The 144,179-nt window shown below is 40.5% G+C and overlaps 8 protein-coding genes across 8 annotated transcripts in view; 4 read left to right on the top strand and 4 right to left on the bottom strand.

The window, feature by feature from the left end:
* Positions 1 to 22,968, bottom strand: part of LOC119738399 — a 25,156-nt gene extending 2,188 nt beyond the window's left edge. The window contains exons 1-18 of the mRNA XM_038213286.1: positions 22,680 to 22,968; positions 18,451 to 18,507; positions 15,942 to 16,026; positions 15,728 to 15,823; positions 15,250 to 15,369; positions 14,997 to 15,086; positions 13,876 to 14,069; positions 13,329 to 13,489; positions 11,611 to 11,788; positions 9,467 to 9,632; positions 8,559 to 8,759; positions 6,365 to 6,605; positions 5,786 to 5,884; positions 4,976 to 5,176; positions 4,513 to 4,554; positions 4,288 to 4,362; positions 3,168 to 3,243; positions 1,934 to 2,002 (exon numbers count right to left, since the gene is read on the bottom strand). Of these exons, the coding sequence (XP_038069214.1) occupies positions 1,934 to 2,002; positions 3,168 to 3,243; positions 4,288 to 4,362; positions 4,513 to 4,554; positions 4,976 to 5,176; positions 5,786 to 5,884; positions 6,365 to 6,605; positions 8,559 to 8,759; positions 9,467 to 9,632; positions 11,611 to 11,788; positions 13,329 to 13,489; positions 13,876 to 14,069; positions 14,997 to 15,086; positions 15,250 to 15,369; positions 15,728 to 15,823; positions 15,942 to 16,026; positions 18,451 to 18,507; positions 22,680 to 22,805 (2,277 nt within the window). The 5' untranslated portion in view covers positions 22,806 to 22,968. The remainder of the gene's footprint in view (positions 1 to 1,933; positions 2,003 to 3,167; positions 3,244 to 4,287; positions 4,363 to 4,512; positions 4,555 to 4,975; positions 5,177 to 5,785; positions 5,885 to 6,364; positions 6,606 to 8,558; positions 8,760 to 9,466; positions 9,633 to 11,610; positions 11,789 to 13,328; positions 13,490 to 13,875; positions 14,070 to 14,996; positions 15,087 to 15,249; positions 15,370 to 15,727; positions 15,824 to 15,941; positions 16,027 to 18,450; positions 18,508 to 22,679) is intronic.
* An 8,349-nt stretch (positions 22,969 to 31,317) lies between these two features.
* LOC119737026 lies at positions 31,318 to 34,749 on the bottom strand. The gene is made up of 2 exons (XM_038211091.1): positions 33,291 to 34,749; positions 31,318 to 31,609 (listed from the first exon to the last, which is right to left on the bottom strand). The coding sequence occupies exon 1, from the start codon at positions 34,628 to 34,630 to the stop codon at positions 33,299 to 33,301; it is 1,332 nt and encodes a 443-aa protein (XP_038067019.1). The 5' UTR covers positions 34,631 to 34,749; the 3' UTR covers positions 31,318 to 31,609; positions 33,291 to 33,298.
* Positions 34,750 to 36,682: 1,933 nt separating this feature from the next.
* On the top strand, positions 36,683 to 43,892 carry LOC119737916 (SET domain-containing protein 9-like). The gene is made up of 6 exons (XM_038212570.1): positions 36,683 to 36,854; positions 38,668 to 39,473; positions 40,105 to 40,228; positions 40,693 to 40,808; positions 40,996 to 41,122; positions 42,190 to 43,892. The coding sequence occupies exons 1-6, from the start codon at positions 36,775 to 36,777 to the stop codon at positions 42,275 to 42,277; spliced, it is 1,341 nt and encodes a 446-aa protein (XP_038068498.1). The 5' UTR covers positions 36,683 to 36,774; the 3' UTR covers positions 42,278 to 43,892.
* Positions 43,013 to 48,001, bottom strand: LOC119737917 (plasminogen receptor (KT)-like). Its single transcript, XM_038212571.1, has 4 exons — positions 47,867 to 48,001; positions 47,052 to 47,182; positions 46,185 to 46,294; positions 43,013 to 45,136 (listed from the first exon to the last, which is right to left on the bottom strand). The coding sequence occupies exons 1-4, from the start codon at positions 47,945 to 47,947 to the stop codon at positions 45,024 to 45,026; spliced, it is 435 nt and encodes a 144-aa protein (XP_038068499.1). The 5' UTR covers positions 47,948 to 48,001; the 3' UTR covers positions 43,013 to 45,023.
* Positions 48,002 to 53,522: 5,521 nt separating this feature from the next.
* On the top strand, positions 53,523 to 55,855 carry LOC119736689 (receptor-type tyrosine-protein phosphatase epsilon-like). The gene is made up of 6 exons (XM_038210704.1): positions 53,523 to 53,550; positions 53,861 to 53,958; positions 54,454 to 54,573; positions 54,688 to 54,845; positions 55,028 to 55,163; positions 55,607 to 55,855. The coding sequence occupies exons 2-6, from the start codon at positions 53,866 to 53,868 to the stop codon at positions 55,742 to 55,744; spliced, it is 645 nt and encodes a 214-aa protein (XP_038066632.1). The 5' UTR covers positions 53,523 to 53,550; positions 53,861 to 53,865; the 3' UTR covers positions 55,745 to 55,855.
* A 1,175-nt stretch (positions 55,856 to 57,030) lies between these two features.
* LOC119736688 lies at positions 57,031 to 93,702 on the top strand. The gene is made up of 40 exons (XM_038210703.1): positions 57,031 to 57,085; positions 62,762 to 63,091; positions 63,583 to 63,834; positions 64,011 to 64,145; positions 64,552 to 64,707; positions 65,177 to 65,308; positions 66,451 to 66,801; positions 69,791 to 70,045; positions 71,171 to 71,305; positions 71,471 to 71,626; positions 71,934 to 72,071; positions 73,595 to 73,657; positions 74,754 to 74,897; positions 75,657 to 75,938; positions 77,388 to 77,531; positions 78,160 to 78,441; positions 78,727 to 79,032; positions 79,126 to 79,326; positions 79,915 to 80,223; positions 80,868 to 81,158; positions 81,544 to 81,846; positions 83,615 to 83,896; positions 85,101 to 85,215; positions 85,307 to 85,398; positions 85,622 to 85,977; positions 86,158 to 86,245; positions 86,636 to 86,712; positions 86,842 to 86,878; positions 87,198 to 87,295; positions 87,757 to 87,873; positions 88,230 to 88,387; positions 88,720 to 88,855; positions 88,984 to 89,133; positions 89,674 to 89,773; positions 90,219 to 90,295; positions 90,603 to 90,734; positions 91,082 to 91,213; positions 91,620 to 91,774; positions 92,437 to 92,572; positions 93,267 to 93,702. The coding sequence occupies exons 1-40, from the start codon at positions 57,031 to 57,033 to the stop codon at positions 93,336 to 93,338; spliced, it is 6,930 nt and encodes a 2,309-aa protein (XP_038066631.1). The 3' UTR covers positions 93,339 to 93,702.
* Positions 93,703 to 95,122: 1,420 nt separating this feature from the next.
* On the bottom strand, positions 95,123 to 98,726 carry LOC119736686 (UPF0746 protein DDB_G0281095-like). The gene is made up of 3 exons (XM_038210702.1): positions 98,579 to 98,726; positions 97,476 to 97,547; positions 95,123 to 95,490 (listed from the first exon to the last, which is right to left on the bottom strand). The coding sequence occupies exons 1-3, from the start codon at positions 98,724 to 98,726 to the stop codon at positions 95,123 to 95,125; spliced, it is 588 nt and encodes a 195-aa protein (XP_038066630.1).
* A 4,775-nt stretch (positions 98,727 to 103,501) lies between these two features.
* On the top strand, positions 103,502 to 137,567 carry LOC119736685 (receptor-type tyrosine-protein phosphatase delta-like). The gene is made up of 39 exons (XM_038210701.1): positions 103,502 to 103,556; positions 104,890 to 105,228; positions 106,777 to 107,031; positions 109,830 to 109,964; positions 110,368 to 110,523; positions 111,046 to 111,180; positions 113,506 to 113,844; positions 114,647 to 114,895; positions 115,501 to 115,635; positions 116,159 to 116,314; positions 116,815 to 116,949; positions 120,494 to 120,799; positions 121,085 to 121,366; positions 121,547 to 121,852; positions 121,959 to 122,255; positions 123,112 to 123,420; positions 123,757 to 124,047; positions 125,175 to 125,483; positions 125,780 to 126,076; positions 126,421 to 126,720; positions 127,692 to 127,973; positions 128,329 to 128,443; positions 128,537 to 128,628; positions 128,855 to 129,219; positions 129,393 to 129,480; positions 129,870 to 129,946; positions 130,075 to 130,111; positions 130,462 to 130,559; positions 131,034 to 131,150; positions 131,558 to 131,715; positions 131,898 to 132,033; positions 132,397 to 132,546; positions 133,070 to 133,169; positions 133,597 to 133,673; positions 134,369 to 134,500; positions 134,791 to 134,922; positions 135,451 to 135,605; positions 136,277 to 136,412; positions 137,090 to 137,567. The coding sequence occupies exons 1-39, from the start codon at positions 103,502 to 103,504 to the stop codon at positions 137,159 to 137,161; spliced, it is 7,305 nt and encodes a 2,434-aa protein (XP_038066629.1). The 3' UTR covers positions 137,162 to 137,567.
* Positions 137,568 to 144,179: the final 6,612 nt, after the last annotated feature.

Raw genomic sequence — 144,179 nt, 5'->3', positions numbered from 1 at the left:
GATGGATTTAAGGAATTAGTATTTTACAGCAAATGTTTTGTGTTCGTAGATGCTGGAAAAAAAACAAGAAAAATAAATATGTTTGTATTTTAGTTCCCTGACTAAACATAAATTGAAATGGAGCACTTATAGACTTGGGGAACTGTAAGGTCAGGGACCCAGTCTAGAAGGCTTGTACCCATTCATAGATGTGTAATCGATTGCAAACAAAATTCAGACTAACTAAATGTGGTAATTTGGTGCAGTATTTGAAAAAAGCTCAGGTTCTTTCCAACACTGGTCGGCCGACTGCAGCGTTCAAAATTGATCTTTTCTTGAAAATGTGAGCACACCAGGTAAGTCTAGTCAGGTATTTCATAATAATTTGGTAGGTTTTTTTCTGTGTGTTTGCAAACGTTGTATGTTCCCTTTTAAGGAGCAGTGGTGGGTCCTTGGATTTTTTTAAAGGGGGAAGTACATTAGTCCGAGTAACTTGGACACAACTTATCGCCTTTTTTTTTAACATCTGGACATGGTCTGGCGTTAGTAAGGTCCAAGCTAATACCGCGACCTGGACAACACCGTCCCAAAAACCAACAAAAAACATCAGATTTCACCTTCAAAACGGCCTCCAAATTACTGCCACCTGAGGTACGAGTAGACATCGATGATTAAGATGGTTGTACTGAAGTTTACTTACGATCCGGAAAAAAGTGAAATTTTCCGTTCATTTCGGAGAGCTCCCCTCGTGATCTTGAACACGTTAAATTTTCGATCGTGTTTAATGTTTGAACGACGCGATTTCTTCTTCATGCCCAGCGTACATTCGATGGTCCCCGTATCCCGAGTGCGATTCCGTTACCGAGCGCGCGCGATGCATCGATTATGATAATGAGTCACGTTTGTAAACACATACATGTGCATTTCGAACAGTAAAAGGGAATCGGGAAACAGCTTGAACTGGTACCCGCCATAAAAGCTGCGCTTGTTCCCGACTCCTTATTATCGTTTGAAATGCACATGTGTTTACAAACGTGATCCAGTCTACTCATTATCATAATCGATGCCTCGCGCGCGCTCGGTAACGGAATCGCACTCGGGATACGGGGACCATCGAATGTACGCTGGGCATGTAGAAGAAATCGCGTCGTTCAAACATTAAACACGATCGAAAAATTAACGTGTTCAAGATCGCGAGGGGAGCTCTCCAAAATGAACGGAAAATTTCACTTTTTTCCGGATCGTAAGTAAACTTCAGTACAACCATCTTAATCATCGATGTCTACTCGTACCTCAGGTGGCAGTAATTTGGAGGCCGTTTTGAAGGTGAAATCTGATGTTTTTTGTTGGTTTTTGGGACGGTGTTGTCCAGGTCGCGGTATTAGCTTGGACCTTACTATCGCCAGACCATGTCCAAATGTTAAAAAAGGCGATAAGTTGGGTCCAAGTTACTCGGACTAGAAGTACATGTAGTATGACAAATTGTACTCCACAAAGGCTGTGTGTGGGGCTGACATGTGGGGTGGGGTAGGTTTTTACGCTTTACAGAATGAGTAACAGTACATATCAGATGGGAGCCAAAACAAAAGTCTCCATGCCAAAGAATTAGTAACACCCCATGAGAAAATCTAACCTCTCAGGCTTTTTAATTCCTTTTTTTTTAATTGTTGGTGGGTATTATCAAATTTCTGGGGACCTTCCAAAAAGGGAAATCCAGTCCCGGCCCATGAGGCCCAATCCCACACCATCACCTCCCTTCATTCAAACTACATGCAGTGTATGTATTACATTAATGTACAAAAATCAACAGAGGGGCGAAAAGAACAGCCAAGAAGGGAAACTATAAACTTTCAGAATAAAATAATAAAACCTACATCATACCTATAACAACATTGTTGTTATTCACAGACCAGTTTGAACAACTATAAGTAGAAAAAATATGATTCATGCTTACATTCAAGAAAGCTTCAAAGTTCGCAAGAAGGAATACGCCACAGTCGTGCATGTTGTCTTGCTGTTTTACCTGCAGAATTATAATAAAACAGACAATTTTATAAATACCATAGCTTCAATTACAGCTGGGTACGATACACAGTTTGGCAATGACAATAAACACTGATAATTTCTACCTTAGTAAACATTTAAATTCCTTCCCTTTAGTATCTCCAATTTGAAACAAATTTGATTCCTTTTTAACCACTGGACCGCGGATGACAGCTATAGCCGCAAACCCGTTTGCAGGTGAGTCATGCAAGCATGCAAGGAGTGTCTCAATCCATAGATGGTAGTGGACAAAGGCCGGTGTGCAGTCATGTGCGCAAGCCAGGCTATAACGTTGCCTCCAAGTGGCTAATTTCCTTTAGGTTTTTGATTTGGGAAACTTGATAGATGAAAATAATGTTATCTTCCAAAAAGAATAAATAAATAAAAAAAACCCATTTTTTAAATTAATGGCCAACTTTAAATACACGGTGCTGGAAGCACTTCAAGTATAAGACTGATAATATAACCGATCCTTGTCATTTGATTGGTGGAACTCACATTACTTGACATTTGTTATTACTGCCATTCACACCGCGGCTCAAAAAGTACTATCCGCCCATGGGGAATGGGAAATAGTATTGAACAGTTAGGATCATTCTTGTTCCATGATGCAGTATTTGTGTGCAAAGGCATGCTGGTGTGCGCGTTCAGCATTGCGCGTAGCGCGTATTGTTCCAAAGAACCAGCGCTACAGCGTTGGGTTCAAACATTTTCGTGAAGGGGTGGTTTGGAAGAGGAAATACATTTTTCACCAATTTTGTATTGAAAAGAATGTTCAAATATATCAAATGACAAGGATCTATATGTCAGTTATATAAAACAAATATTGAGTGGCTTTGAATTGTGAAATGGGAGGAATATTATCGCTTGGTACAATCTGGACTTTTCCAGTTCACTTGGCTTCACCTCATGAATGGAAAAGTCCAGATTTTACCTTGCAATAAATATCCCTCCCATTACACACTGATCCACTCAATATTTGTATACTATTCATGGTGTTCCTTAAGTAACAGTGAAGTGAAGAACACTGTATAGAACTTACTTGGGAGGTACAAAAGAAAGTTAAAACCACTCCCTGTAAACATGATTCACATGCCTGCCTGTTTGTTTTTGAATTTGGATGCTTTAATTATAGAGAGTGTTACCTTAGGGGCTTCCATGCATAGTGGCTCTTCATTCAATGCTTTATCAGCAGCACAATGAGCGATCAAGTCAAGATATCTGTTTTAAGCAAAAAATAAATCAGCATTCAGATCAAATTTGGACAGGGAAATAATGTAGTGGACAAACAGGATGTATCAATACACTTCCTCTTCCCTTAATCTCTAACTACAATACACAGATAAAGAATATGAACAGTAGCCACAGTTAACAAATTTGCTTGTATATAAATGTTACTGTACCAACCACATAGGACTGTTATTTGCATTGTCATCAGGCAAAATTAATGGTCTTAATCATGTGTTTTTATTCCTGTATATTCTAATGGCTAAGACATCTGGTCTAGAATGCAGAAGGTCATGGGTTTGAATCAATTTATCAAAAAATAAAAAGTAAATCAGTTTCGTATTGATACTTCTTTAAAGATACTATTTCTAATTCTAAAGACTTCTATATGTATTTTTTTAAAACTTAATGTCATTAAGTTCATTTAATTTAATTTAACTGATTTTCTGTGTGTGAACCAATTTAGTCAGGAGTGCCCCTTGACAGAGACTTTTATCTCTATTGGGTGATGGATCCTTTGGGAGCCGTCATGTTCCTTTCGCTTTCTGTTGTTGTCCTTTAATGGTACTGTATTGTAATTTGTATGCATTAGTTTTTACTGTTTATCCTGAAAAATAAAGAAAATGGAAATGAAAAAGAAAAGAATCCCGCCCGAGTGATCTGGATTTTAATCTGCAATCTGCAGCGCTCAAAAAACACAAATTATGGCACTGAAGAGTGATTAATGTTTGTTTGGGCAAAATTAAATCATAATTAAATCAAATTGGAAAACCAACATCAATTCAACTGAAGAAGATGTCAGTATCAGTGTCATGGATTAATTTACTCACACATGATATACAATTATTTGCTACTGTGGTAAGTTTGCATTGGTTGTTACTGTATGGCTGTTAAGACTGTTTCTATTGCTCCATGGTTAACGTGAACTGGCATCCTTGAACTATTTGACAATCTTTCAAGCAAGACTTGGCAATAAGGTCACAACATTGGTACACTTACAAATCTAATATAAACAATGAAATCAAATCTGTACACCACCTGCAAACAAATCTGTGCAGACTGTTGTATACATCAGCACCAAGAAATCCATCAAGTGAGTCCAGAATCAGCAATCTTTATAAAAGAGAGGAACATGTTAATAGATTTAGGGTTGGGTAGTCAGCTTACATCTTCATGCAATGTATGTTATTGTTGGTTTCATTGATTCATGTGGTATGCAAATGTAACAAGTGAAAATGAACAATAAAAGACTATATAACTCACGATTTCGCTTCTCGTTGGACTATAACGCCAACCCAGTGATTTCTGTGTGGGAAAAAAAAGAAGCGGCACAATTGTATTGTTAATGTTTAGATACAATTGACAACTTATTTTAACACTTATGTACAGTCATATTTCAATAATGTTGGAAAAGCATCAGGAAACATTATACAATCTGCAATCAAGAGAATACATGCATTACAGATGGATGTTTGAAACAGTATATACAGTCTAAAGTATATCTAGACAGTCCAGCATGCAAGCCAGCAAGCTAGCAAGCTAGCAATTTGCATCACAAAATGTAAGTGGACAAATCAGATGAACATCAAGCAAAATATTTAAAAGCAATAAGGCTTAGGTGTTTCCATACAAGGCATTGTAGGTTTACATACATGAAATAATCATACAGAAATTAAAATACAGAAATATTCAAAATACCGCATTTTTGTTCACAAGTGGCACTTACCGAGTACAAACTGGTAACAGCAGGTTGCCAGTCTGCTGGATTCTTGGGGCAGTGATGCCCACTGTTCGCAGATGCTGCTCCATCCTTGGCACAGCTTGGCTGAGTGGCAGCTTTTGCAGCCAGCTGTTAGGCTGCAAAAGCTGCCCAATGAAGTAGGGCAGGATTAAGGCATCTGCCCCATTTGATGTCTTCATGAAGTGTCTAAACACAAACCCAGAATTTGTGATGTAAGACATACTTTTAATTGACATGAAAATATAAACTATCAAATTTAATTAAAGATGCATTTTTGATAGATGCTGTGTTTCAAGCACTTCATACAGGACAATTTCTTATACTTCATGCATCTTATTCAAAGGAGGTAATTAGGCTCAGTATATATAGCAACTTCAAAATGTCCTTGTCCCTGTGTGGTATGAATACTGGGATGAGGTACAAGGTGTACAATTGGATTCAAGTCTGACAAGACAAGTGAGGTGTGAGTAGATTGAATTGAAGCAAAAATAATATGGATATCTCAGCGTACGATAGGCGAGCTGGAAATACACAATTTCCTTTCAAATGTACGCAGACTGTTCTCCTGGCCTAAGAAATGTTTTTATATATAGATATTTTTACAGCACACCTGTCTTTCCAAAAAATAGTACTGCTTACTTCTTTCATGAACTGAATTAAATGTGCTTGCACATGTACGCTTTTAAGAATTGGTAGGCTGTCTGGAAAAGTATGTGGGAGTGGACATCAGCAATAAATCTGTCAAAGAGAGCCACTAATTATCAGTGTACAGAAAAGTAATTGCTGTGTTAGTACCTCATGAAGAAGTCAATGGCATCACCAGAAAGGTCCTCTCCATTTCTTAGGCGATTAATGTCTCCCACTGTAATTGTGGTCCCATCAAGCTTAGCAACACTGAATGAAATAAACCAATAAAATTCAATATCTCCTGTATTTCTTGTTATTCCACAAGTGGGTTAATGATACAGTGTAAATTATACCAACATAACATTAAAAAAGAACACGACTACACAAAAACAAACAAATGTTGTTTTTGCAAATAGTTAAGCATTCACCCATTGATTGTGTTTGTTTAATCTTAACATTTTTGGGATATCCTTTTTTGTAGCATCAATTATTTTTCACTGTGGTTGTTTTATGCATGTGCACAGACAAATAAATGTACAGGTTTGACCTTAATCTTTTTGTCAATAGTCAGCCAGGCTACTGACACAGACTCCTAAGTAGTCCAGTTAGGATTTTTTTGGGGCAAGTGGGTTACCAATAAAGTCAAACCCTGAATACAAATTGTTCCCGAAAAAATAAATTTCTGAAATGAGGTATAAAAATAATACTTGATTTTTGCTCACACACCAAGACACGAAACAACCATACCTGGTGGAGCAATTCAAGGAGCAGCAGACAAATGTCATGTTTTCTGCTGCAGCATGAGCCACTCCGGTGCACAGGCAATGATACCACTTATGACACTCATCGCATTCAATCCATGTATCTAGGTAGTGTACATCTGCCTGGCACATATTCATTGCCCCCAAGCAAGCTGTGCAGAAATTCTCGGCCACATCCCCCAGATTGAACTTCTTCCCCTTGTGGGCAGCGCGTCTTGATTGAGCACCTGAAATTTGATAACAAATATACAAAACCATTGTTAATAATGGCTTAGATTCACCATTGAGCAACGAACAGTTCACGTACAATACAATGTTCAAGTATTAAAACAACAATACCATCTGTGTCTGAATCTGTATACATGTAATTTTCCTCCAGCAAAACAGCTTCAGCCGCAACCCTCTTGAGTTGGCGTGGCGGGCAGGGCTAGAGGGACTAAGGGAGGACGTTGATGTTGCACGAGGGATCAGTGAGGGCATTTTTGAATTGATCCAAACTTTTAGCATTAATGACGTGGGAAGGCAGGTTATTCCAGTGTGTGATTGTAGATGGATAAAAACTGGTGCTGTAGATCTTGCTTTTGGCATGAAGTCAGTAATATGAGAATTGGTGAGACCTCCTGTGTGTTCTTGTTTGTGTGGTGAGACTATGCCCAGCTTCAATGTCAACCAACCCATGAACAATTTTGTAGAGCATGATGAGATGTGTCGCCAGTCTTCGGAGCTGAAGGAGTAGCATGGCAGTAATGGAGTTTCTGGTGGAATTGTTGCAGCACATTAAATCAGCCTATCTTTGAATGCTAAGTTTGCAGTTGTTTCCGTTCTTCGTCAGTGTATGGAACCCAAGCGCAGACACCATATTTCAATTTGGGGTGAACTAAGGACCGGTATAAGCGGCTACAAGGCTTGAGGTTACGACCGATGACACCAAGTGTTTGCTTTGCAGTAGTGGTAATTTAATTGATGTGGGATCGAGACCATAGCACACTCGATCTTTACTAAATACAACGCCCTGATATGGATGACTAATGTTATTTTGAAGGGGGGGGGGGGTGTCGTTAATTCTACACTTGGATGTAGTGGGGGTATTTTTGGAAGTCATGTGCACATTACAAAACATTTGTCGGAGTTAAACTTCATCTGCCATTTATACTCCAGTGCGCACAGAGCACCAAAGTCTTTTTGTAGCTTTCAAATGCACCATTTGTAAATGATCTCATTTCTCGATAGAGCAGGCCATCATCTTAATCATTAATTATGATTGGTAAATATATAAGTGCCACATTGCATTTCTGTGCAGTTCAAAAGAACGAAACCCACTTATAGTGCTGAGTTCATCAGACTTGAATGCAGTTTTAGTATCAAGTTAGTATCCATTGATGTGTTCTTCTTTTGTATATATTTAAATATGGATATAAGTTTGAAGTCAAATGAAATGTCCACTATGCAGGGTAAGTAAAAAAAAGCAAAACCCAAATGTCGGGACCATTGTTTTAGTGAAGTTCTGCATGTACATATATAGCCCTTTCAAAATCTGGGATACGAAAACCCAATTCATAGGCTTTCTTTTAGTACAAAAATCATTGAAATCAATCATGTACTTTTCAAACCACCGTTTAAAAGTTCTGTCCACGGATCACAACAAGGTAAGTGTTCTTTCAGCAAAACGAAAACAAATCACATAGGGATATGTTTGAATTGTTCTTGTTTTCCTGAAAGAACATACACCTTTTTTGTGGTTAGGGTTTATAATTCATTAACTTGAAAAGTACACAACTTATTTGAATGATTCTTGTACTAAAAGAAAGCTTATGGATTGGGCTTTTATATCCTGTATTTTCAAAGTACTACATGTACATGCAAAACTTCACTAAAATAATAGTCCCGACATTTGCTTTTGAATTTTTTTTATCATCCTGTACATATCAATGTAACTTCCATTTCATATTTGATTGTGTGCTTTTAATACATTTTCAGCAGAAAAGAAATTGTAGAAATATTTATAGACACATGCAATTACAAAGACAATAACCATTCAATTTTTGTTTACAAGGAAATGGAAGAAAAGGTGAACAAAAAACAAATGAATAAAAGAAGAATGATTAGCAACACCTGTAGGGTAACAAATATAGTCAAAGAGAACATCAAAAATGTTTTACTAAACACTTTGTGGTACTTACGACGTGGAACGAGGGGGACAAAGTGGTTCATGGCTCCAGACGATGATGCTTTCACCCACATGACGTGCAAAAGTGGCAAGCCATCCTGCTCTTCACATGCGCATGGGTTTAGAAGGGTATCATACCCCGGGGCACGATCCTCCGAGTACTGCTGGATGTATACCCCTAGAAACCCAGCTGCAAACAACACCTGAAGGATGCCTAAAAAGTCAAAATACAAAGAAGCAAGACGAGAGCCAAAATGAAAAAAAGAGATATACATGTATCTTACTGCAAGTAAAATACATAGCAACTGAAACACCCAAAAAGAAACATAAATATGGGCCTTGCAATATATTTGTTGGTATACATGTTGGTCATGTATACATGTCCTACATGCATGTATTCTCCATTGGAACTTTTAGGACTATCTTGATCAACCACCTAATTGGCATTGTATTATAAGATTTCAGTATTTAATGTAAGATGAGCTTTTGGCATTAACTTTTTACTCCATGTATAAATACAACGATTCCCCCCAAAACTCATTCCCTCAAAAATCTTTGATGAACATATCCGATGAGCATCATAAATGCTGCAGTGAGGTTTTTGGTGACAATTGAAAATAATCATAGCACGAATTTGCATTGTAGATGTACATGTACGTGCTTCTGACATTTGGTGACAGAGTGTACTGGATGAAATTTTCAAAATGTACATAATTATTGCCTTTGACAAATGAGCCCACTGTTCTAATGCTGTCATCTTCCCTTGAGCCCTTACTAACAATATCTGTCCGAAGGCTGTTCAGACATTAGAATCTTGTTAATGATGTTGCAAAGCTCTATACATTGACTACAAATATAGATAATCGTGGTCGTTTAACACCTTTAGAACAATTATTATAAGTTAGCAGGGCATAAGCTTACCAGAATAAGACTGTATCTTAGCCGTGGAAGCAGCCTGGTCCTGCACAGTGTGGCATATAATCTCCTCCACAGTCCAGTCTGCAATGGATGTGCCAGGTGGAGGATGTGCACACATCATGTGCATGAAAGCACAAGCAGCCTGAATACTGCCACACTCTTCAAGATACTGTGTAAAACAATAAATACATAACTTACAGGCTGCTTATAGATTTCAGGTTATAGATTTCAGGTTATATCTGCTAAATTGTTCTTTTCTTGAAATTAACTTTCCAAATAGTTCAATTTTTTTTTTAAAAAGGGACATACATGTTCTCCACGGGCACCGGCATACTGCAATTTTGTGAAATACACTTAAAAAAAAGGTCATACCAGTAATTAAAAATGCAATCGCTTTGTTCATCACTTTCAATAAACTTCTCTACTATACAAATATCATCTGCTTTGAGAGGTGCAGTAAAACTCCTGAGGTGCTAAAACATTCTATTTTTCTTGAGGCGAAGCTGATGGAAAATAGAATGTTCCATGGATCACAGAGGGAGGCTAGTTTTACAACACCATGAGATAAAGCATTCAATATTTACATCTCTTTCATCAATTCGGCTTGATTTTAAGCGATGACTTATTAATTCAATCTAAATACAAATTCAAAATGTAATTAAAATTGAATACGAAAATTGGTGAAAGTTTACTTGCACTTTTCCAAGCTGGCTTCAGAAATGTTTGAACCCATCTTTTTAAAGTGTGTGCTTGTTGTATTGTATAGTACTTTGGTTGCTACGGGTATAGAACTTTTTGCCAATCACAGCAATATAGCAAAAATAGCAAATGCTACATGACTCGCTCTAAGGAAATCAAGATGCAGAATCTGTGGGTGAGGTGTTATAATAAAATACACAAACACAGATACATGCTTTGAGGGGTGGACAGTCCATATTCACTTCCCTAAGAACTGGTACTGGAAGTTCTCCTCAGGAACGAGTTAGTCAACTTCCAATACATCGACTGGCCACCCCCCAAAAACATGTTATATTTGTTTTATGCATACAATACTCAGTTGCCTTTTTTTTTTGGTTGCAGTATGCACTCTTTGGAAAAACTTAATTGTCAATACAGTTGTTTGCGGACAACTTTTTTGTACCCGCAGAGGAGGCATCTTTATTGCCCACAAATATTCTCCAGTTTGGCATCACTGAGCTTGGGAAAAGCATACTACATAATAAACACTATGCATACCATGATAAAATAGTTCACAAGAAACTAATCAAATGACAAAAATTTTAAAACTAGATTGGGCCCTATGATTATTAAGGGAATAAATATGTGTTTAGGGGTGTTACAACTCTCTGTTTAAGACCGGTGGGAAACAGGATGGGTGATTACCCGAGGCAAAGCCGAGGGTAATTACCACCCATCCAGACTCCCACCAGTCTTAAATAGAGTTTTTAATACCGACCGAACACAAAACAAGCCAAAAACTAGACGTTGCCAACCATTTTGTTTAACCATTTTACTTCATGTTTTACCAAACACCCCTCCAACTATAATATGGGATGCCCATCCCCAACTCTTTACCTTATAAGGACACTGGCGTGCGTGTCGCGCGTACTGCGCGATGTCGCGCAAAATGCAGCTGGGCTGGTGTAGTGTAAATTTCGGACCATGAAATCACTTACATGAGGAATGTGAACGTTCAACCAATGAAACATTAAAAGGCACCAAGGGAGTCCAAATTTCATGTGACACTGGAAAAGTGTTTAAGACCAGCTAGCCATGTCTTTATCATCCGGATAAGACCGGCCACATGACAGGCTCTCGACCAATAGGAATGTGTAAACTGTCTTAGGTATTTATGAACAATGCATAATCAAAATGTTTGAAAACGGTTTTAAACGGTTTTACAGTAAAAAAAATAAATGTGATTTGTAAAACACCACCAAATTAAATCATTTAGGATTTAATACCAATTGCTATTTTGGATGAGCTGTATCTATGAAAGTTGGGTTAATAATTTCACATTGCACAAGTGAATGTCAGTGTTCACTGAAAAAGAAGAGGTTTCCCTAGTTGATATAGTGCAAAAGTTGTACTTAAAAACAAGTGCCTTGTAGCCTTGGATAATTTAATTTAAGCATAAAAAACATTACCATAGAAACATAGTGGCTTGCATGGCACACACCATACACCGTTGCTGCCAGGCGAATAAACAGTGTGGCCTCCTCTGTTCCATTCACCAGGACACTCAGGGAGTGGAAAAGGCAATCCCCATCCCCCGTGCTGTAGAGAGCAGCAAAATTCTTTGGCAGTCTTGCTAGCTTGGACCGCCTGGAGTTTGTGAATCAAACAGAAACTAACATTTAAGATACAAATATTTCATAAAATCACACTGGTAGAGCTTGTAGAAACAAATGGTGATGCTTAACAAGACAAGTTAACATTAAGTAACTCAAAAATAAATAAGTTAATGAAAGAATGATCGGAACAAAGTTGGTTTATTTTATTACAGGTTTCAGTTTACAGATCTTTTAGATCTGTGCAATTGTTATTCAAATTTAGGCCCCTGGATTTTTTTGTTTGAAATCAGTTTGTGCATATCTTAACATAAAAACCACAAGAAATTCTTCTTTGTTGAGTTACAAATGCAGAGTGATGGGGCATAAATTCATAATTCACTAATCAGTGAAAGAGAATGTACATTGTACTAATAACAGAGAAAATTAGAGACAGTAATTTGAAAATACAGTTTTCTGCCAACACTGGTTTGCCGACCAGCCTTGGAAATTGATACAAAATAACAATTTTTCCTGTAAATGTCAGCGTACTTGCAATGATTTTGCAGGATGTTTGAGACTGTCATTTATAACAGACCAGCAGGATATCTTGCATAGTAATTTGGTAGTTTTGTTATTGTTGTTTGAAAAGGTTGTATATTTTCCAAAAGTTGTATTATTAGAACATAATTTTACAATATGCTTACTAACAGTCCAGTGTACAGTAGTGAATACCGGTACAGAATTAGCTCGTAGAGAGTACAAGTATGTTCATCATAAAGTTATAAATAATTTATGGAAATATCGAAAGTGTAAGTGAATGTATTAATAACACTAGGTCACAGCACTTGGAAACAGTCATGTCTCATGAAAGAGGACTAAATGACTAGGTAATAAAAAAAAAAATCGATTATTTTCATATTCTTCCTCACGTGACTTCAACTCTGATGCATGCAAATTGAAAATAGTTTGAAATGTTACACAAAGTCGAACTCTATTTGATGCCACTGGAAGACACCCTTTCTGAAAATGACCTGTTCTCATATTTTTAATTAGATTTTCTTTACTGAAAACTTCTGTAATTTGTTTTTATGAGGTAATACGGGGTCCAAAATTAGCGGTAGCTAGCTAGCCAAATGCTAGTCAAAACAGTGGCGGGCTAGTCAAACTATTCCTTATGTAGCCCGGCTGGCGAGTCAAAAAAAAATTGGGTCACGGCAAAGTAAAAGGATAGGAAGAAATAAATCATGAAATTCAGAAAGCAAACCTGTATCAATTTTTTGGGTTTAATTTTATCAACCGTTTTAAAGGGTTTCATTTTAGATACGTTTATTAAAAACATCGACAAAATTATAAGATTTGAGACAAAATTATAAGACTATATTGACTAAGATGAAATCAGTTGGAAATGGGTAAAAACGATTTTACTGACAACCTATTTTTGTACCTAGGTTTCCTTGTTCGATCACATCTGTATTCACATCACGTACTTGCGTGAGACCAAAAAATGATAACGACACGAAGATTCACCAGTGTTTCTTGGTCTTTCATTAAATATGTACATTCAATAACATAAAAGAAAAAGATAACCCAACCTTTCATCCACTTTGCTAGCAGGAAAGTCTGCCAAGCTGATATTAGTGTTGATCTGCTCCTTCTTATCAATGACATGAGGCATCAGGTCATTGCAAACTACTTGTAGGTCTGCCCATGACAAAGCCTCCAAAGTGGTCAAGCAGGACCTGTAGTCTCTCTTCTGTAAAACGAGAAAAGTATGGAAGTGGGACATAAAATACATCTCCATTTCAATCTCCATAGGTTCAGTCAGCAAAATATCCTGTCGGATACATCAACGCTAACTTGCGCAGTGTGTGTGGACTAGCTCCAAAAGTTATGTTATTGTAAATTACTAACATGTTTATGATTCTATGCACCTCATGTTGACTATGTTGTAGAGGCATATTAGAGCAGCCGAAGATGTGGCCACATATTAATGATGTTTTATTGGGGCCATGGAATTGTCTCTGAGTAGAAAACCTGCTGACCAAGGCCCCTTTCTTAACACAAACTTCTTGTGTAGTATATTGTTTAAATTTTCCGAGAAATATTGACAAGTGACAGACCTTGGGTACATCAACCAACCTTGAATTTGTGGAGAACTCTGTCAGTGACAGAGGGCCGAGGTGGTGCAGGGGGAGGTTTTTTACTGGAACATGTAGGCCTAGGCTGATCCTTTTGGCCGCTGGGACCTGGGCACTGTTGATTGGTACCATCAGAAGACTTATATGCTTCAAGCACTTGAAGAAGCTGATGGCACCTGAGTTTAGTGCCTCCACCTATCATTATTGGACCAGTAACAATAAAAAAAACACATTTAGCACCTCACCTCTTTGGAATTCATCTAAACTTCATCAGAATATTATTTGTAAGGCACTGGTTTCAATACATGCAATAATCTGACTCTAATGCAGTTTATGACCGGGCACATCAGACTACATGGAGCAAGCATCTGGTGCTCCATGTGCTTGGCAAATCAGGGAAATTGCTAATTGTACATGTATTAGTTTACAGGTGACCAAGAAGCACACTAAATGTGTGCTGATAACATGAGAAAAATGAGAAGAACTACTAATAGGGAATTAAGCGAAATAAATCTGTTAGAGATTTTACATAAAATATAAATTAAATGTGAAAACAAAAAACATTATATTGTCTAATAACTGGATTTTGCAAGGTGGCTGTTACACATGTATACACCTATATTAATTGAACCTGATGGTGAGTCAAGATGTCACAGTGGTTACTGTCCTCGCCTTATGTCACTGTCCGGGTTTGATTCCTGTTCCATATAGTCCCCATATGTTCATTGGGTTTTTGGTCCCTACCTGCAGTTCCATGGGTTTTCACCAGAATATTCGGCTTAGTTTTACCTCCAACCTCTAAAACTGTCAAATGTTCTTATTGTTTCCCTCTCAACCAGCTTTTTTTAGAGCCCCTCTGACGGCACACCGCAAGTGTGTATGTACACTGATTTTATCCTGAAAGTGCACAAGGCCAAAGCTAAGCCATAGTTCATAAAGGATGAACCGGAAATCATTCTAGGTCTCCCCAACTCTGAGGGGGTATGTGCATGGAGCCCATAGTGTGCGTTACCTTGGTTTCTTGACCAGAAAATAAATTAGTAAAACACCATCACACAGCTCATGACCGAACATAGCCTACACGTATCACTGTGAAAAACATGATAAAGGGTTACTGCAGACCTGAAACCCAGTTTGGTGACTGGAATGGCACTTCATCACTAGGCCACCAGGATGGCTTGTTGCCAGGATTCTGCCAAAAGCCACATAGACCTGTAATAAGTGAAATTAATGGGATTAAAATAAGACATGTCTTAAATATGCAAAACATGACATAAATGACATATTTTCAAATGAACCAAAGACAGTGTGTACATATTTCTTAACAGAAATCACTTTGATTCTTTTTCCACACAAATAGCCGAGGTTTAAATACCTTTGGGATTGCAGATCTCTGTCAGAATCCGTCTCAGAGAGGCAACTGGAAGACTTTGAAGGTCCACACCATCAACATTTACACCAGTCCAGCTATTAGCTGCTTTCTTGGTCTCAGTACCTATCATGATAAAAAGATTATAAACTTGTTTGTTAGTGGGGACCATGATGTTTTAGTTGAAAACAATTGTTTTGTATCATTTGGCCCCATTTTGTAAAGCAGTATAACCAGAAAAACCAGACAAAAAAGACAGGGAAATGCTGGCTTAGAAAGAAAATAGCAATATTTTATCCTACTTGTTGGACAACTGCAATAAATGCCAATCCTAGCTGCGACTTAATTAAAAATGATTACTGATTTGGAGTCTCATCATTGACTGACTTTGAAGCAGATGGGATCCAAAGATGAACGCCTGCATGTTCTGGTAATGGCTGCACAAAATTAAAAGTATTACAAATGATAGAGAATGAAGACCCACCCTTGTGTCTAAAGGGCACAGGTCTCATGAAGGCTGCCTCCTTAAACTTGACGATAACTTCCAGGTCCTCAGCAAAGCCACGCATGAAGGAAGGACCTGAAAAATTATATGAATGTCAAATTTCAATGAAACCTTGAACTTGCATTGCATGAGGGGAAACATATTAAGGTAAAAAACATTATACAAATCATGCTACATTTGTAAAAGTTCTTACCTCCCCATTCAAAGACTCCCTTGTTCAGCCTCATGATTACGAAAGGCGCAACAGTCGAGCCTTGATTGTCAATCCACTTTTTGGCCTGAAATTTGTAAAAACAAAATGATATCAATGTTTTTTGTATGGGGTAGGGGAGATGTGCCATGCCCGGCAGAAAATGCCCCCACATTAATTGGCTGCTCACCATGAATTAGATTTTTCCTCCAGTAAGGCCTATTTAGCATTTTAAAAATTACTATTTAGTATTTAAAAAAAATGAAATCGAAGGTTTAGCCTTTATCACTTAAAATTATTTTATAAAAAAGTACTTTATTTGTATTATTCTTTGGTTGATATAAATAATGGTGAATTATATCACATAAACCATTAATATATTAAATTCAATTTTGATTTGTGCTTAATAATGGTGGTTTTTTTTGTTGGGGGGGGGGGAAGGCATTTCCCAGGCAAAATGAGGGGTCTCGGGGTAAAACCACGCTGTAACAGCCTTGTCATCAAACTGTTTTGCAGCCCAAGTCATTTCCTCCAAAACAAATTACAAAACCTCAATATTTGAATTTAATTCATTCGACAGCCATATATTTCTTTTTGCATGAGTAAGTATTGCTATTACAGTCCTACCACAAAATACTAAGCAATGCATTGTGTGAAGTGGGCCGGTGGGGGGGGGGGGGGGGGGGGGGGGGGGGGGAATACGGTACCACTAACTGAACTAAACATAGATGCAAGGAAATGGCAATTGTTAGGGAATGCCTGAAAAATAGCGAGCATATGGCATGTTCTCAAGAGAACAAAGTAACACCTCAATGATGATTTGGGTGTACTTTTATTAATAAGTAAAAATGACTAGAAATGGTTAAAAAAAGAAAGAAATGTTTTAACACCCACCTAAGTACCGGTATAGGCCTACTCTCATGCTCTAATGGCAGAGCTTCATCTATAGCATTAGCCATTATTTTATATTCAGCTAAAATCGTGTCAAATGTAAGAATGTACAGATAAAATTTAGAGTGCACAGATCAGTGCATCTAATAATCAATTGAATTTGCAATCATAATAAACCAGCTGTGTTTGAAACATTATTTGTACTTGATTTACATGTGTTATTGCTCATTATTATTTATATCAGGCTTCCGGCGGTAAAAATAAATCAGCATATTGTATGCTTTCATAAAAAGTTGACTGCAATAACATTATTATTGCAGTCGTCCGGGCATTTTCGCAGGTTCCCGCTCGATCAAGAGCATAGAAAGTCACAGTTGTCAACCACTCAACAGAGTGTAGCGTGCGCGTACCGTCGAACACGCTGCGCGCATGCAGGCGCAGAAGGCCAGGTATAGGCGCACTGTTGTTAACAATCACAGTGGCAGCTTCAATACGTTTGATGTAAACGAAAAAGATGTAATGGACAGTGTCTTGAATTGTGCTTCTTGCAGATCAAGTCGGCCTGATATAAATAATAATAATAATATTGGATGGCTTTGAGGTGGATACAAGAATATATTGCACTCTCTATGACAATATTGCACGAGTCGAAAGCTTGTGCAATAAATTCTTGTATCCACCTCAAAGCCATCCAATACTATAAATATTAAATCCTTTAAAAACATATGACTATACTACTGTGAAACCTGTTTTTTTTTTTTTTCAGATGTGGGTGTCGTTTTACCCTGAGACCGGGCAAAAAAAAAAAAACGGCATAAAAACGCTGGCAAAAGTTCCTCCCTGAAAGGGGGAAATTTTCCCTTATTAATAAAAGGACCATTATATTATATCTGCACATGACAGAGCAAACATGTATTGCATAAAACCACACATTTGTTTCCTATATGTGGTACTGAGATATTGAAAAAAAAAAACACACTACAAATCAGGCATCTTCACTCTAGTTTACTCAACCAACTTTAATTTTGGGCCAGCTGTTCCTAGCCCAGTTCCTTATTATCGAATATAACTACCATAGGGGAGTAGAGTCTGTAAAATGTTGTGAATTATACTTGTTGCTTTTATCCTTTCATAGCACTGTCTTAAATCTAGAGACCAGCTAATAGAAGTTTGAATGGATACACCAAACTAGACTCACTAATGTCAAATCTATGCCAAACTTTAATTTAAGTCAAAACGCATCTGCACCCCTCCGTTTTTTTATATTCATTGCATTTTTGAAATATCATTCTAGGATTCATTTTCATTACTACTGAGACCAATTTGAGATGTTGAAACCCAAGTTTCTATCATTTTGTACAATTATCCATAAAAAATTGGAATTTCTGGTATTATTAATAAATCAAACCTAAAAAAATTACCCACAAGCACAACTAGTTTGCCTTTAAACCTTGAAAATTGATATGATAAACTACGGTACAAGTGCTTTTCATCACATGTATACTTGAATTATACTATATGGTTCAGTCTGGATGGCAACCTTCCCAAATTGTTTTCCCTTTTAATTTATGGCAAGATATCCTGTAATAACATAATATCAGAAATTGAAATATTAGCCTACCGTGTCCTTCAGTTTTCCCCACTTTCTGCGATTGTACTGCAGATTCCTCTGTGTAACCTGTTATAAAAAGCCAAAGCATCAATATTGTATTAACAAAGGCATTCTGCTACAAAAGTACAATACAAATGTTTGGTCCCAGTTTAAAATGAAAGATTGCTTTACTGCAATACATGCACAGTTTATTTGTTAATCAATGTGCCACCAGGAGGGATAAACCTAATTACTCAGCACATGGTCAGAACAAACCACAAAAAGTGGAATAAACAGTTGAGAAATGGACCTGCTACCTATTGGGGAGGTTATTCAATACCTTCCCCCAAACCCAACATAATTTTTTGCTACTGGTCAGGAAAAAAATTAGGTATGCCCTGATGTATAAACTCATATGACAATTTTTGAGACTTCTGTAAAGAAAAAAAATGTAAAAACCATGACAAATTGATAGCTAGAACATGACCTGGATGTAATAGACCCAGATGCATTCAACCATGTTCCTTGCTCTATGATTCAACGGATTACACTTCCCCCTCACTGCACTCATTTGCATAAATTATCATTCAATCTTAGGTGCCAAAAAAAGGTGCTGAAGAGGATTAGAATGCAGACCCCCCCCCCCAAAAAAAAAACAACAAATTTTCCCACAGTGGTCCTACATGTAGGAACAAATAAATATTAATTCACACTAAAATAACATGGTAAAATAATTATACATAAATATAGAGAAGATCATCAATAATGTGAACATGCTGAAAATCAAAAACAATGCAAAATTGGGGAAGAAGCCAAGTCAAATAAGGCAGAGTAGGTATATTTTGAAATTAGAAAATATCACTAAAACTTAAATAAGTAAGAAGGGGGAAAAAGTAAGAAGAGTGCCAAAAAAAAGATTCAAATATTTCACTGGTTACACATAATTTTCAAAAAATGATACACACTTTTAGAAACCTAATACAAATGTCAGATAAAACACATCAATACAAATACACACGATTTTAAAGATTATTTTTAAAGTTGTAGGACAATTTGTTCAAGTATATCTGGTCACAAAAGGATGTTCTAGAAAAAATATTGTTTCATAATTTTCCTGCAAGGAGAATAAATGTCAATGTGCTTCATAAACTGTCCTTCCTAGTGTAACTGTAAGGACCCTGGAGGTTTACTCATTATTTGCATAGCGGGATTTCACACATTAAAACTGTTTATTGTGTGTTTTCCTGTGATAATAGTACCACCTGTTTTGTACCAGTAGTGTGAGAGGAAACATTTTGACTCATAATGTTATGTGGATTATTAGATTAATAAAGTTATTGGGGAAAAATTACTTCGTATGGTATTTTGTATGATTAAATCTTTTAACATAATTTCATGTTTGTGTCATAACAATGTTAAAAATATATGCAATAATAACAACAAATGTGTTAGTGAAAAACTTATAAACCAACTTTACATAAAAGGAAATGCTTTCAGCAAGCTGTCCATCAACTTCAGTATGATGTGATGAGGAACAACAATTTTCCTGACCATTACAAACAAAAGGGCCATGCCATAAACCTTCATGTGGTTACAACTCCGATTTACAACTACCGGTAGCTAGAAAATCCCCTGTTAGTTCACAAAACTTGTGTCCAGAAGTGCATGACCCTCATCCCTCTCTACCCCTGTGAAAACCACCCTCCAAAGAGGAGAAGAAACATCTAATAATCAATGCAATGTGGTTCACTGTTTACAAAAAAGAGATCTGGGCTTTGGCCTCCCATTGGGAATTGGTTGGAAGAGGCTGATTAGAAAAACAAGATTATTTCTGACAAGTAACAAATTTTTAAAAAGGCTTTCGACTTTAGATAAATTATGGAAATTACTACATCAAAAGGCAATCACTAGTGGGCTCCACTTATGTATGTCGAGCATAGTCAGGGATTGTTACTTCAATTTTGCCCGAGGAGTGGGTCAGTTCCAAAGTGACAATCCCAACGTCTTGCCGGGAATGAGTGGTGCAGGGGGGAAATGTTGGTTATATACTGACAGATTTTGTGTTCCAGGTCACATTTTATATTTTTTTTCTCGGATACTTGGCCTCCAAAAATCAATATGGGGGGGGGGGGGAGGAAATCATTCTATATTACAGAAAAGTGTACAAATGTACAACTACATGTACCCCCTCACCAGTTGGCTCTGTCCGTATTTTGTGCACAAACGGACAGTTTATCAGTGTCCTCGATCCTCCTATTTCTGCGCAGATAACGCTCTGCAACCCAGTAGCTTAAAGGGAATGAACAACATTTGCTTTTGCTGTAATTTTCAGAAATACATGTAAATGGATTTGGAGGATTAGTATGTTATAGAAAATATTGTTAAACTGACTTGTTACATGTTTTGAGCTTGTAGACGCTGGAAAAACCAAGCAAACCTATCATGTTCTTGTAGTCTGGTTCCCTGACCCCATTTAAAATGAAACAGGGCAATTGATACACTTGGGGAATTGTAGGCTCAGAGAATCAGTCTAGCAGGCTTGTATCCCTTCGCAGGTGTGTAATCAATTGCAAAGAAAAGTCAGAATAACTAAATATGAAAACTTAGGAACAGTTTTTTGAAAAAAAACCAAGTTTTTTCCAACGCTGGTCGGCCGACCAGCGTTGGAAAAATACAGTTTTTCTTGAAAATGTCAGTGCACCAGGAGCCACGATTTTAAAGGATGATTTGGACTGTCAGTCCCTAATAATTCAGTGAGGTATTTCGTGACAATTTCGTAAACAATCCCTTTAAAAATAGCAAAGCAACCACTCTTTCCCTCAACAAAACTCACATTTTTGGCTTACGATCATCCATCATACCGATTAACAAAATGAAATCTCTTTATGGTGGCAGCAAGCGGGGAGTTCCAACAAGTGCAGTTTTGGCATTGTAGAAAAGAATCCTGCCAAATTCTACCATGGAACGCTTCATAAAAAAGTATGTGCTGTCCAGACCATGTAACTCAATGTAAATATTCTGTTTTTAATAACTTAGACTTGTTGGCTTTATGAAAACTATATTTCCTGAGCATTTCAAACATTATTTCTTTCTTTTTTCTTTCATTTTTTCAATGCCAATACACTTTTCGTAATTTCAGGATTATTTCAATATCCCATTTTGGAGATTTATACAAAGGCCTATATTTACATATTTACATATTAACCAGATTTATACATATTTACCTATTAAATGTAGATCCCAATGATATTGTTATTCTGAGCATCCCAATCAACAGAGACAGTTTTTAAGATGTCGGATTTTAAAACTTATGGCAAAAAAATTCCGAAATAATGTAAGAAACGTGTCTTTTTAGTTGCACCGTAAGTTTTCCCTTGTAGAAACTGAAAATTTCTATGACATCTCAACTATAAATATACTGACGATATTTGGCGACCAAGAAAGGACATCTTTTGGTCACATTTTTGACTTCTGCAGGCCCGGAAGCATGATCTGCCTGCATTCAAGCATGATTCAAGTTTGTACTTAAGTATTTGGCTGTAGAATTTGCCTGAATTTCTGGTAAAGCCTTCAATTTCCACTTTTTTTGGGCCGCTGGTTAAAGTTCGTGCATCAAAGAATACGATCCCGGTGAAAGTATGTCATTTCTTAGGATACACACCTTTCAAAATAAAGGCGAGTGCGCAGAAATAGGAGCGCGTAGCTTCAGAAGGTCTGACGATATAATTTTAATGTTAGTCAATTCAAAGTACGTACATGTACATGCAGGCCTAGGCCTACATGATTGTAATTGGCAACAAAACCGTATGCATATTTTTTTTACTGTTTTCCCTGGATTGATGGCAGAACAATTTGCAGATCCGTGGAAAACATTTTCCCAGTATAGTTGCACTGTTCTTTCACAAAAAATATTATCTTGCTGAGTGATATTCAAAATAATTTCATCGCCACCTATTTTGGGTGATGATGAATGCATACACGTGGATATTTAAGTTCGATACAAAAAGGACAGTTCGAAGCTACTGCTATAGGCTATAATTTTAATTACGTGTTTTCTACTCAGCATTATTCCGGATGTCACTTTCTCCCATCATATCTCCAAAAGACAGTAAATTGCAAACAAAAATCGAGAACCTGCAATTCAGTTTTTGCAAAAAAATAATGTGAAAACGCATTCGGCTTTCAAAACATAATCAAGACGAGGTGTCTGGATACTCTTACCATTCTATCCTTATACCGGTAAAGGATTAAAAACTAACCTTGGTCTTGTTTACGGCAGGATTCGATTTTGGTGCTTGGTCCGTTTTGGGTTCTGATGATAGGCCTAAAGACGGAGGCGATTCAACATCATTTCTTTCTGACTCTGACTCCGACTCTGAAGACATCTTCAGAGACAGATTAACATCAACGAACTATATGACAGTTTACGTTAGAATGTTGCTTTTTGCTCAAAAGTGGATGTTTTTTTTAATAAACAATTATACCGAGTCAAACGATCCAACCCACTCAGTACTGCACCGGAGATGACAACCACGTGCGCGCTTTGACTTATATGCCAAGGCTTTAACATGTGTGCACGTCCAGTACATACAGTACACGTACGTAGCAAGCATGTACTGTCAATCACAAGTGTCAAAAAGCAGTGATGTTTGAATATTCATAAAAAAGTAAGGTAGCGCACTACATCTGTCCGGGATTGGTGGGGCCTGATTTTTAATGAATATTCAAACAACAAAATCAGCTTCACTTTTGTGTTTTCCTCCAAAACATAATGTCATGGAATAAAACCAACTTCACATTTAAAAAAGAAACTTCCTACCCTTTCCTACCTAATATGTCTTCTGTCGTCATACCATCTTTACCTACCAATTATTCACGACTCCTACAGGAAAATATACACACTATAGTAGGTAAAGACGACTGAAAACAGACTAGTATTGCTTTGCACATGCGCATTTGGAGCGCAACCATCCGTGGTTTAGCTTCATAGGTCGTGATGCATAGATGCCTCCAACCGTGGCGAATTCTTATGTGTTTCTTTATAGTTTCGACCGAAATCGGCCGAAAATTTCTGATGCGCATATATTACACGATATCCAATCAAAGCCCGTAAACTTTGACCCGCGATATACATATTCATGACCCGCAAATTACTGTATACACCACGTACATGTATGTTCACTCAAACCATGGTCCCATTTTAAACCATTTCTCCAGTTTTATTACAAACAAATAAAATATGCCGCTATATGAGTGAACAATTGTTCAAAATGATATATTTCCAATGTATTGCGAATTGGACATGCAGTTCAAGACCGTCCGCCGACATTTTGTCGGTGCAACAGCGTACATTATCACGCCGCTACCTGCCCGTGCTATTCTGCCGCCGGACAGCGAATGTAGGGAATAGGTCAACTCGGACCCAGGTCAAATTGTACCCATTTAATCGAATGCAGGTTAACTCGTATCTATAAGCACCCGTATGAATTAAGTGCAAGAAACGAGCTATTGACTTTGGGATGGAAATATACGAAACTGTCAGGTACATGGTGAAAAAAAAAACTCTCCCTGAATTCGTACCATGTGCAACATACATGTACATCTCATACGTATGACACATGTATTTTAACGCATACGTATGAATCGTATGTCGTACCTACGACATATGTACGACATGTAAGTCGTAGATGTAAATCGTACGAGATACAAGTCGTTCTCACAAGATATGTTGTATGTACTACATAATCGACAAACAAGTCGAACATACGAGTTACAATTCATATTTTGTACACACGAGATATTAAGTCGTACTTATATATACGACTTTGTCGTATGCGAAATATATCGTACCCTGTCGACTCGACTTATGCACGACATATATGTCGTACCGGCACCTGTCGACATTATGTCATATGTTTGATATGTCATACCCTGTCGACATATATGTCGTAACCTGTCAATGATATTAGTCGTACCCTGTCGAAATATGTCGTACCCTGTCGATATATTAGTCGTACATACGACATATAACTTATAAGTTGTTCATACAAGTTAAAATCAGTCTTACAGAATAAGTTTGCTGAAGGAGAGATACCCCCCCCCCCCCCCCCCCCCCCCCAAAAAAAAGTCAGCAGTAGATACATACTCAATAGTGTGAGCGCTTTTTTGGCCGCTGAACGTGAAAGCGCAGCGTGTCTCACTGCATAGCGCCAGCCGGGCCGGTGCCTACAGTGGACGGCCCCAACGTGGCCTCTGTGCATGGTGACATCGTTTTTGCCGGCGCGAACTAATTATCATATTCAGCATACACGGTTGCGTCAAGGCTATCTTCTGCCTCGACTTACTGTACGGCTGTTTGCGGAAGTGAGTGTGGGGCGTACGTACATGCACACAAAGCACACGCAAGGGTCGTTGGGGCTAACGGTATAGTACAACATTGTGTTGCTGCGTGCGCCGTGTGCGGTAGCGGGAACAAGCTCATATGGGAACAAGCTGATAGCCTTGGTCAAGGCTATGATGTTACACGCAAACATTGCCACGGGGGAATTTGAAACATTTGAAATAATTTGATTTCGATTGCGACAAACGGGCTGCTAACTGAAAACAGGAAATATTCTGCAATATTACTGTGATGGGTATGGCTACACATCATACCAAGGACATGATACCCGCCTGAACAACCCGCATTAGGGGCGGATCTAGCTTTCAGGAATAGCATGGAGACCGGGGGGGGGGGGGTTGACATTTGAGTGAACGCGTGCACCTGCTATAATAAAACAAAGAGTTCTGCAAAAATGGTGGCCACGGATTCTTACGTCTTTTTTCAAGGTTTTGAAGATCGTCAGTTTTCTCATCAAATGCCCGCGTAGACTCTGAAATAATAAGAGAAGGTTTACATGGGAATAACATACACCGAGGAAGGCAACATGCTATGTGGTCTTGTAGTCTGTACGATAAGAAAAAACGATTGAGCTGCATCAATGCCAATGATACTTTTCTCCGGTTTTGTTTTGTTTTTACGTATTACCTGGCTTGGCTGCGTCTGCGAAGACGACACCCAGGCACACCAGAAGAACCAAACAGGTAAAAGCCTTCATCTTGACTCTAAGCGTCAAAGGAGAACATATTTATTCAAATCTGTGATGCATGCTCCTTTTAAACAGTTTAAATTCCTAATAGGACTCCTAACTAGTTCAATGACGAGTACCGTGTTCTCAGAAAGGAACTGCCGTTCTATGCATCTTTATTGTGACTGCCGTTTAATTCAACGCCGACTGCTACACGAGACGAAATTCAAAAATTTAGGACGAATCGGTATGCTAAAAAGTTGAATTATACTGAACCTTAAATGAAATCTAGTGGTGGCTTCTGAAATTCAAATTGAGAATTGAGCTTGGCGATGTTCGGGTACGAAATTAAAGTATCGATATAGGGAATTCGTGTGATGCAAGTGTTAAAATGACCGGGAAAACCTAAACATTGTCGGATGCTATCGAATAAAAAGCGGTTATAAGTTGTTTAAATTCGAATGCTACTTACATCGTATTGTACGTTATCGTTGCGAAGTCGGTTTGGCAGAGGCGGAAAACTAATTGTAGCTTTTCAGTCGTCGACTGTCGGAATAACGGATTGGGAAAAATTCACGGCTTTTATTAGTTGAGGCGGCCCTAAACAGTGGCGTGTCTGGGAGTTTAAATCTTTTTTACTAGTAAATTCATAATTATGCACGCATGCGCAAAAAATGAACCGGCGGCAAGAAGCGAAATCGGTCCATTTTAAAGGTACAGGGGTCCAATGTTTGGGTAATTTTTTTCTCAAATTTCTCTGAATGGCAGCTGGCTACACCGTAGCTGGACCATGGGCTGATTCAGTCACGGTAAAGCCCGCCGCGATTTAGCGCCGCGATCCGGCCCAAAAGTTGGTGGACGGGTACTCTGAAGCACACGGTAATTTTTCCACTCGTGCGGAAAGAGCCCTGCTGATTTCCTTTGTCCTCGCACGCACCATACTCCGGGTAAAAAAAATGACACTTTTCCGGGTCAAAATGAATCGGAAGATGAGTCACACAGTGTAATTCTGACCCAGAAAAGTGCCATTTCCGGGTCAATTCTGACCCGGGACTTTTTAGAGTGTACACGGCCATTCATCCCTCAAATGGAAACTCGTAGCCCGTGACTTAAGCAAGCCGCTGGATTGATTGTGCTATTAGGTGATCATCAATCATCATTAATCTGGTTTTGTTATCGTTGTTTCTTTCTTGTTGTTGGGTGATCCAGCACAACCCGATCACTTCTTGTTTTTTAAATTGTAAGAATTGGGTGATCGGGCCGATATCGATCGCCCTTTGTTTCTGTTCGATTCATTCTTAGCTCATGGTGTCATTGGGTGATCGATCATCAATCTGATCACCGTTTTGAAATTAAAGTTTGATTTTTGAGGAGATGTAGCTGATTTCCCCATAGGCCTAACAATTTTCGTTGTGTGCTGGTTCCCGCTCTTCTTAATGGTGATAAACATTCTGTCTGTATCTGTATGGTTACGTTGCAGAATCCTATTCAGGCACTATCGCAATGAAGTATAAGTACTCAAGGCACTGGGAGATATGTCTATTATTAGATGAATGAAGTACATGAGAAATATGAGACCTATTATGTAGCACCTACAAGGTGCTGCGGCCACTGCCAGGACACTGGGGCGGACCCCTTCTCTTAGCGACGGCTTAACGTCCCATCAAAGAAGCAAGAATGTTAAGTGCCTTGCTTAAGGGCACAAGTGTCCTCCGGCGGGCTTGAACCCACGTCACTGTTGCCTCTGAAACACCAGAACACGAGTCCGGTGCTCTTAACCGCTAGGACATGACACTCCACAATTCATTGGAGAGTAACAAAAAATGGTGACGTTTTCAGGCCAGGAGTTATTTTTAAAGTGGCCGTACCTCACATGTCTCGCTATCATATCTTAATGCAGGCAATTGTTATTTTGTGCCGTGTAGAAACGAAGCAGGTTCTTCGGATCAGAGCAGAATTTGTGTAGACCCTTACAAAGACAGACAGAAACAGAACATATGTTGCCTTTGCAGAAAAAGTAATAAAGATATTTCTGGAGATGCAGCACATATGTTTATCATCTAAATGCATTTATTTCGTACAGTGTAGCCACGAACCATTCTTTCGTTAGCTCAGAGCAGAACTTTATTATGCCCATGCAAAAACCAAAAAGCCATATAACATTTATTTTTAGATGACGAGCATATTGTTGCATACACTCTAAGGACGTTACAGGCTCCGTCAAACTCCAAATTGAATTCTACTGATACTGTCTCTATTTTTGAGCAGCCATAGCTTTATGTGCCGCACCAGAACAGCGCTTCAAAAATCGAGTGATGCCTTGCTGATTTTATGTCCAGAACGTAAATTATAATTGTAGTCAATGGCAAGAGCCAACGAACGAAGGGGGCCTCAACATGATACAAACGGAATTCTTCTAAACGGGTCAAGCAATGAACACGAAACCTTGTAGAAATAACTGTCCAAAAACGTGGACATGTTGTGACTTCATCATGACGTCGCCGTATATCAAATTACAAGCGATTTTAAGTTTCAAATTAATACAATACTTTTATTTATAACTGTTTGAACTAAATTGATTTCCCTCTTCTTTTTCTGTGAGCCTTGGACAGATTTGTTTTTCATTTCGGCGAAAAAACCGCTTTCAAAACGGTTCACGGGATGACGATCAATTCTAGTATGAACTTGAACGTCCGTCCAAAGACGTGATACATTTTCTGACGTCATCATGACGTCAACAGGTATCCATTTATATTGTGTTATATTGCGGTCCCTTCGTTCGTTGTTCACGGTGTCATGGGGTCATCCATCATCAATCCAATCACCGTTTTGAAATTAATGTTTGACTTTTTTTGCGGAGATGGGGCTGATTCCCCATCACATTTTTGTTTAGTGCTGGTTCTCCTTTCTGTTTTTTTTTTCTGGCCAATACTTTTCAGCAGCATTCTTTTTTAACGGATCGACGCATAAAGCTGAAAATTGGTGTTTACATTAACCTTGAACGCAAGATGAAGTTTCACGTCATTATGACGTCATCTTATACCAATGATAAGTGGGTTGAGTAAAAACAAACTATTGTTGTCATTACTTAGGTACAAAAACGGAGAGAAAGTTTGTTTACATTTTGTGATCCGATACAGAAATTACAAGCGATTTAAGGTTTAAAATTGACGCTCTACTTTCATTTGTAAATGTTGAACTGATTTGAGTAGCCTAATCTTCTTGTGAAGTGTTAGATATTGCCTTTTGCAAACTTTTCTTTAGTTTTTGGGCTCAATACTTCTCAACCTTTACTTCCATGTTACTGAAAGTAAAGTGCAGTGGTCAATGAATACAACTTTTATTATTAGAAAATTACAATCAAAACTAGATCATTCAAATGTTCAATGCGGTTAAAATAAAAGATCATGACGACACCACTCGAAAGGGCACCCTATAGTGCCACTCTCTTTAGTAGTGATGAACATTCATTGTAGAGTATAGCGAACTAATATGCAACGTTTCCAAATGGTGACGTCATCAGACCAGAAGTTATTTTGAGGTGGCCGTACCTCACATATTTATCTATCACATCTTAATGCAGGCAATGATTATTATTATTTTGTGCCTTGTAGCCACGAACCATGTTCTTCCCTCAGAGCACAATTTAGGTATTCCCATTCAAGACATACAGAAATAAAGAAGATTTTCTAAAATATTTAGAAGAATACGTTGCATATTTTCTGCAAACGAGCATATGCTTATCATCTAAAAATAAGTATTATTTCGAACAGCGTAGCCACGAACCATTCTTTCGTTAGCTCAGAGCAGAACTTTATTATACCCATGCAAAAACCAAAAAGCCATATAACATTTATTTTTAGATGACGAGCATATTGTTGCATACACTCTAAGGACGTTACAGGCTCCGTCAAAATCCATATTGAAGTCTATTGGTACTGTCTCTATTTTTGAGCAGCCATGAGCTTTATGTGCAGCAAAATTATGATTATGTCTTGAATAACTGTATGCTCAGAACCAGTGGCGTAGCCACCGGGGGCGTGGGGGAGGGGCGACCGCCCCCCCCCCCATGAAACCTTGTCGCTCCCCCCCCCCCCCCCGTCGCCCCCCCCCCCCCCCCCCCACTGAGATTTTGAGTTTCTAAAAAAATTATCATTGATCTAAATCTAAATAGTCGCGAATGATCCACATGATGACCACTGAGAAACGACCCTTCGACCGGCGACCGCGGACCAGTAAGCTGACAACCGGCGTGACATAGCGCATAATGATAATCTAAAATCCTAAAATTAAACGAAATGAAATTGAAGTTTGATTGGGATTCTATCGAGTGATCGATAGAACCGAGGGATCACGTGAGATAGCGCGGCGTGACCAAGCGTGTTCATTTTTTAACGGCGAATACATTATCCCCCCAACCAGGGTGGGGCCATTGAATATAATTATGATTTATCATTTTGTGGAGGGCACGTGATCCCTCGGTTCTATCGATCACTCGATAGAATCCCAATCAAACTTCAATTTCATTTCGTTTAATTTTAGGATTCTACCTCGTTCTCGATATTCACCTCGAGACCACGTGAGATTTCAAAGCAGGATAATGCATGAGCCAGGTACAGAGGAAAGAAGCTTTGTATTCACACAACTTCATACTGGTTCAGTTCAGCAGAAATCTTGCTGCAATATTTTATTGAATTCACCTGCTTTTACTAGCATTTCTCTTTCAGTGCTTTTGTCACAACTGTTTTTCATCACTCCACTATATTAATCTCTCAAGCTTATTGAAGCATATACTTATTACACATTCTTACAATAACAACACTGACAACGTTATTATGCAAACATTCATCATGAAGGTTGTAAATGTGTTTTCAAATAAATAAAACTACATATTTAAACAGACTTTTTGGACTGTATAATATTATGCAAGGAAGTAATTCTCTACAATTGAAGTACAGCACTGGCAAAAGACTCAGTTGCTGGGATGACAATAGCTTTGTCATAGTACTTAGCAAACGTGCTTTCTGTGCTCCAGCCTGCTGTTTTTAGTATGTCATTTATAGTGACATCAGCCCTTTTTGCCGCAGACACTGCAGCTGATCTGGTACTGTGTGGTTTGAATACTGACACGTCAATGCCAGAGTTTGACAATACTTGTTTAATCCATTTGCTTATGGTTTCCTTGGTAACCTTTTTATGAGGTTTAGAATGAGAAATAAACAATTGACTTTCCTCTCCTCTGAGAGGCCTTGTTCGGCGTAAGTACTCTTCCAGAGTCTTAACTACACATAGACTTGTATCAGTCAAATAAGGCTTCAGAATAACCTTAACATTGGGCAGACCTGGACGGCTCTGCTTAAGTATAGCAAAAAAGAAGGTATAAACCGAATCATTTACTGTCATATTCTTAATATCCATCAAATGAAAAGTTTGGCATCTTTGTGTCGAGACCAAAGCAATTAGAGTAACTAACTTAAAAGTCACTTCTTTTAAAGTCAACCCCTGTAGTGGGTAAAGACTCTTTAAATATCTTAAGACGATACTTACGTCCCAAACCTCTGTATATTTTGTTTGGGGCGGTCTTAACTGAAATACACCTCTAAGAAATCTGCAAATTAAAGGGTGATTACCAACAGTAGTGGAATTATTAGTCACTACCGTAGCTGAGAGTGCAGACCGAGCGGTATTAAGTGCACTATAGCCAAGGCCAGAATGGTATAATTCTGCCAAAAAGTCCAAAACTGTGTTCACAGGGGGACATATTGGATCAACCTGTCCTTGACGACAGAAGCGAAGCCATCTTTCGAGGTAGCCAGAGTACTGTTTCGGGTTCCCTCTCGCCATGAGGCCATGAGGATTTCGGTTGCTTGTTGAGAAACATTTTGCATTTGGAAGGATTTCCTGATAAGTGGCAGGCAACCAGCCGAAGCTTGTTCCGTAGAGGATGAAGTTGATCGCTGCTTGGTAGGGTCATCATGTCCCTGTGTCTTGGCAGCAGTACTGGCTTGTCTACTAACATCGCCATGAGCTTGGGAAACCACGATTGGGTTGTCCAGAGCGGGAAAATCAGCACCCCTTCTGCCTCTTCTTGATCTACCTTCTGAAGGCACCTGGCGATCATGCTGAAGGGAGGAAACGCATAGAAAAAATAAGGTTTCCATGACACTGAAAAGGCGTCTACAAAGAGAGCGCCCGGATCTGGCCTCCATGAAACATAAGGCAAGATTTGTTTATTTAGTCGGGATGCAAATAAATCAATTACTATATCGCCCCAAAGGGATTGAATGCGATTGAAAATCTTGGGTTTAAGCATCCATTCAGTCCTATCATTAAATAATCTGGACTGCTTATCCGCAGCAACATTCTGCGATCCTGGGAGATAAGAAGCAGATACCCATATATTCTGATCTATACACCCAAACCAAAGTTTTTGTGCGAGTTCATTACATGGCTTAGATTTTATACCACCCATAGAATTTACATAAGCAACTGCAGTGGTATTATCCATCTGGATACGCACATGGACATTCCTTGACGAGGAACAAAAGGAACGTAAAGCCAAGTATGCCGCTAGCAATTCAAGATAATTGATATGCTGAGTAGCCTCAGTGGTTGTCCATTTGCCTCCTGCATGAAGTGATTTATGGACCGCACCCCAACCAAGTTTGGATGCATCTGACTGAATAACCAAGTCTGGCTCTCCATGAGAAATTTGTTTGACACTGCCCCCTATATTAGTAAGCCACCAGTTTAACTCTTCTTTGGATTTCTCAGACAACCGCATAAGCGCAGAGAAATCACCTTTGCTGTTTTGCAAAGCTTTTATTTTGTCTGTTTCAATGCTCCTATAGAACAATTGTCCGTATTCAACCCCTGAAAAGCAGGCAACTAGGACGCCAATAGTGGACGCAACATCCTGAATGGTAATCAGGTTTTTGCTCAACACAGATGTAATTTGGTTACAGACCTTTTCAACTTTACCAATTGTTGGTTGAATAGTCATACTATTTGAATTCAGAATAAATCCCAAGAATGTTAATTGTTGCGTTGGTTCGAATACGGATTTGTCGGGGTGGACTCAGAACCCCAGATTGGTGAACAATGAGGCTGAATGCCGAACATTTTCGGTACATTCTTCTTTTGTGTCTCCCTGTAAGTAGGAGTCATCAATATAACCAACTGATAAAAAGCCCTTCTTTCTTAGGGTGGAATAAACTGGCTTCAGCAGTTTTGTAAAAATTCTTGGGCTGACGCTAGACCATTTGGCAAACAAGTAAATTGATACAATTTATTTCGCCATGAAAACTTTAAGAATTTTTGGTGTTCTTGGGCAATTGGCACCGAATAATAGGCATCTCTTAAGTCAATAGAGGCCATGTAGCAGTCGCGTTTCATTAGTCGCACTGCAGAGACTAGTGTATCCATCTTGAAATGATGATAAGCAACTGATTTGTTAAACTGTTTCAAGTTCAAAATCATTCTATAAGTGCCGTCTTTTTTAAGTCTGGGGAAAATTGTGGAGACAAACTGTCCCTTTTCATGGAAAGAATGTTTTATAACACCCTTTTTAATAAGCTTGTCTATTTCCAAATCAAGACTTATTTTCTCCGTCTCATGAAAATTAATTTCTGTTGGCGGCCATATTTGAAAAGGGCGGCACCCTTCCTCGAATTCAATATGGCAATTTTGAACCGTATCAAGAATTTGCTTATCTGAGGTAATATTCCTCCAAGACAAAATAAAGTCCTTTAAACGACCTGCTATATTGGCTTCTATTTGGCATTGATTTGAAGGTTGTCTTACCTCCTGTTTTACTTGTTCTTGTTCGACTGCTTGCCGCTGTGCCAAGATTGGCGGCTGTTGTACGGGCGGGAGTACAAAAAACCCCGGCCTGCAGCGCCTCTTGCGCCCCGGTACTGGTGGCCACCTCTGTCATATGACCTGTGCCCCGACCGACCTCTCGCACGTCCCCCACGGGAACTGATTGCCAATTTTAAGCCAACCTTATTCACTTCTGACATATCTTTGACTTGTTTGGGTAGGTCATCCCCAAAAAGTTGTTCAGTGAACTGAACAGTAGTATCACAAAGATGTTTAAAATTGGGATTAATATCTTGCTTGATAAATTCCCTGCGTCGCATATTCAACTGATAATTGGCATTAGCCATTAGTGCGATCGCATCTGTTGCATTACGCAGCAGTGGTTTTATGTCAAGTTTATCAAGCTCCTTCTTTTTGGATGCTTGAAGCAGTTGTTCCGAAAGCTGAAGCACAGGTACAACTGACTTAATGACGGATGTCTGAATTTTTTGAAATTTGACATCCTGGGAGCGGGTACTGCTCGACATATTGTCCCAAATGAGTTTGTTCACTTTTGTTGGGATCACCTTTTCACAGTTCTTTGGTCTGTTATAGGTTTTATACATGTCTTTTACTTTGTCGTCGGACAATTTGTCCCGCATTATAGAGTTTGCAATTGATGCCAACTGGGCATGTACTGCATCAGAAGTTTGTTCATCTATCTGAAAATCTTGTGCAATATTTGCAAGTAACTCGTTTTGTTCAGAATTATTTTCTGATGTTGCAGCAGTTGTGCTGGCGGTATCAGGGTTTGTTTCCTCAAGTAGTCTTGCAACGCTAGACTCATGGTCATAGTGGCTAGTATTTCCACCATCCATTTTTCGCCGTTTCGGCGACATTACTTTGTGAGCAGATTCGCTCTCAGCCTCGTCATTAGACTGTGGCTGCACGGCCATGAACATTTGGGTAAATTCTTGGAATTGTTTAGTGAAGCTTGTCTGCATTGATTCCATTGCACCTTTCATCATTTGGCCTAAAGCCATTATGTCTGGGGAACATTTGTGTACAGTTTCGGAATTATCCAACTGCGACTCGTTCGTGTTCTCCTCATAGCTTCGTTTTTTATTCTGAGGAAACTTCCCTTTTTTACTAACAGTATTACCTGTTTTTGTGCGCCATTCCTGGCCACCACCAGGCTGCGCGGGTGGAAACCCAGAGAGCCCGTCAAGAGACCCTGAGCCCCGAGGACTATTCAACTTACAGGATGGTGAGAGGAGAGCAAACAGATCTTCATCCTCCGGGCTCAGGGTCAACTCGCCGTGCTCAGTCGGTTGTCCAGCCATGCTGTGCGTAAAATATAGAAAACTATTCGCCACGGACAATAAGTCACGTCTGAACGTCGCGAGGTTCAGCAGCACAATGAACACGCTTGGTCACGCCGCGCTATCTCACGTGGTCTCGAGGTGAATATCGAGAACGAGGTAGAATGCGTATTAACACCCACTGCACTGCTCGCTCACACCACGGAACACGTATTATAGACAGGTGGTCCGTGGGTCACACAGTTTCAGTCAGCGATATCACGCGAATCGGCCACGCACAAACTTTTTCCTTCATTCATATATTAAGCTAAATAGTAATAATAGACCACTTAAAATTCCTTGAAATCAGTGGCGTAGCCACGGGGGGCGCCCCATGAAACCTTGTCGTCCCCTCCCCCAGTCGCCCCCCCCCCCCAACAACGAAAATTTTGAGTATCTAAAAAAAATATCATTGATCTACATGACGCCATGGGCGTCAATCCTGGGGGGACAGGGGGACTGGTCCCCCCCCCCCCCCACATTTTGAAGGGTGGGGGACACAATATCAATTGTCCCCCCCCCCCCCCCAGATTTTTGAACTCGTGTCTCATTTACAGGGCCCTATTATGTACTACAGTGTATTTGCTTAGAAAACATTGGTTAAAGTGGTCAGAAATTGCCTCAGATAGCACCACAGAGCATTTAGAGTCCAACATTTTTCGGGGCCCTTAAGCGGGCCCCGAACCCCACGCCTATAGCTCAGAATTCTGGTAGCAGATTCAATGACTCCAACCTCGAAAACAATGTTCAAAAATGTTTCTTATGCCTTTACTAAAGTAAATTATGTTTAAATTATTATCTTTTGTGCTAAGATAATTATTGGTTAAAGTGATAAGAAATTGCCTCAGATCACACCACAGAGCATCGAGAATCCAATTTTTTCGGGGCCCTTAAGCGGGCCCCGAACCCCACGCCTATAGCTCACAATACCGATAGCTGATTCAATGACTCCAACCTCGAAAACGATGTTCAAATAATTATCTTTTGCTGAAAAAATGTTAGTTAAAGCATGGAGGAAAGTGGTAAGAAATTACTTCAGATCACACCACATAACATCTAGAATCCAATTTTTTTCGAGGCCCTTAAGCGGGCCCCGAACCCTCACGCCGTAAGGGCTTCGCGCTTCGCGCTCGCGCAGTTCTGATCAAGGTATGTCCCCCCCCCCCACTTTTGAGAAGCGATTGACGCCCCTACATGACGCACCCCCATAAATGTTTCAGCGCCCCCCACTGAAAAATTTCTGGCTACGCCACTGCTCAGAACATAAATTATTGTTGTAGTCGACAATGGAAAGAGCCAACGAACTAAAGGGACCTCAATATAAAACAACTTCACGGAATTCTACTAAACGGGTCAAGGCATGAAGACGAAACCTTGCATAAATAACTGTCCAAAAATTGGACATGTTTGTGACGTCATCACTGTTTGTGACGTCATCACAACGCTGGTCGGCCGACCAGCGTTGGAGAAAACTGTTTTTTTTCAAAAACTGTTCTTAATTTTTCATATTTAGTTATTCTGACTGTTATTTGCAATTGATCACACACCAGGCCTGAAGGGGTACAAGCCTGCTAGACTGATTCCCTGACCTTACAATTCCCCAAAGTGTATTAATTGCTTCGTTTCATCTTAAGTGGGATCAGGGAACCAGACTACAAGAACATGATAGGTTTTCTTGGTTTCTCCAGCATCTACGAGCCCAAAACATGAAACAAGTCAGTTTAACAATATTTTATATAACATACTAATCCTCCAAATCCATTTATTTCTGAAAATTGCAGCAAAAGCAAATGTTGTACATTTTAAAAACTATGGTGAACTATAAGTTTCCAAATAAATGGAGTACCGTTCTCATTGTTTGCGATCAGTTGGACATTGTGTCGGGCAATATTTTGGATCCCCGGGTACAAAGCCATTTGACCTTTACTTCTGGTGTAGACGGAAGCTTATAACTGTGGAATTATTGAAGTCCATTTGCTGAGTTTTAGGTGGGATAGCGCCCTCTCGTGACATGACTGGATTGTATTTCCAAGATGGCAGCCCCCATGGACATTAAACCTGTTGATGATGCCGATGGGCTGTGTTTGACTTGATTCAAACGTTTGAAGAGCGTAATAGCAGCTGAAATGCTTGGTACCTTGGCAAAGCGATGGAAACAGTACAAGTATAGATTCGTTCCATGGATTGCCTTGAATATCAGAAAAAGGTAAGCATTTCAATTCATTTTTCGCCGTGGCTGGTGAGCTGACATGGCTGAGAGTGAGACTGAGATGAGACTGAGGTGCATGCACTGCACTAGCCCGACTGCGTCTGGCCGCCGGCCGTACAGTACTATCGCAAGCTCTGTAGTACGGCCAGACGCCCGATGCTTCCACGGAGACTGAATTTTGTTGGCCGCCGATGTAGCGATTTTGCTACATCTTTCGATCGCGATTATCTTTTCATCCAGGACACCAATTTCCAAAGTTAAGGTTTGTAGTCGTAGAGCAACTCATATGCAATATGCACAGGGGTGTGAAATCTCAGCTTTTTAGCTGATTTCAGCTTTTTTGTTTTGGATTTCAGCTATTTCCCTCACTTGCTGTGTACAAAAGTATAGGAGATTTCCAAAGTTCAGCTTTTTTTACACCTTTTTCAGCTGTTTTCAGCTATTTTCAGCTATTTTCAGCTATTTTTGTCAGAGGTCACTCACACCCCTGATGCAGGCGCGCCCGCGCAAACTCATGAATATGCATAAACAGTCTCTGACGTATGACCTCGTGTTTTTGGACGTGCATGCGGCGGGGCCGTACTTCCAAAAACACGAGGTCATACGTCAGAGACTGTTTATGCATATTCATGAGTTTGCGCAGGCGCGCCTGCATATTGCATACATTACAGCGCGGCCGCCATTTTGAAATCGCATGGGGGACGATATTTGTGGAATCTGATGACTGAAATTCGTCTTGTGGCCAGATGGATGAAAATATTGAGACAAACAACGTTTTTTTCGAAAAGGTATGAGTTGCTCTACGACTACGAACCTGAACTTTGGAAATTGGTGTCCTGGATGAAAAGATAATCGCGATCGAAAGATGTAGCAAAATCGCTACATCGGCGGCCAACAAAATTCAGTCTCTGTGGAAGCATCGGGCGTCTGGCCGTACTACAGAGCTAATTGCGCTAGTACTGTACGGCCAGACGCAGTCGGGCTAGCACTGCACTGACCTACTGATGCAGTCAGGCTGTCGACGGTCTGGTTCTGTTACGTCCTGAGTGATCCCGATTGTATTCAACGTAAAGCCTAAGGATCTGAAGTTTTGGCCTGGGAACCGGACATCAACCGAGTGGTTCTCGGACTTTATTTCCGGCTTAAACTAGTTAAAGTTAAACTTAAAAAGAAAAAGAAAATGAAATCTACCTCAATAAAAAAATAGTAGCCCTATTGTATTTAAAACATGCAAGGGGAGGGGGCTAGTAACAAGTATTGAAAAAAAGGGAAAAGTCTCTAAATAAAGTATCCTGGATTCGATCCTGGGCATGCTGGGCATGGATGGTAGTTCAACAATTAATCACGCTACTACATTGTATTAAAGGGATCTGGTTGGAAGTGCATTTTTATAGTGTCATAGAGATTTGCAATATCTGGGTGGTTTTTTTTTGCTATGCTGTTAATTACTGGGCCTAGTATAGCCATATGCATAGACTGTCATAATACTAGCCGCAATGTTTACTCTTTATTTATTGTCAAAGATGACCAAACTTGTGCACTGCGCACATTTATAGATAGGAGTAGGAAGCAATAATGCAACAGTATAGCCTAGGACTAGGAGTTTAATCACTCCATGCCATGCCAGTTGCACCAGATGTAGAATTATGAAAGGATTTTAAGGTTTGAAATACCTGTGCCAAATTTGCAGTTATTTGAATAAAATTTGAAAATAAATGTCAACCATTTCGTCATGTTGTTTGTTGGAAAAGTAGGTTGCTGTGATCATTAATTTAATTGTCTAGTTTTTTGGTTTCATTTTGTTTTGCAGAAAGGTTCGAACAGTTGAAGGTGAGAGAAACGACAAAGTCATCTCCGACGGCAAAGTTGAACAGTCGTTACTTCTTTTCTTTACTGGCCTGTCCAGGCAGGATAATGGCTCCAAGGATGCGATGCATAACCACAAAGTTCAGAGGTCAGGAGGTCAAGCAAACGAGAGGATTGGAAGCAATAGGCACTTCCATTCAGTGGAAGTACCGAACAGGTGTAAACAAGGTCATTACTGGTGCCAGTACCCAAACAAGAAGGGGTGTCGGACGAGTGGTCAAACACCCCCACAGAACAACTCTGAAATAAGACAAAGCTTCATATACTTGTTGGAAGAACTTAACAAGAGATTGCGTGTCCATGTGCTACAATTGTACTGCAATCTGAAGTATCTACACTTGACGTTTTTCTTTTGGTTCAAATGTAAATGTTTGGAATTGCAAATGTTTGGTCAACAAGTGAAGGGCACAAACTTTCCTGGAAAGGAGTTATCATGTTATCACTGCAGCCAGCAATGTACATGGAGAGTTACCAAAAGTTTTGCCATGAAGCCAACTGTAGAAATGGTATGTACATTGGCTAATACTACCTCATCGAGAGGCTACACATGCGCAACGTCTCAGAATCAAAGAAACGATGTGCAGAAGGTACAGGGTACCAGACTGAGATGTCAGGAGGGGTTAGAGGTCATGCAGAGAATGCTGGGTTTCACCATCGAGCGACAGCCGAGCAGCATCACAGGGGGTGGGACCGGGGTGTTTGTGACTCGTGGAACCATCCCAGCTGAAACTGTAGTTGCAATGTATCCAGGCAAGTCCAAAACATCCTAGATGGTATTGTTTGAAAACTTGTATCTTGCATGTATTTTGTCATTGACTGGCAGAGTGCATAGCATATGTGTATTTGTGATAAATTCCAACAACAGAATCTGACCTGACAATCTTGAATGTTCCGGCAGCTTTAAGCTAATACTTCATGCCACCAATGTTGTAGTTTAGTCCATCACAAGTCCAGTCACAAATAACAGGGGTGAACAATAACAAAGGAATGCCTTTGTCATAGAATGCCTTTGAAAAGCTTGTGATATGACCAGGGATTAAGACTTCCTGACTTGTGAGGACTTGTGAGGACTTGTGAGGACTTGTGATGGACTTGTGAGGACTTGTGATGGACTCGACTACAACACTGTTTTCAATACTGACGTTTTGAAAACTTTCATATTGCATTTTGGGAAACAAACAAAAAAGTTTAGGGGACGAGAAACTGTAATTGGAACAAAATACACTTTTTATCCCAGAAAGGATTTGAACCAAGGTCCGGACCCAGTGTTATATCACTTACAGTGTATCAGACAAGTTCAACGATACCCACCTGTTTAAAAGCAGCTATAATTTGATGAGCTTCATCAATTATTATTTTAATGTTTATCCTTGTTTTATAGGCACGGTCTACAAGTCCTGGGAGCCTATTTTACTGCAGTCCGTAGCCAATCCGTTCATATTCCGATGTCTGGACGGAACTCTGATTGACGGAAACGACAAGGGTATCTCAAGAATGGTGTACAGGTATTGGAAGCTTTAGGGCTATGAAATCCCCTTGTTTGCTTGGTGTCATGAAATTTAAACATTCAAATTGTATTGAATGTTATATATCAAACATGTCAAAGCTTGTTTATTTCAAAGTCCCATAAAAACATTAAAAATATGTTGCATTATATTCTAGTACTGTAGTACAACAATTATGTTAGCACTTTCAGCACTTATAGGTGGGTTAAGCTTCAATGGCAGTGGTGTGCTCGGAGGGGCGGGGGGGGGGGGGGTGGGGGAATGGGGGAGCATTGGCAAGAAAACAACAGCACCAACACCTTAGAAAATTACCGTAGAAATGTACCCATTTCATTTTTCTGCATTGATTCAATTGAAAGGGAGCTACTAGTCAATTTTTGATTGTGGCTCATTTGATAAAGAAGAAAAGAAGAATACTTGATAACAAAGATCTGTAACAAAAAGTTGTATACTTTTCAATGTAGGTCTTGCACCCAGCGAGATAGGATGGGACCGTACTTGACCTCTGACCTCACCTGGTTGACCGAGGCACCGTCCAATCCGATGGCTGTAGGACAGTATGTCAATAATCAAAACAAAGGTGAACAAATCAAACATGTGGAATAAATGTTTTTCTCAATTTTGAAAATTTACATTGTGTATAGCCAGATAGTATAATTGGACTTACCTCTCCGCTAAACAGAAATAAGGCTCATGAATGAAGCTTGCAAAATTCAGAAAATGTCGAGGGCGCCTGAAAAAAATGTAACTTATTTTTTAATCTGCAGGTAATGAGGCCAATGTAGCATATCAAGAGTTTGACGTGCCAGATTCATTTCCATTTCATCTGCTTCAATTCATCCCTAATGTGTTCTACAGCTCCACCTACCAGCAAGGGGACTCCTCAAACCCAAGGTGGGCATGAAGTCATCTCATTGAGAGCCTTTTAATCTATAGACTGCATGCACAAGCACCCTCCCCCTTCAGTGGTCACAAACTAGGAGTGAGGCGGGACTACGCATTGCCACTGTGCATCAGGGGCGGATCCGGGGTGGGGGACGGGGACAAAGGGGGCCACCCAAAAAACGAACCCAAGTTGTAATAATCTTTTCGCAATAATCTTTTCCTAAGAAAAAAAGGTTCAAGTGTTCAGAAATTGCCTCAGATCGCACCACAGAGATCTTGAATGAAAAAAAAATTTCGTGGCCCTTAAGCGGGCCCCGCACCCCTCGACATAATTTTTGGACCAGATTCGCCCTTGCTTATTTTGATGAAGACGAATGATGTACTTTGTGCTATATGCTCTTGAACTTGTGCTTGCACGCTATTGTCCTGGCCAGGCGCGGTTTTAGAACCAATATTTGGGGGGGGGGGGGCTAGGAGGGTGGATCCAGAATTTTTTTTAGGGAGGTGTGCAGAAATGTAGACCGGTTATTTTCTTCAGACACTTATAGGCCTCCGAAAATCAATAGGGGGAGGGGGGGGGGGGGGGGGGGGGGGGGGGCTCATGCCATATTTTCAATGGGGAGCGCCAATAAAATCCTAAAATCATTCACACTATATTAACTACAATGCACCCTTGTCACGACTTTTCTTTAGGGGGAGACCATTCGCATGTACATCACAATCCTTCTTTTGGCTAATGCAATTTTTTTTTACGAAATTTATTTTTGGGGGTAGACAATATTTGGGGGGGGAGGGCTAAAGCCCTCCTACCCCCCCCCCCCCCCCCCCCTCTAGAACGTGGTCCTGGCACATAGAGCTTTAATGAGCTCTTTTTAAAAGTATCAATCATAAAGTTCATATGACTTCCCTTCCTTCCCCACCCCCCCCCCCCCCCCCCCCCCCCCCCCACCCCCACCTCCCCACCCCCCCCCCCCCCCCCCCCCCCCCCCCCCCGCACCCCCCCCCCCCCCCAGCTTCCCCCATCCATCCAATTTTAATTTGATTTGATTGAACAGATGAGGTTTGTTCTTTCACAGGTTGATGCGTACAGTTGTCCTCGTGTCTTTAAGAGAGATCCAATGTGGAGAGGAACTGTTTTCTTCATATTTCACCATCGTCCACTAGCAGAAAATGTGGGTTTGAGAACAAACCAAGCCACAGCAACCAGCATTATTCGCCTAGACGATCCATCAAAGGCCGATTTTATTTTTTAAATGGTTTTTAATTTATTCAATTGTTCTTTGGTATATTTATATTTAAATAATAATAATAATAATGAACCATTCTTATAAAGCGCATTTTACACGGGGTCCCAATGCGCTGAACAATTAACAGAGGAAAACACTAACATTATATAACATTTGCAGTGAACAGATGGGTTTAAGATTAGCTTTGAAAATGTCCAGGGTTGGGGCTTCCTTGATGTGATTGGGTAGTTTTGTTCCAGAGGGTTGGGGCTGCAGATGAAAAAGCTCGCTGACCGTATGACCTTGTCGATGTTGAGGAGCAGGCGAGCAGGGATTGTGATTTTTTTTTTGGAAATGGAAGAAGATCGCGACCAACCCAATCCTTCAAATTCCACCATTTTTTTTACGCGGGGCTTTCGTATCCATTGAAAGTTTGAGAACAAACAGTAGGCTGTGGGTTTCCTGCAATGGGACAGGTTTTGGAGGATTCATGGTTTGGTTTCGATCATACCACAGAGAGAGAGAGGGTTTCTACAGCAATTGTATATAGAAGTTGTAAAGGCTAAATAAAAAAAAAAACATTTTGGAAGTTCATCTTTAACCCAGCCACAAATTGGAAGGTCAAACAACTCGGGGAAAATAAAAACAATACCGTCAGGTATTAAAAGCACAAAATAGAAATATCTATTTATTTTTCAAATCATTATTACAATTATTTGAATCATAGAATGTTTTCTGACTCTAAAACAAAATTCACAAAATGGGTAGCAGTTGTTTGGAAAATCTAAAATTTTATATCTTTTAACTTCTAAATTACTAAAAAAATACTACAAATTTGAAAATTTGCAGGCTTATCATTTTTTCTAACCAGTATGGAAATTACAAAAAGGATAGCCCCTGAGAAATGTCTACTGTTTTGTTGCATTGATAAATTCTCCATTGCAACTTTTATAAGAAAACATAGACTTTAAATTAGTGTTTTTCCCCCAATTTTGAGGTTGAAAAGAATACAAGATTGTAGCCTTGTAGGAGTGTCATTTAAGAAGAGTTTATTGAGGATATTGTCAGATGTGTTTTTCCTAGCCCTGTTCCTAACCCTGTTACAATACCATCAACTCATTAAAATAAACAAATAAATCTCTCAAATGTAATTTTGGAGTCTTAAATTCATAGACATTCATGTATTTCCTAACAAAATTGGAAATGTTTCTCAAGTATTTCCTAACAAAATTGGAAATGTTTCTCAAGTATTTCCTAACAAAATTGGAAATGTTTCTCAGTCCCAGATTCATGTCTTATCATTTTTGCAATGACTGACCTTCATTGACATGATATATGAAGAAAAAGCAGCGTCAGGCTGCAACATTCTTTTCCAGTTTTTTCTAATGAAATACACTAAAACTAATTTTACACAAACGCACAAGACTGTACCAAACTGTAATTTCTTCATATAGTAAGAATGAAATATTGTAAAATTTATAAATATCTACGATTGGAAATAACTGTCTACTGATAGATTGTCATCAGTGGCTAGAGCTACAGACTGTCAAATTAAAAAGACAACAATGACTAACTCTAACCACATTTTCTATCCGCTTTGATTTCGGAAGTGTCCTCTGGCAGTGTTTGAATTGGACGTTAGGATTTCATTCACTTCCTCGTTTGTGCACAGCCTTCTAACTGATGCGAGGAAGTATTATTACAGAGTACATGTATCATGTTGTATTTTACACATGTACTGTGTATACAATTATAGAAGGAAATCGCAGTGATTTGCAGTTGCAAAAATGAATCTGTTATGTCATGGTTTGAGATTTTATCACAGCTTTTTCGTATTCCTTTCTGCGGGGATGACGGTAATGATGAATTTGAACCCTTTAGTAAAAACAAATGGATTGCATGACATTTAACCCAATAGCACCTTTACTACATTGTATCACATCGTGTTTATTCACTTAAGAATCCAAACCATAGAGTTATCGGCTGGTTTCAGGCAATACAGTAATAGGCAGGGCTGTATACTGTCGGGAATTCCTAGCACTCAGAACACAGTACATGTACAGTAATACAACGTTAGACACATAATACCACGAAAGTTGATCATTATTTAAGGACTCCTAAATGCAGGTCAACTTTTCTTATGAGATATTAAACAAAAAACAATTTCCTTCTTTCCCTGCATAGTTAATTTTATAAAATATGACTACAGTCTATAAACCGAATGAAATCAACTATTCTCCACGTTTTTATTTTAACCAATTCACTATTCCAACACCCGTGTTTTACTAAAAGAATCTTTGAGAAAAAATCAGGGATGACCATAACCAGGTTTGAAACACTGAAATCTTGGAAAATATACCAATTTTGTTCTCGACACTATTAAAGAAAACTCATTATGTATTGTATACACTTAAAACTGCCATCAAACCAGTGGTGTAACTAGGGGGGGGGGGCACGGGTCCAACTCCTGTTTAGGCCTGTGTCCCTGTTGAGGCCCCTCCCCCCCCCCCCCCCCAATGCTCAGAATTACAATGAGCTTTTTTGTGGTGAAAACATAGTGGTCCCTACCTCCTCCAACTGCCCACAGTTACACTACTGGGTCTAGCGTTGAAATTGTACTAATGTGATACAAACACGCTACAGTCGGTCTGCTCTGCAATAAGCAGACATATTCCTGAGGCTACTTATGGTGATGACTCGGAGGCATTTCTCGCCGCATCGATGCTCGCTAAGTTAGGCAGACCCAGAGGGACAGGTAGCAGGTTCCTCTCCTCCTTCAAGATTGACTCCGCCCCCTCTGTGCACCAAAATGCAAAATACAATGGAACATGTAGTGATAGACAGAATCAGTGCCAACGGACGTACAGTACCAGTAGGCCAGTGGGCCGCAAGAAATAGGAAAATTGTGCAGAGAAATGTAGCACATGCCTGCTACCCCCCCCCCCCCCCCCAACCACTGCTGGATCCGCCCATGTAGACTATTTGTGTATTGCTCTACCACTGCTCTGTTCAGTGGATCATATCTGGTTGGGAAAATTTCAACAAATGTGATGCGATCAAGCTAAATGAGTCGTTTGTCGACCCTGGTCAATTTTGTGTTTTTACAGATTTTAAAAGAACACAATCTCAGCATTACTGCTGTGAAAACCGCATGCTGGTACCATTTTTAGTTCAAAAATTATGGAAGTTGGAACACCAAGAGATGTGATGAAGTGATGTGATGAAGTGGCCCTATTTTGGCCTTAATCTCCGAATGAAAGTTCCCGACAAACGACTCATTTAGCTTGATCGCATCACAAATATTGGTGTTGAGGACACTTTCTTACGGATTCTCTTCTTAACCTAGATTCATAGAATAAATTCCTCTATTGCAATGGCCATTGATGAAAAAGTCCAGAAAGATGAAATGTAGTTTTCTTGCTTTCAGTTTGAAATTATTGGAGCCATTGCAGAATCGTGGTTCCATGGTTATAATTTCGGAGACATTAGCAATTGTACTATAACTGGGGAACTTGGTATTTGTGTCCTTGGGCAAGATACTTTACTGCAATTGCCTCTCTCCATCCAGGAGCATATAAAGGGTAATTGCAAGGGTAGAAACCAGATGTTGCTGATCTCGAGCAGCTGCAGCAAACTGGTCTCATGGCCTCACGAACACGGGAAGTAAATGTGAAGAGTAGGCCTACATGTAAGCACATTTTTTTTTACAATATTCACATGGTGGCTTGATTTCAGAAGAAGGTACATACAATGGATATTGAAATTGACATGCTTCGCCTGATGGGATTTTCCTTTTACGACACCAGAGGGCGTTGTTGCACACACAACCGTTACTTTTTACTTGCCTCGTATTCTCAGGACCTTTGTTCCGTAGGTGTAGTCATACTGGTATCCCAGAATAAACGTCAAGGGGAGAAGGGGACCAAGAACAGCTGGGTTTTTCCTCTTCAAAAACCTACAAAGGAATAAATACAACATCTGTTTAAACTGAGGGCATGGGTTGAAACTGGAAGGGTATTTTCAACCTGATGGGTAACAATGTATTATTCTGAATTGGGTCATAAGCCTCGCCTACTTCTGGTATGTGTACATTTCTCACAGTGGTTTTGACCAAATTTGGCAGAGCTACCATGGTCACCTGACCAAAAGTCGTGATCTGATTGGTCAATGTGCACTGTTTGATTGACAGGCAAGAATGGTCGATGATGTGGCTTACATTTTTGTTATCAACCAAAATGCCGCGTTTTGTATACTACCAGTTGACAGCTCTCAAAACTAATTTTTGCGATGTTTTCTGCTGAAACTGAGTCCAGATATCTTTGGATGGCATTAAAAATGGACATTTATGTTTGCAAATGTGGTTTTTATATCTGTTTTTAAATTGAATACTACAAATACAATTCAAATTCACGATGTGGTTTCTAACTCTTGGGTTAAATTTCAAGGACGGGTGAAAAAAGTTGAAGGGAGTTTCCCATGTAAGTTAACAGGCAAGAAGTTTGAAAAAAAGTGAGACTGCCGCAAACTGCTTACTGACTGGATGGTCCTGAAATATATAAATCTAAAAATTAATGTGGCCTGACGTTGCCAACTTAGCAAGTTCTTCTTCAGAGGCTAAAGAAGAAGAACTTCCTAAGCCTCTGAAGAAGAACTTGCTAAGTTCGCAACGTCAGGCCACATTAATTTTTAGGCAAGAAGTTTGCCAGATTTACCCAGCTAAACAGAAGAACGCCGTCACTCCGTAGAACGAGGAGAACCAGGTGAACATCTCCCTGGCACCGGAGAGCTGCATTGCTACCGCCCTCTCTCGCATCTGATTCTGCATTTGGATCTGTCGTTCCAGCTACAGGGAAATGGGTTATACAAATGCAGTTTTAGAGTCATAATGTGCATTCATTTTGCAACGTGACAATGGACAATTGTTCAGCTAACTGCTGATATGTATTTTTTATAAATATTGTATAGCAAAAACACAACAAAATTTCAAGTTTCACTGTTTTGACACGTCTGGTTTCCATGATGTTTTTAGACAGTGGCGGCGTTACAAGGGGGGTTCAAGTTTTTCCCTTGCCCCCCCCCTCCCCCATCCACACATTGTCTACATAGAGATTAATCTGTTTATTTCATTCGTTGTTCAGAATCAGAACTATAGTTGAAAGTAGGGAGCACAAGTTAGTTTCCGTGCAAACAGTTGAAAATATTTCTTTGACCCCTACTTGAACCCCCTCCCCCTCCAAAAAGTAGAGACTGGCTACTGTTTAGAGAACGTTTTGTTTCTATTTCTTATGAACATTACATGGAAATTAGACATCTGAGATTGTTTATGCCCAATTAAAGTTTTCCGTGTTCTGGGGGCTTCCACACAAAAAACGACAGCTGTACATACAGCAGGCTATATTTCAAAGCCAACGAATGAAAGTTTGGCAATCTGTTTCCTATTGGAAACAGAGGCAGTTTAGTATTTTGGCCCATTATTTTTAGAAATGTACAACACAAAGTGTATTGCTACTATCCCATTCATACGTACCATTACCGCCTGTGATTCTTCCATAAAGACCTTGTTCTTCTTGAAGCTTTCATCCATCGCTTTTGCCATGAAGGAACCCATCTTGAAACGATTACAGTCAACGACTCACTTGCCTCCAAAAAAATCCCAACAAAATCTAAAGGGCGAAACGAAATAAGAAAATGAATTGTTGTAAAACACATATATTCAGCCAACTTCCCCCTTCCCTTTGCAATCTAGGTTTTGGCAAAAGTGTACACATTTGGTAGGCGCCGGTTTTCTTCACCTTTTAGTATTAAACAGAGTTTGCTGGGGGTCAAGCTAGCCAAACAAAGTGTTTAAAGAACCGACACCGTGAACCGGTCCCGAATTGTTCTCTTTTTTTTTTAAGCGGGCATTCCTCTGTGCATGCGCACCTACAGAACTTAGTATGCAATACAATCTAATAAACTATCATCTTGAGTTAATGTGTGGCTCAATGGTTAACGTGTAATCGGATGTGGAAACGACTGTAGCGTACTTTAAGTTGTCAGAGATTGCCTCAGAATCAGATCGCACCACACACATGACACAGCATCTAGCTAGAATCCAAATGTTTGGGGGGGGGGGCCCTTCAGCGGGCCACGAACCATCCACGCCGTTAGGGCTTCGCGTAGTCCCACTAACTGGGTCGCTAGAACTCCTTTTTTTGACATTTGGGATGTTACTGTAACATCCCAAATGTCAAAAAAAGGAGTTCTAGCGCTAGGCTTCGCGCTACGGCGCTACCGTGATCGTGACGAATGTCGGACACTTCGCCCCATTTCCACGTCGCCCCATGTCACTTCGCCCCTAACCACTTCGCCCCATCCCCACATCGCCCCATCCCCACATCGCCCCATCCCCACTTCGCCCCATCCCCACATCGCCCCATCCCCACTTCGCCCCATTCCCACTTCGCCCCATTCCCACTTCGCCCCATCCCCACTTCACCCCAGCTGTTACATGTAAAAAAAAAAAAAAAAAATCTCATCTATTTTATTGGCTTAAAAACAATTCCAACAGATTCACTAATTGCTAACCAACGGAAAGAATTAGCCCACCAAATTCATAACCAACCCTCAAGCTATCACTCTCCCCTACCGAGAAAAAAGCTTGAAGTAAAAGATCCAACTTTGTTCCCAACCCGGCTATACCAACCCGTCTCCCACTTATCTGAGAACGACAATACCTTTGACATCGCGTCCTAATTTCACTCTTGGAGGAACCAATCTACATGGGGCGAAGTGGGGATGGGGCGAAGTGGGGATGGGGCGAAGTGGGGATGGGGCGAAGCGGGGATGGGGCGATGTGGGGATGGGGCGAAGTGGTTAGGGGCGAAGTGGTTAGGGGCGAAGTGACATGGGGCGACGTGGAAATGGGGCGAAGCGTCCGACACCCATCGTGACGATCAGAATAGTGCTCATAAATGTCCTCCTCCCCCCTCCCCCCCTTCACTTTTGAGAAGCGATTGACGCCCATACTTATTCTTTCCACTGTGGCTCCTCAAGCAATGAAACCGGTTTTTGTTATGCTTACCCTTTTTTGAGACGATTTACTACAAAAGGTTTTCAGTACAGAAAGCCGGACCGTGTTACTGTGACTGAGTGTTAGTGTTGCTTGCTATCTCACTATCTAGGCCTAGGCCAATCTGTTTACATTATTTTGTGGAGTGTACAAAATGTACGTTCGCCAATGTTGTAGTCGGGTTCAGACTACATTATGGACTCGCTTTACACGTCTGGTAGTCTGGAAATACGACAACTTGGATTTTAAAGGGGCAGTCGATAAAACCTGCTTAATTGAAGCTTCATGCGAGGTAGCTGCTTTAAGTTTAATCTTATTTTTTTTTACCCCAAAGGCAACTTTTCGGGGCCAGGGCCGGGCGGGGAGGGGTAACCAGCCAGCCGGCCGTTATTCGAGAGGGGTGGGGGTTGTGAGAGGGGGCCCGTTGGGGCATGGAAAAAATGTTGTAACCTGATGCCACTTCAGCGGTTGTATGTGGCTTATTAAAAAGTATAATTTTTATGGAGAGTCAAGACAATAATTTTCTATTATCTCCTAGCAAAATTGGAAATGTATCTCAGTCACAGATTCATGTCTTATCATCATTTCTGCAATGACTGATCATGACCGGATATGAAGAACAAAGTGGCGGCAGGCCGTACTGCAACATTTTTTCCCCGATTTTTGAAGTTTATCCGGTATAGTCTCTTTTCATATTTCACCAAAACTCAAAAATATAAAAAAATAAAAAATTTGAATAAGTATAAAACTTGAGATGAAATAATTGCATAGACCCTAAATTAAAATAAAGTCGCTCCATATTCTGCTGATGAGCGCCACCTGTCAAGTGCTCAGTACGTCAGTGTTAAACACTCAACCTCACTCACTCTCAATTGTTTTAATCGTTAAACTTCAATCGAAAATTAATTTCCGAATAATTTTATTTCCAGTAGCGCGAGTCTCGAACCAGCCTGAAACGGGTGTTAAATAGTTGCTTTAAATTATCACTGCACTCGTACGCACCTGCATAGCGCGCGCCAACACGTACGGGTCAAGGTTTAGTTGAAGTTCACCCGGCGAGCGAATATTGCACAACATTGCAATTGAAATTGAATAGCCTACAAATCAACAACACTGCGACTTTTATTAGGATGAGTCATTTCGCCTAAACAGGAATAATGTGTGTGCTTGATATTTCTATCCTGTGCAGAATAACAACTTGCTTTAATAATTTGTGAAATCCCAAAAGTCGGAGTTTTCGACATGGCAGCCGTACAGCGTGGTAAGTTCGGTATGGACTCAGATATAGATTTGTGCATTATATATCGCCGGCAAGTCACTCGGGTAAAAGTTTCAAGTGTCGCACCGAAATCATTAAACTGTCACCGTGTAGATAGTAGATGTACTGTCAACTGGAGTCACTTTGGCACCAAACATTACCCCGTACTGCATTATTATTGCACGGCATTACTGACGATTTTATGATCAAACTGATTCTATTATTAATGTCAAAAATTCCCCAAAATAACACTTACTTCCGTTCTTCAAAGGTAATATACCATGTCATTGTTGTTATAATTTTACACGTTTTGTGAATAATATCAATTTCTTTCCATTCCAATATCCTGCCAAAGTTGCCCCAAGGAACTTTGGCAGTGACAATTATGTTTTAGATCCTAATCAAAGAAAACGAATTAAATACTTGTTGTGATAAGTACTCGATTACAGATTGGGGTCCAGGTGCAAAAACAAAAGTTCCTTATGAAAAAAATGTTCAGCTTTTCAATTTGGACATGCAATATTAGAGTGAAAACGGCCAAAGTTACGGACTCCACACTCTAAAAACTCCTGGGTCAGACTGACTACGAAATGAGTCTAAAATGATCTCCACAGTCCTTTCAGGGTCAAAAAAATGACACTTTTCTGTACGTGGATCAAACTGATCCAGAAAAATGTTGGGTTTTTTTTACTACCCGGAAAAGTTTCATTTTGACCATCAGAAAGGGATAATTTTTGATTCGGAAAAGGACTGTGCAGGTATTTACTCAGATTCTGGGTCAATTTTGATCCCGGGAGTTGTTACAGTACATGCAGTTGACGGTAGGTTGCTCAGTTGCGAAATGAAATATGCCGCTTCCTAAAAACTTAAAAAGTCATTAAAGGGACGGTTATTCATATTCATTTCCTGAAGCAAAAGGGGAGCGAGGGTGTAATAACAACCCAACATTGTGATTAAAATTTAAGTTTAATATGCCCCTGATCGAATTGTCCGTCGTTCAGATTTACGGAGGACGGGGTATGCTTCAAGTTTTCTGGCCCTGGCCCCATTTTTTTCTGGAAACTTTTTTTTCTATTACAGAAGAGCAGTATAAGACCCCAGCACCAAGCACATCATTATCAGGAGTCAGACCCCGGACAACACACCCACACAACTCCCGCCCACAACGGTCTCATCAACAACCCCAGACACGACCCCAGCACGCGGGCCCCCAGTCCCGCCGGCTGGCCCGCCTGCAAGACCACCACGTCACTCACGGGCCACCGTGCAAACCCTCTCCTGCCAGGCCCAGCGCCAAGCCGGTGTCCCAACTCTCCGGTGTAGCACTGAGAGATCTTGCCGATTATATCAAGAGCAAGCAGTTAACCAACGGATTCCAAAAAGACTACAGGGTGAGCGAAAAAAAATGGTCAAATTTCTTGCTCATTGAAATTATTAACAGAGCAAAAACAGTTTATTGCAGTCAAAAATGTCATGCATACAATATTGCTTGTTCTCATTGTGATTTCTGCTTTAGTTCACTTGACTAAGCAATAGTTGTTGCTATGAGAAGATGCATGAAATTAGGACTTGGTTTGTGAGAACTAAGCTTGCACTCATCCCGTCCTCGGCAGTAAAAAGTGTCACTGGCGTACAATATTGCTTGTGCTTATTGTGATTTCTACTTTAATTCGCTTCGCTAAGCAATAATTGTTGCTGATGAGAAGATCCGTGTATAATCGGGCCTAGGTTTGTGAGAATAACCTTGCGCTCATCCTGTCCTTTACATGCTTGAATCGGATCAATGAGAGAAAAACATATCAGAGACAAATAGCCCCCAACAAATTACTTTCCCGCGCCCAAAGTTCTGTCACAGATTTTAACAAGTTTTGGTACGTTTTGGGCTTTTGATGGAATTTTGTGTTTTCTTGATTGCATGGTCTAAACGCGAACAGCCTTCTTCCTGCTAACCTTTCTGCTTTCAAATTTGTAAACAAAAATGAGCAGGATAGGTTGAATTCAAAATTGCCAATGCACTTTTGAATCCCTCCCGAAAGCAGATCAGTGATGTCTATAAAGACTTTCAAATTATACCGTGTTTTATCGTACTCATGTTTTTGTTGTTAAACCATCAACAGTCTCTTCCAGATAAGCCTCTCCATCCGTGGACAGTCTCATCAAAAGAAGAAAATAAGAAAAAGAACCGATGCAGCAATATCGTTTGTAAGTTCGATTTTCCCCCAAAAAATACGTATTTAGTGCGTTTCTGACTTCAAATCTATACGCTTTCTCAAAGTTTATCGGTGATGGCCAACCATTTAGCAGACTTTCCCCTTAATATCCATAGACATGTAGACATACAATTCAAGCACTTACTTTCCGTTATAAAAAGAAAATTGTTTATTGTCGGAGAGGGGTTAAATCCTGATCAGGCAGTCGCAAAATGAAATTTGAAGATCTTTCGTGGATTTTCTACTTCTTGCTGATATTCGTTTGTGTTCAATCAACTATTTTGTTTCGGCAGATGACCATTCCAGAGTTGTTCTGAACTGCCAAGAACATGATTCCCACTCGGACTACATCAATGCTTCCTTCATACATGTAAGTTATAATGTCATGAAGTCTTTCCTTCAAGGCAACTTAAAGCTCACATGATCACGGTTGAAAACGGTTCCTTGAAGCGTGTGCAATGACACAGAAACAATTGCCAATACGATTTAACATCAATAGACTATTCTTGTGTTAAGTGAATATGGCTTTTTCGTAAACAACAGTATTTTGTAATCGTCAGATGAGATGTACCAGAATTGCTTTCAGTTTTATGTGTTTTTGATTCGCCTGATATGAATTCCATAATTCTTATGTTTAAATTTCTTTCTTTCTTTTCAACAGGGATATGATACAACCTATATTGCTTGCCAAGGTAATTTATTCTCATATTTTCAAAAAACATTTTACCATGGAGGAAATCATGCTTGAGTTATTTCAAAAAAGAGTAGCATCGATTTCATATAGCTGATTTTTTTGTTATCAAGTTTATAAACTGACCAAAGTAATGATCATATATATGGATATTTTGTAGATTCATGTTGGGTCAATATTATCTTGTGCATTTACGAGTACAATATAGCGTTATAATAGCTATTACAGTTCTAATAATTATTCATTTGTATACCATGATAATTGATACTTGTAGAAGAAATGAATATTTCCCCGATTGTTTATATTGGTAGCCCCGATGAAGGCCACAGTGGTTGATTTCTGGCGCATGGTCTGGCAGGAACGGGTGGAGAAGATCGTCATGCTTGCCAATCTAGTTGAGCACGGCAGGGTAATAAATGAAACACATAATTTGTTCAAACCTTGTAGCACACCTAAAGATAAGTTGTATTGAATTTGAAAAGTATCACGTGACCACGGAAGAGCCACGCCCCCTTCATCAGACTGGCGTTAATCCCAGACTCGCCGCACTACGTTCGACGATCGAAACAATTAGGACCGAATTCGGGCGAAGTATCGCTGCATTGGTATACGAAACGAATTCAGAGAGTCGCGTCTACGGTGAGGACCTAAATTTCGTCAGCTGAACCCCGAACCCATTTAGGTCGACCTCAGTGACATTTCAAAACGCGTGTCTGAAAAACGTGTCAGTTTATACGATTGTACCAAAGAGCAAGGTTTTGCCACTACACAAGACTATACTCTCAACCGCCCCCCCCCCCCCCAATCGAGACGAGTAATATCTTATCTAAAAGTTGGCACTTAAATATCACGCGGCTAAATAAAAAAAAGACATGAACACGAGCATTTAATTTTTTTTCCAAAGGTGAAATGTGAGAAATATTGGCCGGATGGCGGAATCACAAACTACGGTGATTTGGCAGTCACTAACGTCGACGAGATACCGTACCACGACTGTGTACAACGGACATTCCATGTGTCGAAAGTAAGAAAATATCTTTTGCGTTTCAAAGTATTTTGTTACCGACTAAAGGAGAGATGTAAGCAGAGAACAATCAATTCAGAGTCTCCCTTTTCATATTTCCCCTGACTTAAACAGAGCATTGAGCCTGAGGGTGAATACCGTGAGTTAACCCAGTTCCACTACACATCTTGGCCAGACATGAAACCACCAGAGTCATCCTCGCTACTTAAATTCATCCGAAGAGTCAAAGCGTCTACGACTTCCCAGCCTGGTACTATGATTGTCCACTGCAGGTATGTGGCCCCTAAACTGAACCTTTGGGTACTGAGACCCCAAAATCGGCAGCCATGGGACCCAAAGACGTGACTGATAAGTACAGAAATTTACTAGGTGAAAAAAGGGAATCCTCCCCGAGTTTGCTGAGCAAAAACAAGATTGTTTTTCTGTTTATTGCTTCGAATGTTATTTTTTATAGTGCGGGAATTGGACGAACCGGAACATTCATAACCATGGACGCTATGCTGACTCAAGCAGAGGTGGAGGGTCAAGTAGACGTCTTCAAGTTCATCCGCGCCATGAGAAGGCAACGATTTAGAATGGTGCAAACTATTGTAAGTTGGATATATAGCCTTCCCTTATTGTAGCAGACAGACTTTGTTATTCCTTCTAATGCTGTCTTAATACATTTTGTTAGTGTCCAGCTTCATGCACATTAGCGGGCTTTTTCTGTGTAGAGGTAAAACTTGTAGTTAATGAACTTTTACTTGCGATAATCGAAATCATTTGCAAAAATTTGAACATTCTCGTCCACTCTCACGATCATCTCCCTTGTTTCTTCATGTTATTTAATTATTTTTGAGGGGGTTTCTTGTTATTAAAATGCTTACTTTCTTGTGTTGTAGATTATGACACTATTGTTTTTACTTCCCAATTAAGAATAAAATATTTGAGTTCATAAAGATGTCCCCAATCTTTTCTATTTTATTGTCCTTACCAGATTGAATAGAATGTTATTAGTCCTAAAACTTTCTGTTTACTTTTTGGATTATTATAGGATCAGTACAAGTTCATCTTTGTCGCCCTTTTGGAGTCTTGCCAGACCGAGAAGCTTCATCCCAGCCAACAGACTACGTTAAGTGCTAACTCTGGAAAGTCTATTAGTCATCGTGCAGGACGTGGTGATCGCAGTTGATGTTCCCGAGAATTTGCAATATGCATAGAGTCACAGACGGTCGCCGATTCTCTGCGATGTCATTTGTCTCCGTCACAAGTGTCTTCAGATGATATGTCACATTATTATTTCTCTATGGTCCCCCCCCCCCCGCAGAAACAAATTGCAGCCTGCAGGACTTCCCAAAAGACTTCTCAAACTAAAATGTCCACACTACACTTTTCTAATTGAAATCTGAGACTAGAGAGATAACTCAGCTATCATGGCTTATCAACCACCGATTATGCTAGATAATAACGAACAACCAAATAAAAAAGGTTATAATACATAAATATAAGACTCTTTATATGCATTTAATGAATGACGGCGAATTATGTAGTTCATCCCTTGCTCTTAGGGTAAATAGTTCAAAACTATGTTTTATTCATGAGCGGGGCCTGACGGCACCAGGAAAAGAACTCAACATAAATGATTAATCTATCTCCGATCAAAATGGAGCCTTTTACAAATTATTTCCTTCCCTGTCTATAATGCCCGGTCTGAGCTACACTTTTCTGATCAGAAAGGGGCAGCCTGTATTAATCGATAATGCGCTTTTCCCATTAAATTTTAACAAACAACACACTGTTCGTTGATGCAGTGTTTTGTATTGAAATGATTTTTTTCTCTTGTTTAACTGATTTACTGACGTTCTTTCATCAACTCAAAAATATAATTTGTACTGATATCAAAAGTATTTTTTAAAGATTTGTGTTATTTTATTCTTCAAATGCGAACATTAAACCCATTTGACACAATACTACGCCGTTGCATTGACCCACTGAGACAATATAAGAAGCAATAATGAGTAAAGGGAAACACTAATGGTACTTTCACATCAAACTTTTCATGGGGCAAGAATCAAAGACGTGGTAAAAGATTCTTTGAAAAAAAAATGAATTCATCTTGTGGTAACTATGATGGAACAAAAATGTAGGCCTATTTTATAAGTTTATTCCTTCCTCCAGAACAAAAAGGAATAATGGAGGTTATTGTGGTCGACAAAGAAAATAAGGATCTTGTCATATTCCGGATATAATAATGGGTCTGGCAGGAAATAGCCAATATTTCAAGAATCAACAAATCAGCATTCATTCTGCAGATCATTATGATTTCATTGCCAATACGTTGGGGGGAAATGCAGAAACGATCTCCATCACTTCCTTTATTATTTTAATCCCAAGTTCCTCATTCGTTTACAAACTCGTTTAATTAACTGTATGTCGCTAGAGAATCAGTCATTTGATTGTTGGAGCAGCTTGGTCGTCATGGAGGACCGTCTCAATTTCATCGTTTTGTTACTTCTGCTGGGACTGTTTAAAGGTAGGCCTATAATAACCCTACAAATCTAGTTTCTTGGAAGTCGACTTGAACCTTTTTACTCCCCAAAATAATAATGAATAAATGTTACATCTGCGTTCCGAATAATGGATATCAACCCGTTTCTGCATTAATTGACATTGACATCGGTACAAAATGTTTCAAATAAGTTTTAAGTCATTTCAATTCGCATGGAAAAATGGGCTTGCATTTTCACATTCATTTGGTGAAAGTTTAAAATATCACGTTATCAAGTAACATGCCTTGTGCATTAACTTTCGTGAACTTCAGATTCAGTCCCGCTCGGGAATTCAATGCATATACGTCTACAAAAGTAACACGTTCAATGAAATCGTGCAAATGTGTTGGGGATATACAGGGTGTATATATAAAAAGGAAAAGAAAAAGGAAACCCAAATGTAAACGTAAATAATAAAAAAATGTAATGAATATTTTCAAATAAATGAAAGATCATGTGAAACGCCAACGCCAAAGATACCTTGATTTTGTGTCTGTGGCCACGGATGACTGAGTATTCATTGTTATTCTGTCATTGGTCAAAATCTGCACTGTGCCAAGTTTATGCTAAAGGGTAACTGGTATTCTGAACATGTGGAACAGCTTAATTTAAAGAAAGAAGACATCATTTTCCTCAAAACAATTTATTCAATTTTGACACAGTGATTTAACTACTCTCATTGTTGAAGTTAACTCTTTCCACACAAAGCTCTGCATGACGTCGCATATCGCCAACCGCCCGTCTTTGCATAACAAACTTTGCTCAGTCATCTGTGGCCACAGAAATACAAACAAGGTATCATTGGAAAGAGGACTCATTCACATGACCTTTAACTGATTTGGAAATATGTATTAGATTTTTTTTAATCATTAACGTTTACAACTGGGTTTCCTTTTTTATGCACTCTTGTATATGTTCTACAGTATGTCACCCCAAAAAGCGTCCGTCTAAATAGTTTTGAAATAACACAAAAACCACGAAGTACATTTAGATTTTTTTTTTAAATTGTGCAGATACTCTTAATACTTGGACTAACCCCTGTGAGTGTTATTTAATTGTTAGTTTATTTTATTTATTTCCCTCACGCTTCGCTGCATAATGGTCAATTGAGCACAACAACTTTTTTCGGCACTGACCAAGTTCCTGGCCTTAATTGTGTAGTGCTTTGTTATGTAAGCATCATGTGTAAGATCCTTCATTTGCCTGGCTATCAGTATCAGTCAAAGAGACAGTCATCATGGCAAGACGTCAGTTTAATACCCAAGGGCAAATGATTCCAATCCCCAACCGCAGCCCTTTTTCACAACCAAAAAACAATGAAATTGATTAACTCAAGGAACTTGGCCACAGTGTCCAACAATGTTGTTGTGATCCATTGACAAATTGTGTAGAAACTCATAGGGGTTCAGGCCAAGGATATGGAGTATCTGCACAATTTAAAAAATTTAAAATTTACTTCGTGGTTTGTGCTGTTATTTCAAAAATAATTAGACAGACACTCTTTTGGGGACATACTGTATAGTGTTAAAACAGAGTCGAAAGTTACATGACTTTCGAGAATTAATCAAGGAATGTACAGCCATTCCACTGAATTACGAATGCTTCATGAGAAGGAAATATGATTAAAGGTTAGTGACGACGTGATACGGAAGGAAATATATGTTGCACACACGCCGGCAAAAACTGTGTAAAGATAAACTAATGAGAGACCAGTTTGTTAATTGGTGTGATCACTTATTAGAAACGTCACCTATATAATTAATATCGAAAACCATATTGATTTCTTTAAATGAGAGTGATAAATACCATTAATAAATACCTTGGAGAGTTGATGGTTTCTGATTTGTCGAGACTCGATCACGTGGGGGTGTATTAACACTTCGCCCATCGACATATTTACCTTTCCTAAACCAAGCATCTTTGTAATTCTGGACACAAGGATTGTGAACACGAAATTTCAGCTTCCTCCATCAGGTTAAAATATAAAAACATTGTTGTAATTTGTTTCGCTACGGCAGCAGAAGTCCAAACCATGGACGTCGTACGCGTACGCAATGAAGACGTTGTCCAGCGCACGGCCCTTCTGGGGCAAAACCATGTATCTCAAAATTTTGAAATTTTAAGATAATAACCTTTTTAGGGAATATGCAGGTGCTGTTTTCATTTAGCATTTTCCGGGTTAATTTATGTCATTTTTGGCATTTTTCGACATTTTCCAAATATTCTACGGCAGAACAATGTATCTTGCCAAAAGTACTGTTTTGTTCAACAGCAAAACAGTGTATCTACATGTTGCTCCCTTTTTGCTTGAAGTTGTTTTTCCCAACATGCAGTTTTTTTATTTGGTAAAAAAATTTGCATTTGCATTGCTCTTGCTAATTTCAATGACTTCTCTAAATTAACATCAATCAGAGCAAAAGAATGTAACTGAATATGTTTTAGTTTCATTTTCTATGAAAATTTATAGCACTTTACTATGGCATAACAATGCATCTTATAGATGCTTTGTTTTGCCTTAGACAATGTATGCATTCAAACCAAGCCAACTCAAGTTGCCTTGTTTTGCCACGAAAACCCTTCTGTCGATTTCAACATTCATCTTGTTTTGCATTGTTGTACTGAAACAAATGCTGACGTGAGAATGAATTTGTGTCAAAAATTCGTGACGGTCGGGACAAAATCCTTTTCCCATGTAATATTTTGACAACAGAGGGCGCTATAAAATTCCGGCTGCCCTTCAAATAAAGATACATTGTTTTGCCGTAGAATTTCTGAAAAGTGCTCTTGTCAAAACAAGATGCATTGTTTTGCCTTGGAATGTGTATAGTAAACCACAGATGACAATATAATAACGCACGGCATAAGAGTGCAACTTTATGAAAATGGTAATAAGTACAAGAAACCGAACTTTTAACCGTTTGATAATTTCAGAATTTAAAGAAAATATAACTGGCACAAATCTGTGAAAAAAGAAACACAACGGTATTTAAAGCATAAAAATGGCAAAAGATGGAACTTCAAAGTCTTTTTCTCAAACCAAATGATCATATTCGAGTTGCATTGTTTTGCAATTGGAAGGGCCGCGCAGCCTGGGCCCGGCTGTGGTGTATATAACAACGCTTATTGAAGAGGGTACCACGTCTAAGTTAAATATGGCCCATGAACATGAACACAAAAAAAGTCTGGAAATATCGCCGAAAGAAAGTCACAAAATTGGAGCATTTTAACTGTTTATTTCGTTAAAAAGGTATTTAATAACGGGAATAACAGTGTGAAGATCCGGTCTTCACTGCGTGATAATGACCAGGTATGGGGGTGACCGCTGTTAATCGACTTCGTCTCGGTCCATAGTCCGAGTAACTTGGACCCAACTTATCGCCTTTTTAACATTCGGACATGGTCTGGCGATAGTGGGGTCCAAGCTAATCATTATATGCCGAGAAACACAATTCTGTCATTGACCCAAAAACCCAACATTGCCCAACAAAAACATTAGATTCCACCCTCAAAACGGCCTCCAAATTACTAGATATGCCACCTGAGGTACAAGTAGACACCGATAATTAAGATGGTTGGACTGAAGTTTACTTACGATGAAAAGTGAAATTTCCCGTTCAATTCCGAGAGCTCCCTTTCGCGATCGTGAATACGTTAAATTTCCGTTGCGTGTTTGAATTGCGATGTGGTCTTCATGCCTAGCGTTCACGCCCATGGTCCCCCGTATTCCGAGTGCGATTCCGTTATGTTGCCGAGCGTGCGCGATGCATCGATTATGATAATGTAGACTGGAGCACGTTTGTAAACACAAGTGCATTTCGAACGATAATAGGGAGTCGGGAACTAGGGCAGATTTTATGGACGGAAACCAGTTAAAGCTAGTTCCCGACTCCCTATTATCGTTCGAAGTGCACTTATGTTTACAAACGTGCTCCAGTCTATCATTATCATAATCGATGCATCGCGCGCGCTCGGTAACGCAATCGCACTCAGAATACGGGGGACCATTGAGTGAACGCTGGGCATGAAGACCACATTGCAATTCAAACGCGGAAGGGATATTTAACGTATTCACGATCGCGAGGGGAGCTCTCGGAATTTAACGGGAAATTTCACTTTTCATCTGGATCGTAAGTAAATTTCAGTACAACCATCTTAATTTTCGATGTCTACTTGTACCTCAGGTGGCGTATCTAGTAATTTAGAGGCCGTTTTGAGGGTGAAATCTAATGTTTTTGTTGGGCAATGTTTGGTTTTTTAGTCCGACAATGACAGAATTGTGTTGCTTGGCATATGATGATTAGCTTGGACCCCACTATCGCCAGACCATGTCCGAATGTTAAAAAGGCGATAAGTTGGGTCCAAGTTACTCGGACTAGTCCATTAACAGCGCCAGCGGTCAACCCCAAACCCGGTCATTATCACGCAGTGAAGACCGGCTCCTCACACTGTTATTCCCTTATTCTAAATTATACAAATATAACATGGTTTATTTCGGGTGGACAGTCGATATTGGCTCCCCGAGGTATTGGAAGTTGACAAACTAGTTCCCGAGGCGAATGTCAACTTCCAATACCGAGGGGAGCTAATATCGACTGTCCACCCGAAATAAACCATGTTATATTTGTTTTACTATACCTCATACATATTCAGTTGCTGATTTTCTTTTATTATATGCACCTAAAACAAAATTTGGGGAAACTTGTACAGCTCACCAAAAGAATATTGTTGCTCAACTTGAACTACTAGTTCGGTTCGTTTGCGATATAATACAATTACTACAGTTGTAAATAGAGTTGTTTACAATGTGTACAACTTTTGTACAGGAGACATCTTTACACGGTCTATAAATTTTCTCCAGTACGGCATCATTGAGCTCTGGAAATAAACATTTACGCGAACCGTGCAACCTTGCATCTCTCCTGTGCGATGTTCGCGCGTGCGTACTGCACCCGTGCGACAGTTCCTCGATTGCTCTGTAAAGCGCATGCGTAGTAGACTGTCGCACGGGTAACCCATGCGACAGTCTACTACGCATGCGTATTTACAATGTGCTCTCGATCATGAATATGTATGAGGTATAGTAAACTTATATAGTTGATGTACCCTAACGTGGCGCGGCCCCCAACGTGGCGCACTTTGATTTTTTTCGCCTGTAGCGCCTACCTAGACCAAAAGTTGTAACTGAAATTTCACAGAAAGTGAAATTTCATCAGGTTCTAAACACTAGTTTAGCGAAACACAACATGCAAAATTAAGTTTACTCCCATATAGTTCCATATCACATAGTTCCATATCACTTTCATTGAAAACGGATAGGGGGCCTAGGCCGCCTTCTGTCAAATTCGCCTCTATACTCGGTGCGTGTGAAATGGAAAGTCAACAAACAAAATTGGATTTGGTTTCACGAAAACGTTTTGACTACTCGCTTATGAAAACATGTACACGAAATCAAATGCTCTTAGAATTATTAGACAATTACTATAGAACCCGACTCTCCGAAACCTCTTGAAATAAACATGGTCTATTTGACTGATTCATTGAACAAGTTGCTATTTCTTCCCCCAACCGCTTACTGCCATCAGATTCAAATTAACCCGTATGCAAGCTGATTGTCAGGTCAAGTGTACATGTAGCCTATATCTTTTTCAACTGATCTGTAGGTGTTTCAGCCGTCATTGATTTCACCTGTATCACCAAGCCCCGTATCGATATCGACAGTGAAGACACCTACATCGCTGCCTATCTACATGGCAGTGATGCTGCGCTGTCCTTTGCTCGAACAACCTACACGTACACAAGCGTCGATAACATAAAGGACCAGTTAGGGCTACCTTCAGACCACGATTTGGAGCCACACTCGTCATCAGAGGGAGATAAGATATCTATTCTTCGATTGCCAGCGGCTGGAGGGAAGACTAGGATTGGGTTCTTTGCCTGCCGAGCAAATCAGGAAACTCACAGCATTGGTACCCTCATCATGAACAGAAACGGTAGGCTTGATGACAAATTATTGCCAAATGGAAAAATGGCGTTTGCATCCTGAGACCCGTTGAAATCTTCCTGGAAACTTCCCCTTTTATTTTAATTTGTTTTAACATAACGTTCTATTTTGGAAATTCTTAATTCTATGATGTGCAAGTCCGGGTATAAAGCTCAGGTGCCATAGTAAATAAAATTATATTCAATGGATTCAGAATGGCTATTCAATTGGAAGTCTTTTCACGCATCTGGTCTCCTCAGTGGACCGAAGTTAGCCAATCAAGGGGAAATCCCATACGACAGCACACATGCCTGGCATTTTCCACCAGCCTACAACTAGTCCAGATCACAAGTGACAATCAGTAAAACGGAAGTCAGATATGACACTTTGGGCCCAGTCGCAAAATTATAAAGGCACTTATAAGACACAGAATAAGAAATGGCTAAATTGATACACTTTGATTTCTCAAAGCTATCACATCTTTTCATATGTACTCTACAGCTGACTTTCTCCCTACCCGAGTGAGTCATACGGTAAACAGGGGAGATGCTGTCAATCTGACCGTCACTGCAACGGACCAAACCCGTACCAAAACAAAATGGAGAAAAGACTCAAGTGACCCCATCAAAGGACGAGACAAATTGTTTTTCAGTTTTACAAATGCTCAAGTCCGTGACAGCAGAAATTATGAGGTCCATTTCGCCGGGCAGCGCAGTACCGGAAAACAGGCACTTATGCGTTTGATTGTCAGAGGTAGGCCTTTAAGTGCTTATCAATATAATTTTATTATAAGCAATATAATTTTGTTTTCATAATTTGGTAAAAAAAAATTTTTTAATCACCAAGAAAAGAATGAGTGATGCAGACATAAACCACAGCTTCTCAATGGTACTCATTTTATCTATTTATCTAACTATTCTTTAATTCAGCTTGCCTAGAGAAAAAATGGAATTCGCACTCATGCAGTGCAGATTGTCCAGTCTGTTTCAATGGCGGAGTGTGTGACGACCAGAGCGGAGACTGCATTTGCCCGCCTGGATTTAGTGGCGATTTCTGCGAAACTCGTGAGTGTTAGATTTAATAGTCGTGAGTCTTAAGAATTAATATTATTTTAATGAATTTTTTTTAATGATACCAAACCAGAATTTAAAAAAAATCATAAATATCTGTGGCTTTTACAGTCCTGTTGGTTGACAGCCCGGCACGTGGATGGCTTTAATCCATTCTTATTGCCGAAGCATACAGGTGACTAATCCATCAAATTTGTTTTACAAACTACTTTTACCCTGCTCACTGATCAGACTTGAAATCAACCAAGGGGTTGTCGTTTTCTGGGGTTAAATTATGTTATGAATAAACTGCCAATGGGATTTGAAATCAAGCAAGCAGCTAGGGTCGTCATATTTTTTTTAGGAATTATCATGCGCCTCTTTTCTATTTTGGTAAACAAAAAGAGTTCTCTGTTCACAGCTGAGGGACCCAACCGTTTTGGCCAATCAGGAAGTTTTCGTTGCGACTCACCTGAGTTAGGGGAAGGTCCTACGTGTGCAGGGATGCTGTTCTGTTTACCAGATCCTTATGGCTGCTCGTGTGCTTCAGGGTACCAAGGAATCGACTGTGATGACTGTAAGTCAGACCTTCAAAAATTATATTGAATACCTTCACATGGCGAACAGTTTCATAATTTAAGTTTTAATACAAAAAGCTGAGGTGAACACTTTTCACGGTTGGTTTTTACCTGGTTTAACAACCACCACATCAATTTTCATGTCATTCCCTTTAATAAATCTTAGCTTTCATCATGTAAGAACGGTCGTAATATAGATCACATCAAAATAAATCCCAAATTCACAAAGTAAAAATATACAGGCCTCTTTTTTGATCCAGTTAGAGACATTTTGGGCAGTTTCCCACTGGCATGTAATTATTGTCTGGGAGGTGTTAGTCAGTGGTCCATCCAGTATTTCCCATAGAAGGTTGGCTGGGTTGTTGAAGTCTAATATATTCAAGGCAGAGCTGGATGAGGCATTGCAGTCAACGCATAAAATGACTAAAACAACTGAGGCAATTTAAACTTAAATTATTTTTTTTTCAGCGTGTGGCGATGGTTTCTACGGAGCAGACTGTGCACAGACCTGTCACTGCATGGACGGGGCCGCGTGCAATATAACTACGGGCGAGTGTCCCGAGGACTGTGCGCCAGGATTCGCGGGTATCAACTGTCAGGGTAAGTTTGTTGAAAGCTTGAGCCAAAGGAATTTCGAGTCGATGTAGTGTAAATTTACCAATAATTTATCCTTTCAACTGGTTAAATCTATGCCTTCGGAAATCGTATTTAAAAAAAATCATTGTAGGCTCGAACCTACATCTTTCTTGTGGTGCAGACAACTTAACTTTTCAACCATTCAAACCCAGGTTTGCCAAACACAGTGAAATTTTGTGACATCATTGAAAAGGTTGGATGTCGCCAGACCAATTCGAAATGGGGGTGGGGGTGTTCCTGAAAACTGTCTTCAGGCCACTTCATAATGGAAGGTATAGCCATAATTTGTTGTGTGTGTGTGGCTGGTTGCTGTGGACCCCATGTGACTAATGGGGGCAATTGTTCAAAGCGTCAGACCGTGGGACTGGACACTAGGTATCGGACGATGGGTGGCATTAACACAGAGGCGTCCCCCCCACACACACACGCCCTCCATAAAAAAGTTTGCGCCCCCAGTCGCCCCTCTCCCCACTGAAAATTTGGCGTCCGGAGAAAAGCACAGCCGTATGATTTACCATGATTAGCTGGACGAATGTGACGTCCTTTTTTCCGCAATTTTGGGCGTATTCTTTACCAAAACGTTTTCCCCCGCGAGTGGCTGTATATTGTATCGTCCCTAGCGCGAATGACGTGACGCGAATAGTGGTAGTTATTGTCTAATATTAGAAGATGGTGTTCAGCCCCCCCCCCCCCACCACCATCCCACCCCCACTATTTGATTTTACGGAGGGCGGGAGTCCGGTGACAAAAAACCTGTCTACCTTTCAGCACAAATGAAATGTTAGGGCGCCCCGCCATGTAACCTCCAGCCCCCCCCCCCCCACACGCCCCCTAGGATGAGAACCCTGGCTATGCCGCTGGGCATAGGCCTACATGTACGTGCATGGATATACCGACGGAACACGATTTTGCCGAAAGGACTTAAGATTTTTGCAGACGGAAAGGATGGATGCGGCTGTGTGACGGCCCCGAAAAAAACCTCTAGCGACGGCGGTTGTGATTCTATATTTGCTTTTCCTTATTAGTATTCGTTAAGGTATAGTCATTAACTTCAGGCGAAGTGTTACTTGCATTTCTTTGAACGTGTCAATGTTTCTCCATTTCAGTCAAGTTAACCGTAGATGATTTCACCTGTGTCACCAAGCCCCGTATTGACATCGACAGTGGAGACAGCTACATCGCAGCCTATCTACATGGCGGTAATGCCAACCTGTCCTTCGCTCGAACGACGTTCACATATACAGGAAGTGAAAGTCCCAATCCCCCTGTACCCCCAGCGACGTTACAGTTACCTAACAACTCTGTGGGAACAACCTCATCATCTGCGGGAAATAAGATCTCTGTTCTCCGATTGCCAGCGGCAGGGGGGAAGACTAGGATTGGGGCTTTCGCTTGCAGAGCAACGGCAGCGGGAACTGATCCATACAACATTGGTACCGTCATCATGAGCAGTAAGGGTAAGTGGGACCGGGCTACAACGAAAATTAACTCCCCAAAAATAATATTGAAACTGGTTTAAATAGCTTGTGTATACATTTCTAGTGCGACTATATCTGTTTCCATTATGGGTGGGCATTAAAATCGGTGATTATGTGGCATGGTGGATGAATAATAAAGGGTTGTGCTGTGTGCTTAAGGCCAAAAAAAAATAAGTCGGTCTCTGGTCAGCGCGTGCGTCGATTTTAATCATGCGCGTCGATCTTTTTTTTTTCCAAAATGGTCCGCGGTAGCTCCAACAGCGCCCTCTATTTCCGCACCTCCTCAATTTCTTTTTACCAAAGAGCACCAAGGAATGGGAAATTGCACTAAGGCAAATGATCGAAAGCACCAAGGCAAATTTTGGAGGACACCAATGTACATGAGGACACCAAAAAGCAAAATAGTACCCACCTTGTCCGTACAATCCAAGCTTGAAGAAAAAAAAATAGGACCAAAAAAAAAAAAAAAAAGCCGCGTGGCCGCGTCAATTCCGGAACTTTGGTCTGACCAGAGACCGAATATTTTTTGGGGGGCCTCAAGGCCACCCTTGAACCTATCGCGGTAGAATCGCGTCAATGCAGCTTGTGAAATATTGTCCTATCACATGTACATGATATACAAATGGACGCAGAACGCGCAAAATCTTAGACTGTCTCAGGCCAAAGAGGCGTGGCTAACTCGCAAACGGCGATAGGTCAATTGAAGAATAACAGAAGAGGATTGTGATTCATATTTCCCTTTAACTGTTCAAAATCACATCATAAGCGTCGCAAGGCCAAAAAGACTATTGTGTCTCCCTCACCCGACGGACCGTCACCGTATATGAATTCCTCAAAGTCAATTTTGACACTTAAGAAGCTTCAACAAATGCTGTGCATCTGCCCATAGAGTTACGTGTGTGCCCTTATCTCATACAAGGTCTGTGAGGTGTTCGTTCATCAATGAAGAAGGGCAGTGAGCTGATGGAATATCCCACTTTCAAAGCAGGGGTGGGGGAGTAGGCTGCATAAGAGGAAGTGGTTGTTGAACATAAACAATTGGCGACACAAGTACTGATGTGGTGACTTCATTTATTACTAAAAAAAAACACAATTGATCTACATGTATTCCTGTTTTATTTTATTTCACACACGTCAAACAAGGCGTATGGATAAAAGACAATTATAACATACAATACAAAACATCAAAATACACAATACAATTATCAGGACTAACATACGTACATGTACATTCATATACATGTACATGATTTTTAACATAAAATAGTTCGAATTTGGTGACAAAAGTAAGCTCTGGCAATGAGATAAATGTGGCTAAAGATATGGCAGCTCTGACTTCCTCTGATTGGGCGGTCTATTGTCTCAAATCAGTCCACAGCTTGCCGTTGGCCACGTCTTCTCCGCCACAGCTTTGATGGGCTCACCTCTGTCAAGGGCACAATAGTCTATCTTTTTCTTCGTCCTTAATTCCATCGGATTCTAATAAGGAAAGAAAGGCATTAAAAAACATTATTTTTTTTTCCTTTTCTAAACATAGAAAATGCATACAGGGTCTTCAGCTTGTTAGGACATTGTAGGCCATCGCATGAACATAACAGTAAATTGCGTTCCTTTTTGAGTTGATACCTCCAACCAAGTTCAACTAGGCTGCCAAACATTACAGAAATATCTACATTAATAATATTTAGTCAATAAAACGTGTGCAATAAGTGCACACCATTGTTCACCCACGTACAAACACTGTCTAATCACACCTAAATAAAAGTGGACTTGGCCAGAAATCACAGCGTGCCTTGCTCAAGCCACGCACGGCGTGCCAAGAAAGCTGCTTCCATCGCATAAGAAGCCAACTTTTACATCACAGTTACAATGTCTCCTGATAAAGTATCTTCATATTTTTTTAGATGCAGAGAATCTTTATACTGTAAGCTTGAATATCATATAGTTTTTAGAGTCCCTGAGGAATTGTAAAGGGGAGAACTTACCGGAGAGAAACAGCAAGTTGGCAGCACAACGATGGGAGTCGGTCGATTATCATCTGTTGATCGTACACGTTCCAATGCAGTTTCAAACAACGCTTCTGATTAGCGCAAAAACTTTAGGCTGAAATGGACGGGCTTTAACATTGGCCAATCAACTTCATTTTTACATCAGCTTTGGACAAACTCATGCTGTTTATTTAATAGCTCGAACGAAAGAAATCGGTAGAGGGCGTCCAGAGTTGTGAGTTCATATGAGCCGCGTTGTGTGACAGATTTCTTCGTGAACATCGTTTTTGCATTGTAAAATTGGAGATACCGACTGTTTGTACTTGAAAAATGACGGATCTTTAAAGTAATTAAAAAATAATAGAAAAATATCATTAAAAAGAGGAATAATGAACTTTCAATTTTCCGAAAGAACGAACTTGAAAGCATTGAGGGTTTAAAAGTTAAGTTCTCAAAAAGGAAAACAATCGTGCGTTTTTTTAGGTTTTCTGGAGGATTTCCGCTTTGCACAAAATGGCAGCGGAAGCCTGTCGCTTAGGTTGCGCTAAGAAATTCATATAAACTTTGAAATCCCCACTCACCCCCCCCCCCCCAAAAAAGGACCCCAACCGACCGACCCTCCAAATTGTGTTCATGTGAGGGCAACTCAATTTTGTTGTTTGATATTTAGTTACCTCCCTTGTATTGCTGTCTTTTATTGGCTTAGGATGTTTGGTGGTTTACTTTTTTTCCAGACGTTTGGTGGGATAAACTGAAGATATAGGGGTATCAAGTTGGTCTTGTATAATATACCTTATGCGTATTTTTAGCCATCATAGAGAGCAATATGCCTTTGTTATCTGGGATATGCCTGAATGAACCTTTTGTAAATTCATTGTTACATCATTCAAATAACAAAAGATGCCCTAAGATGGCCGGTACACATAAGGTCTATGTGGCTCGCCTGATTTTTATCAATTAATTTGTACTATGCATTGCAGCTGACTATCTTCCCACTCAAGTGAGTCAGACAGTACACCGGGGAGGTGCAGTCACTCTGACCGTCACTGCAACAAACCCAGCCCGTACCGACACTCGATGGAGAAAGGATGGCAGTGGAGTCATCCTGAACAGAAGCGACAGTCTGTACTTTGATTTCATCAACACCAATGTCTTAGACACTGGGATCTACGAGGTACACTCTGCCGGGAAACGTAATCATGGAAACCAGGCACTCATGCGGTTGATTGTCAGAGGTAGGCCTATGCATGTTAGTCTTTTGACAAGGACAGAACCGGCGAGCGGTGAAGCCGGCAGGTGATTTGAGTGGGGCGTGTGTTCTTATTCCTCCATGGGCGGATCTAGGAATTATTGCGGGGGGGGGGGAGGTTCATCAGTAAATCATTGCTGAAAAGAGGACAGTTTTTTTGTCCGGACACTTGGCCTCCGTGAAATCAATCGGTGGGGGTGGGGTTGTGGAGGAGGTAGCCTTTAGTCAAGTCCCACGCACCTACCCACACACGTGACGCACCCCGGATGCTTACACGTAGACTATAGCACGAGCAGGAAAGCCGCGAGGGCCGTTACCATCTCGCGGAGAACGCTTATGTTTTTCTTTACATTTGTCTACCGATTTGGTATACATGCATAATGCATTACTGTTGTGAATTGACCAATGAAAATGCAGAATTACTAACGTATATCAGCCGTCGTCTGTTGTTGGTAACCGTAAACCACCGTTAGACAATTGATTTATATTGCTCGATTTATATTACGTGAATAAATGAATAAGTGATTAGTTCCACGAGATGGTAAAGGCCCTCGCGGCTCCGCTGCTCGTGCTTGTATTTTTACGTGCCAGCATCCGGAGTGCGTTTAACGTGTCCTGATGGTACGGGTATAGGCGCGTGGGACTCGACTAAAGGCTAGGGAGGAGGGGGAGGGGGCCTCGTACCATACATTCAATGGGGGAGCTGCTCAAATCCGACGATTATTGATACAGTAACAGAATAGTGTACAATTACTAATTACCCCCTAACCCAGCTGGCTCTGTCCGCATTTTGCGCACAGGCAGACCTTATTACCTGTATATATTTCGGGGTGTCAGAGCAGGGGCAAGGGGGTTCGCATTATATTCAATGAATTTCTATGATTTTTTGACATAACTGCCCCCCCCCCCACCTCCGCCGGGATCCACGTCTGCGATTAGTGTCAATCGGCTTGTGTGGTCTCCGCTCCACTCGCGTGGTGGCTTCATGCATCTCTAGTAATGCCGGCCCTCGTCAGCATTTAAAACAGCTGTCGAAAGAATATTCTTTTAAAAAGGAATGTACATATGCAACTTAAACAAGATCAATATAATTATACCCAATCTATCATAGGTTGCGGAAGAAATATTTGGAATGCTCCCTCTTGTGACAGTGATTGTCCAGTCTGTTTGAATGGCGGTATTTGTGATGACCGGAGCGGCGTCTGCATCTGTCCACCTGGTTTTGGTGACAGATTCTGCGAAATATGTGAGTGGGTTTAAAACATTTTGTGAACAATATGGGAGTATGTTGTGAAAACCCTTTTATCAAAGGTATTTTCACAATTCCTAACTGATTTTGTTATATTTTAATCACGTTCACTAATTTAATTTACCTTTGAAACACAAAATATATTTCTGGTTTTATTTTCAGTTTTAGGACGAAACCACTTTGGTCAATCGGGAAGTTTTCGCTGCGACTCACCTGAGTTAGGAGGCGGTCCTACGTGTGCAGGGATGCTGTTCTGTTTACCAGATCCTTATGGCTGCTCGTGTGCTGCAGGGTACCAAGGAATCGATTGCAATGAAAGTAAATTGTTTAACAGTCTTTTTACAGCCTTTTTTCGGAAATCACAAAACTGACTTCCACTGATGGCGTACCACAAATCAAAGACAAAAATGGATACTCCTTTAACTATTAGTAATTCACAAAGGTAGCCAAATTGGTTGGGAAACTTAGCTGTATACAAGACGAGGCAAACACAACCTTGGCAATAAAATGGGAGACTGCAAGTAGGACTAGCCAGGATAACTCAGTTTACAATACACTGATATGGCGTCTCGAGTTTGAAAGAATCCTTTCGTTCAGTGGTATTTGTTCTCAATTTTGTGTTTAGCTTGTGGGGATAATACTTACGGAGCAGACTGTGCACAGACATGCCACTGCAAGGACGGGGTCGCGTGCGACAAATCTACGGGCGAGTGTCAAGGGGACCAGGACTGCGCGCCTGGATTCACGGGCATCAACTGTCAAGGTAATTCTTCGAAAATGGAGGTTAAGTTTACTTTTCAAGTTATGCCAACCCTTCGTTTCGGTTTTTGGAAGGTTTACAGCCTCCACATGCGAAAAAAAGGATGGCGTTTTATAGAACAGACGAAGGCGTGTGGCAGGCGCGGTTCTACGGGGGGGCTTTAGCCCTCCAAAAATTTTGTCTAGCCGCCCCCCCAAAAAAAAATCCATAAAAAAGCACCAGCAAAATGTAAGAATTTGACGTACATGGGAACGGTCTCCCCCAAAATGAGAAGGGTGCATTTGTACACTTTTAGTTAATATAGTGTGCCCGATTGTAGGATTTTATCCGCGCTCCCCATTCGCTCGTACCCCCGCCCTGCAAACAGGGCGCTGGGAAGGGCAGATGAGCTTCACAGAATCTTGCGAAGGACCCTTCACAACCCTTCGTGAATTCAAAACGGAGCCTGAGCAACTGGCGGGACTTGAAAATTTACAAAACAGATAAGTTTTACAGATTTTCCTACATTATTATGCTTTTCAACCAAAAAAAGGGCGCTGCATTTATGTTTGAGAATAAAAGAGTGACGAATGACTCAGTCTTAACGGCCGTTTCAAACCTTGCAGGGTCGTGCCCGTGACGCCTTGCCGGTCACAGGTCACGCAAAATCTATCCAATCAGAGCGTTGATTCGTCAGCCCTTCCCAGCGTCCTGTTTGCAGGGAGGGGGGGTACTAGCGAACGCTCCCCATAGAAAATATGACACGAGCCTCCCCCCCCCCCCCCACGTATTGATTTTCAGAGGCCTAAGTGTCCGGAGAAAATAACCGGTCTACATTTCAGCCCGCTTCCCTGAAAAAAATTCTGGATTCACCTTGCTAGCCCCCCCCCAAAAAAAAATATTGGCTCTAGAACCACGCCTGGCGTGTGGATGACGCTAGCATTTTACTGTTACCGAGCGATGTATGTTTGCATACGCTCGTAGCACCATACGCTCGTAGTTCAGGGCTGCGACTGCGCTAGGGAACTGGTGACCTCACTTGTTTTTTCTTCGAGCTGTCGTTTAAAACATGTCGTTCAGCTAAAGTTATCCAGGAAAAACAGTTGCGCACGTGGTAAACTGGATTGACCATCGCAGACGTTAAAGCCACCCACAATGCTTTGCGTGTCCCAGTAACATTTGTGGAGGAGATTATCGCCCTTGGAAGTTGGATAGGACGTGTGGCGAATTAAAAGTAGCTTTAAAAGTCACTAGCGAATGTGAGGGGTCCAGTCAACAGCGAAGTCAGATGGATTAGGTGCCGGCTCTCGAATTGTTTTGAACATCAAAAGGAGCGGCGAGAATCACTCCAGATTACAAAGCACTTTTTCCCCATTGCAGTATGACCAAGAAATGCCAGTGGTAATGTTACACATTTTCACCGCAAAACTCAAAATTCCCATGTCCTAAAATGTAAATGCCAAACTGAACTCAAGATACTTACATAATTACTGCATGTTAATGGTAATTAAGGAACCGTATTTTTTTTATTTTGTTCTCATTGATAGAAAAGTGTCTCCCATCAAGAGAAAGCAGCTCATCATGCGACAAAACCTGCACTTCGCCTCCAGGTAAACTGCTCTAAAACGATTTTTCTTCCAGGATCAGGTGTGGTGCTGGGCTTAACATTTGTTTTTGCTATGAGTTCATGGTCGCGATGCTTTCTGCTCAATCAGTAAGATCTGGCCTTTTGTAATGTCATGAAAAGTCACTTGCTTCTTCTTCTACCTTGGTTTGGTCGTCTCATTCGGAAAAAAAATGTTTTTAAGTTATAATGTTTGCCTTGAGAGAGCCACTATCTCTTTCCTCAAAGATACACTTGGACCAATTCTAATTGGTACTCGAGTACTGTACAGAATGATTATCTGTTTCATTCAGTATGATGTAGCAGCATATCGAGTAAAGTTAAAATTACAGATTGATTGTCACTGTACAAACATAACACAAGCTTAGTAGTATAATCAATCTCTTATACAGGATCGACAAAGAAGCCACAGAATGTAACGTTTTCTTCCCAAAATGGCCAGAGCAGCGTGATTTTCCGATGGAATCCTGTTCTTTGTCCTGAAAGGAATCAGAAAATCAGAAACTACGCGTACAGGTTATCAAGAAGAGACAATAATCGAGAGGGGCAAGTAGTGCGAGTACAAGACACTTCGGTCACTCTGGAGATAGCCAGCATACCGGTGTCACCCTGCGCACACACGTTTAAAGTTGCTGCTGAAACTTCTAAAGGCATCGGACCATACACCAAGAAAATCCGGTTTATGAATGCAACTAAAGGTAAGTTACCTATAATCCTTTCTCAGTTCTAACATTTTCGCTTAAAAAGGGTAGTAAGGACACGATTGGTTTAGAATTCCTTTCGCAGTTTCGTTACTTTGCAATCGGCATGCCGTGTGCCTGAAACATTATCTACATTAACCACTTTGCCGAAATACCGTTGAAATATCCATCCAAGAGTTACATTTATTCATATTATGGAAGGTTTTACTTGCCTATTTTGTGCCTGCTCCATAATTATTTTACAGATTTAATTTTGACAAGGTGACGTCTTGCATTATTGCAAGGTAGTCTAAACATCAGAAATTTTTATTGAAAACGAAAATAGTGTCCCTGTAAAATAGATCCCTTTTTCAAAATAATCTTTATCTTTTGTTTCGGTAGTTCCACTTCCTGTCAGTGAACTCGCTGTGGCAGGCACCTATATTGATAAGTTGTTTGTATCATGGAGAGCCAGTACAAGTCCGGAAAACCCTTGTCGATCAGAGGACTATCTCGTGACGTATGAACTCCTCAGTCGTGACCAATGTATGATGGATCGTCAACCCTACGGAATCAATAGTACTATACAAACAAGCATCACACTGAGCGGACTGGAACCATACTCGACGTACAGGGTAAATGTAACATCGAGGAACTCGGCTGGAAATGGCACAACAGTTTCACGCGTCGGGAAAACTCGCGAAACAGGTATGCACTTCAAGCAAGACGTTCTCTGGTTCGCACCCTTGAATGCGTTTTGTGTTTCAGGCTGACGCCAATGTCTTTGAACTTGAACCGCAGTTCATAATTGTATCAAACTGCACTTTGATTAAAAACAAATGAAGTTAACTGTTTTCTTCTGAACACAAAGCTGAGCATCTAAGAGCCTATAATTGGGTCATTACTTGAAGAATTAAGAGTCATTATATGATGAAGGCAGGATAAGCAATTTTATAAAATGTATATCATAATCCATGGATCCGCCAAAGGGTGGGAGTTTCAGAAGAGGAAGGTCTGCTTGCCCAGTTAAGGAAGAGGAAGCTGTCTATGTATGGACATTGGAAGCGCCGATCAGATAGCCTAGTGCAGATGACAGTAGAAGGAGAAGTAGAAGGGAAGGCCAGGCAAGGACGTAGGAAAACAGGATGGATCGATAACATCAGGAAGTGGACGGATGGAGGAATGGCCGTGGCAAGAGCAAAGGCACACAAGAGAATGCCGACGGTTCTTTGAGGACTATGGCAAAACAGCAGCAGCATATCATAATTAATCATAACACCTACAATTTGACGATTTTTCCCTCAGTACCGTTAGTCGCTCCGGAAGTCCACTCGATTGATCCAGCCCCCGACAGCATCATGTTCAACTGGTACCCCATCCCTTGTGGCAGTACACGTGGCAACATCACGTCGTATGAAACACGTCTGACCTCACCAGGAAGAGAGATTAACACTAAGACTGTCACAACCGAGTCTGTGACTTTTCATGGCTTGTCGCCGTGTTCTCTCTACACCCTACGAGTGTGGCCTCGTACCAAAGCCGGAAGAGGTCCACCAGTGGAAGTGCAACAAGGAACGGACACTATTGGTAGGTATCTCTCTTTATACAGCATATGCAGCTTAAACAAAGATGTGGCTCATGAAAGAAGGCATTTTGAGCATTAGGAACACACTCTTGAGAAAGTTGGTCCGGTTAACTTATTCTTTACGATGAGACTTGCGGTTTTGCTGAAGTCAATCGAGTGTGATCGGCCGACTGATAAGGTTCGTGCACAAAACCCCAGGCGCTTGTGGTTTTGTGTAGAATGGTTGCATGGACCACTTTTTACGAGATTGTGCTAGTAATGAGGGAAAAGTAGTGATCGACACTGTAACTAGACAGCATCATAACGTTGCCAGTCACTCATAATGTCCTTAGGGCGTCCTGTGTAGATATATTTTTAATTATTATTATTATTATTATTATTTATTCGGCCAAGATTTGCAACAAACATATACAGAGAATATGACAATGTAACTCCAGAGGAGACAAGATTACAAGTATAAGAAGTCATGAAACAATACAAATAAGTGTAAACAAAAGCAAGGAGCTACATGTATGAATAAAGGCAGCAATGATAAAAGGCAAGGTTGGTACAGAATAAGACAAAACAAGAACAGAACAAAACCCAAATTAAGATGGCCAGGATTAATAAAAGTGAACTTAAACACTATGACTCGAAAGCCTATCAATCCAATCCTAAAAGGGAACACGGAATAAATATTATGAAATCTGTGAACAGAGCAATAGTTAATAAAAACAACACACGTTCATAAAAACATAAAAATACAAAACTAACAAATTTAGGGCAAGTTTGGCAGGGGCAAAATTAACCACTTAAAAGCATGGAACAAAAAGCTAAAAAAAAAAAAGGGGGGGAGATAACATACATGGATGCCAACAAAAGAATTAAAATGAAAAAACTGATGGATTAAATGAAATACTGAGGACATAAATATCCAACAAATGGCAAATTTAGCAGTGGCGAAAATCAGCCACTAAACAGCATTAAACAAAAACAAAAACAAAACAAAACAAACAAACAAACAAACACCCCAACACCCCAGCACCCCCAAACATAAATACAAAACAAAACAAAAAACAAGCAAACAACCAAACAGCACAACAAACAAACGAGCAAACACCCCCACCCAACAAACAAACAAAATATATAAATAACCAAAAGAAAACAAAACAAAAACAAGCATACAGACGTTATGTGCCCTAGCAAAATGTTTAGGTAGTCTTCAACTCATTACTGACTGAGCTCAGGATTAAGTAGTAGAGCGTTACTGTGCCATGTGGTCCATCCTTACTAATTGAAGACTGGATAACAAATATTTTCCCCCCAGTTCCAGATGCTGTTGAGGAATTGTCTTTCACAGTCTCTGGTCACGACCAGCTAAATATTCAATGGAAAGCCTCGACAAACCGTGACAATTCCTGCTCCGCATCAGACTTCCTTGTTAACTTCGAACTTTTGACTATTTTTCACAGAGCCACTTCCTGTCAGTGAACTCGCTGTGGCAGGTACCTCTATTGATAAGTTGCTTGTATCATGGAGAGCCAGTACAAGTCCGGAAAATCCTTGTCGATCAGAGGACTATCTCGTGACGTATGAACTCCTCAGTCGTGACCAATGTATGGTGGATCGTCAACCCCACGGAATCATTAGTACTATACAAACAAGCATCACACTGAGCGGACTGGAACCATACTCGACGTACAGGTTAAATGTAACATCGAGAAACTCGGCTGGAAATGGCACAAAGGTTTCACGCGTCGGGAGAACTCGCGAAACAGGTATGCACTACAAGCAAGACGTTTTCTTGTTGACACTCTTGTGTATTGTGTTTCAGGCTGATACCTTATGACTTTGAACTTGAACCGCAGTTGATGATTGTTTCAAAGCAATATGATGGGAAAGAGAAGTTGTATAAATAAACTGTTTTCTCCTGAATACGAAGCTGAATATCTCAGAGCCTATAATAGACCTTCATTATGCTGCCACCATTTCAGTCATGTTCCCTGTATCCAATAACAGTACTGAATGAATTTTGTTTTTGGTGCACACAAGAACCAGGCTATTTTCCCTTCAAGCCTCGCTTTGGTTACGCTGATTTGAATGAAAATAATCATTATAATTGTCTATTGGGTCATTACTTGAAGAATGAAAAGTCATCCTATGATGAATGGCAGGATGAGCAAATTTATAAAATGTATATCATAATTAATCATTACACATACAATTTGGCGATTTCTCACTCAGTTCCGTTAGTTGCTCCGGAAGTCCACTCGAGTGATCCAGCCTCCGACAGCATCATGTTCAACTGGAACTCCATCCCTTGTGGCAGTACACGTGGCAACATAACGTCGTATGAAACACGTCTGACGTCATCAGGAAGAGTGATTGGCAGTAAGAATGTCACAACCGAGTTTGTGACATTTGATGGCTTGTCGCCGTGTTCTCTCTACACCCTACGAGTGTGGCCTCATACCAAAGCCGGAAGAGGTCCACCTATGGTAGAGCACCAAAGAACAGACACTATTGGTATGTATCTGTCTTTCTACAGCCTTAGCAGTTTAAACAAATGTGTGGTTGATGAAGAAGACATTTTGAGGGAAAAGTGGTGACACTGTCACTAGACAGCATCATCACGTTACTAGTCAGCATAACATCCTGTATGTTTTTTTTTATTACAGACGTATGTGATCTATGAACTTTTTTGGTAGTCTTCAACTCATTCTGAGCTGAGCTCAGCATTAAGTGGTAGAGCGTTACTGTCCCATCCTTGCTCCTTGAAGAATGGATATATAATCTTGTTTTCGTCCCCAGTTCCAGATGCTGTTGGAGAATTGTCTATCAAAGCCGTTCGTCATGAGCAACTAAATGTTAATTGGAAAGCCTCGACAAACCGTGACACCTCTTGCCCCGCAACTGAATACCTTGTGACATATGAACTCATCAACCTAGAGCAGTGTCAGGAGATGCAGGGAAACATCCAGACTAGAAACACGTCTACGACTGCAATCAGTTTACAAGGATTAAAGGCGTACTCTAAATACAACGTGACTGTCACACCAAGAAATGAAGCAGGGTTAGGCCAGCCACTCTCCAAACAAAAGCGAACTCGATGGACAGGTATTGTGTTTTATAAACATAATATACCATATTTCCTAAAGTTTCTAAATACAAAGGTAAAAGTGATCATAATGTGTTTTTTTCTCCAATTAGCAACAACAGCAACACCTGTTAATATTACTATTGTCGCAACGCCTGACAGCATCTCATTTGCATGGGATCCCGTCCCATGTGGAAGGAGAGGCGAGCCGCTCAGAGGATACGGGTATCAGCTCAGAAAGGACGGGAATAAGGAAACTATCAGAAGCAGAAACATCAGTGCTGATTCCGTAACATTCTATCCATTATCTGCGTGTACGTCATATTGGTTCAAGGTCAGCGCCTACAGTTTACTACGAAAAGAATTCGGACCATGGACGCACGAGACGCAAGCAGGCACACAAATGATAGGTACGTCAATAGTGCACTGTAAAAACTGGAGTGTTAAATTGACACCATTGGTATCTACATGTATATAGGATTATCTGGTGTTAAATTTTACTAATGTTGTCCTATATAGATACCGAATGGTGTGAAATTTACACTACAGTTTTTGCATTGTGTGCGTTATAAAGTGGCATAAATGGGATGAAGGGTTTTGCTTGTCCATACGAACAAAGGGAGGAAATATGTACCTTCATCCGGTAGTGACATACATGTATATTTTAAGAATTAGGCCTATGTAATGATAAGTATAGGCTGCGGCAATAAAAAGCAGCGTAATAATTATTAATAACGCTTCTACAAATTTTCATATACGTTTTGGCCTACACTTCGCAGTATCGAATGCATGAAATGAAGTTGACGAAGTTAAACAAAATCGTTATGAAGAATTTAAAAGATATGCTGCGCTCCTTGTGTTTATTGAGCTTCCTTTATAGTTATTAACTTGATTTCTGGCAGTTCCAGACGCAGTTGAAGGACTAACAATCACACCTCTTGGCCATGATCGACTGGGCGTACAATGGAATGCCTCGTCAAATACAAACAACGATTGCCATGCAACTGACTACCACGTGACCTATGAACTCATCAACTTGGAGCAGTGCCAAGAGGCGCCGGATCACGATGTTAGCGCGACGAACGTGACTGTGACCAACATCACGATCAATGGACTTCATGCGTACTCGTCGTACAATGTGACGGTGACACCACGAAACGAGGCTGAGTACGGTCCGATGCTGTATCAAACAGTTCAAACTGGAGAAAAGAGTATGTGCAATTTGTTTTTTAATTTCACAATAAGCATTCAACTTTTTACACCACAATGAAATATATATGCCTATAATATTTTAAAATTTCGAGAACAATCTTCCTTAAAATATGATTTGAATCGACTGCCCAAGAACCATACATTTTCTTCAATTCGGGCGATTCACAATGTAGTGCGCCAGCATGAGTTTGCCACGGAGAGTCCATTTTTCAAGTTTACGGTCGACAAAACATGGCCCATTTGAATGAGTGTTGGTAGACAACTTGAGCTAATATGTCATAGATTGGGGCATAGCGTACGTTCTGCCGCCTTACAAAAAAAACACCATAACAAGAAAAGAAATGGGCCAACAGATCCTCGAATCATACGCTTACGAAACCACTGACCGGAAAAACTAACGATTTCAAATGTCCCGCGCTGCAAATTTGTCGACCATCACCCACAATGCACTTGGACAAATGAACTCTCCGTGGCAAATTCTTGGTGGCGCACTGCATTTTGAAACGCCCGAATTAAAACGGAATGACACATCTCCTTATAACCACACCACATAAGTCAATGTTTTTATTAAGACCATTTGTACCTTATATAAATGTGCATAGTATTTTACCACAAATTTTAAAATTAACTTCTTTTCCCCAAGAACCAACGGGAACTCCGATACTTGGCGAGAGCACCGCATCGTCTGACAATATTACTTTCACCTGGTCCCAAGTTCCTTGTGGCGGTAGAGGAGGTAATATTACGAAGTACCGGTACAAGTTGATGAAGAGAGGCAACGCAACTGCAATAGAAAAAGAAGACACTACTGCAACGTCCGTCACATTTCGCGACTTATCACCTTGTACATCGTACGCATTCAGAGTCCGCGCATTCAATGGTGAAAGAAAGGGACCTTGGACTAATGAGTCCTACCAAGACACAGTTGTAATAGGTGAGCTATCTCTGAAAAAAAGTCTTAACGAGAGGTGTTAAAAGACGTTTTAAATTATGGTTGTATTATACATGTCTAAACTATCATATAATTATATGCATGTATTTTTTTTTACTTTACGCACAGCGTGTTTGTTGATCAATCTACGTTTATTCACTCTGTGTAATCAATAGATAGATTAACCAGTTTCACCGACAATTGTTTTCTTGGAAGACAATTTTTTTTTTAGTCATTACTCTCCCAAAAAAATGCTCATAATTCGGTAAGATAGAAAACGACAAATCAATTCATTTTATGAAAGTGTTTTTAATTGTGTTTTCCTAAAAGAAGATTAATTCAACGCGGTGAAATCACTGTATTTTAAACCTTCAATTTTTTGTTGCAGATGAAATACAAGACCTCAACCTGGACGCCTCAGTAAATGAAATCAAGGCCTCTTGGACAACTGCTGGTAACGAGGACAACCCGTGCCCTGTGACCTCGTACCGCGTGAGTTACCAACTTCTCAACTTGGAGCAGTGCCAACCACAGATCGATCCAGCGCTGACAAGTGCGACAGTTCAAAATGGCAGTGACAAGGATATTACATCAATGCATGCTTACTCTACGTACAGTGTGCAAGTCGTACCAGCAAACAATGCTGGCGCGAAATACATGAAGAACAAGACAGTTACGACTGACGAGGGAGGTAAGTGCACCAAAACAGGAGAGGGCGCTTTTATACCCATCCTGATATTTCGGCCTTGTCTGAATCGGGCGTCCACATCTACGGCTACGACTATGGTCAGCATTTTTCCAAGAAGTTGTAATTAGGCCATGGGCCCAAATCTGTATCAGGTCTAGAAGTTGAGATTCGTCTGAACTTTTTGGTGTCAACTTGCACTAAGGTCAACTTTACTAATTCGATAGTGCTGAATCTGAATCTGGTTGTTCACATTGGCCCAAATTGCACATTGACCTTATGACGATTTTTTTTTTTTCATTAATTTTCCCATTTTTTTTCAAAAATAGTATTTTTGCCATAACTTTTATGTTTCAAATGCTTTCAAATTTGACACAACAGATAAAATAGGAAGTCGGCATTAATATTATAAGTCATTATTTAAAGCGCGACATGGTGTTTAAAGGTTTTTTTTGTAGAATCCATCCATTTAAACATGAGCACTGATGAGATTTCGACGTGGCGTTATATGGATGTACGTACCTCTGTCGTCCCTTTACAACACAAATCAATCACAAGTAAATCGGCAGCCATTCAGTTTCAAGTAAAAAGGTGACAAACCAATGTTTTTTCTCCATTTCTTTACCCAGAATACATGTTTTTGGGGGGCGTAAAACTGGGCTTCCAAAATCCAAATCGAAAAGGCATCGCGCAGTCTTGAAAAAAATCGTACGTGAGCGGATATATGGGGCGCGCAGTACGCTCTGAATAGCCAGTCAGCGTCGCTGTTTATTCCCCACGGCCAGGGGTTAATGGAGGAACGCGCACGCGCCCATGGAGGCGAGACTGATACGCAATGGCAGGGATGCATCGCGATCGCCCCCATGTGGTATAGTTACATTAGGGAAACATTCCTCTTTATTTCTAATGTGTGCAAACGATGTGGTGTGCACATTGTACAATTATCATTTAGCATGTTCCAATCTACTTATAACTGAGAAATTAAGTTGCCACTAAAAAGTTAAGACGAGATTGCACGTTACAGGCTTTGCCTCACGTTCTAAATGGATCGATCCAGTAAGCACCGCCCCATGGTGTTCTGACCATGGTGTTCTGACCAACGTGTCCGACGTGCGTGTACAAAAGACGGCCTAGAAAATAGATCTGGATACGCGCTTCGGACGATGCCTAGCTTTCTGTCTACAGAACAAATCAGGGCACACGTAGGCCTACTTATGAATGGGTAGCAATTAGTAGGCTATATATCTTTTGTTGGACAATGTAAAATTATAAGCTGATTATATGCATATAATACCTGTGCATGATCACACAACTTTTTTCCAATGTAAGGCCAAAAAAAAAAAATATTCGGTCTCTGGTCGGACCAAAGATCCGGAATTGACGCGGCCACGCGGCTTTTTTTTTTTTTTTTGCTTTTTTTTTTCTTCAAGCTTGGATTGTACAGACAAGGTGGGTGCTATTTTGCTTTGTTGGTGTCCTCATGTACATTGGTGTCCTCCATAATTTGCCTTGGTGCTTTCAATCATTTGCCTTGGTGCAATTTCCCATTCCTTGGTGCTCTTTGGTAAAAAAAAATTGAGGAGGTGCGGAAATAGAAGGCGCTGTTGGAGCTACCGCGGAACATTTTGGAGAAAAAAAAAAGATCGACGCGCATGATTAAAATAGACGCGCGCGCTGACCAGAGACCGACATATTTTTTTTTTGGCCTGATGCATTACTTTTTACTCAATAGTACAGCACTTAAACATTATTTAAATCCTTTTTTTTTTTACAGTACCATTGGCTGCTCCGGTACTCAACAACATGCTCCCATCCAGTCAGAACGTTCGAGTGTCATGGCATCCCATTCCCTGCGGCAAACGAGGCGGTAACATCACAGGCTACACGTACGAGCTGCGTGACGCATCGGGGTCCATGATACAAACAGCCGACACCACGGCAGAGTCTGTTGAAGTCGATGGTCTGTCACAGGGGGCGTCCTACTCCTTTAGGCTGTGGGCGTCTACGCATGTAGGGCCGGGACCCTGGAGGGAAGATGATTTTGAGATTCCCAAAGGTACAATTATAAAATACTCATACAGTAATCAGCAACTATGCTATTCCTATTTCGCTGGTAACTTGAATGCTTATTAAGGGAATAACAGTGTGAGGAGCCGGTCTTCACTGCGTGATAATGACCGGGTGTGGGGGTGACCGCTGTTAATGTACCGAGACGAAGTCGAGGTCCATTAACAGCGGTCACCCCCACACCTGGTCATTATCACGCAGTGAAGACCGGCTCCTCACACTGTTATACCCATTAATAAATACCTTTATAACGAAATAAGCAGTTAAAATGCTCCAATTTTGTGACTTTTTTCCGGCAATATTTCCAGACTTTTTGGTGTTCATGTTCATGGGCCATATTTTAGCTTAACAGCTATAACGACGTAAACTCAACAGAAACTGCTGCCGTAGCGAAACAAATTACAACAATGTTTTCATATCTTTACCTGATGGAGGAAGCTGAAATCTCGTTTACACATTCCTTGTGTCCCGAATTACAAAGATGCTTGGTTTAGGAAAGGTAAATATGTCGGTGGGTGAAGTGTTTCAAAGAAAATAAATCGTAGATCTACGCTTTCGTCGTAAACATCCTCAGTATATACTGCACTGCTGTACGATGTCGTTTCAAAACTTCCTTACGCGCGCGCACGCACGCATCCCTAGCAACTGTGTTGCGTACACGCGCGTCAGTCTCACGCGATGGGGGTTGAGCGCATGTGCAGTGCTCAATTGTTAAAAGCTACTGCAGGACTGTTACTATATTTTGACCAATCATTGGCTTGCATGGGGCTGAACGGGGCTTGATCAATGCTGGTTCAGGGGCCATTTATTCGCTTGATCTTTGAAGCCGGTCCATTATCACCGTTAATGCCCGGCCACGTGATCGAGCCTCGACCAATCAGAAACCATCAACTCTCCAAGGTATTTATTAATCAACTATCACGACAGCGGTATATTTCGAAGTTGAATAAACAAATTATGCTCTTGAAATGTAAATCGAAGAAAATGTAGTACTTCGTCAATCTCATAGATATTGCATTTGTTGAAAATCTATTTGAAAGAACAAAAATGTGTGGAAACTATATTCATGAAGCCTGTATGCGTCATAACAAAGCTGTTTACCTATTTGGAAATGGTGCAATCTTATTTCGCAGGCCCATCATATTACTGTGTGTATGTAATAATCGAGTTGGTTTTATTTTGTCTTTCTTAAGATGCTGCTGCTCCGCCTACTCCGCCTGGGAGTAGTCCTGCGGGCTCAGTTTTGGGCGTGGTCGTCTTTATCTTGGTAGTTGCGGTTCTTGCTCTCCTGATAGTTGTCGTAGTCAAGTAAGTTACCGTAATCAAGGCACTTACAATGAAATACAATCTGATCTTTTTAAGAATATATCAAACGAGTTTCTGGTATTTTCTATCAAAGGAAACGACGAAAGCAGAGGACCAATGCACTGAGCAAGGACAGCACTGGCGATGGTGTCCAGGATATTTATGGGAAAGGAGACCAAGGTGGAGGTATGGTTGTCTATTACTTGGGCATGTACACGTATACTAATTAAAAAGAAACTTCTGTTAATAAGAAAGGTCTTATTGCAATCCATCTGCTGAGATGAAGCAAGCAAGACTATTCAAACTATGATGAATTTTGTACAGCTGTTAATAAAACATTTTTGAAAGTGGCAATTCAGAAATTTGAGAATGTTTGGTCGGAAAACGAAACTGGCATTTATTATTTCAGTTGAGCTGAAGAATCTGCCATCTACGTCTGGTTACAAGCCATACGCTACAAAGGGTCATGAACCAGTGGTGTCATCTACTAATCCACCAAAGTCAACCGATCAAGTAGCTGTTGATGTGTTGCCAAAAGCAGGACCATCCACTGATTCAGCATCAGCATCTGGTCCATCCACATCCACTAAGGCTCCCGTGAAGCCCAAGCCGTACGTCAATCCTGCCTCCAAGCCCAAGCTGAAGGCTTCGGCAAAGGCATCCCCGAGTTTCCCCCAAGCCGGCCCAGTTGCCATGGCTCACCTGGCTGAATACATCAAGAGTAGAACAGCCGGGAAGATCAATGGATTCCAACAAGACTATGAAGTGAGTCTTCTGACTTCTCTTACCACGATGTAATGTTATTTTGGTCTGACCTAAGGAGCCAGTGAAAGACATGGACAGAGAAGAACCAAAACGTTTGCTCCTGTCTCCATTATGTTCTTTATGTTTTGAGATCTGTGTCTTCGTAACTGCGATTTTGTGATTATCTCCTCTTTCTTACAGTCGATTCCTGGTGAACCAATCCACCCTTGGAATGTGGCCAAACAGGATCACAACAAGAAGAACAACAGATACAATAACATCCTGGCCTGTAAGTCTAATTATTCATCCTCTATCACCTTTTACTTTTATAATGTTTTGTTGGTAAAAAAATGTACACCGTTCACATTTTGAACATTGACGCTAACAGCTTATTGCATCCTGCAAGAAATACCCTCTACTCTTCATTCAGTAAATGTCCCGCAAGTTGTAATAGGAATGGTGTCAAAAGTAAGCAAGGGAGTAAAAGTGGAGGCCATAATTACGAATGTCGCTAGTATTATGCTTGCCCAAGAATACCCTACTATTCCTTCCCTTAAAATTCCTGAAACCTCAATTTTTGTAAGCAAGAATTTGATATGATTTTCACACACATTTGTCCTTGGAGGGGTTCAACACAGATTTACATAGACTAAATATCGGCAATACATTGTCTCGGCAGATGACCATTCTCGCGTGGTCTTGGAGTGTCTTGAGGATAACCCACACTCAGACTACATCAATGCCTCCTACATCAATGTAAGTTTTTGTCGCAATCTTCAAAGTGAGTTTACACATTTCTATCTGCATTATTTGACTCTGGCAAACAAATATAGAAGGAATAGGATTTTCTTTTAAACATGATGATTTATCTTTCCTTTCACGTAGGGATACAAGCAAGATTACAAGTACATTGCCAGTCAAGGTAATTATTTAGTGAAAATGAAAATAACATTGTAAATTGAAATCCTCAAACAAACTTCCCGCCATAACAATACAATTCCACCATTTTCCCGGTATACAAAAAGAAAAAATAATTCGCGGAAATGACGATAATCGAACTCTGGTTATATTTCTCAAATTATATTCAAAACGGATCGTCACACTTCCCTAATTAACGTAGAGTTGACAAGACGTTTCAAATTTAAAGACATTATTGAATATTGATTCATCCTTTAGAGAGTAGAAAGAGACGAAAGGAGGTTTCCAATGATAGCAGAATATTGTTTAATGTTTAATTCAAGGTCCTACCAAGGCATCAGTGAAGGACATGTGGCGCATGGTGTGGCAAGAGCGAGTGGGCAAGATCGTCATGCTGACGAACCTGATCGAACATGGCAAGGTAAAATGAAAAAAATAAAATTGCTTTGTGTTCTTTCCTAATCCATACACAGAAGCATACCTCTTTCTCTCTGTATTTCTATTGACTGAGAATATTGAAGAGGCGTGCAATCATACTCTTGAAAGGCTGAATGAAAAGAATGAGTTTAAAGGGCCAAAAGGAAAGATAAGATAATAAAAAAGTACCGTGGACGAGGAGGCGAGGTTGTATATTATTGTGCATAAAATTATTTTCAATTATTTATCGTGCACAATATTATTATTGTAAGATATCATCCGCTGGTGCCTGAGAACTCTGTCCGTGTCAAAAGTAAGTCTCGACGACGAATTGCCTAATGCCTGGATAAGCTCATAAAAGCTCATGCCTCCATAATTTCAAATGACACCAAGGGTTCTTTCATCGTTGTCCTGATCTTCTTAGATCATCAACTGATACCTTTTGGTCTTTTCTACATTACGTAGGGGAAATGCGAGCAGTACTGGCCCGATGGCAGTTCCGACTACGGAGAACTGTTTGTCCGGAAAGTGGACGAAACAAAACACTCTAATTGCATTGTGAGGACTTTCCACGTGTCAAAGGTAAGTCCACAATTTCTGCAGAAGAAGTAATTGGAGCTGAAACGTTCGTGCATGTTTCATCTTCGTATTCCATCCGAAAGGCGATGCTAGGTTAACATGGAGTATACTTTATAGTTGTAAGAAAAAAGTAACAAGTAGGCATTAAAGTAAAACATGGCATCGCTCACAATATTAAACTGCCTGCCCAAATCGTACCCTTCGATGCCACTCTTCGCCGTATCCTTCTTTTTTACACACAGCAGAAATATAGCATGATAAAGCAACACCGACCGTGTGCACATAATTCAACAATGCAGTTTTTGCAGTAAGAAATGTTAATATTAAGTACCTTTTTTTGGGGGGGGGGGGTCTCTTAGAGCACTGAGCCCGAGGGTGAGTACCGTGAGTTAACCCAGTTCCATTACACCACCTGGCCAGACATGAAACCACCAGAGTCATCTCCGCTACTTCAGTTTGTAAGAAGGGTCCGAGCAGCAGACGCTTCACAACATGGACCTATGGTTGTCCACTGCAGGTATCATTACGTGACCTCTTTGTATTTTGAGTTCTCAAAAAGCTTCCACGAAGACATGTACACTTTTCTCTGCAATCGAATTCAACCTTAAGTCTCAGTAAAGATGACCCGACTAAGAAAAATAAGTCTGTTATGTGTTTCTCTCGAATCAAACTTATGAGCCAACCTTTACGAAACTATTAACTACCGATCATATATATTTCATTTTATCATAGCCTTTCTACAAACATCGTTCGGACATTAATTTAATACAAATTATCTTCAAACTTCACATTGAGTTAGAGTAGAGAAAACTGTTTAAACATCTGATTATGTCGTACTCGTTTCTTCAGTGCTGGAGTTGGCCGCACAGGAACCTTCATCACTCTGGACTCCATGCTTGAGATGGCGGAGGCAGAGGGCCAAGTCGATGTCTTGAAGTTTGTACGTGATATGAGGGATCAGCGCTTCCTTATGGTGCAAACTCTGGTGAGTCTTTGGTTTCGGATAAACTTCCAGTTTCAGATTTGTAAATTAAAACTAGAAGGTGACAATTCACACCAACAAGAGTTCATATGGTATGCAACATCTCAATATTGCATCGTTTGTATTTCTAGGATCAATACAAGTTCATCTTCGATGCTCTGTTGGAGTCAAGTCTGTTAGAGAACACGGCCATCAGCGCTGATTGCTTCCATCAGAGCTACGCTAAACTCAAGAAACGGGACAAGAAGACAGGGACTACTGGCATTGAGGCGCAGTTCCAGGCAAGTCGTCTGAAATGCTTTCGGAAACATGTTGATCATGATAAAAGTCTTAAACACAAGGCATTTAAACTTGGTTTGGGAAGGTTTTCCTTCTCAGCAGTGAATCTTAGTTCCCACATTACCCTTACTGTGACGTGACAAAGATGGCTTAAAAGTAACGTACATAAAAGTCAGGTGTCCTACCCATGGAGCTATTATTAAGAAGGTTAAAGGTTAAATATAATAGTAAAACACTCTTGTCATAACTTCTTTAGAAGATTGTGGTTTTAGAGGGCAATGGGGTACTATATTTAAGGATTTACTTGTTAAGCTGTCAGCTCACTTTTAAGGGAAGACCCTTCTCTGGAAAAAAATCACTTCAGCCCGTTCAGCCCCAAACCTGAATGCCCGAGAGGTTGAAACTTCTTTATCAACCCTAAATGAGGTGTAATCTGAAGTAATAAGTAACGACGGATAAGAAGATAGACCCAGAGTAAGTTATTCAACCCTGCTGATTATCTTTGATCGGTTGCCATTTTTTTCTCTGTGATACCTTCACAGATGTTGGAGTCATTCACTGCCTCACCGAGCGAGGAGCAGTGTATGGGAGGGAGAAGCGCCGCCAACGTTGATAAGAACAGATTCAAAGAATGCATTCCAAGTAAGTCAGTAATCAAAATAAAGGCACATAATTACTGGCACATGCAAACCCACTGTTACCGTTACTACCTATTTTCAAAACTCCTTGAAAGATCATTTCATTTTTAGAGAATATAGGTTCAGTGTTCTCGGTCCACAGTAACAGATTTTGGTGAGTAAGTATAAACACTTTTCCTGTATTTGTTTGGGTTTTGTCAGCTTGTTGGCTCAAGACAGCAAACATTTTTCGTTTTCTCTTTAGCATAAGTTGAACTATTTTTCTTGTGATGTTGCCTTTTTTTTCAAAATTTGGTGTTCCAACCACATTCCAATAAGCATTCGTTTGAAAGACAAGTGTAGAATGCTTATAATGTTTTGTTTATTTCTACACTGACTTTGGATTATAAATATCAAGGCCTTGTAGGACATGCATTTTACAATTTTCATTGAAACTGTTTGTCTAACAGAAGACAGCACCCGACCGTATCTGATGACAAAAGGTGACGAAAGAAGTACCAACTACATCAATGCTACATTCCTGGATGTAAGTCTTACATACTTGCCAATAAAATATCGACAAAAACTTTGATCCATACCTCACCCGTCAACCCCTAGAGTAATTCCCCTTAAACTTCTCGAAAACGTACAGCTTAACTATAACGCCCTCCCATATCGTGACCACGCCCATGATTTAACACCTGAAATGTTGGCACAGACTATAGTGCGTAGTTTGTGTCAGCTTGATTTCTTATTACTGTTTAAAAACACTTATAAAGCGTAGTTAAATGCAAAATTGTGTAATACCCTTGGAGTAATAGAAACCTAATTGTCTGTGTCTTTCTATCTTACAGGGTTATAACAGTAAGCATGCCTACCTAGCCACCCAGGCACCTCTGCCTAACACACGGGGTGATATGTGGAGGATGGTGTTTGACTACAAAGCATCTTGCATTGTCATGCTCAATTCCATGGACAATGACCCGGTATAGGCTATACAATTCCTTATATTTCAAGGGGTAGCTTAGTTTCCACACGTATGAATTATTAAAAAAAGCTATTTGCTGCGAACGAATTTGAGAGACTTTGCTTAATATGTCTCGATTTATTGCAAAAATCCCCCAAAATTTGTCGGGAACATGGCAATTAAACGAACACAAAAGATGGCGATATTCCACACGGTACCTGCATGCATCTGTTGAATATACAGTACAAGCTCTTTGATAGGATACATCATTACCATCCCCAATGTTATCGCTGGAGGGCCTGATATGCAATGTACTTTCCTCCCATAAGCCTAAATCTCTTGTGACTGTTGCTATTCTTTTTCCAGAGCGTTGTCCAGTATTGGCCAGAGAAGGACAGTTTGGAGTTCGGACCCCTTACCGTTACACTGACGAATGAGGACCGGTATAGCGAGGACATTATCATACGGCAGTTTGATGTTAGCTATCCCGCTAGGAAGGTAGGCAAATAAGAAAGTTCCATTCATCAATTTGTCGTTGACTCGTGACGCACCTTGCGCCTGCGCGCTAACTTTTAACTTAGAATCAGGATCCCGCGTCGAACTGTGCTCGAACGTAAATGTCCTGGTTCCCTGCATTACGCTGAGTGCCCGCATTGTTTTGGTAACCAGCGATATGACCAATCTCAGGTAGGCTAACCCGAATGGTCGAATAGACTTGTGCACTTATCGTCGACCATACGTTCGTTCGATTTGATTGGGTTTTCTATAACAATGGTTGACCGTAGCTATAAGTCGAATGTTGTTTGTTAGGTATTTTATATAAGTTACAGCTTATTCGAAACGGATTATGTCATAAGAAACAGTCCGATGCCTAAACTTTGCCTAAAATAACTTTGAATAACAGAATGACGAGGTTCAGAGCGTCTGTCAGATCCAATACCTGGGATGGCCCCCAGGGAAGGAGGTTCCAAGATCCCCATCTAGTCTCCTTAAGGTGCTGGAGGCTGTTAAGATGTGGACGACCGACCACCCTGATGGACCCATCACTGTCCACTGCATGTAAGTACTCCACAGGGAGATACAATCTAAAGTTGTCAGCCATGGCAGCCGCGCAGGCCCAGTTTCACTTCCTTACCTGCAATCCTTCCCAAATCTCGCTGGGCCCTCAACCCCCCGGCCCCCGTTCAATGTTGTCTCTCATTGCGCGGTGTGTGCTCTATCAGCTGGATAGAACAACATTGACCGGGGGAGCGGGGGAGTGGGTGACCGTGGCAGGCTCAGGAAGTGTCCCAACCATTTTGGCCGGGATAGGTATGCATATTTTAATCCATGGGATCCCTGAAACGTCGTTAAAGCTTGAACTTTTTCCCTCTGTCTGAACAGTCTGAGCTAAACTTTCTTCCTGTAGGTTTCTTCATCAGCTTTCCTGTTCTTCATCGACGACACCCATAATTCATTTTTGATTGGGGACCATGAAACAAAGTGAGGACAGTCCTCGATTGGTATACGTGTATAAAACCGATGAGAGGTATAAACAGAGGAAGACCGATGTCATGTCCTCGATGTACATCATTCACAATCATGCGTTTACGTTGTACTTATGAAGTACCAGAATGACTCACATAGACAAAACATACTCCATGTGTTTCTACCATTTAAATTAATGTAAATAATTCAAGTTGAATTAATTTTCTTCACCAAACTGTTAATTCTTGTCTCAGTGACGGTGTTGGATGCAGCGGAACCTTCTGCGCCATACTCACACTCCTGGACCAACTGGCAGTGGAGAAAGACGTAGACGTCTTCCAAGCCATCAAGAAACTCCGCATCACCCGGGCTGGGATGGTCAACACTTTGGTACGTTTCAAGTCATTATTACTGCACCTACGTACCGGGGCGTGATGGGTGATTTTAAGCACAATCTTGCGATGTGGTATTAGGACTTTTCGAAACCTTGTCTTGTTGATTGGGTTTGTGTGCATCGGGTTCTTAGTTCGTGGCCAAATCAGATGTTTTGTTGCTTCAACATTGGTGAAAAAATAGAGCAGTAGCCAAAACAGTGGGGTTATTTTAACTGAAGCAATACTTTTATTCATGAATGGATACTGAGGCCAAAAAAAGGCTCCGGTTTCTGGTCTGCACGCGCGTCGTGGTATCCATGCGCGTCGGCAAAATTAAAAAGTTTTTTTTTTCAATTTAAGATGCTGTCTCAAAACCTCCAAACTCACTGGTTTGACTGGAATCCTGCTGCTGCACAATTTAAACGTGTTTTTAATGGGGTTACGGTCGAGTATAAGCTTTATCTGGCCTCTCTGGGCTCCGTTACATTTTGCACTAAATTTAGTCAGGAACCATTTGCAGTCATCAGCCAACATTTACGGAAAAAACAAGGAAAAAAAAAAGACGCTTCGCCGCACCACTTTTGGGGCAAGCTCCATACCAGAAACGGAAGACTTTTTTTTTGACTAAAGACAGTCACCATGTTATTGTCACATTTAAATGTGAACATGAATTAAATCAACTCATACCTATGTTTTGCTCTGAATTTCAGGCTCAGTACCAACTGTGCTACCAGGTGATCCAAACCTACTTGGATTCCGGCTCAATCTACGAGAACTATTGATACACCAGTGTGGAACAAGTTATTTAACATCATAAATGTCAGATTTGCATGTCCATTAATTTGTAACTGATACCTAAAGTTTTCGTAACGTCAGAGAGGATTTTTAAAAGGTAGGTTTCGCTTCTACCTCGGTATGAAATCTAGTTTCAATTCTAGCTCAGCAAATTTCTATTCGTCTTGGGGCCAGGCTACTAGCCTTTTTGTTCCTATCTCGCTGACTGACTTTCTGACTGACTGACAAGACTGTTTGCTGTACGGAGCGCTGGGCAGTGTTATCGTATAGGATTACCCCGTAATGTGCTAAATCTGGGTCATTGTGTAGACCAGGGCCCAATTTCACGGCGCTGCTTAAAAGCACAAAAATTTGCTTAGCACAACAAAATTCTGGCTTACAAAAGCAGGTTACCAGCCAAAACTCCATGTGGTTTTCATGCTAAGCAAACAACAGTTGAATACTAATCACGAGCAATATACATCACATGGAGTTTTGGCTGGTAACCTGCTTTTATATCTTGTGCTAAGCAAATGTTTGTGCTTAGTAGCGCCGTGAAATTGGCCCCATACAGATGTTTGACACGTCTGTCAGTGAATATCTATTGTAAATCAATTGAATATGCGCTCTGACTTGGCCTGATGGGAGATTAAGCAGGCTTACCTAGTATTCTTCTTTCATCTAATGCGATTTGTCCCTGTTTAGCAGGAAATTTTCCTCCCATATTTTCAACTCAACATTCTTTGCCGTCTCCAGCTGTCCTATAATCATCTTCGTGTTTTTTCCCGCTTTGGTTTAACGAATCCTTAGTATATTAATTATTCAAGAAATGAAGAGAAAAATGCAGTCACAAATGATATCATTAATTGATTACTTTTATACCTAATTAAACAAGCGGTAATTGATATATGAACATTTACTCAGACACCATGTGGGCATCATGATGTAAACTGTGCTATAAACTTCAATCATGTCAAACTTAATACAATTGATAAAATGTGCTCATTGTACAAGATTATTAATTTAACATTTATATTATCGAAAACAAAGCCTTTGTCGTAAAATGCGAACCATTGGATCTAGTCAACGTTAAGATAAGTGCTTTTAATTCCAAAAATGATGACTTCACTGAGATTCTTATACGCTAATATTAAGCATAAAATCGAGACATATTAAGCAAAGTCTCTAATTATTTATATACTCAAGATGTTGTTTAAATATTGTTTTATGGTACAATTTTAGTAATAATGATTATTTTAATCAAGAGTACACTCCTTAAGTTGCGTTGAGAAATTGAACACAAATGATCTTGCTATTACTTTGTGAACAGGTTTAGAGGCTAAACATTTCGTGTCCAATGCCTGAACATCAGTGTACAGTTGCTAAATACTGTTTATCAATACTCTATACATGTTTGGTATTTATACCAAATTGTTATGAAGTGATAGCAAGAAAGTGTTTAGATTTTGCAGTGAAGCGAAAGGGTTAACCAACCATTGTAGACACATAACTTATAGCGGTGGCTGTGGTTGGCATCAACATAAGTGAGAAAGCTGGGAACATTTCAACATGTTTTCCGTCAAACATTGAAGTGTACTTTCTGTGCGTTATTAAGTGCTTTCATATCAGTTTTTTAGTGCATGTTTCAAAATCCTCAGACGCACATTCGTTAGATCGCCTATTTACAAGTATGTAAAAGACTTCTGTTATGAACTGGGAAGTGAAGTTGAATTTTGTTCACTGGAACTTTAGTCTAAAAAATATCCAAATAACACACTGAGCAAATAATGAGTTAGATGACAGTCCATAATAAAATGTCATTATATATATACGGCAGCGTAAATGTCGACTCTGGTTGTTGTTGTTGTTGTTGTTGTTGTTGTTGTTGTTGGTGCTGTTGGTGCTGTTGTTGTTGTTGTTGTTGCTGTTGTTGCTGTTGTTGCTGTTGTTGCTGTTGTTGCTGTTGTTGCTGTTGTTGCTGTTGTTGCTGTTGTTGCTGCTGTTGCTGTTGCTGCTGTTGCTGCTGTTGCTGCTGTTGCTGCTGTTGCTGCTGCTGCTGCTGCTGCTGCTGCTGCTGCTGCTGCTGCTGCTGCTGCTGCTGCTGTTGCTGTTGCTGCTGCTGCTGCTGCTGTTGCTGTTGTTGTTGAGAGCCAGTATTCGCTATTTAAGTTTAGGAACAACACAGTTTTTTTGTAAATTAAGTTTATATCAACGATACCGTGTTTTGTGTGCTAAAGATAAAGTTGTTGAGGTATCACTGGGTTCATGAGTGCGAGGAAGCGTGCAATGTGAAGCATGGAAATGCTTTAAAATCCTACATTAATCCTACGATCCCAAATGAAGAGTTAAACTATATAGCATCTACTGCATGTTTGTACAGCTTGATTAAAGTAACTTGTTCTGTTGAACTATTTATCGACACAACCATTTAATTAAAAATCAAACCACCAAATCTCTGCGATTTTAAACAATTCACCGTTGTCGTGTACATTCAAAATGAACAACACGGACACCAAACTGCATCTGTTTGCTCTATCTATATGATTCAACCGAAAGATACTATGTTCTTTCATTTCTAACTTTTCGAATAAACCACAAAGTGAAATTGTTTATAGGTGCATATAAAAACGAGTAGAAAGTTGAACAAAAACAAAACCTGTCTGGGGCTGGGTTTGAACCTGCGACCTCTAGTGCGCTACCAACCGGGCTACCCATTCCTATGTTGGTGGTCCAATGTTATTTCAGTGTCTTTGTTCAAGGATGCTATTGAAAATCGCTTTAATTTCTCACATTTATTCCTCCTTTTTCTTTAAAATAGTGTGGCAGGAATCTTTTCTATAATGAATATCAATCCACATGGAATTAATCCATCGGACATTGAATCAACTCAAACCGAAACGCACGTTTACCAATGTATACTGTAAGGTAAATGCGAACAGTAGACGCCATGACGGCCGGGTTGAAGTAGTTAGTGTGTGGGGTAGAAGCAGAGATGACATCCTCGCCATCAAACAACTGAAAAGAACAGAAAATAGAAGGAAACAGTGTGCAAAAAAATAGACGTAAAAACAAAATAATCAAATTTGTCCCTCAAAAAGTACACCCAAATATTGAAGTACGTCTGTGGTTTCAATTCAATGTTTGCAAGAAAATTGTAATTGCTTTTCTGATCCGGTTGCGATAGCTAATTAACTATATGACTGTTTAACTTAATAGTCAAAGCGCTTGACCTTTTGGGGTGAAGAGTCCAAATAGGTCAAAAATTGACAAAATTTCAACGATTTGGCTAAACATGTTTTCTTCATATTTTGTGAAGCACCCCTCTGGACATGTCGATGGTATGTGCCTCGCGCGCGTAGTGCTAAAAATATCTTTATAAGGGATAGGCGCGTAATCCGGGATTTGGCGCACAATGTAGTGGTGTTTCCCCGTTGGTTTAAAATCAACCACGCGACAGCCTCTCGACCAAAAGGAATAGGCAAACTGTCTCAGGCATTTATGAATAAATGTTTAAAAGGTTTTTTCTTCTTTCATGGTATAACAATTATTACGTTCATTCACCACATTTAGGTCCCTTATGATTGAACATTAAACATTATTCTCCGCTCCAACAGGACGGAATCGCAAGAGTTAGAACAAAAACTGACAAAAGCTTGCCAATATTTCAACCTGGTGTAGTCTTTGTCCAAGGCTGTAGTTGTTTTGTTTTGTTCCCGTAGGCATCCGGTCTCTACTTACCAAACGTCTCTGACTTATCAACTTACGTCAAGCTGCGGCGGTGGTAGGCGTCGCAATCAGAAAGATGAATCCAATGCAGTCTTTATGAGAACCGTAGCAGTGGGTCACATGAGATTCCGAGCATCTCAAGCGCGCGTAAGGGTTACTTGGACATTCTCTGGGTTTCAGTGCCAACGTTCCCAAGTAAACATTTGATCATCTTGTTGATAGCGCCCCCTAGCGCCGAGATGAATAAACGGCACTTGCAAGATCGGGACCGGAGTGGCAGGAAAAGGTGGAAGTGCAGTCTTAAGACTAAGACACAACCCAACCTTGCAGTGCACTGATGGGAGCAGTGACCTACCAGTATTTTGGACTCCAATACGACGGTCCATTCAGTCGTCCCATGGCGGCAGGATTAAAGTCACCATCACTTGATGCTCGGATACGCTCATCAGGAATGGTGTCGTCTTCAAGACCCAGTTGCTGACAACTATCTACTGTCAAGATCAAAATAAGACATGGATGAAAAGGTGGAGGGATAAGCATACAGCAAATGATTCGGTAGTGCGATTTCGTCCATGATATTTCCAATTCCTTCTCAAGTACAATACAACAACAATACAATACAATAAAACTTTATTATCCCAGTGCGGGAAATTCCATGGCCTTTTTACACGTTATTTGGTTTAAAACACATAGTAACGCTTTCAATAACGACAACACAATAATGTGAAGCTGTTCTTTTGTTTGGAGAATCCAGCAATTTAGTGTTTAATGTTGGTTAGTAATCATATCACAAAGTCTGGGTCCCAGAAAAAAATGTCTTACATTTACGGAGGCAATGTTGAAAAATAAGACAGATTATATGTGACGCAGTCTATTTAGTGAAATCGGTTGCTACGGCATTCATATGGCCATTCCACAAAACTTATTTTGGTACCAAATTGACCCCTGATAAAAAAAAATGTCTCAGTTATTAAACGATGTTTCATCAGGTTACTCCCCCCCCCCCCCACGGAAAAAGTGACGGTGTCCGTCAAAATAAGACAATTCTGAGCCGTTTGTCGAAATAATTATATTGTTATGTTACTTCTTTTTCTTTATAATGACGCTTAATGGTTTGAAAACGGACCTTCCCTGACAGATTGATGCCCATTTGAAGTCCACAAAGGTGAAAACAGAAAAAGAGGCCGATAACAGGCACTAGTTAAGCATTTCTGAAATTTTACAATTTATCAAAAAATAACCTAACATTTGTAATTCCACATATGTCTTGAATGTACATGTACTGTTAAATTTCAGGCCATCACCTAAAATTTCACACTATATTCAAGACATATTTGGAATTACAAATTTGAATAAAAAATGTTTTTGAAAAAATCGAATACTATACTCAGCCCCGCATACTTTTTATTTTGTCAAATCTCTCCATCAAACTGCGCGCAAACGTATCTTGTTTTGACAGAATACCTAACAAAATGTGCTTCCTATATTTCGCTTACTGTAGAAGTTCATTATTTCGACTTACCATTCGCAGTATCATCACTGCATTGTCTCGGGCATCCTTTCGGTACTAACTCCATGAACTGTGCCATCCATTGGTGCATGTCTGCTGCATCCAGCTCCGGTGGTTGACCGAAGAAACAAACCCTCGCCTTGCTCTCCGCACAGTCCATGAATACTAGAACTATCGAATTAAGCTTACACAACACATTCACAATGTTGTGAAGGGGCATCCCCGGGCCTAACAAGCTAACTCTGTCAAGATCAAGTCTGACACCTGCTTGGACGCAGACAATCTTCTCAGTTAAAGCAATGTTCTCCCACCTCTCTGAGAAGATTGACCTCTAAGAGCGACCTCAAGGCTAAGGGAGGAAATACACCGCCGATTGTGACTGCTTGTTAAAGCGTAGATCTACGATTTATTTTCATTAAACACTTCGCCCATCGACATATTTACCTTTCCTAAACCAAGCATCTTTGTAATTCTGGACACAAGGAATGTGTAAACGAAATTTCAGCTTCCTCCATCAGGTAAAAATATGAAAACATTGTTGTAATTTGTTTCGCTACGGCAGCAGAAGTCCAAGTCCTGGACGTCGTACGCGTACGCAATGAAGACGTTGTCCAGCGCAGCCTGGGCCCGGCTGTGGTGTATATAACAACGCTTATTGAAGAGACGGGGTACCACGCATCAGTTAAAATATGTCCCATGAACATGAACACAAAAATGTCTGGAAATATCGCCGTAAGAAAGTCCCAAAATTCGAGCACTTTAACTGTTTATTTCGTTAAAAAGGTATTTATTAATGGGAATAACAGTGTGAGGATCCGGTCTTCACTGCGTGATAATGACCGGGTTTGGAGGTGACCGCTGTTAATGGACCGAGATGAAGTCGAGGTCCATTAACGGCGGTCACCCCCAAACCCGCGGTCATTATCATGCAGTGAAGACCGGCTCCTCACACAGTTATTCCCTTATTAATACATTTTGTTAGCGTCCAGCTATATGCACATTAGCGGGCTTTTTTTCTGTGTAGAGGTGAAACTTGTGGTTAATGAACTTTTAATTGCGAAAATCGAAATAATTTGCAAACATTTGAACATCCTCGTCCACTCTCGCGATCATCTCCCTTGTTTCTTCATGTTATTTAATTTTTATTTTTGAGGGGGTTTCTTGTTATTAAAATGCTTACTTCCTTGTGTTGTACATTATGACACTATTTTTTTTTACTTCCCAAAGAATCAAATATTTGAGTTGATCGAGATGTTCCCAATATTTTCAATTTCAGTGTCCTTACCGGATTATATAGAATTTTATTTGTCCTTAAGCTTTCTGTCAACTTTTGGATTATTATAGGATCAGTACAATTTCATCTTTGTCGCCCTTTTGGAGTCTTGCCAGACCGAGAAGCTTCATCTCAGCCAACAGACTACGTTAGGTGCTAACCCTGGAAAGTCTATTAGTCATCGTGCAGGACGTGGTGACCGCAGTTGATGTTCCCGAGAATTTGCAATATGCATAGAGTCACAGACGGTCGCCGATTATCTGCGATGTAATTTGTCTCCGTCACAAGTGTCTTCAGATGATATTATAACGGGAATCTGGGGCTCGATATACCCAGGGGTACAACGAATCCCTAAAAACCCGCCGGGATTAATAACCAGGAGAAATCGGTGATGAATGGCTGAGCTAGTGCTTGACCGGGACCAGCGTTGAGGGCGCCGTCACAACCTCAGGACGTCAACCTGACCCAAGTGAAGTTCGTCTGGTAGCGTAGCTTTCTTCAAGGCCTCGATGACTTTATGGATAGGGAAAGGGTAAGGGGAGGGGTTTGACTATAACTTGGCGCGCAAACGCAATAGAAAAGGGAAGGCTGGGGTGGAGGAGGCAATATAATTTGAGTCTGTCCTATAGGCCTAAAGTCTGGCTCTTAAGTCTTTCCCTATAAAGTCTGACCCTAAAGTCTTGCCTAAGAGTCTGGCCTAAAGTCTTGCCCTAAACCTTTATTCTGAGGCAGATTACTTAAAAAAGACAATAACTGACATAAATCAGTCAGGCAGCAGAGACAAGTGGCTATAATTCACAATCAAACTTGTCACCATCAAATAATAAGAATTAAATACTTCATCAGATTGGGTCACTTTAGTTTGCATACGCAAATTTTAAGTGCTGCCGCTTAAACACAGTGCGCAAATTGGACTGATAGCAAGTCTAATTAAGGAGCGCACATTGCGTTGCATACATGATGTACATGTACACGGCGCATAATGCATGGGCTGTCGTTGGCCGTGCCTTCCTTTTCCCTGTGGACATCGGCATTCTTCTTCTTCGTGCTTCGTCTCTTCTTATCTTCTTCCTCTGACCACTTCTTCCATTCCTCTTGCTTGTTTCTTCATCTTCTTGCTTGTTCCCTCTTGCTTGTTCCTTCTTCTCATTCCTCTTCTTCTTCCGAATCCTGACATCCGTTTTGTTCTTCCCACAGGGCTTGTTCTGGAGGCGAACAGATGAGCGCTCGATTGCTGTTCCAGCTCGCCTTTTATGCACTTTTGGCAGGGCTGAATCTGGGCCGGGTCGCGGTGAGCGCGCGCGTTCCAATAGGCTAAAAGTGCGCGTAGCGCGTATCGCGTATGCAAAACGAGTCACCAACCCTGATGATAACATCTCTGCATTAGTTAAGTACATCATTAACCTGTGTACAAAAGTCAATAACACACAAACAATGGGTGCATTCAATAACACTGTGCACATACGTCAAGTGCCTTGAACGTTATAAAACTTGCATAAGTACCTGGAAGAAACAACAGTGTAAAGCAAAGTTAATGGCTTCTTCACATCATTGTGGAATTATTCTATAAATACTACGAATATTTGGTAAGTCTAGTAGGTGAATAAAGTTGGATTTGAGGGCTGAAAATGGCCTAAAATCAACAAGTTGCATCTCCATTCTGTAGTCCGAGATTCATGTTAAGGAAACCAGACTATTCTCTAGTACGGAAAGATTATTTAAAGGAAAAGCTGATTTTTGTCACAATATAAAGGTCACATTATGTCTGACCATGGAGAAAGGTCATTTATCTATGGTTCCCCCCCCCCCCTCCCCCACAGACAAGGGCGGATCCAGAACACTTTTTTTGGGGGGGGGGGCCAAAAAAATGTTGGCCCCCCCAAAAAGTGGGTCAAAAAAATTACGGCGTGGGGTTCGGAGCCCCGAAAATTAGGGCCCCGAAGTTTTTTTGGATTCTAGATGCTTTGTGGTGCGATCCGAGGCAATTGCTGACCACTTTAACCAATGTTTTTTTGAGGAAAAGATAGTGGTGTGCTCATTGCCTGCCTTTATTGCGATGTCACATTAAAAAAAAATGGTTTCGTTTTTTTTTTGGGGGGGGGCCATGGCCCCCTTTGGCCCTCCCCCTGGATTCGCCTTTGCCCGCAGAAACAATCTGCAGCCTGCAGGACTTCCCCAAAGACTTCTCAAACTAAAATGTCCTCACTCCACTTTTCTAATTCAAATCTGAGACTAGAGAGATAACACAGCTATCATGGCTTATTAACCACCGATTATGCTAGATAATAACGAACAACCAAATAAAAAAGGTTATAATACATAAATATAAGACAGTTTATATGCATTTAATGAATGACGGCGAGAACTATGTAGTTCATCCCTTGCGCTTAGGCCAAAAAAAAAAGTCTCCGGTTTTTGGTATGAGCGCGCGTCGCCGTAGCCATGCGCGTCGGCAAAATGAAAAAGGGGTTTTTTTTTCAATGAAAGATGATGTCTCAAAACTGCCAAACTCACTGGTTTGACTGCAGTCATGCTGCTGCACAATTTTAACGTGTTTTTGGATGGGGTAATGATCCAGAATAAGCTTTATGTGGCCTCTCTGGACTTCCATATATTTGCACTAAAGTTTAGTCGGGCACCATTTGCAGTCATCAGCCGACATTTGAGGCAAAACAAATCAGGTAAAAAAAAAAAAGTCGCCGCACCACTTTTTGGGCAAGCTCCATACCAGAAACCGGAGACTTTTTTTTTTGGCCTTAGGGTAAATAGTTCAAAATTATGTTTTATTCATGAGCGAGGCCTGATGGCACCAGAAAAAAAAAACCAACATAAATGTGTTATCTATCTCCGATCAAAATGGAGCAATTTAAAAATTATTTCCTTCCCTGTCTATAATGTCCGGTCTGAGCTACATTTTTCTGATCAGCACGAGGCAGCCTGTATGAATCGATAATGCGCTTTTTCCCATTAAATTTAAACGAACAACTTAACACACTGTTCGTTGATGCAGTATTTTCATTGAAATGAAATTTCTCTCTTGTTTTACTGATTCACTGAAGTTCTTTCAACTCAGAAGTATAAGTTTTACTGATCTCAAAAGTATTTTTGAAGATTTGTATTTAACCTTCAAATTCGAACATTAAACACACTTGACACAATACTGCGCCGTTGCATTGATCCACTCGGACAATAGGAAGCAATGAAGAGTAAAGGAAAACACTGATGGTACTTGCAAATCAAAGTTTTATCAGCGTAAAATCAAATATGTGGTAAAAGATTCTTTGGAAAAAAAAGGAATTCATCTTGTGGTAACTGATGGAACAAACATGTAGGCCTATTTTATAAGTTTATTCCTTCCTCAAGTACAAAGAGGAATAATGACAGCTATTGTGGTCGACGAAGAAAATAAGGATCTTGTCATATTCCGGATATAATAATGGGTCTGGCAGGAAATAGCCAATATTTCAAGAATCAACAAATCAGCATTCATTTTGCAGATCATTATGATTTCATTGCCAATACGTCGGGGGAAATGCAGAAACGATCTCCATCACTTCCTTTAATATTTTAACCTCAAGTTCCTCATTCGTATACAAACACGTTTAATTAATTGTATGTCACGAGAGAATCAGTTGCTCAGTCGTTGGAGGAGTTTGGTCGTCATGGAGGACCGTCTTCACTTCATCCTTTTGTTTCTTCTGATGGGACTGTTCACAGGTAGGTCCGAGTTTCCCTGTAAATGTTTCTTGGCGACTGACTTTCTAAGCCCTTCTATAAAACAAAAGTGAAGCCGCTTTTACATATTAAAAAAACCCAACTATTATTCCGTACTTCAACCGTTAAGCCATTAAAATATGTTTTTTATAACTTGCCATTACCAGCCTTTGTGGAAGTATTCGTGACAAAAAAAAATCACCTTGATTATGAAAAATAAAAACGGTAGAGGCATATTGATAGGGCCTGTATTATGTTCATTCACCAATTTTGATTTGCTAACCGAAGTAATTTCGTTGTTGAGGTAAAATGTTGACGCTTCATAATGTTTACCAGTCATAGACTCATTGTCCATAGCCTACAGAAAAATCCACACAGAGTCTGAAATGTACCACGAAAATGTTTAAAAAAAGCTCGCTTGTTTTCATCTGATGCGGGATGCGGGAGCAACGAATTGCATTTCCTATGAGGTTCATAGCAGTGTATGAAAGCCAATGAATTTAGAGTCAAATTGTCAATATCCTATACTGGCGATGCTTTATGTGCACATCACGTCCCTCCCACGCTAGTTTCAGACGGAGTGATCCTCGGCGCACTCGCGTTTCTTAAGCTTTTCTTTGTAAAAAAGACGTGTGACATGGAGTGACAGCTAGTTCTCTAACCTCTCGATTTTTAAGGATCACCGTTTTGTATCCATATGTCGAAAGCGTGAAAGGGTACTTTCAAAATAATTATGAACGCCTATAAATTTGGATAACGATCTTTCCAACCGTCTTAGTCGTACCATGATAAACGTGTTTTGAGAGCTTAGGAGACGGAGCACATTCCGGACGACAATGTGGAACGAGAAATTTCCGCGTGCCAGAAAGAAATTGCTACCACCGAAACTATTTGTAAAAAAAAGTCGGCACAAGGTATTAGATTCCGATTTTTCCTGGTGTTGTTTTAGCAGCAGGTGTTGGATCAGGAACGGATGGGGGGGGGGGGGGGTACACGGGTTACACCCCCGTTCAGCCGCTGGCTAATGCTATGATACAATGGGGCTAAAATACTAAATAGAATGTTAAAATTCCTAAATTTAATCTCAAATTGCCTTAGAATAAGAGAAAGCATCGTAGATTTCAACATTTTCCTTGGGCCTGACCCGGGCCATAGCAAAACGTGCACTACGCCTTCACTCAACACCACCACCCCCTTCATAATTATCAACCACCCCCTACCCCGCCCTGTTTCCTGAAAGCTATAGATCCGCTCCCTGTGGTTAGTGTCTGGATTCTCCGATTAGATATACATTTTGTTATGTACAAACATGGTACAAAACACTATTGCTTTTCAGGTGTTTCAGCGATCGTTGATTTCACCTGTATCACCAAGCCTCGTATTGATATCGGCAGTGAAGACACCTACATCGCAGCCTATCTACATGGTGGTGATGCTGCGCTGTCCTTCGCTCGAACAACCTTCACGGACACAACCGTCGATGATAAAGATAACAGGTTAGGGCTACCAACATACCACCGTTCGGACCCACGCTCGTCATCAGAGGGAGGTGAGATCTCTATTCTTCGATTGCCAAAGGCTGGAAGGACGACAAGGATTGGAGCCTTTGCCTGTAATGCTATGATAGCAGGAAGTGGAAAAGTCAACATTGGCACCGTCATCATAAGCAAAACAGGTAGGTTTATTCATCGGGGTAGTACACCATCATCAATGCAAAGAATACAGAGGGGTGGTTCAAATTATAGAAAAGTCGGTTTTTTGTGTGTTAATTACATGTATAATAGACAATAAAAAGATGAATTAATGACCAGCCGGAGTGCGCCCGAGCGGCACACCAGAAATCCTTCAAGGGCGGATCCAGAACACATTTTTTTTGGGGGGTGGGGGGAAATTTGGTCGCCCAAAAAGTGGGTCCCAAAAACGACGGCATGGGGTTCGGGGCTCGACAAATGTTTGGATTCTAGATGCTCTGTGGTGCGATCTGAGGCTATTTCTGACCACTTTAACCAAATCTTTTGGAGGAAAAGGTGGTGGTGTACGCAGTGCCTGCCTTTTCTTTTTATTGCGACGCCACTTGAAAAAAATGTTTTCGTTTTGTTTGTTTGTTTGTTTTTGGGGGGTGCTTTTTGGGGGGGGGGCATGGCCCCCTTTGCCTCCCCCCTATCTGCCCTCGGAATGCGTTTTTATTCCCGGAAATGGGGAGGATAGGCTAAATGATCAACCCCCAGATTTTGTGAAAAAAAACAAGACCCCAAAATCATCGTTGTGATTTGTACCTAAAAGGTGAATGCAAAAGGAAGACCACAAAATGGAGTCTGAAATCAAATTTACAATTTAAGGATACAAGCCTCTTAAAATAAAGGTAAACCGTGCAAACGTACAGCGGTTCTGTTCTGATTGTATGAATATTATTTGGTCCATCTCTTGTAGGCCTTACTTACCACCAATCTTTGCAAAGTTAAAGTACCGGAATTTGCAATGTGCGTGAAATTTCAGGATATGTTTTACAATGCATTATTCGCACAATCCCAGCCGTCGCGCGTCGCTCAATCTTGGGCTCCAAAACGCGTTTCTAAAATGAAATTTGAAAGATCGTTGACACAATACCTTGAAAACTATGATCTCTGGCTAATTATCTCGAGAAAGAATGTAGGGTACAATTTTCTGGGTTTTTTTTTCTTCAAATGTCGAACTGCATGTTAGAGCGCTGGTCGTCATTAATGATTATTTATTGTTTTAATAAAAGTTAATTCAAACGCGTGTGGGTTGTGCATGTGAGTCCTGATATCGCACAGGTGAATCTCTTGAAATACTAATGCCTGTATCTTATACAGTGTGTATAAAAAATAATGATACATTTAGAGAATAATAGTAACTCATATATATGTGCTTAAGAATAATTATTTCTCAACACAATGCTGTTTCCCTATCTCATTAGTTGGACACCTACATCCAGAGTGATGATATGTCAAAATTTGATGATATGTGATGATATGTGATGATATGTCAATGTGGTCCAATTTGCAGCAAAGAGGATGAAAGGAGATTAACATGCCAGCAATCTCTCTGTTGGCTAACTTACCTATTGTTCTTTGCCAATCAATATTACTCGTTTACACAATCATTACAGTACTAGTTTAGGTTGTATGGTGTTTCTTATGCGCCATCGGCGTCACATTTTCCACCAAAGCTTATTGTCCACTCGCACTTGTTTACAATACAGCTGACTTCCTGCCTACCCAAGTGAGTCAGACGGTAAACCTGGGAGATCCAGTCAATCTGACCGTCACTGCAACAAACCCAGCCCTTAACTACACTCGGTGGAGAAAGGATGGCGGTGATGTCTTTCGGGATAGAAGCGACAGTGTTTACTTTGATTTCATTAGTGCCACTATCTTACACACAGGGATCTATGAGGTTCATTTTGCCGGGGAACGTAAACAAGGAGACCAGGCACTCATGCGGTTGATTGTCAGAGGTATGGTTGATGCAATTGGGATTGAAGTTTGAGTAGCCTGTTTAACAATAGCCTTTAGTCAGGGCCCACTTGATTGGGAACTTTCAACACGTATCGACCCTCATCCCTAGTGGCGAATATTACTCTGACGTCATGAAGACGTCATCGGGTGTCAAATTACAAGCGATTTTAGCTGAAATAATGACCAACTTCTTTCACCTATAACTTTTGAACAAAATAATCAATGATTTTTTTTTGTAATCAGATAGACCATTAATTGTTAAACATTTTTTTGTGTACGTGAAGTAGCCTGACCTTTACTTCCGGGCCTACCGGAAGGTCAAAGTTGGGTGAACTCGAAATGGAGACATCAGCCAGAAATCAAAACAAAGCAGAATTTCTTTCGAACGGTAAACGGAATGATCATAAAGCCTAGTGTGAACTTGTACCATGTAACGAAGATGTTTTACATTTTGTTACGTCATCCTGATGTCATCAGGTATCAAATATCAAGCGATTTAAGGGAACAAGTTGACAAAATATTTTGAGCTATATCTCTTAAACTACAACGATTTTCTTGTTCATTATTTTTTTTTCTTGAGGATGTAGACGATGCCTTGAGCAACATTTATTCTTCCCGGGCACAAAACCGCTTTGACCTTCACTTCCAGTGTACGTATTAGCGGAAGTGCAATAGAAATTGAATCTAACTCGAAAACGGAAGAATTTTACTACTGACAAATACAGTGTGGAAGTGTTAAGTGAGGAATGCCAAACACAAACTAGAGGACAAGGCGTTTGTAAACAAACGTAGAGTGGTCGAGCCGACAACTATTTCATTAGACACAGCTTAAGTTATGAATAATTTTATGTCAGAACAAAGGATCACGAAAATTTAACCTTTCTAGTGCTACCAATGATTTTGTTTTAAACAAAAATGTATCAAATTTCAGTAAACATTTTATGATGTACACGTGCAAGTTACTTTCTGGTTTGATGGCATCATCAGTCCAAAAAGGGAAAGTGAATACTTATTTAGTTCGGAGAGGACACATGTTCATTATGAAGTTAACATAATGTATGGAAATATGGAAAAAAATAAGTGTAATAACACCTGACCTGTTTGATGACGTCACAGCATTAAAGATCCAAAGGTCTACATTGTAACGGATATCATTATTTGGGCTACAAACTCATGACAGGGATGAAATGATAGAATGTAAAAAAAAATTATCATTTTCAAATTCTATTTGATGTACCGACAGCAGAGAGCGCTCTTTCAAATGATGACGTCATAATGCTATTTTTGTGTCCTTTATTCCGTTCTAAACACTTCCATGATTTATTTGCTTATAGTTAAGAGCTTCCGCTTCCGAGTAAATTCAATTTTTATTTCACTTCCGGTAACATCGGAAGTGAAGGTCAAGTGGTTTTGTGCGGGAATAAGAATCGTTGCCCGAGGCATCATTTACAACCTCAGGCAAAAACGAACACGATACTCTATTTAATTCTAAAGATAATACTGAGCTGAAACTATTTTCACTGTAAATTTGGCCCTTAAATTGCTTGCAATGTTATACCTGATGACGTCACGACGACGTTAGATTTTGTTTAAATTAGTTCATACCAGGTTTTATCATAATCCCGTAAATCTTTTGGAAGAAATTTGGTTAGTTTTGATTTTGAGGCTTCTGTCTGTATTTTAAGTTCACCTACCTTTTGACCAAGTAAAGGTCAAGCGAGTTCACGTACGCGACAAAAAAAAAAGTTTACCAATTAATGGTCTATATCTGATTACAACGTATGAATATGATTGATTATTTTGTTCGAGAGTTATAAGTGAAAGACGTTGGTAATTTCGTAAACGAAAATCGATTGTAATATGACACCCGATGACGTCATCATGATGTTAGAGTAATATATGCACCGCTCTGGATGAGGGTCGATATACGTTAAAACTGTTACAAGTTCATACCATTAACCGTTTAGGAGAAAACCCGTGGAGCGTTATTGTCCGGAAAAAAAAGGAAAAAAAAGAAAGAAAGAAATTTATAAGAACAATTCCAGACAGTGGTCGGGTTGTGCCCGACCACTCAAAAAAATAATGTTGACGTCATCCCTCGAAACGACGCCCTCTGGCGGCACATCAAAAAGAGCTTAACCTTTTTCAATTTTAAAACCCTCAATCTAAATTTTACCAAATTGCCCCTATTAATTCCGTTAGCAATCACAGTTGAATTTGCAAGGTTTCATAATCATGACGTCATCAGACCGGAAGTTACTGTTGGGAGAAGTTAACATTGATCATCATTTTGTTTTTAATTTAAATCCATTGTATAATCCCTGTCTCATGACTTTGTTCCTAGCCCAAATAATGACATCTGTTACATTTAATGTTGACCTTTTGGTTCCAAACACTGTGACGTCATCAAACTGGAAGTTGTGTGTTATTATTACATATACTTATTATTTCCATATTTCCATGCGTTATTTTTACTTAATGATAAACAGGTATTATCCATGAAGTACATCAGTATTCCCTTCTCTTTATTGACAGATGACGTCACCAAACCGGAAATAACTTGTACGTGTACCTAAAATGTATACTGTAATTTATCGTACCCTAAAAGATGCATTTTTGTACTAAGTAATTCATTGTCCTGGAAAGGTTAATGTTCGTGATCCTTTGTTCTGACATAAAACCATTCAGAACTTAAATCAGCGATGTCTAATAAAAAAAGTTGTCTGCCCGACAACTCTGCGTTTGTAACTAAAAAACCCCGCTAACCTATAGTTTCCCTTTTTAATTTGTTTCAAAGGTTGCAAAGAGCATAAATGGAATTCGCCCACTTGCGATAGAGCATGTCCAGACTGTTTCAATGGCGGAGTGTGTGACGATTCGAGTGGAGAATGCATTTGCCCGCCTGGCTTTGGTGGCGAATTATGCGGAAATCGTAATTCTTATAATTCGTAGTCAAAGTTTCTGAAAATAATATTAAAAATACTAAATTTATCAGCGTTATTACTTAGATTTAAAACAACAACCACGAACTTGCCGAGCAGCCAAGGACATAGAGTAGTGGGGCCCCGAGACAGCGGGTAAGGAAGTGGTGGTCTAATTGTCTTGAAGAACGATAGTAAAACAAGTTAGACAAACTTACGTTTGCCTCTTCAATTCAGAATGGGGCCATTGGGGATAGGGTTAGGTTTAGGGTCTCGATTAGGAACGAGCTTCCCCTTCCGCCCCTCCCCTTGTTACTCTTCTGGTGAAAAAAATATATTTGTGTTCTAAAAAACAAGCACAAGCCTCTTTTGTCATTATTAATAAATAAGAAAGTTGTTTTCTTTTTTTCGCAGCGGTAGGCCCCAGCCGTTTTGGTCAGAGCGGAAGTTTTCGCTGCGACTCAGCTGAGTTAAGAGGCGGCCCTACGTGTGCAGGGATGTTGTTCTGTTTACCAGATCCTTATGGCTGCTCGTGTGCTGCAGGGTACCAGGGAATCGACTGCATTGAAAGTAAGTCAGACCTTCAAAATGTATATTGGAAATATCCACACGATGAAACGTTTCATATTTAAGTTTTTGATACCGGACAAAAGCTAAGATTAACAATTTTCACGGCTGGTGTTTACTTGTTTCAACAACCACCATATCAAAATGTTACAATTCTAAAACAAATGGTTTTCTAATGCACATTCATGTCATTTTTTTTTAAAATCTTAGCTTTGACCATGTATGAACGGTCTTAATAGTTCACATCAAAATAAATACCAAATTCCCAGAGCATGTGTAAATGGTCTTTTTTGGTTCCAGTTATGACATCTTTGGCAGTCTCTCACTGGCATGTAATTGTCTGGGAGGTGTTAGTCAGTGGTCCATCCAGCATTTCCCATAGAAGGTTGGCTGGGGTGTTGAAGTCCAATATTTATTTCAAGGCAGGGCTAGATGAGGCTTTGCATGCAGTCAACACATGAAAGGACTAAAACGCCTGAGACAACGAATCAAGATCTGTATCATTTATCCGATCTTGCACTGTAGGGTGTGCTGATGGTTTCTACGGAGCAGACTGTGCACAGACATGTCACTGCATGGACGGGATCGCGTGCAACAGAACTACGGGCGAGTGTCGTGATAGAAACTGCGCACCAGGATTCACGGGCATCAACTGCCAAGGTAATACAATTTTGTGGTCTTTATTTTCTTTCGCTTGAAGTTTAACTCCTTAAAATGTATCACAATAATATTTCGCTGATGTTTCTTTTATTTAAGCGTGTGACATTGACACATATGGACAAGACTGTCGCCTTTGTCACTGCATGGACGGGGTCGCATGCGACAGAACTACGGGCGAGTGTCGAGGGGACTGCGCACCAGGATTCACGGGCATCAACTGCCAAGGTAATTTTAACTTGTTGAAAAGCATAGACAAACTAATTTATGGGAATTTTAGTAAAAAGCCATATCCCCTCTGAGTGCTAGTGATACCTGTTATTTGCTATTTTCAAAGTCTTCATCGTAATCCCTGGCTTCATAACGGGCTTAGGCCTATGGCTTCTGACTTCTGGGAAAGGGAAGGGGGTTAACAAACTGGCCTACAGGTATTAAACTCCGTGGTGCAAGTTAAACAGGGATTTTTCTCCGTCACCAAATCGGGGAGGGGGGGGGGAGTGCTGTCGGGGCGAGGACTCCATCTGTATCTGTGAGAGCCTCGATCCCCAACAGTTGTGCAACTACAGACCAGTTTCAACTCTGCCGTTTGTCTCCAAAATTCTGGAGAGAGTTGTCCAATTCACAAGTTACTTTGAGGACGAAAATCTCCTGGAGGATAGGCAGTCAGCATACAGACAATGGCACAGTGTGGAGACCGCTCTTGTCAGAGTGTCAAATGATATCCTTCAAGCCATCGACAATCGTCAGATGGTACTTCTGGTCCTTCTTGACTTATCTTCAGCCTTCGATACGGTAGATCATTAGCTTCTACTGCAGCGTCTTTCCGACAGGCTTGGCATCACTGACTTAGCTCTACAATGGATCCAGTCTTACCTTGAAGAGAGAGCTCAAGTAGTGTCCATTGGTGATGCGAAATCTGACCGGCGGGCTCTTGATTGCGGAGTCCCACAGGGCTCGGTCCTGGGTCCTGTTCTCTTCTCAACATACACGCTACCATTGGGTGACATTGCCAGACATCACAGTGTCCAGTTCCACTTCTATGCTGATGACACTCAACTTTACTTTTCACCTGATGCTGATACCGCCACATCGTTCAACCAGATGCATGACTGCCTCTGCCACTTCCAGTCATGGATGAGTCGCAATTTTCTACGTCTCAATGCAGAAAAAACCAGACTCTCATACTTGGATCTCGATTTGATCACCCGTATTATTTTCATCTCACCACATCTCACCATCACTGACCACGAGTTGTCAGTCTCCAACTCTTCTCGAAATTTGGGAGTTGTGTTCGACCGTCTGTTCAAATTTGTGCAGAAGCGCTAACTTTCACCTACACAACATAAACAGAATTCGCAAGTACCTGTCACAGGAAACAGCAGAACAGGTCATCCATTCTTTTGTTTCTTCACGTCTGGATTGTTGCAACGCCCTGTTCGTTGGCCCACCGGCTACGTCTATATCACGTTTACAACGTGTCTTGAATAATGCAGCTCGGGTCGTTGTGCAGTGTGGAAAATTTCACCACATTTCACCTGTTTTGAGAGAACTACATTGGCTACCGGTATCCAAGAGGATCAATTGCAAGATCTGCCTCCTTGTGTTTAAGATCCTGCATGGTTGTACTCCTCGGTATCTCCGTTAGCTTATCTCCCTCAAACAAACAGGTCGGGTTCTCAGATCATCCAGCTCGTACTTACTTGCAGAACCAAGAACTAGGACTATCCGCTATGGTCAGCGTGCCTTCACCAATGCAGCACCTGCCATTTGGAATAAACTCCCTGCCACACTCCGTCAAACAACATCCCTGGACATCTTCAAAAGAGAACTGAAATTTCATCTTTCTAACTAGTTATTTCTTTGACTGGGGCTTGACTGTTTTGGTGTGTGTAGGCGCCTTGATCGGGTTTCCGGATAAGTGTGCTATATAAATCTATTATTATTATTTCTTTAAAGATGCGTTTACCGTGCTCTTCAATAAATTCGATATTTTTCCGTATATACATTTTTACCAGGTGCATACTTTATTCATGCCAAAAGTCTTTTTTTTGGGGGGGGGGGGCTTTTTTGACGTCTGAAAAAGGGCTTCGTTTTGGCAACAAATATACTCGTTTTGCAAGCAGATTGGCGCTCCGTTCATTATAGATACTGATTGTGGCTCGGAAATCAGCCTACTCTGCGATAACTGAATTATTATCTGGCAGCCAATAGTTCGAAATTGTAACGTTAGAATTCGACATGGGCCGGTTCTTTCTATCCGGACTTCTCATTTATAAGTGTAGGCACGGGTAACGCAACTTTAAATATAAAAATTTTGTTTAATTTCAGTCAAGCTGACCGTAGATGATTTCACCTGTATCACCAAGCCTCGTATTGATATCGGCAGAGAAGAAACCTACATCGCAGCATATCTACATGGCGGTGATGCTGCGCTGTCCTTCGCTCGAACAACCTTCACGTACACAACCGTCGATGATAAAGATAACAGGTTAGGGCTACCATCATACTACCGTTCGGAACCACGCTCGTCATCAGAGGGAGATGAGATCTCTATTCTTCGATTGCCAGCGACTGGAAGGAAGACTAGGATTGGAGCCTTTGCCTGTAGGGCGACGATGGCGGAAACTAGTCTCAATAGCATTGGTACAGTAATTATGAGCAAAACTGGTAAGTGTGATCGCGCGCTAGATTAGTAATAGCTACCTATTATTAACCTACCTACCTATATTAAATAATAATAATAATAATGCTGAGCTGAATACACTGGGTAGGGATACCAAATTCAATGATATTGGTTTCTTATACAGGGGGACATTGTAAAGACGCCTTGATTATGTGGCATGGTGGCCACTGATGGGGGCCGGGGAAGGGAGGGAAGATCGCTGTTCTGTGAAACTCGCTCTTGGATTTGTGCCGGGATGATGAGTTATGCCGGGAAGAAGGACCAGAGAATTGTGATTTGTATTTTCAACTTGGTGTGTTCAGTCACAAGCAAGTAGTAAATTGTTGTCAGACTGACAATGTATACTTTGTGATTCAGCTCGATCGTCTTTTGGGGCCTTCGGATGTGACTTTTGAGCCTGTTGTACGGATTACCTTATTTTAAGTTCTTGGCAGATTTCGTTTATGCAACACTTAAAATGATCAGGAAAAATCATAAACTTGCCAGTATTAGAACTTTTGTTGTGAACAGGTTTATAGGCCTAGATGCAGTGCAATTTTGAAGTTTAAAGCTTCACCGTTTCGGTGACGATAACCCAAACGTCCCATCATTCTAATATGCCTTAGAAATATTTTAGGATCATTAAATATGAACAACTTTAGGATTTCATCTTCTTTCTGACCGAAAACATGGGGTATATGGTGATAAGCTGATGATGCCATGCTATCGAATTAGTATTTGTTGACTTGTACGTTCCGGCTCATTTGATCGACGTGCTTGATTATTAATTTGTGTTATCAATCACAGCTGACTTCCTCCCTACCCGAGTGAGTCAGACGGTAAACCGGGGAGATGCAGTCAATCTGGCCGTCACTGCAACAAACCAAAACCGTAGAGAAACACGCTGGAGGAAGGACAATGGTGGAACCGTCCATAACGACCAATTGTCTTGGAATATGAGCACCGTTGCTGCCTCAAACAGTGGTGTATACGAGGTTCACTTCCGCGGGGCACGTAGTCATGGAAACCAGGCACTTATGCGGTTGCTTGTCAGAGGTACGTGGATTCATCCTCATTTGAAAAACTGCAGTCAAACTGCAAGTGTTAAAAGCAATGATCAGTGGCGGCGGAACGGGTTTGAAACTGGGGGGGGGGGGGATCACCCAAAAGGGGCACTTGCAAACCAAAAGGGGACCTTGCAAACCCGTGCTGAAATGTCGCCACGTTTTTTTCACCGGACACTTGGCCTCCGTAAAAACAAATAGGGGGGGGGGGGGGGGACCATCGTCCAACATAGGGGGCGCTCTTCAAAACCAATGATAATATGCTAAATATACATTATGTGCCCATTTCCAGGGCGTATTGTATGGGTTTTGGGACTTGGTTTTCATATTCCTCGTTTATATCAAAAATATCACTACCAGTATTACTGTTACTTCTAAGAAATACTAAGATACTTTAAGGGCATTATTGATTTATCTCGAGGGGACACTTTAATGCTCGAGGGGGCACATTTATGGCCGCAAAAGGGGCACTTGGGAAAATATTGGGGGGGGCAAACGCCCCCAGTCCCCCCCCCCCCCCCGGTTCCGCCGCCCCTGGCAATGATGTTGTAAAATGGCAATTAATGTTTATATTCAGTATTTTTTTTATTATCTAAGGATGCGGGAGACATATTTGGAATGCTCCCTCTTGTGACAGTGATTGTCCGGTCTGTTTGAATGGTGGTATTTGTGACATCCGGAGCGGCGTCTGCATCTGTCCGCCTGGTTTTGGTGGCAGTTTCTGCGAAATACGTGAGTGGTTTGAAGTTGTTCTAAATCTACGTGCGTACCTATGTATTAAGAAGCTCCTTGGTCAAAGTAGGATCGTTGTTAAAAGGAATAAACAATCGGAAAAAAAGTCTACCTTCAATTTGTCTTCCTGGGTTTTGAAAGACATATAGTAGGAGGGCGGTATTTATTATTATTGAAATTTGGTAAATACAGAAGAATTCCCATAGCGCCCTCATATTGTGTCCACCATATAGCTAAAGACTAATATCTCTCCCTGGCAGCAAATTACAATCAACCAGTTCATCCGACCTATTCCGGTTATCATTAACAACACGTACATGTATGAAAGGCCCAATTGTTTTCTCGGGTGATCCGTCATTGTCTATTGCACTACATGGAATTACAAGCAAATGTATCGTTTGTTTTGCTGAATCACATGTTAAAAAATGTGATTATGCCATACACCACTTCCTGATTGATTTTTTTTTAGCGTTTTTATTGAATTCTTTAAATAAACACGAATGAGAGTACTATTCTTTTTCAGTTTTAGGACGAAACCGTTTTGGCCAAACAGGAAGTTTTCGCTGCGACTCACCTGGTCTAGGAGGCGGTCCTACGTGTGCTGGGATGCTGTTCTGTTTACCAAATCCTTATGGCTGCTCGTGTGCTGCGGGATACCAAGGAATCGACTGCAATGAAAGTAAGTAGTTTAACCGTTTATTGCGTCATTACATTTGCTCTGGGGCTTTTTTTTCAAGTTGTGATTTTTTTGGGGTGGGGTTGACGTCTTTTGCCTTTGAAAACGGATTCAATTTTGGTGGCAAACAAATCTGCCTTGCGAGCAGACTGGTTCCCAGTCCGTACATTATCGATACTGATTGTAGCGCTGGAACCTACAACAGCGGAATTATTGTCGGGCCGCAAGTAATTCGAAATTTGTAACAAATCAGAGAAACAAACATGGGGTGATTTTTGTTTCGGTCGATGTCTCATTCAAAAATGGACAACTCTTGCATTGCTGAAAAAATAGCAACTTGATAACAACTTTATGACGAAAAGTATCTTAATAGCAAGAAATGCCTTCTACTTTAGGTGTATCAGGAAATAAATGAAAACAAAAATCTTGGTATTCTTGAGCTGGAAGGAGTATCACTTCTGGCAGTTTTATCACTTCTGGCAGTTTTATTTGTCATATGTTAGCTTGTGAGCATAACACTTACGGAGCAGACTGTGCACAGAAATGTCACTGCAAGGACGGGGTTCCTTGCAACGGAACTACGGGCGAGTGTCGTGACAGAAACTGCACACAAGGATTCTTGGGAATCAACTGCCAAGGTATTTATTCTAAGATAGATTGAGCTGTTGAAATTAAGTGTACTTTTCAAGTTATTACCAACCTTTCATTTCATTTTTTTTTAAACGTCTACGGGCTTGCGGGGCTTCATGTGTGAAAGTAACAAGTCAATTCGTAGCCTCACTCCCCTAAGGTGTGGGGACTAGGACTCTTAGATTTCGCTGTCCACGTGATGTACCCTGCTGTTTGAGGAGAATACACGAGAAAGTGTGGATTCGTAATTTAAGAATTCGCGCTGAGTAAATTCGTAAATTAAGAACCCTGACTTGCGAGTGTATTCTTCGACTTAAACCATTGCGTCAAAATAAGTATTGCCATTAACAGTCCAGTGAGTGGAGATGAAAAGACTTGCATATCTCGTGTGGAGTCGTGGCCATTAGGGTATTTACAAGGATAGTTCAGACGACGAAGTTCTTTCTGATTCAAAGTAGTTTTTACAGTGACGGCGGAAAATCTGACAATGAAGATGCATTAGTAATTTTCGGAAGGAAAGTTTCCACGCAGACGGTCTTAATGCTCATTATGGAAACAAAATTTCCGACATGTTCAAAGTGTGGATTCGTAATTCCAAATCCACACTTTACTAAAGATTCGAATAGTTCCGAATCCACACTTTGTGACCAGTGTAAGAGATTCGTAGATCCGAATCCACACCTTTAACAATAGTGTGACGTCATAGCAATGGTTTAAAATAAATTGTAGTATAGGCCTACCACGCGCTCGCAGGCTATTTCTATAGGCTTTATGACAGCCGATACCTCAAAATTCTTCTAGCTTTCCTTGGATACGTCTGTCTTGAACTAGTCCGGGGCAAAACGCACGTGTGCGGTGCACTTGATGACATACGTCATCACTCGCGTACGTTAAGCCACCAACAATGCTCTGCGAGTCCTTTATAAAATATAGGAGTTTTAATATTGCCCTTTGATAGGAAGTGTGGCGAATTTGAAGTTGATTACGAGCATTAAGGGGAAAAAAATCACTCGGGAAGGAGAGGGGTTTAGACGACAACGCAATCGAACATCAAAAGGAGAGGTGATAATCAGTCCAGATTTCAGAGCATCATCATTGCAATGCGAACAGGAAATGTCAGCGGTGATGGTTCACTTCTTTACTGCTTTAAGTCTCTAAATCTATGTGCTGAATTGTACTCATCATTATACTTACCTTACGATCTTAATAAGGAATTATACATGTGTGCTTGGCCGGTTTTAAACACCATGTTTAAGACCGGTTTGGAGTCTGGACGCCGATAAAGACCCGAGCTGAAGGAATTTGTGAATAGCAATTCATGAATACCTATGACAGTTTACCCATTCCTATTGCTTCGAGAGCCCGTCACGTGGCCGGTCTTAAGCGGTTGATAAAACACGGCTGGCTGGTTAAACACACTTTTTCAGTGTCCATGAAATTTGGACTCCTATGAAATCCGGTCCCTTTTACCCTTATATTAGTTGAAGGTCTACAATCTTAGCTCGGGTAGGCATGCGCAATAATACCAATTGAGTCCGCATTACTAGTCCTAAATTCACACTACACCAACACAGCTGCGTTCTGCGCCGCTCGCGCTGTACGCACAACGCGCTCGCAATTCCCCATATAAGGAATTTTTACGAGTACGCCCGAGAGGCACCATAACATAGCTAGAGGGATGTTTACAAAAACAAGAAGTAAATTTGTTGGAAATTTATACATTTTGACTGTTTGACCGAAACGCTTCGGTTCAGGTCATTATTAGCCTCTCGCCTAGGCCATCGTGGCTTAACTTGCCAGCATTAGACAAAGCGGCGAAATCGCGAAGCGACTGGAGCAGGAGACCAGTGGCGAAGCCACGAGGGCCTTGTCCAACTTGTCAAGAATGTCTTATGTTTTTCTTTATAATCTCGATTTTTGCTACTCCTAAAGGGTAGCAAATTTCCAACCAATTATCAGCCGTTTAGTGCGCGTGGCTACTACCCGGACGCGTCGACGCGCCCGGATGCTTGCACACAATTAAAAAAAAAAATCGAAGCCTAGTTTTCCACGAGATCGTGACCGTTATTTTAATTTTACTTATAAAATTATTTCAAGTAATTGTTTTAGTGTTTGAACTTATTTTTCATCTGAACTTACAGTTATTTACTCTTACGTTCTCCTTACTCACCCTTCTTTCACAAACGGAAGCAATTAGGCAAAATCCGCGTTGTGATTGGTTAACCTTTCAGAACTCTTTTTATTTCCAATCAAGTTGGAAAAGGCGTCGTGGCTTTGCCACTCGTGCGTGCTGACTTAATCTTTGTTTCAGTCGCTTCGTACTTTCGCAGCTCCGCCGCTCTAAGCCACGATGGCCTTGGCAAAAGGCTAGGTCATTATCAGCGTCCAGACTCCAAATCAGTCTTAAACATAGTGTTTAAAACCGCCAATAACACATTAATCCACTCATTAATGCATTCGTCAATTATCTCTCATCTCTTTAGAAAAGTGTCTCCCATTTGGAGGAAGCAACTCATCATGTAATACAACCTGCACCATGCCTCCAGGTAAACTGTTCTTCCATATAATTGTTTTTCAAGGATCGTGACTTTGAGTAGTGGTTATAAGTCTTTCCTAAGAATTTAGAGTCGATGCTTTCTGTTCAAGCAGTATAAGATCTGGCCTTTTGTAAGGTCCTAAAAAGCCAATTGCTTCCTCTTCTACCTCTGTTTGGCCGTCTCATAGGAAACAAAAATATCTCAATGTTTCTTTATTAAAGTTATAGTGATCGCCCTGAGATGGCCACATTCCTATCGTTTCGTATACACGCGGACTGTTTCTGAATTGTATACTGAAGTACTGATGAAGTTTGCTACAAAATTATACGGTCTGTTTCGCTCGGTACTTTCAAAATAAAGACATAGGCCTAAACACTAAACGGGCGATTTATATCGAGTTAAATTAACAGTAAAGATTGATTGCCACAAACTTAATACAAGATTATGTTATTATCAATCTCTTATTTAGACTCGACAATGAAGCCGATGAATGTCAGTTTTTCTGTCGGAAATGACCAGAGCAGTGTAAGTTTCCGATGGAATCCTGTTCGTTGTCCTGAAAGTAGCCTGACCATTAGAAACTACGTCTACAGATTACAAAGAGGAGAAAGTTACCGGGAGGAACTACAACGAGTACAAAGCACAACTGTGCAGTTCAACAACTTATTTCCCTGTACATATACCTTTAAGGTTGCCGCAGAAACGAGTAAAGGCATCGGACTATACTCAAAGAAAGTCTGGTTTAGAAATGCAACAAAAGGTTAGTAATATAATATTTAGCAACTTTCGCTCTATAAAAAGGCATGCAAAGGGAATTTAAACAATCAGTTGGATCGTTTTGTCACTGTTTGCTAACCTTCATAATTGATATAAACGTCTCAATGCTATAATACTTCATATTTTCTCCAATTAGCAGATATCAAATTTGATAGGTGACATCTTGAAATATCGCCAGTAATGTCTAAACATGACAGCTATCCATTGATGATATTTTCCCTGGTTTCTTCTCTTGCAGTGCCACTTCCCGTCAGCGAACTCGTTTTGACAGGTACCAATATTAATGACTTGCTTGTTTCTTGGAGAGCCAGTACAAGTCGGGAACATCCTTGTTGGCCAGAGGAATATCTGGTGACGTGTGAACTTCTCCTTCGCGACCAGTGCATGGATGCTCATGAACTCCATGCAGTCAACGTGACTGTTTACACAAGAATCGTTTTCAACGATCTGGTGCCATACTCAACGTACAGGGTAAATGTAACATCAAGAACTGTGGCTGGAAACGGCACAACAGTTACAAGCGTCTGGACAACTCGTGAAACAGGTATGAACTACACGAGCAAGACGTTCCCTGGTGCACCCCTTCAGTGCCTATTTTTTTTAGGCTTACGCCTTCTGTCTTTGAAAACCGCAGTTCCTGACTTTATCGAAGCACAATGATTTTTCTGGTTTCTTCTAAATACGAAGCCTAGCATCCTGAGCCTATAAATTGGGTCAAAATTGGGTAAAGAATTAAAAGTCAGTATAAATGATGAACGGGCAACTCACATTTACAACCTGTAAATCATAATTAATCATAACTACGTCAATTTGACGATTTTTCACCCAGTTCCGTTAGTTGCTCCAGAATTTAACTCGAGTGATCCAGCCCCCGACAGCATCACGTTCAACTGGAACCCCATCCCTTGTGGCAGCGCACGTGGCAACATAACGTCGTATGAAACACTTCTGACCTCACCAGGAAGAGAGATTAACACTAAGACTGTCACAACTGAGTCTGTGACTTTTGATGGCTTGTCGCCGTGTTCTCCCTACACCCTAGAAGTGTGGCCTCGTACGAAAGCCGGAAGAGGTCCACCAATGGAAGTGCAACAAGGAACGGACACCATTGGTAGGTATCTCTCTGTGTAGATATATTTTTTAATACAGACGTTATGTGCCCTAGGAAAATGTTTAGTATAGTCTTCAACTCATTACTGACTGAGCTCAGGATTAAGTAGTAGAGCGTTACTGTGCCATGTGGTCCATCCTTGCTAATTGAAGACTGGATATATAATCTTTTTTCCCCCAGTCCCAGATGTTGTTGAAGAATTTTCCGTCACAGTCTCAGGTCATGATGAACTAAACGTTCAATGGAAAGCCTCGACAAAACCTGACAACTCTTGCCCTGTAACTGATTATCTTGTGACCTATGAACTCATCAACCTGGAGCAGTGTCAGGAGATGCAGGGAAACAGCCAGACTAGAAACACGTCTACGACTGCAATCAGTATACAAGGATTGAAAGCGTACTCAAAGTACAACGTGACTGTCACACCAAGAAATGAAGCAGGGTTAGGCCAGCCACTCTCTAAAACAATGCAAACTGGAAGGACAGGTACTTGTATTTTCTAAACATATCAAATCATATTATTTCTTCAAATATCTTCATACAAAGGTAAAGGTATAATCATCATTGGTTTTGTCAATGTTTCTCGAATTAGCACCAACGGCAACACCGGTTAATATTACCAGTGTCGCTACGCCTAACAGCCTTTCATTTGGATGGGATCCCGTCCCGTGTGGAACGAGAGGCGGGCCGCTCGGAGGTTACCGTTTCTGGTTCGGGAAGAGAGGAGACGATGACTATGTCAAGCAAAGACGTACCAGCGATGGTTTTGTAACATTCTCTTCATTACCTGTGTGTACGTCATATTCCTTCAAAGTTCAAACCTACAGTTCAGCACGATTAGATTTCGGACCATGGACAGATGAGACCAAAGCGCACACAACAATGATAGGTATGTCAACACTTCTACCTTCACATTGTACGCATAGCAGCATAAATGACAAGAAGGGTTGAGAAATGTTTGTCCGCACAGACAAGGGGAACGAATTTGAACCTTCATCAGATAGTCACATATTTATTTTTAGAAGTAAGGTCGTGTCCAAATTACTTGGCTACGGCTTGAAATTATGAAAGAGACTATGGGAAGTGGATGCAGCCACATCCATAGGCTTGTGTGTAATTTACAGCCTCAACCTAGACTTGACTCAAGTTGGAATTGCTTGAAGTCGGTATCTTAAAAAATCACAAATAATCACCTAGTTTACATCCAGAAGACACTTCAGCATGGGTTCCACTTCAGTGCCGTAAAACAATGCGCACACACTGTTACGTACACTGTACAACATGCGTATTATACGTGTGTGTACATGCATTGCAGAGCATGTGCATACATGTGGTGCAAAAGTTGGCATCACATAAAAATGTACATGTACGTTTTTAACATGTTGGTCTGAATTTGACGCATGAGGGCGTGGTATATGGTACGGCGTGTACAGTGCACGTATGCGCTATGCGAACATTTAGATACAGACCGAGGGCAACCCAGACTTGGCCAAGTCTAGCCTCAACCAAGTAATTCGGACATGACCTTACAACTATAATGATAACTATGCGTCACTAAAAAAAAAAAAAAAAAAATACGTTTAGGCCTACACTTCAAATTTTTTTATCAAATAATTGAAATGAAGTTGATTCACTGAAACAACGACGTTGACAAGAATTTGAAAGATATGCTGCGCTCCTCATGGGAAAATGCACAAGTTGAGCTTCGATTGTACTATCGGTGTAAATTCTCTGATTTCTTGCAGTTCCAGACCCTGTTGCGGGACTACCAATCACACCTCTTGGCCATGATCAACTGGACGTACACTGGAGTGCCTCGTCAAATACAAACAACAATTGCCATGCAACAGACTACCACGTGACCTATGAACTCGTCAACTTCGAGCAGTGCCAAGAGGCGCCGGATCACGACGTTGTTGTGACGAATGTGTCCATGACTTACACCACAATAAATGGACTTCACGCGTACTCGTCGTACAATGTGACGGTGACACCGCGGAACGAGGCTGGATACGGCCAAATGCTGTCCCAAACAGTTCAAACGGGAGAAAGTGGTAAGTGCGATGTGTGTTTTGTTAGCTTAGAAATTGCCAATTTGTCAATTTGAACCTTTTTTGATACACCGCAATAAATAAGTAATGAATACATATTAAGAATATTGAGAATTCTTCAATCTAATTATGAATCGACATTTCAACCGACTGCCCGGGAACCCATGCATTATCTTGAATTAAAATGGGTTGACATATTTTCTCACTGCATTGCAAGGGTCAGAGGTTTTTATTAAAACCAATTGTATCTTAAAGCAATACATTTGCGTCATAAATTCTCATCGAACACCAAAACTGAGCCACAAATTTGAGATTAAAATTTATTTTCTTTCCTACAAGAACCAACGGGAACCCCAATACTCGGCGAGAGCTCTGCATCTTCTGATAACATTACTTTCACCTGGTCCCAAGTTCTTTGTGGTGGCAGAGGAGGCGCTATTACGGTGTACCAGTACAAGCTCACGAAGAGAGGCAGCATGACTGCAATAAGAAAAGATAACACAACGGCGATGTCCGTCACTTTTCGCGGTTTATCACCTTGTACATCGTATGCATTCATAGTCCGCGCATTCAATAGTAAAGGGAAGGGACCTCGGACTAATGAGCACCACCAGGATGCAGTTAAAATAGGTAAATGTATCTCTGGAAAAACGTCTTCATGAGATTATAAGAAGTTTTAAATGTGGTTGTGGTGTACACGTTAACATTTGAAAAAGCAAAAATAATGCAAACACTTTTGTCCCCCAGTATCATTGTGTGCACCACGGGTCACATTTTTATCTTTTACGCAAGTCATATCTACTTACGATGTGTCATCAATAGACAGCTGGACCCGATTTCACGAAGCGCTGCGACGCGTCGCAACTCGAGTTACGACGTGTAACACGTCGCAACTCGCGACGCGTCGTATCTTCCTATTCACGAAAGTTGCGATGTTTTGAACGCGTCGTAAGTTCCTTGACAACGGCTTAAAACACGTCGCAAGTTACGACGTGTCTAGTGATCATCGCAAAATAAGAAGAGTCATTTCTAAGTCAGTTTTATGCCATAAACATTACATTAACGAGATTATTGAATAGCGGGGCAATGTGTTGTAAATAGAAAATTCATTGAATAATTATGAATTAGATCGGAATACTAGAGTTGAAATTTCAAAGTAGCTATATAGTCCACTGACAGCTTGTTTTCCTTCAAAAATTGCATTGCACAGCCGCCATTTTGTTTTACGTTTTAACAACTTTCGAGCTGAGATCCGACGACTCTTTGTTGAATATCAGACGACTATTTACTGTACGCTGACTAAAAACATAAAACAGTCACCGAGTTGTGCTATAAATACACCTACGACGCGTCGCACTTACGACGTGTTTAGTGAAATGGATCGCAGGACGCGTCACAGCTGCGACGCATCGTTGGAGAAACGGCGCGTCGCAGCGCTGCGACACATCGTAAGTTACGAAGAGTTTGATGAAATCGGGTGCAGGACCCATTTACCCAACATTTTCAATTTATAACAGCGAATTATAAACAGCAAAGTTAACGACTTTTATGACAGCGAATTTGCAATGATATCAATATACTTACATATTTGATAATTGTTCGTATCAATAAGGCCCCTACGTTGATTTAGGTACAAAGAAAAAAATCTAAAGCAGCTAACTAGGTGTTAAAAAAGTGCTTCTCGTTGAGAAAGTTTGTTGAGCTTCCTTCATTGTATCGTTGTTATACATGTATTATATCTGATTTCTTGCGTGCAGTTCCAGACCCCATTGAAGGACTAACAATCACACCTCTTGGCCATGATCGACTGGACGTACAATGGAGTGCCTCGTCAAATACAAACAACAATTGCCATGCAACAGAGTACCACGTGACCCATGAACTCATCAACTTGGAGCAGTGTCGAGTAACGTCGAATCATGATGTGAGCACAAAGAATGTGTCTGTGACCAACATCGTCATAAATGAACTTCATGCGTACTCGTCGTACAATGTGACGGTGACACCGCGAAACGAGGCTGGGTACGGTCCGATGCTGTATCAAACAGTTCAAACTGGAGAAAAGAGTATGTGCAATTTGTTTTTTAATTTCACTATTAGCATTCAACTTTTTACACCACAATAAAATCTATATGCCTATAATATTTTAGAATTTCGAAAACAATCTTCCTTAAAATATGATTTTAACCGACTGCACAGGAACCATACATTTTCTTCAATTAACGGAATGACACATCTCCTTATAACCACACCGCATAAGTCAATGTTTTTATTAAGACCCATTGTACCTTATATAAATGTGCATATTATTTCACCAGAAATGAGCAACACATTTGTTTTTATTTAACTTCTTTTCCCCAAGAACCAACGGAAACTCCAATACTCGTCGAGAGTTCTGCATCGTCTGACAACATTACTTTCACCTGGTCCCAAGTTCCTTGTGGCGGTAGAGGAGGCGCTATTACGAAGTACCAGTACAAGTTCATGAAGAGAGCCAACACGACTGTAATAGAAAAAGAAACCACAACTGCGATGTCCGTCACATTTCGCGGTTTATCACCTTGTACATCGTATGCATTCATAGTTCGCGCGTTCAATAATAAAGGAAACCGCGCGGGACCTTGGACTGACGAGTACTACAAGGATACAGTTGTAGTAGGTAAGCTTATCTTTTGAAAACATCTTTATGGGAGGTTGTACTTTCTACCACGCTGTGTGTACTCACTGATAGACAAATAACTGGACCCATTTCCCCGATATTTTTAATTTAAGAAGAGTCAACTCGTCATTATTGGTACACGTATTGATCACATTGTAAAGAGACAAATGGAAGGTTTCTTCTATTTTGATCAGGGATAACATTGCACATAATTAGATCGGCGCCATAGAAATGACAAATAGAATAATTTTATGAAAATGTTTTTTAATGGTTTTATCCTTGAAAGAAAGGTAATTCAGCATACAAAAAATATCAATGCATCGCCTGTGATGTTATTTTTGCAGATGAAATCCAATCCCTCAACCTGGAGCCCTCAACCAATGAAATCAAGGCCTCTTGGATAACTGCTGGGAACGAGGAAAACCCTTGCCCTGTGACCTCGTACTGCGTTAGTTACCAACTTCTCAACTTTGAGCAGTGCCAACCGCAGACCGAGCCTACCCAGATACACAGGACAGTAAATGACACGAACGTCAACATAACATCAATGCATGCTTACTCCACGTACAGTGTGCAAGTCGTACCAGCGAATAATGCTGGCGAGAAATACATGAACAACAAGACAGTTACGACCGACGAGGGAGGTAAGTGCACTTAAACGCAAGAGGGCGCTTTACCCCTCCTGACATTTCGGCCATGTCTGAATTGGGCCTCCAGAGCTACAGCTACGTCAGCATTTTCAAAGTCGTTGTAATTGCCGATGACCCAGACAATAGATCTAGACAAGAGCTTCGTGCGCTGCCTAGATTTCTGTTTAAAGCCGGAGTCCATCATTTGCAGCTATCCAAAAAAGTAACTGGCGTAATTATTGTTGAAAAACATACTGGTTGAAAGATAGTAAGGGGACTACTCCCTGTGAAATTATTCTTTCTGGCAAGCTCTTATTTTGAAGAAATCAACGAAAGAAGGCATTTCCAACGGTGCGTCTTAAGAAGCACCGTAGGAAAATTTAAATTAGTAGTTCGTTTTGTTATTCGGCGAGCGCAAGCATTGACATGACGCTCAGGCGCGCGCTGTTCTTATATTTCGTCGGATCAGTGCGCGACATCGCGTAAAGCTGCAATTCAAAACGATTCAAACCATGATTTAGCAACTTTTAATTTGAAATTGAGATCCTAGAATGCTGCTTTTCTCGGAATTTACAGCTGAAGCTGAGCTGAAACTTCATCACGTTAGTTGTTCAGTATCCTTCATTATATTTTAAACACTTTTTTGCTTCAAACGAACAAAATGCACAAATTACAAATGATGGACTATGTCTTTAAAGTTATACTTCTGTTGTACAAATCAAGGTACTGATGCATGGGTAGCAAGTGGGCTACGTATCTTTTGTCGGACAAAGGTATGTGTTCGTGTATCATGATACCTATGCATGACGACATGACCCTTTTAATGTAATGCGACAAATGTTACTTAATATGGTACAAGCACTTCAAAAATATTGAAATCCAGTTCATTGCAATGATACGCCTGATATGCAGATCACACGAGTCTTTTCAATACAATGCAAAAGATTTTACTCAATATCACAGCACTTTACTCCATTCCTTTACAGTGCCATTGGCTGCTCCGGTACTCGACACAATGCTCCCGTCCAATCAGAGCGTTCGAGTGTCTTGGCATCCCATACCCTGCGGCAAACGAGGCGGTAACATCACAGGCTACACGTACGAGTTGCGTGACGCATCTGGGTCCATGGTAAAAACAGCCGACACCACGGCAGAGTCTGTTGAAGTTGATGGTCTGTCCCAGGGGGCGTCCTACCTCTTCAGGCTGTGGGCGTTCACGCGTGTAGGACCGGGACCCTGGAAGGAAGGAGATTTTGAGATTCCCAAAGGTATAATTAAAAGTACTCTTATACAGCAATCAATATGTTTGCTATTCCTAATTCACTGATAACTTGAATGTTTATTCAACTATCACGACAAAGGTGTATTTCGAAGTTGAATAAACAAATTGTGCCCTTGAAATGTAAATCGAAGAAATGTAAGACGTCGTCAATCTCATAGATATTGTATTTGTTGAAAATCTATTTGAAAGAACAAAAATGTGTGGAAACCATATTCATGAAGCCTGTATGCGTCATAACAAAGCTTTTTACCTATTTAGAAACGGTACAATCTTATTTCGCAGGCCCATCATATACTATGTGTATGTATTAATCGAGTTGGTTTTATTTTGTCTTTCTTAAGACGATGCTGCTCCGCCTACTCCGCCTGGGAGTAGTCCTGCGGGCTCAATTTTGGGCGTGGTCGTCTTTATCTTGGTAGCTGCGGTTCTTGCTCTCCTGATAGCTGTCGTGGTCAAGTAAGTCACCGTAATCAAGGCACTGAATATGAAATACAATCCATTTTTTTAAGAATCGAATCTGGGGAATTTCTGGTATTTTCTTTATCAAAGGAAACGACGACAGCAGAGGACAAAGGCACTGGGCAAGGATAGCACAGGCGATGGTGTCCAGGATATTTATGGGAAAGGAGACCAAGATGGAGGTATGGTTGTCTATTTTTTGGGCATGTTCACGTAAATATACAAATTAAAAAAAATAAATTAATAAGAAAGGCCTAATTGCAATCAATCTGCAGAGAAAGAACTAGCAAGACCATTCAAACGATGATAGTTTGGTATAGCTCTTTAAAAAAAAACGTTTTTGAAAGTGGCAATTCAGTAATGTGAGAATGGTTGGTCGGAAAACGAAAATGGCATTTATTATTTCAGTTGAGCTGAAGAATCTGCCATCTACGTCTGGTTACAAGCCGTACGCTTCAAAGGGTCATGAACCAGTTAGGTCATCTTCTAATCCACCAAAGTCAACCGATCAAGTAGCTGTTGATGTCTTGCCAAAAGCAGGACCATCCACAACATCCACTGATTCAGTATCAGCACCTGGTCCATCAACATCCACTAAGGCTCCCGTGAAGCCCAAGCCGTACGTCAATCCTTCCACCAAGCCCAAGCTGAAGGCTTCGGCAAAGGCATCCCCGAGTTTCCCCCAAGCCGGCCCAGTTGCCATGGCTCACCTGGCTGAATACATCAAGAGTAGAACAGCTGGGAAGGTCAACGGATTCCAACAGGACTACGAAGTGAGTCTTCTGATTTCTCTTACCACGATTTAATGTTATTTTGGTCTGACCTAAAATAGCCAGTGAAAGACACTGAGAGGAATGGACCAAAACGTTTGCTACATAATGTTCTTTATGTTTGAGATATGTGTCTTCGTAACTGCGATTTTGTGATTATCTCCTATCTCTTACAGTCGATTCCAGGTGAACCAATCCACCCTTGGACTGTGGCCAAACAGGATCACAACAAGAAGAACAACAGATACAATAACATCCTGGCCTGTAAGTCTAATTGTTCATCCTCTATCACCTTTTACTTTTGTAATGTTTTGTTGGTAAAAAATGTGCGCCGTTCTCATTTTCAACATTGACGCTAACAGCTTATTGCATCCTGCAAGAAATACCCTCTACTCTTCATTCAGTAAATGTCCCGCAAGTTGTAATAGGAATGGTGTCAAAAGTAATCAAGGGAGTAAAAGTGGAGGCCATAATTACGTATGTCGCTAGTATTATGCTTGCACAAGAATACCCTATTATTCTTTCCCTTAAAATTCCTGAAACCTCAATTTTTGTATTCAAAAATTTGATATGATTTTCACACACATTTGTCCTTGGAGGGGTTAAACACAGATTTACAAAGACTAAAAATCTGCAATACTTTGTCTCGGCAGATGACCATTCTCGCGTGGTCTTGGAGTGTCTTGAGGATAACCCACACTCAGACTACATCAATGCCTCCTACATCAATGTAAGTTTTTGCCGCAATCTTCAAAATGGGTTCACACATTTTTATCTGCCTTATTTGACTCTGGCGAAAAAAGTAGAAAGATCTTGATTTTCTTTTAAACAGGATACTTTATATTTTCTTCCACGTAGGGATACAAGCAAGATTACAAGTACATTGCCAGTCAAGGTAAGCACTTAGTGAAAATGAAAACAAAAACTAAAGTTGTAAATTAAAATCCTCAAACTGACTGAAACATTTGTAAAGCGGGCGCAATCAAACCATTTTCCGTTATCAAAAATATAAAATGAAAGAATAATTTGAGAAATGACGCTAATCAAACTCTGGTTAATTTCTTAAATTTAATTCAAAGTGGAGCGTCTCACGTCACTAATTAACTTAAAAGTTGACAACGTTTCAAATTTAAAGACATTATTGAATATTGATACATCCTTTAGAGAGTACAAAGAGAATGTTTTAACGTGTTTGAATGTTTGAATGTTTTAATGTTTTAACAAAGTTTTAACGTGTAATTCAAGGTCCTACCAAGGCATCAGTGAAGGACATGTGGCGCATGGTGTGGCAGGAGCGAGTAGGAAAGATCGTCATGCTGACGAACCTGATCGAACATGGCAAGGTAATTCAAAATAATATAAAACAAATTGCTGTGCGTAATTTTCTCATCGAGACACAGAACCATGCCTCTTTCTCGCTGTCTTTCAACTAGCTATAGGTCTTTGAGAATATTGAAGAGGCGTGCAATCATATTCTGGAAGTGCAAAAAAATGAAATGACCGAGTTTAAAAAGCCAAAGACTAGATTAAATAGCATAAAGTAAAGTAAGCCTTGTCTGTTCTGTTTGGGAGAGTTCCTTTTTCAAAATAGTATATCGTACATTAAGATGATTAATTTTGTTCATGCACAATTATTGTAAGGTTTCATCTACTGGTTCTCCGAGAACCCGGCTCATGCCACGGGTAGTTATTCTGGCCACAATAGTGCCATGTGCCCTGACAAGCTCATAAACAAATGCTGCCACAGGAGCTCTTGCATGGTTGCTCCGATCTTCTTTAACTAACTGATACCTTTTGGTCTTTACTGCATTACTTAGGGGAAATGCGAGCAGTACTGGCCCGATGACATTGCCGACTACGGAGAACTGTTTGTCCGTAATGTTGATGAAACAAAACATGCCAATTTTATTGTGAGGACTTTTCACGTGTCGAAGGTAAGTCCAGAGTGCAAGAATGGTTTTGCAAAGCCAAAGTAATTTACTGAAAGACACAGTTTCTGTGGAAGAAGTAAATTGTAGCTGAAATGCTGGTGCGCGTTTCATCTTCATATTTCATCCGAACGGCGATACTGGGTTTATATTGAGTACTTTATAGTTGTAAGAAAAAAGTAACAAGTAGGCATTGAATTAAAACATGGCATCACTTACAATAATAAACTGCCTGCAGTACCCTTCGATGCCACTCTTCGCCGTATCCTTCTTTTACACACAGCAGAAATGTAACATGATAAAGCAACACCGACCGTGTGCACATAGTTCAACAATGCAGTTTTTGCAGTAAGAAATGTTAATATTAATTGGCGGGTTTTTTTTTTTTTTTTTGGGGGGGGGGGGTCTCTTAGAGCACTGAGCCTGAGGGTGAGTACCGTGAGTTAACCCAGTTCCATTACACCACCTGGCCAGACATGAAACCACCAGAGTCATCTCCATTACTTCAGTTTGTCAGAACAGTCCGAGCAACAGACGCTTCACAACATGGACCCATCGTTGTCCATTGCAGGTAAAATATACAGTACGTTTTTATGTCTATACATTTAAAAAAAAACTCTAATTATCCTCAAATTTCACACTGAGTTGGGGGTGAAAAGTTCCTCGTTTCCCCTTGATCAGGTAACAACTTGTGGAGAAAAGTCTTGAACACACTCGATTTATTGTTGTATTCTGTCGCATTAACTTATTCAGTGCTGGAGTTGGCCGCACAGGAACCTTCATCACTTTGGACTCCATGCTTGAGATGGCGGAGGCAGAGGGCCAAGTCGATGTCTTGAAGTTTGTACGCGATATGAGGAATCAGCGCTTCCTTATGGTCCAAACTCTGGTGAGTCTTTTGGTCTCGGATAAACTTCCAGTCTCGAATTTGTAAATTGAAACCTAAACTGACGATACAAAAACAAGCTTATAGTCAGTGTTGAAGTCGAGTCCATCACAAACTCAATCACAAGTCTGGTCATACGTAGCAAGAGATGAACAATAACAAAGGAATGCCTTTGTGTGAGTTCATATGAATAGCCTGCAACTTGCATGAGGAATGGAAGACTTGTGATTGACTTTAGTGATTCACATGCGAAGTTTTGTTGGACTTGTGATAGACCACAACACTATGGTGAAAGATGTCTGCAAACACACTGATAAGCGTTCATATCGTATGTAACATCTCAATGTTGCATGTTTGTATTTCTAGGATCAATACAAGTTCATCTTCGATGCTCTGTTGGAGTCAAGTCTGTCAGAGAACACGGCCATCAGTGCTGATCGCTTCCATCAAAGCTTCGCTAAACTCAAGAAACGGGACAAGAAAGCAGGGACTACTGGCATTGAGGCGCAGTTCCAGGCAAGTCGTCTGAAATGCATGTTGATCATGAAAAAACTCTTAAACACAAGGCATTTAAACTCGGTTTGGGAAGGTTTTCCTACTCAGCAGTGAATCTTAGTTCCCACATTACCCGTACAGTGACAAAGATGGCTTAAAGGTAACGTACATAAAAGTCAGGTGTCCTACCCATGGAGCTATTATTAAGAAGGTTAAAGGTTAAATATAATAGTAAAACACTCTTGTCACAACTTCTTTAGAAGATTGTGGTTTTAGAGGGCAATGGGGTACCATATTTAAGGATTTACTTGTTAAGCTGTCAGCTCACTTTTAAGGGAAGACGCTTCTCTGGAAAAATCACTTCAGCCCGTTCAACCCCAAACCTGAATGCCCGAGAGGTTGAAACTTCTTTATCAACCCTAAATGAGGTATAATCTGAAGTAATAAGTAACGACGAATAGAAGAAGATAGACCCAGAGTAAGTTATTGAAACCTGCTGATTATCTTTGATCGGTTGCCATTTTTCTCTTTGATACCTTCACAGATGTTGGAGTCGTTCACTGCCTCACCGAGCGAGGAGCAGTGTATGGGAGGGAGGAGCGCCGCCAACGTTGACAAAAACAGATTCAAAGACTGCGTTCCAAGTAAGTCAGTATCCAAACAGGCACATATTACTGGCACATGCAAACCCACTGTTACCGTTACTACCTATTTTCAAAACTGCTTGAAAGTGCATTTCATTTTTAGAGAATATGGGTATAGTGTTCTCGGTCCACAGTAACAGATTTTGGTGAGTACGTATAAACGGTTTTCCTGTATTTGTTTAGGTTCTGTCAGCTTGTTGGCTCAATACAGCAAACATTTTTCTTTTTCTCTTAAGTTGAACTATTTTTCTTGTGATGTTGCTTTTTTATTTTGTGTTCCAACCTCATTCCAATAAGCATTCGTTTAAAAGACAAGTGTAGAATGCTTAAAATGTTTTGTTTATTTCTACACTGACTTGGATTATAAATATCAAGGCCTTGTACGACATGCAGTTTACAATTTTCATCGAAACTGTTTGTCTAACAGAAGACAGCACCCGACCGTATCTGATGACCAAAGGTGACGAAGGAAGTACCAATTACATCAACGCTACATTCCTGGATGTGAGTCTTACATACTTGCCAATACAATATCGACAATAACTTTGATCCATAGCTCACCCGTCAACCCCTAGAGTAATTCCCCTTAAACTTCTCGAAAACGTACAGCTTAACTATAACGCCCTCCCATATCCAGTGGCGTCGCCAAGGGGGGGCCAGGGGGGGCACGTGCCCCCCCCCCCCCCTGGAAAACCTAGTGCCCCCCCCCCCGAGTGCCCCCCCATCTGAGATTTGGGTTGGTAAAAATATATATATATATTTTGTTATATTCAACTCCCATCATCTGAGTTGGTTAAATAGCAATTTCTGGAGATATCTTCAGATCGAATTTAGCATCAAATGTGGCACCATTTTGCATCTAGCCCATCCTCCGTATGCAAAAAATTTCCAAAGGGGAGGGGTATCCCCTCCCCTTAGACCCCTCCCCCAGGACGGCGATCCGTATCCACCTAAGTGCCCCCCATCAAATGCTGGTGCCCCCCCAGACTGAAAAGTCTGGTGACGCCACTGCCCATATCGTGACCACGCCCATTACTTAATGCCTGAAATGTTGGCACAGACTAGACTATAGTGCGTATATTGTGTTAGCTTGATTTCTTATTACTGTTTAAAAACACTTATAAAGCGTAGTTATATGCAAAATTGTAATACCCTTGGAGTTATAGAAACCTAATTGTCTGTGTTCTTCTATCTTACAGGGTTATAACACCAAGCATGCCTACCTTGCCACCCAGGCACCTCTGCCTAACACACGGGGTGATATGTGGAGGATGGTGTTTGACTACAAAGCATCTTGCATTGTCATGCTCAATTCCATGGACAATGACCCGGTATACTAGGCAATTCCTTATATTTCAAGGGGTAGCTTACTTTCCACTCGTATGAATTATTAAAAAAAGGCTATCTGCTGAACATTTGTAGGGAACATGGCAATTAAACGAACAAAAAAGATGGTGATATTCCACACGGTACCTGCATGCATCTGTTGAATATACAGTACAAGCTCTTTGATAGGATACGTCATTACCATCCCCAATGTTATCGCTGGAGGGCCTGATATGCACTGTACTTTCCTCCCATAAGCCTAAATCTCTTGTGACTGTTGCTTTTCTTTTTCCAGAGCGTTGTCGAGTATTGGCCAGAGAAGGACAGTTTGGAGTTCGGACCCCTTACCGTTACACTGACGAATGAGGACCGCTATAGCGAGGACATTATCATACGGCAGTTTGATGTTAGCTATCCCGCTAGGAAGGTAGGCAAATGAGAAAGTTCTATCAAAGACCATTCCTCAATTTGTCGTTGACTCGTGACGTTGCGCCTGCGCGCTAACTTTTAACTTAGAATCAGGATCCCGCGTCGAACTTTGCTCGAACGTCAATTTCCTGGCTCCCTGCATTACGCTGAGTGCCCGCATTTTTTTGGTAACCAGCGATGTGATCAATCTCAGGTAGGCTAACCCGAATGGTCAAATAGACTTGTCCACTTATTGTCGACTATACGTGCGTTCGATTTGATTGGGTATTTCTATAGTAATGGGTGACCGTAGCTATAAGTCGAATGTTGTTTGTTAAATATTTTATATAAGTTGCAGCTTATTCGAAACAGATTATGTCATTAGAAACAGTCCGATGTCTAAAATGTCGTTCTTTTGGTACATGTTTGTATACCCACGAAGCACACGAATCATTATTAGATGTCAGATTTTGCCATTAAATACTGTAGGTTTTGTTGCTAGTAAGCAAAACAAACAATATGTTCAACCAATTACTTTGACAAATAGAATGACGAGGTTCAGAGCGTCTGTCAGATCCAATACCTGGGATGGCCCCCTGGGAAAGAGGTCCCAAGATCTCCGTCTAGTCTCCTCAAGGTGCTGGAGGCTGTTAAGATGTGGACGACCGACCACCCTGATGGACCCATCACTGTCCACTGCATGTAAGTACTCCACAGGGAGACACAATCTAAAGTTGTCAACCGTGGCAGCCGCGCAGTTTCACTTGCCCTACCTGCAATCTTGGCCAAATCTCGCTGGGCCCCCAACCCCCCGGCGCCCGTTCAATGTTGTCTCTCATTGCGTGGTGTGTGCTCCATCAGCTGGTGAAAACAACATTGACCGGGGGAGCGGGGGAGTGGGTGACCGTGGCAGGCTCAGGAAGTGTTCCAACCATTTTGGCCTGGATTGTAGGTAGGCCTATGCATATTTTAATCCATGGGATCTCTGAATCGTCGTTAAAGCTTGAACTTTTCCCCTCTGTCTGAACAGTCTGAACTAAACTTTCTTCCTGTAGGTTTCTTCATCAGCTTTCCTGTTCTTCATCGAGGACACCCATAATTCATTTCTGATTTGGGATCATGAAACAAAGTGAGGACAGTCCTCGATTGGTATACGTGTATAAAACCGATGAGAGGTATAAACAAAGGAAGACCGATGGAATGTCCTCGATTTACATCATTCACAATCACGCGTTTACGTTGTACTTATGAAGTACCAGAATGACTCACACAGACAAAATCATATTCCATGTGTTTCTACCATTTTAAATTACTAATACAAACAATTCAAGTTGAATTAATTTTCTTCACCAAACTGTTTATTCTTGTCTCAGTGACGGTGTTGGATGCAGCGGAACCTTCTGCGCCATACTCACACTCCTGGACCAACTCGCAGTGGAGAAAGACGTAGACGTCTTCCAAGCCATCAAGAAACTCCGCATCACCCGGGCTGGCATGGTCAACACTTTGGTACGTGTCAAGTCATTATTACTGCACCTACGTACCGGGGCGTGATGGGTGATTTTAAGCACAATCTTGCGATGTGGTATTAGGACTTTTCGAAACCTTGTCTTGTTGATTGGGTTTGTGTGCATCGGGTTCTTAGTTCGTGGCCAAATCAGATGTTTTGTTGCTTCAAAATTGGTGAAAAAATAGAGCAGTAGCCAAAACAGTGGGGTTATTATAACTGAAGCAATACTTTTATTCATGAACGGATACTAAGGCCGAAAAAAGGCTCCGGTTTCTGGTCTGCACGCGCGTCGTGGTATCCATGCGCGTCGGCAAAATTAAAAAGTTTTTGGCAATGTTAGAGATGATACCGCCAAACTCACTGGTTTGACTGGAATCCTGCTGCTGCACAATTTAAACGTATTTTTAATGGGGTTACGGTCGAGTATAAGCTTTATCTGGGCTCTCTGGGCTCCGATACATTTTGCACTAAATTTAGTCGGCCACCATTTGCAGTCATCAGCCGACATTTAACGAAAAAAAAAAGTAAAAAAAAAAAAAAAAGACGCTTTGCCGCACCACTTTTGGGGCAAGCTCCATACCAGAAACCGCAGACCTTTTTTTGGGGACTAAAGACAGTCACCATGTAATTGTCACATTTAAATCAACTCATACCTATGTTTTGCTCTGAATTTCAGGCTCAGTACCAACTGTGCTATCAGGTGATCCAAACCTCCTTGGATTCCGGCTCAATCTACGAGAACTATTGATGAACCAGTGTGGAACAAGTTATTTAACATCATAAATGTCAGATTTGCATGTCCATTAATTTGTAACTGATACCTACAGTTTTTGTAACGTCAGAGAGGATTTTTAAAAGGTAGGTTTCGCTTCTACCTCGGTATGAAATCTAGTTTCAATTCTAGCTCAGCAATTTCTGTTCGTCTAAGGGGCCCAGGCTACTAGCCTTTTTGTTCCTATCTCGCTGACTGACTGACTGACAAGACTGTTTGCGGTACGGAGCGCTGGGCAGAGTTATCGTATAGGATTACCCCGTAATGTGCTAAATCTGGGTCATTGTGTGGACCAGGGCCCAATTTTACGGCGCTGCTAAAAAGCACAGAAATGTGCTGAGCACAACAAAATTCTGGCTTACAAAAGCAGGTTACCAGCCAAAACTCCATATGGTTTTCATGCTAAGCAAACAACAGTTGAATACTAATCACGAGCAATATACATCACATGGAGTTTTGGCTGGTAACCTGCTATTATATCTTGTGCTAAGCAAATTTTTGTGCTTAGTAGCGCCGTGAAATTGGCCCCATACAAATGTTTGACACGTCTGTCAGTGAATATCCATTGTGAATCAATTGAATATGCCCTCTGACTTGGCCTGATGTGAGATTAAGCAGGCTTACCTAGTATTCTTCTTTCATCTAATGCGATTTGTCCCTGTTTAGCAGGGAATTGTCCTATAATCATCTTCGTGTTTTTTTCCCGCTTTGGTTTAACGAATCCTTAGTATATTAATTATTCAAGAAATGAAGAGACAACTGCAGTCACATATGATATCATTAATTGATTACTATGCCTAATTAAACAAGCGGTAATTGATATATGAACATTTACTCAGACACCATGTGGGCATAAAGAAGTAAACTATGCTGTAAACGTCAATCATGTCAAACTTAATACAATTGATAAAATGTGCCCATTGTACAAGATTATTAATTGAACATTTATATCATCGAAAACAAAGCCTTTGTCGTAAAATGCGAACCGTTGGATCTAGTGCTTTTAATTACAAAAATGATGACTTCACTGATACTTATGCGGTAATATTAAGCATAAAATCGAGACATATTAAGCAAAGTCTCTAATTATTTATATACTCAAGATTTTGTTTAAATATTGTTTTATTGTACAATTTTAGTAATAATGATTATTTTAATCAAGAGTAGACTCCTTAAGTTGCGTTTAGAAATTAAACACAAATGATCTTGCTATTACTTTGTAAACAGGTTTAGAGGCTGAACATTACATGTCCAATGCCTGAACATCAGTGTGCATTTGCTAAATACTGTTTATCAATACTCTATACATGTTTCGTATTTATACCAAATTGTTATGAAGTGATAGCAAGTTTTTACAGTGAAGCGTAAGGGTTAACCAACCATCGTAGACACAGAACTAGCAGTGGCTGTGGTTGGCATCAACATAAGTGAGAAAGCTGGGAACATTTCACCATGTTTTTCGTCAAACATTGAAGTGTACTTTCAGTTTTTAGTACATGTTTCAAAATTCTCGTCACACATTCGTTAGATCGCCTATTTACAAGTAAGTAAAAGACTTCTGTTATGAACCGCGAAGTGGTCATAATTTTAAATCGATTTTCCTCTTGTCGTTTTATACCTGTACATCATTTGAACTTTAGTTTAAAAAATATCCAAATAACGCACTGAGCAAATAATGAGTTAGCTGACAATCCATAATAAAATGGCATTATATATACGCCAGCGTAAATGTTGACTCTGGTTGTTGTTGTTGTTGCAGCTGCTGCTGCTGCTGCTGTTGCTGTTGCTGTTGCTGTTGCTGTTGCTGCTGTTGCTGTTGCTGTTGCTGCTACTGCTGCTGCTGTTGTTGCTGTTGCTGCTGCTGTTGTTGCTGCTGCTGCGCTGCTGCTGCTGCTGCTGTTGTTGCTGCTGCTGCTGCTGCTGCTGCTGCTGCTGTTGCTGTTGCTGTTGCTGTTGCTGCTGCTGTTGCTGTTGTTGTTGTTGTTGAGAGCCAGTATTCGTTATTTAAGTTTAGGAACAACACAGTTTTTTTGTAAATTAAGTTTATATCAACGATACCGTGTTTTGTGTGCTAAAGTTAAAGTTGTTGAGGTATCAGTGGGTTCATGAGTGCAAGAGAGCGTTCAATGTGAAACATGAAAATGCTTTAAAATCCTACATTAATCCTACGATCCCAAATGAAGAGTTAAACTACATAGCATCTACTGCATGTTTGTACAGCTTGATTAAAGTAACTTGTTCTGTTGAACTATTTATCGACACAACCATTTAATTAAAAATCAAATCACCAAATCTCTGCGATATTAAAACAATTCACCGTTGTCATGTACATTCAAAATGAATAACACGGACACCAAACTGCACCTGTTTGCTCTATCTATATCATTCAACCGGAAGGTACTAGGCCCTATGTTCTTTCATTTCTAACTTTTCGGATAAACCACAAAGTGAAATCGTTTATAGGTGCATATAAAAACGAGTAGAAAGTTGAACAAAAAAACCCTGTCTGGAGCTGGGTTTGAACCTGCGACCTCTAGTGCGCTACCAACCGGGCTACCCATTCCTATGTTGGTGGTCCAATGTTATTTCAATGTCTTTGTTCAAGGGTGCTATTGAAAATCGCTTAAATTTTTCACATTTATTCCTCCTTTTCCTTTAAAATCGTGTAGCAGGAATCTTTTCTATAATGAATATCAATCCACATGGAATTAATCCATCGGACATTGAATCAACTCAAACCGAAGCGCACGTTTACTGATGTATACAGTAAGGTAAATGCGAACAGTAGACGCCATGATGGCCGGGTTGAAGTAGTTAGTTTGTGGGGTAGAAGCAGAGATGACATCCCATCAAACAACTGAAAAGAACAGAAAATAGAACGAAACGGTGTGCAAACAAATAGACGTAAAATTTAAATAATCACATTTTTCTCTCAAAAAGTACACACAAATATTGAAGTACGTCTGTGGTTTCATTTCAATGTTTGCAAGAAAATTGTAATTGCTTTTCTGATCCGGTTGCGATAACTAATTAACTATATGACTGTTTAACTTAATAGTCAAACCGCTTGTGTGGTGCTTCTGTTTACGTTTTGACGACACAATTCGAACTCTTCAGAAACTGAATCACATCATACTGTATCTTGCTCAATAACAGTTATTAGTAGCACTTATCCTGTAGGCCTACCTTGATATCACCGTTGCTTTCCTTGATGTACTCGTAGCTAGATGAAGGTGTAGGCTTGTAGGACACCTCAAATTCTGTCGCAAGATATGAGAACCAGGTTAGTTTATTTCCTTGTGTGATGACGCCAGAAACCTTAGTCGTTTGGAGGAGATCCACCTCAATCCAACAGGACGAGCTGACAAGATCACTAAAAACCAAAGAAAATCAATTCGGTACATTAAAGGTGAGAATGGGTTTCCCGTGATGAAAGTATATGAACATTGATAACCACGTAATATGTGAACCAAGTATGCATGCGCTAATCTGAATGGAAAGGTGCACATACAGGAGCCGATCTCGCCCCTTTAATAAGGGAATAAATATGTGCTTGGTCAATTTTAAACAAGTACTTTTATAACCGGCTATATGGGCCTGGTAGCCAATAATGGCCCAAGCCGATGGTGAGGAACAGGGTGAGTCAAAAAAAGCGGAACCCAAACCCCAAACATATTTCATATTTAAAAAAAATATTTAGCACCAAAAATAATAATGACTAGAAAGCAAATTTCATAAGCTACTTTTGGATGAAAAAAAGTTACTCAAATTGGTCAATCCGTTCACAAAATATCAGCATTTGAACACAATGACCCTAAAACCTGTTTCGTCCAAAATTGCGATTTCAACAATCGTCGTCACAATTGTCTTCAAACATCACCAGCGATGAAATCTTAGTTTAAACGTTAACAATATGCAACAAAGTCCTTTTGAAGGCCCGTCTTTTAAAAAGGTAGATTTTATCAATCATATTGTTTGCCTAACCAGGGTTGTTAATCAAAATATTGTGTGCTACAGTTGGTGATAGTTGTTGAAACAAGTATTCTGTGTCATTTTCTTTGTTGTTCCAAACAGTCAAAACACACAATAAATTGTTTTTTTGGACGAGACAGGTTTTAGGGTCATTACGTTTAAATGGTGATATTCTTTGAACGCATTGAGCAATTTCAGGGTTTTTTTTTCATCTAAAGCTAGCTTTTGAACCTGGCTTTCCAGTCGTTATTATTTTTAGTGCTTCATATATTTCAAATATGAAATACATTGTTGGGGGTTTGGGCTCCGCTTTTTTTGACTCACCCTGTATATTATCCACCACCGGGCCCTTAGTCGGGTTTTATTTTGTATACCCTTTTGGGTGAAAAGTCCAAATAGGTCAAAAATTGACAAAATTTCGACGATTTGGCTGAACATGTTTTCTTTATATTTTGTGAAGCCCCCCTCTGGTCATGTCGATGGTATGTTCCAAGCGCGCCTATGGTGCTAAAAATCTCTTAATGGGGATTGGCGCACAATGCAGCGGTGTTTAAAACAGCGGTGTTTAAAACCAACCACGTGACGGGCTCTCGACCAATAGGAATAGGCAAACTGTCTCAGGCATTTATGAAGAAATGTTTAAAATGTATTTTCCTCTTTCATGGTATAACAATAATATTATCATGTTCATTCACCATCTTTAGGTCCCTTATGATTGAACATTAAACATTATTCTCAGATCCAACAGGACTGAATCGCAAGAGTTAGAACAAAAACTGACAAAAGCTTGCCAATATTTCAACCTTGTGTAGTCTTTGTGCAAGGCTGTAGTTTTTTTTGTTCACGTAGGCATCCGGTCTCTGACTTACAAAACGCCGTCAAACTGCGGCGTTGGTGGGGTCACAATCAGAAAAGATGAATCCAATCCAGTCTTGATGGGAATTGTAGCAGTGGGTCCCATGAGATTCCGAGTATCTCAAGCGCGCTTAAGGGTTACTTGGACATTCTCTGGGCCTCAGTGCCAAAGTTCCCAAGTAAAAATTTGATCATCTTGTTGATAGCGCCCCCTAGCGCCGAGATGGATTAACGGCACTTACAAGATCGGGACCGGAGTAGCAGGAAAAGGTGGAAGTGCAGTCTTAAGACTAAGACACAACCCAACCGCGCAGTGCACTGATGGGAGCAGTGACCTACCAGTATTTTGGACTCCAATACGACGGTCCATTCAGTCGTGCCATGGCGGCAGGATTAAAGTCACCATCACTTTATGCTCGGATACGCTCATCAGGAATGGTGCCGTCTTCAAGACCCAGTCGCTGACAACTATCTACTGTCAAGATCAAAAAAAGGCATGGATGAAAAGGTGGAGGGATAAGCATACAGCAAATGATTCGGTAGTGCGACTTCGTCCATGATATTTCCAATTCCTTCTCAAGTAGTAACGCTTTCAATAACGACAACACAATAATGTGAAGCTGTTCTTTTGTTTGGAGAATCCAGCAATTTAGTGTTTAATGTTGGTTAGTAATCATATCACAAAGTCTGGGTCCCAGAAAAAAATGTCTTACATTTACGGAGGCAATGTTCATATGGCCATTCCACAAAACTTATTTTGGTACTAAATTGACCCCTGATAAAAAAAATGTCTCGGTTATTACACGATGTTTCATCAGGTTACCGCCCCCCCCCACGGAAAAAGTTACCGTGTCCGTCAAAATAAGACAATTCTTAGCCGTTTGTCGAAATAATTATATTGTTATGTTACATCTTTTTCTTTATAATAACGCTTAATGGTTTGAAAACGGACCTTCCTTGACAGATTGATGCCCAAGGTGAAAACAGAGAAAGAGGCCGATAACAGGCACTAGTTAAGCATTTCTGAAAATTTACAATTTTTCCAAAAATAACCTAACATTTGTAATTCCACATATGTCTTGAATGTACATCTGCTGTTAAATTTCAGGCCATCACCTAAAATTTCACACTATATTCAAGACATATTTGGAATTACAAATTTGAATAAAAAATGTTTTTGAAGAAACACACTTGAAAATCGAATACTATACTCAGCCCCGCATACTTTTTATTTTGTCAAATCTCTCCATCAAGCTGCGCGCAAACGTATCTTGTTTTGACAGAATACCTAACAAAATGTGCTTCCTATATTCCGCTTACTGTAGAAGTTCATTATTTCGACTTACCATTCGCAGTATCATCACTGCATTGTCTCGGGCATCCTTTCGGTACTAACTCCATGAACTGTGCCATCCATTGGTGCATGTCTGCTGCATCCAGCTCCGGTGGTTGACCGAAGAAACAAACCCTCGCCTTGCTCTCCGCACAGTCCATGAATACTAGAACTATCGAATTAAGCTCACACAACACATTCACAATGTTGTGGAGGGGCATCCCCGGGCCTAACAAGCTAACTCTGTCAAGATCCAGTCTGACACCTGCTTGGGCGCAGACAATATTCTCAGTTAAAGCAAGGTTCTCCCACCTCTCTGAGAAGAGAGACCTCTAAGAGCGACCTCAGGCTAAGGGAGGAAATACACCGCCGATTGTGACTGCTTGTTAACTTTCTGCTTATTACAACAGCACTGCACATGCGCTCAACCACCTTCGCGTGAGACTGACGCGCGCGTACGCAACACAGTTGCTATGGGTGCGTGCGCGCGTAAGGAAGTTTTAAAACGACATCGTACAGCTAGCAGTGCAGTATACTGAGGATGTTTACGACGACAGCATAGATCTACGATTTATTTTCATTAAACACTTCGCCCATCGACAATACCTTTCCTAAACCAAGCATCTTTGTAATTCTGGACACAAGGAATATGTAAACGAAATTTCAGCTTCCTCCATTAGGTAAAAATATGAAAACATTGTTGTAATTTGTTTCGCTACGGCAGCAGAAGTCCAAGCCCTGGACGTCGTACGCGAACGCAGTGAAGACGTTGTCCAGCGCAGCCTGGGCCCGGCTGTGGTGTATATAACAACGCTTATTGAAGAGACGGGGTAC

The sequence above is a fragment of the Patiria miniata genome, unplaced genomic scaffold (assembly GCF_015706575.1).
Source record: "Patiria miniata isolate m_02_andy unplaced genomic scaffold, ASM1570657v1 HiC_scaffold_3, whole genome shotgun sequence".
Lineage (NCBI taxonomy): Eukaryota > Metazoa > Echinodermata > Asteroidea > Valvatida > Asterinidae > Patiria > Patiria miniata.
The sequence above is the reverse complement of the archived record's forward strand: the minus strand, read 5'-3'. Positions and strand labels throughout refer to the sequence as shown.

Bases quoted from the DNA above. Each gene is read 5' to 3' on its own strand.
- LOC119737026 (XM_038211091.1), bottom strand. From the start codon at position 34,630: ATGGCTGGACAACCGACTGAGCACGGCGAGTTGACCCTGAGCCCGGAG.
- LOC119737916 (XM_038212570.1), top strand. From the start codon at position 36,775: ATGCTTGGTACCTTGGCAAAGCGATGGAAACAGTACAAGTATAGATTC. The intron at 36,855-38,667 runs GTAAGCATTTCA...TTTGTTTTGCAG, and splicing joins GCCTTGAATATCAGAAAAAG to AAAGGTTCGAACAGTTGAAG. The intron at 40,809-40,995 runs GTGAACAAATCA...TTTAATCTGCAG, and splicing joins TGTCAATAATCAAAACAAAG to GTAATGAGGCCAATGTAGCA.
- LOC119737917 (XM_038212571.1), bottom strand. From the start codon at position 47,947: ATGGGTTCCTTCATGGCAAAAGCGATGGATGAAAGCTTCAAGAAGAAC. The intron at 47,183-47,866 runs GTACGTATGAAT...ATTTCCCTGTAG, and splicing joins AAGAATCACAGGCGGTAATG to CTGGAACGACAGATCCAAAT. The intron at 46,295-47,051 runs GTAAATCTGGCA...ATTCCTTTGTAG, and splicing joins GCGTTCTTCTGTTTAGCTGG to GTTTTTGAAGAGGAAAAACC.
- LOC119736689 (XM_038210704.1), top strand. From the start codon at position 53,866: ATGAAGGCCACAGTGGTTGATTTCTGGCGCATGGTCTGGCAGGAACGG. The intron at 54,846-55,027 runs GTATGTGGCCCC...TATTTTTTATAG, and splicing joins ACTATGATTGTCCACTGCAG to TGCGGGAATTGGACGAACCG. The intron at 55,164-55,606 runs GTAAGTTGGATA...GGATTATTATAG, and splicing joins TTAGAATGGTGCAAACTATT to GATCAGTACAAGTTCATCTT.
- LOC119736688 (XM_038210703.1), top strand. From the start codon at position 57,031: ATGGAGGACCGTCTCAATTTCATCGTTTTGTTACTTCTGCTGGGACTG. The intron at 63,835-64,010 runs GTAGGCCTTTAA...TCTTTAATTCAG, and splicing joins TATGCGTTTGATTGTCAGAG to CTTGCCTAGAGAAAAAATGG. The intron at 86,879-87,197 runs GTAATTATTTAG...GTTTAATTCAAG, and splicing joins CAAGTACATTGCCAGTCAAG to GTCCTACCAAGGCATCAGTG.
- LOC119736686 (XM_038210702.1), bottom strand. From the start codon at position 98,726: ATGGACTGTGCGGAGAGCAAGGCGAGGGTTTGTTTCTTCGGTCAACCA. The intron at 97,548-98,578 runs GTAAGTCGAAAT...TGATCTTGACAG, and splicing joins CAGTGATGATACTGCGAATG to TAGATAGTTGTCAGCAACTG. The intron at 95,491-97,475 runs GTGACTTTAATC...AAACTTAAATAG, and splicing joins TATCCGAGCATCAAGTGATG to CGAATACTGGCTCTCAACAA.
- LOC119736685 (XM_038210701.1), top strand. From the start codon at position 103,502: ATGGAGGACCGTCTTCACTTCATCCTTTTGTTTCTTCTGATGGGACTG. The intron at 129,947-130,074 runs GTAAGTTTTTGC...TCTTCCACGTAG, and splicing joins TCAATGCCTCCTACATCAAT to GGATACAAGCAAGATTACAA. The intron at 136,413-137,089 runs GTACGTGTCAAG...TCTGAATTTCAG, and splicing joins CTGGCATGGTCAACACTTTG to GCTCAGTACCAACTGTGCTA.